Below are 144,179 nucleotides of genomic sequence, written 5' to 3' on the forward strand. Positions count from 1 at the left end.
CCGAGGCAAGCGCCCCACTTCCGGGACACTTGGAGGGGTTTACCAGCCTTTCTTTAAGACCTGACACCGGTCTGGTTGTTACCCATCACCTTTCGTAGGCAGGAAGGCAATCTCCCCCTATGGGATTCCCGAACGGCCACCTCGTCCAGCTCCATGATTGTCTACACAGAGATCGAGGCTTCAAGGCTCCTGTGCGCCAGGCCGCTGGGACCTGCCCGGGCCCCAGGACGCCAGCTATCTTGTCACGTTATATGAAATAATAACTGGGCAAGTTAATACAGGTAATAGCCTTTAAATCAGGACCCAGAGAAAGACACCCCAGGATTTCAGGGTGAGTGTGCTGTCCCCTCCGCGGACAACTCGGTACGATCAATGACGACACCAGGGAGAAGTTCAAGTATTCTTTTATTCAAAGTTGAAAAATGTACCATACTGCATTATTGCAAAAATTCACTGGTACAAAACACTTTGCAGCTGGTGAGAAGGCAATAAAAAGTTGATTTTTAAACTCATTACTATAAATTATTCTTACAGTACTTTGCAAATTCAGAATTTCAAACTGCATTTTATTCTTCTAAATTGCCCACAGTACTCGAGGTTCCTGAAGCTAAGGCAGCTGTTCCAGAAAGGAGGAGGGGGGGGAGGAGGTAGCCGATGTCAAGGGATTTCCATTTCTCTCTCGATGCCCACGTACTTGAGGGCGTCGGCCTGGCTGTATCTGAAAGAGCATGAAAACGCGGTGACCCGCGAGCCAGCACGGGGGAGACCGGCCCCCAGCTCGCCCGCCTCCCGCAGCGTGGGCAGAAACTCGCTTCTACTCTGAGAACTGGACAAGCCTGTTGGAACGGCCCCCACCCCCTGCCATCCCCGAGGGCCCGGGAAGGTGGGTCCGCGTCACCACGGCCGGCCCCGCATCAGACCAAACCGGAGCCCCAGCCTCCGCGTGAAGAACCTGGACCCAAGGGACGGGACGCCCAAAACGGAGCGCAGTGGCTGCCGCGACCTCCCCGGGGCAGGGGTCCACTGGGGACCTGTCGGATGTGGTGCCGCAGGCCACCGTAGTAAGTGGCGACACGCGGCCCGGTTTTGCCGCCGCCGCGCCCAAGAGCTGCGCTCCCCGGGGGGGCGCGTATTTGGCCACAGGATGTAGTTTGCTCAACAGGCATCTGCTCGCACCTAAATAAGTTCTCGGCAATTTACCCCGCAGAGCCTGACGCCGTGTCCCCACCACCGGGGGCTGCGTGTCCTCCGCTCCCTGACGGCCCGCGGGACTTGCCACAGAAAGGACCCGGAGGTGACCAGGTAGGACGCTGGCCAACAGTGCCTTAACCGTTAAAATACTAAACACTGATGACGTGGCAGGCGCTTGGGCCGTCGCAGGCAAGGACATCGCTCTGACTGCGCTGGAGGGAAACAGAACCTCTGCTAAAAGCGAGTGCACAAGGCTGCACGAAGGGCGAGGGTGAAAGTGGGCTTTCTCCACCCTTCATCATACAGGCACACCTCGTTTTATCGCGCTTCGCAAACATTACTTGTTTTTGGCGGGGGCAGGGACTGAAGGTTTGTGGCAGCCTCACGGCGAACAGGTCGGTGCCATCTTTCCGTGTCTGGCACATTTGGCCATGCGTGCACGATTTCAAACCTTCTCATTAACATCAGGCCCGTTCAGGTGACTGGTGACCTGGAAGTGACTGCTTGGCACTGTCACGGGCCATCTCGAACTGCACCCATGGTGGGGGGGGGGGGGGTTGTCTAACGGCTACACGTTACAGGTGGTCTGGCCTGGCCGCTCCCCTGCCCGGCCCTGCCCCCACCCCTCTCCCTCTGCTGGTGGGGGGAGGGGGAGGGGAGTCCCTGAGATGCACCAATATGGAAATGAGGCCAGTGAACCATCCACTGGGGGCCCCTCAGTGTGCAAGCGAAAGGAAGGGTCATGCGTCTCTCACTTTGAATAAAACAACTAGACGCGACTGAGCTCGGCGAGGAAGGCATTTTGAAAACCAAGACGGGCCAGAAGCTAGGTCTCGGGCATCAGTGAGCCAAGTTGTGAAGGCGGAAGGAAAAGCTCGGGAAGGAAAAGAAAAGTGCTCCTCCGGGAACACACAAGTGCTAAGAAGGCAACGCAGCCTCCCGCTCGTGTGGAGAGGGTTGCAGGGGTCTGGACGGAAGGTCGCACCAGCCACACGTCCCCTGAGGCCAGAGCCGAATCCAGAGCCAGGCCCCGACTCTCTCCCATTCCGTGAAGGCGGAGAGAGGTGAGGCAGCTGCAGAGGAGCAGCCTGAAGCTGGCAGAGGTGGGTCAGGAGGTTCCGGGAAAGGCGCCGTCTCCACAGCACGCGAGTGCAGGGCGAAGCGGCAGGCCGGCCGGAAGGCCCGGGGGCCGCGCGACACCCACCCCTTCGGTGGAGACACAACAGCCTTCTCCCGGAAGACGCCAGCCGGGCCTTCGGAGCCAGAGAGGGGAAGTCCGTGCCCGGGGTTGACTCCCTCGTCGGGGGCTGACGCGGCAGTGACCTGGACCGGCAGCCGGGGCTCGGTGACCGTTCGGAAAACCCGAGGCCCCCGCGAACGGCGGGAGGTCCGCTCCGCCTGCGCTCTGTGAACGCACGACGAAGCCCGTCGGTCTCCAGCACGGTCACTGAGCAGGGGACGCTGGCTGCGGAGTTCTGCTCAGCCGGAGATCCCTTTCAAGACGGGGCAGCTCCCCGGCGGTGCACCCGGTCACAGCCCAGAGCTCTGACGGAGGCGGACGGGATGAGGGTCGTGCTCGTGCCTGCCACCACCCCCGCCATCCTGCAGCCCGTGCCTCAGGCGGCCGCCTCGGCCTTCGAGTCTAGTATTTAAGAAACACGGGTCACAAGGCGACTGAAAGCCACAAGGTTGAGCCGCTGTTCTAGATGCCGTCGCTGTCTGGCAAACACCCCCCGGCCAGAGGATTAGGATTCGCTTTAGTGCAGGGGCCTGGAACCGAACCCGCGATAACGCCGAGGTATGCCTGTATTTCGAAAGTAAGCCTTACTTGTGTAACTTCCCCCCACACCCCTGACAAATAATGACCAGAAATCAATCCCTCTAAGACCGGAAGATCCAACAAAGAGCTAAAAGCCAGGCTTTCCCCACAGCTTAGAGTCCAGGAAGAAAAAGCCCTCCGGTCACACTAGAAATACGCTGTTACCAACCTGTAATCAAAAAACAGCTCTTCACCAGTCTGGATGGCTCTCTTAGCAAAAATCCCTATCCTGTGATCGCCGTTAACCATCATAACTGGAAAGAGATACACACACTGGGGTCAGTGAGCTGGATGAGGACGGGCCCCAGGGAGGGTCTGACTTGGGCACATAATCCACCTCTGTCCCAGGGCCGTTCAAGTTCACGGTCACTGGTCTGAAAGGGGGTTGTGTTGGCAATTCTGGTTCCTCCAGCACCTACCTTTTGCATAGCAGTTTGGATTTACTGAATGATTTGCAAAACGAATCTTGTTACCCTTGCGGGTTGCATCCACCACGAAATCTGAAGAGAAAAAGAGAACCTAATGCAGTGAACAATTTCAGTCCTAAATCAGTAAACACAAAGTTACTACGGTTCTGGAGAAGCCACGGGTCAGGGTTGTTCAGGGCTTTTACGAAAAATGTGCTTCTTGATATGCCATTTCACCTTTTACTTTTTTTATTCGACAGCCTGCGGAACATGTTCGCAGAAAGACCTACTTCGGCGGAAAGTTACTCTGAAGCTATCGGGGGTGAGGGGCGCCCCCACCCCCCCACGGCCTCACATTCGCTGCCCCAAAACAGCGTCTGGAAAGCAGCTTCCTCATTCTCACAGACCTTCTGAGAACAAGCAGGGAAGTTCTGGGGATGCGTCCACCTTCAGGGCTCCCCACCCTTCCCAGGTCAGAGGCCCCCGATGAGACCCGGCAGACTCCCCCCCGCCGAGGCCCCGGGGCAAACCCGCAGCACATCTCCCAGCTGGAGCCGGCGCAGCCCTAGCGGCCAGTGGCTCTGAACCATCCGGTTCAGCCTGGTCGCCTCGCCAGCAGCCCGTTTCCGGGCGGTGAGAAACGCCCGATGCTTGGAAGCGAGGCGGAGACGCTCCCTGCAGCCCCAAAAGGACCCCTGGCTCGCAGATGCCACCCCCTCAGACCTACCGTTGTTCAAGTTGAACAGAAAGCTGCACATGTATTTGTCGTATACTTTCCCTCTTCTGTCTGCTTCATCTTGAGAAATAATCTAAAAAGCAAGACGGTTGTGGATTAGGTGACCCAAGCTCAAAGGGGACTACAGACATTTTCCCACCTTCCTGACGCAACCCAAAGACGGTCCTACGGCTGGTTCCTCTCCTGCGTTCAGTCTACGTGCTGATGTTTCAGAACAGTGTTGACCCAGAAACACCATTCCCACATCTAAAGGAATCATGCCTGGAGAAAGTGATTGATTGACCAAAAATACAAACGGGGGGCGGGCGGGTATTTCCAAAACGATGCCAACCCAACGGGTCTTCTGTAACTCTGCGACTACAAAAGTATATAATCAATGACACTGTTGTTTCTAGGTCCTTATCAATCAGCCTCTGGACCGAGTAGGGCGGACTCTCCAGCACGAAGCTCTGGTTCTCCCCCTTGTCCCCAGATGCTAAATGCGAAATGTGACGAGGACCGAAGCAGCCTATGACCAGGCAGGCCAAGCCCACCGGCAGGAGTCCAAGATGAAAAGGCATTTTTATGACTTCGTGGCTAACTGAACCCCACAGACCTACCCCGTGAAACTCCATCCCAGGCAAGGGCAAGTTACTACACATGACGCCAGTCCCCACGGTCTGTACGTGCTGTCCCCCCGAGACCGGGTGAGCCCCGCCTTACCTCTCCACAGTACTCCGAGATGAATTCGTTTTTCTGTACGGGATCTTTGATGAAAATCCCCCAGCCCGCCACGTCGGACGGCGCCAGCAGCAGGTGCTAGAGAAGAAAGCGCACAGCACCGACCGGTCAGCAAAGGAGGGCAAAGCCCGAGGGCGAGTTAACGCCCCGAGGACTCAGACCCGTCCTCACACAGCCACTGAGGCAGGAGACGACGGGAGGGCTCCACCGAGGGGCCGGCTCCCCGGTGCTGCCGGCAGCTCTGAGAAGCCACAAAAACAGTGGGCTTTTTCGGGTAAATAAAGCCATCTCTGGTAATGCCCTTACACGAACGAAACCCGGTTGGTAAAAAGTATGTTCTTTTCTGTTTGAGGAGCTAAAAGAAGGCACGTCCACGTGAGCAGGAAGGAGGCTGTCATGCAGTGGGGGCGATGAGATTCTTAGGGCTGAGCAGGGGTGCCGGCGGCCCTGTGACGATGACACGAACTGCCTAGAATACGACGGCCCAACCCCTGAAACCGTCACAGCGTCTGGTGGGAGGGCCCTATGCCCAGCGGTGCGGCCTCAGTTACGGCACATGACCGCTCACGACAGCTCGGTGACCGGAGCTGTGCGTGTCCTCCCACCCCGCCCCTCCCCCGCTTGCGCTCGCTCTTTCACAAATAATAAACATTTCTAAAAAATATCAGCTGTTTGTAACTGAAGAAGCCCTTCATCTACCTATCCTAAAAACAGAAGATACAGAATTTCCCAAGTACGCGTTGTCAATTTCTTTTGTTCAGCAATAAACCTGGTTGCTACGGTTAAAAGCACCCGCATGAAATTCCCGCTGTGTCGTTTTTAAAGAAACTGGAACTATTTCCAGTGTGCAAAGTCCTCTTCCTTTTGCACTCCGCACAAAAAAGAACCTTGGATATTATTTGAGAAAAACAAGTCTCTAGGTTCTGATAGGAACACCATTTATTTTCGTGGAGACCATCCAGTTCTAGAAACAACTAGCAAAATCCCTCCTCTAAATCTGATGCCTTTCACAGCTGCTTGGCAGAATGGACTGGTTCAGGTGACAGCACTGTAAGGCATCCCGGACAGAACGGAGCAGCCTGCCTCCGGGCACATTCCCCAAAGAAAACCCAACCCTTCTCGGTCGGCCGAACCATGTGATAATCACTTCACCGACGGCCCTTAAGAGCCGGGCAACCCCCAGCACCCGGGGGGGGGGGGGGGGACGACGAGCCCTACCTTCTTGGAGCCCCGCTGGATGCTACAGTTCTTGCAGGACACGTTTTTGCTGTCCCAGTGGTCGGCCGCACCACAGGTGAGGCAGAGGTCGGGGTCGCACTCGCGCACGGCCAGGTAGCACGGGCACTGCTTGGTGTTGCACTGGGCTTTGCAGCGGCAGCCGGGAAAGCGGTTCTGACCTTCGAGAGAGACGGTCCTGTCACCACCGCGGGGTCAACGTCGCGTGGAGCCCTGCCTAACTCCTGTGACCCGCCCCTCCCGCCCTCCACCCCCCGGACAGAAGAGGAAACACCAGAACACAAGTTACAGCGGTCACTACTGAGAACCACCACCCCGGGCTCCTGCTTTTCCACTTTTACTTGCCGAATGGCATGTGTACTTCAAAGCTCTCTGATGCCCTAAGTGTGAAGGAAAAACGTGGGCTAAAGATGAGCCACGGAGGGGTGCCTGAGGGGCTCAGTCGGCTGAGCGTCCGACTTCGGCTCAGGTCACGGTCTCACGGCTCATGAGTTCGAGACCCGCGTCGGGCTCTCCGCTGACGGCGCAGAACCTGCATTGAATTCTGTCTCCCTCGTTCTCTCTCTGCTCCTCCCCCGCTTGTGCGCGCACGCTCTCTCTCAAAAATAAACATTTAAAAACTAAAAAATGACAGTAGCAGCCATGGTTCGTAACCATTTTGAGAGTCCAGATTCTAGGTATTTCCCTGGAATCCGCACTGCCTGTGCAGTTTCACGACATGCGTGCAGTCAGGACGCTGATGCACACGTTCCTTTATGCTGAGTTCTAAATCCCGCTGACGGTTTCTGGTAGCCAGAGTATCTGGGTAGCCAATTCTAGACGCCCTGTAACCTTACTATTCCATGCAGCCTTACTGCGATTTCATGTAAACGATCAAAGAACAGCTCCCGTATCAAATCCACTTTTGCCTAACCTGCCCACAGACCCGCACCGGCCAGGAGACCGGCTGGCCCCTAGCACGGAGCCCGTTACGGGGGCCCGTAAATCCTCGTAGGATAAGCGGAGGCCCTAAAAAGGAAACCCCAAGCAAGAGCTGCCGTGTCCTTGCTTTGATTTGGTCGGCAATTCAACATGACTAGATTCTCATGCAATTCATCAAAGCAAAACAAATACTTACACTCTGAACTACACTGACAGAACTTCTCACAAAAATTTTGTGCTATCACACAAGGGCACGAACTGTCACAAGGCTGACGCGGATGGTCACAGGGCTGGTAGTTGTAAACGTGGTTAGAGGAGCCATCTGCACAGAGAGAAAGAACAACGGCACACAGGTCACCCGGAGGTGTGGCGGGATCGATCGCACATAAAGAACGAGAGTCTCTTCCGCGTTACGCTCAAGGGCGGCAATTTTCCTCCCTGTATTTACAACGTGACACGTTTCTGTTTACAGAGCGATGGCAGACGTCGCCTCCCGTCCCCCACGTGCTGGGGAAGTCCAGAGCACTACCCCCCACCCCCCGATCCCAGAGTCCTCCCGTCACCGACTGACTGACTCCCTCCATCCGACCAGCTCTCACTGCACCACAGGACTGACCGGAACTTCATCAACAGACCTCCTCCATTTAAATGGGTTTAACGTACAGAAGTCGGTTCTACCAGAATATTCCCCAACACTAATCCAGTTACTGATCGGAAACAGATGAGTAGACCTTTTTAAGTTAATTGTAAGTTGAACGGAAAGATGCTAACCCTTTTTCAGCTGTATCTTTCTGCAGTGTGCAGCCCACAACCTGTAAAACACAGAAAATCAAGGTCGTCTTTGTGAAGCCAGGGAGTAGCCACCGCACAGATCCAACAGAAGCCGCTTCAGCGGGTCAGTGTGGGCCACGAACGTAGCTGTGCTTTGAATCCCAGTACGGCTGACCCTTGAACAGCGCGCGGTGAGGGGTGCGAACCCCCCGCACCATCAAAAACCTGCATCTACCTTTTGACTCCCCCGAAACTTATAAGCCTTACGATACTAATTGGTTAATACGTATTTTGTACAACATATGTACCATATACCGTGTTCTTACGATAAAGCTGCAGAAGAGTGTGTTGAGAAAATCATAAAATACTATTTCCAGGCCTGTACTTATCCCTACCACCCCCCGCAACACACATGTATATGAACCCAGGCAGTTCGGACTCGTGTTGTTCAAGGGTCAGCTGTAACCACAGAAAAAAGAGACCTAGCCCCCCCACCCGGCCATGGCCCTTCCCACCTCCCCCAGTCAGGGCTCGGGGTTGGGCTTATTCAGATGCGGATGAACAGAAACAGTACAGTTTCTCTAACTTTAGGCATCTTTGATAATTCCATTGAGCCGTGTGCTCGGAATTCAAGCAAGAAACTGACGCCCGGCCCAAATTCCTGTGGGAAGAACTGCTAAGTTCTTCAAGTTCTAAATCCAGTGGGCCCTACCTTTCTTAAAGAAAGACAACACGAGCACATACACAACTTTCGAAGCGTGGCAGTCCTTTACTTCACACCCAACCCTGTTTCTCTCAAGAACGCGGGAAAGGGGATGGAAATTAGACGGACACTTCCACGGTTTCTGGCTCTGCGCGAACAAATCGAGTCTGCCTTGGGGCGCCTCGGCAGCTCAGCCGGTTGAGCACCTCACTCTTGGTTTTGGCTCAGGTCATGAGCTCGCTCACAGTTTATGGGTTCGAGCCCCACATCAGGCTCTAGGGATTCTCTCTCTCTCTCTGCCCTTCCCCTGCTTGCTCTGTCTCTGTCAAAATAAATAAACTTCAACAAATAAGACAAGTCTTCATGAAAACATTCCCTTCCAGGCAAGCCTTTGTGAAAGGTGACCTTCACAGAGGCTTAATGCAAGGTGTCAAGAGTATAAAATGACAGGGGACACCTGGGTGGCTCAGATGGTTAAGTGTCCAATTTCAGGTCGCGTCATGATCTCACGGTTCGTGGGATGGAGCCCCGCGTCAGGCTCCGTGCTGACAGCTCGGAGCCTGGAGGCGGCTTCGGGTTCTGTGTCTCCCTCTCTCTCTGCCCCTCCCCTGACGTGCACTCTCTCAAAAATGAACATTAAAAAGAATTTTCTAAGAACAGAAAGTGACACCACACACATAGAGGATTCGGGCTCCTAGAATAAAAACCAGGTCGGCACCCCCCTCAGCTCTCAACACTCACACCCAAGAACACATGTTCGAGTAAATGCTCAAGCGCCGATGGAGCCATTACTACAGAAGATTCTATTAGGTTCTCCTTAACACACCACATCGATTGCAGGGTACTGTGTTCTTAAGAGAAAAATACCAGCGACTACCGAGGCCGACAAGACTCCACATTCTGTCACCGAGTGAAGGTGGACCGCCGCCCTCGGAAGTGTCCGGGGGACCTGTCGGATCGGCCACACACTGACTTACCGGTGTTTCCTCTTCTTCTTCCTTGGAGGGGTGTCCACATCCTCGGCCGGCACCGGAGCTATGATGCTGGATTCTTTGACACGGAACTCATACACCTGGCAAGAGGCACAGCCACGGGGCCACGAGGACCATGTGTTTAGTCAAACCAGTGTTCCCATCCCCCATCCCCCATCCGCCACCCCCCGCAGCTGCCAGGCGTTGGGACAGAGCGGAAAGTCAAAAAGACACTGACCCAACCCACACTCTGACCGAGAGTCGCAAGGCTCACCACCTAGTCTTCCTGGCCCTTTAGACCATTTAGACCAGCCCCGAGAGATCTAAAGTCGGAAGAATCATTTTCCGTCAGTTCCCGCTCAGTGAAAAAAAGATCAACATGCTTTCTGGGAGATGAACAGGAGCTTATTAAGAATAACCAAGAACGTTCTTCTGTTTGGACAGGGACTGCCTGTTTTCGCTCTGAAGTTCTCGAACAGTGTTTTACCAGATATACTTACCTGCCTACAAGTTTTGGTCCCGATGAGCCTGGCAATGGCACAGAAATTGTCATAATATGTGCCAATGAGGACCCTGAACATCGAGGCCTCGGCACCACTCCACTCCACGTTTTCGGGAGGCTCGATATTTGGCTTCATCTTTATTGGCGTTTGACATCGAGAATTCGCTTCTAGAAAACCGAAATTACCCACTGGTCATGAAATGACAACCGGGGGCACCTGGGTGGCCCAGTGGGTTCAGCGTCTGACTCCTGATCTGGGCTCAGGTCATGACCTCACAGTTCGTGGGATCGATCCCCACGTCGGGCTCGGCACTGACAGCGTGGAGCCTGCTTGGGATTCTCTCCCTCCCTCTCCCTCCCTCTCTGAGCCTCTCTGCGTTCTCTCTCTCCAAATAAACAAGGAAGGGAAGGAGGGAGGGAGGGAGGAAGAGAGAAAGAAAACTGAGGGTTGTGCTTAGGACAAAAGCAGGAAGAGAATCATCTTGAGAAGGCTGGAAACAGTCACTAAGCCTCCCACGGAACACAAGGCTGGGTCCCCTTTAACACAACATTCTAAATGCAAGCTGGGGGGCGCCCGGCTGGCTCGGCCAATAGAGCAGGAGACTCTTGATCTTGGGGTTACGGGTTCACACGCCCCACCCTGGGCATAGAGCTTACTCAAAAAGGTAATAATAAATAAAATGAAACCTGTTGTCACTTGTGGGGTAAGTCACAGAGCCAAAAGCACAGAAACCTCGCACGGAACGTCAACACCACTAAACCGAATGAGAAAGGAATGCGACACGGAACGTGACCACACGCCGGACCCTCCACCTCCCCAGCACGCGGGCAGCGGTCTCCGCAGGCCGGGGTGCGGGCAGGGCGGCAAGAAGTCAGCTCCGCACCCTGAACGCGTCCCCCCGTCTGAGAGTTGTCAGCGTGCTGACGACTAGCCCACTAAGAGAAGCACTCGATCCGTCTCCTAGCGGTCACCCGCGTCTCACCCGAGGAACTGGAAGTCTCGTCTTTTTTCTCCTCCTCCTCTTTGTCGTTGTTCTCCCCGCCCGTCTCCGTCCCCGCTTCCCGGTCGCTGTCTGTGTCTTTCGATTCCAGCACGTTAATGGTGGGGGTGCTGGGCCTGCTGTTGTTGGGGAGCCGTCCTCTCCTGCGGCCTCCGGGCCGCTTCGGCGGTGTCTTTATCCGCTCAGCGGTGAGGGCAGCGGCAAACTCCTTTGCTCCCTCCTACAAAGTCAAGGACGCAGACATCAAGGTCAAGTTCTCCAACTCGTTTTGTTGCATGAGAGAAAAAGAACTGCACCAAGCAGGTCGTCAGTAAATTCTCACGGTACCCACTTTTACCAATAATCATTTGCACATCCTGGTTTTCTATCTGCTTTTGACAGTTTGAAAATTTCCAAAAGATCAATCTAGGTGCTCTTTGTGCTACAGGGGTACGAAACCAGGCACGACAATTCTGTGTGAACTTGTGAACCGTATTAACTGGTTATAACAAAATATAAAAAATAGGTGAGTCTCTTTAAACACGAACATTCGTGAGAAGCATCACACTCCGTGCATGCGGAGCCAGACTTTCCTATTTCAGGGTTTAAGAAGAGTCTCTGGTGATATTTAAAGAATACCAGAAGAACACGAATCACATAAGCATGCTGGGCTTTGTCCCATCCTGCCTTACTATTAAAAAGAACATCCCCCTTTTTCCTGGGAGGGATGCCCAGCCCCCCAAAATCGTGAAAGCAGCACATTTCCGCAGCAACAAGTCCAGTAACCCGGTCTCAGAGAATATGTGCCAACAGTAAGATCACGGATTATACAGACCACAGAAACATCTTAGAGGAGCCCAGTAAAATTCGGCCTGGCACAGAGCATTATAAAACTGTGTTCAAGAACTCCGTGTTTACAGTGGCAGGAGAAGGGAGAAGTTTGAGAGCAGCCAACAGTTTTACACTTCATTCTACAAAAACCAAAATGCTTAAAAATAGGATACCTTCTGCAGGTGCCATTCAATGAATCTTCTGTCCAAAATCCAACAGGCAATATATACCCATTTAGTTCCTAGGTAGGAGTGGCTTGGTTCAAAGAGGGGAAATGGTAAAAATAAGATAGTGCCCATAAAACACTTTTCTACCTCTTCCTAAACCCTTATCTTTTCTTCATCATAAAAAAAAAAAAAATCTGTGGGCCCGATCACCTCACTCCAACCACCATGGGTCTGTAACTCTGAGGAAGGCTCCGGAACTACCCCGTACAATTACCAAGCTTCTGGGGCTGAAGGGGCTACCTGTGCTTCTCATGCTCACAAACCCTGTGGCGGGCGGAAGAGTCCTGCTCCTAACAACCTCGCAAGGTTGCTGAAGAGATTAACGCAGAGAAACCAATGAAACGAGACCGATGAAGGACTAGACCGTGCAGTGTGTAACCGCGACGAAGGCAACGTGGGCAAGGGAGAGAGTCCCTGCCCCCCACACGGCCGAGGTACAGGAGCAAGAGCGTCATGTCAGCGCTGGCTCCGCAGACCTCACCACCGTTCGGCGGGGACACTCTGCGAGTGCCTTCCGAGCGTGCAGCCCTCAGGCTTACCAAGTGCTGGTAACACTGTGGTCCACACGGCTTGTTGTCTAGAGCCGTTTCTGTGTTCTTCCGCTTATAAGTGTTGGGTGTTGCGTGAAAAGCTGCAAAATAAACATAAAATACCCAAATATAACTATATTTACTCGTCGTTTCCAGTTTCAGTGGAAACAACTGGTACATTACAACCTTGCCAACGTATGCTTGACATTACAGAACTTTCCTTCGAGCTCTTCCTAAACTGAATCATCTCATTGTATTCTCCTCAACTCTCCCCTGAAACAACCACCACTCCTCCCCACCAGCCCCTAACCAGGGAGGAAACCGTAAATTCTGGAATGATTAGGGATTTCCTCCTTTTCTCCTTGCAAGTATAATTGATGCACATAAAACTCTCAACTCAGATCACGAACATTTGAGTCTTTAATTAGAAACAACGGATATATCCCTTCTACGATGAAATCAGGTTTCCTATTTTTACCCAAGATTTCTGGCATCTACAGTTTCTTGATTTCTAAATAAAGGTCAGCAACCAGCTTGTCAAATGGGACAAGATTGGGACAGCACTTGTTTAAAACTAGTTTTTAAAAATAAAGAGGATGGCAGCTGGGGGGGGGGGGGGGGGCGCGGTGGCGCGCCTGGGTGGCTCAGTCAGTTAAGCATCTGACTTCATTTCAGGTCATGATCTCATGGTTTGTGGGTTCGAGCCCCACATCAGGCTCTGTGCTACAGCTCAGAACCTGGAGCCCGCTTCAGATTCTGGGTCTCCCTCTCTCTCTGCCCTCCTCCACCCACACGTGTGCGCGCGTGCGCGCTCGCTCTCTCAAAAATAAATGTTAAAAAAATTTCTTTACAAAAATTTAAAAAATATAAATAAAGAGGACAGGGCCCCTGGGTGGCTCAGTCAGTTAAGCAACCCTGGGTTTCGGCTCAGGTCACGATCTCAGTGTGCGGGATGAGGCCCCGCTTCGGACTCTGCGCTGACAGCGGGGAGCCTGCTTCAGACTCTCTCTGCCCTTCACCCCTCTCAAAATAAACTCAAAAAAAATTTTTTTTAAGTAATAAGAAATAAAGAGGACACCCTCAGCCTACTGAAACGCCATTGCTTTGGATCAGACACAATTCAAGAACCTAGAGACGGCTTGCGGTCAGCGCCCTTCTATAGGAAATACGTGGTCACACAAAACAGGCTCCAGAAACAAAAGTGTTTGAAACTTAAAATCCCCAAATAACCTGACAACAAAAAGATTCAAAGTATAGCAGCGTGACAAACTAATGAAGCGTGAATGCACAGCGGTGAGAAGTTGGGAGAAACCTTCGAGAAAGCCTGTTCCAGCTACCAAGGCAAATGCTACAAATGCCCCGTTCAGAGTTACACAAGACGAAAACTATCTAATTTGGACAAAAACAAGTGACACATTCATGAAACAAACCATTTAAAAAACATCTGTAAAAAGCCATACTTCTATCCATAGAACTTAAATGGGATAGATGAACTGACTGATGAGGAAATCAAGAAAACAAAGACACAAAGTGATGTTGGTCTTGAAGTAGAAATTCAAGGCTCAAATTCTGTTTCAAGTGAGTTTGATTTCCCTGGAATGAAGAGACCAATACCATGACTAATTTAGCACTGGATTACATTTTTGAACAGTTGAGGACGCCGACCCCTAAAATACAAAGTCGGAGCCTACGGAAGGTCAAGGCCACATCAGCAGAACATACTGAGTGATATATTTTTGGTAAAATTTGTTTTTAATCTGGATGTCTCCTCTGCTTAAGGACTGAAGTTCTCGATTTCACCGGAATCAGTGAGAAACATAAGACACGTGCGCAAGTGAAGACAGTGGCCGCAGAGATGCCGCAGAGGCCCAGAAAAAAGCAACGGACGCTCACGAGTCAAGTTTCAGCTCTAAAGGAAAAATTAACACATTGATGATAAAAGGTACTTTAAAAATTGCTTGAAGTACCACTGTTCATTTCACATTGCATTTAGCTCAAAAAAGAGAACTATTCTCATTGTTAGCCTTCCCTCAGCAGAATTTCAAACTTCAATTGTTTAAGAAAACTAAGGATACAAAGAATTCCCTCTTCCAGAAATGTCTGGACTATTAGATTTTCAGAGTACTTAATATTTTCACATAGGTGTCTTAAAGTACTAATATTTCAACTAAGTTATTAAAATATATTTCAAGCTAAATATAATCTGAGGGGAAAAGATTACATAAAATAACCTGATCAAGAAAATTGTTAAAAGAAAATTCAAGCAGGGCACTTTTTCTAAAACTTATCAGAAAGGAGAGAGCAAAGAACGTGGAGGGCTTTTTGGTTTTGTTTTTTTCAAAAGCAACCTATAAAATCTTGATGAAAAATCTTACCTTACGGTTTTTGAGCAAAGGTAAGAAGACTGTTACATATCCAGTTCCAATACCTATGTTTGAGTAAACTGGCGATTCTAAAAAACGGCTGCAAATACTAAGTAGCCCCTCAGAATCTTCTAACGTTTCACCAAATATTGATGCCTCAAATACAGAACTGGGGAATCCAAGGATTACAGAGCTGGAGCGAACCTTCGCAGTCACCTACTTCCAGTGGTGATTTTACAGATTAGGAAACAGGACTAAAGAGATAATCTGAGTAGCTGGTTAGCTGGCGGCAGGGGTGCTGAGACCTGCACCCAGCATGCTTCGCCACGTGCAGGAAGAGCCACCTCCCCTCCCTGTAACATACAACACTTCTCAAATACTTTAGCTCATTGTCATGTGATAATTATGACAAAATAAATGATCACAGGGAAGTACAAAGTGTCAAGTTTATACATTAACTTCTGCCCAAGGTACTGATCTTGTCTGCTCCGATTAGAACTTGGTATTAAGAATTCTTACTGAATATACATACTTAATAGTTGTAATCCTATAAATTCTCTGTACATCAGAGATCTCAGACTACTAAGTATGTTACAAAATGACTGTGTCAATGCTCAGCGCATAGGACAGTAGTAACAGCAGGCAGTGACGGGAGCCAACAATAAAAGTTTCTGTGTTCAAAGCACACAGGAAGAGGCTCCAGGCATGACCTCACTGAATCCCCCACAAAATCCTGCAGGCGTTAGGATCCTCACCCCCATTTATAGGTGAGGAAAATCAAGATGTAGGGAGGTTAAGTCACTCTGTTAATTACATGGCAAATATGAACTCCATATGTCTCAATTTTAATCATTACACATCTGAAAACTAAAAAAAAAAAAAAAAAGTCAACCATCAGCTACAAACTTTGGAACACTGTTTCTGAAATTCTAACCATTAAAAATGTTAAAAGCTCTACAATTAGCATTAATACGCATTCCGAAAATAGACTTACATAATATCAAAAATGACAAATGGGTTTCATGCTTAAAATGGATTCCTCTGTAGGCCACTCAGATAATAGAAAACCCAACAAAACATTTATTCCAGGGTTCTACTTTTGATCCTATGTAAGCACATAAAATTTCCCAACCTTCATTTCTCAGCCTGCCTTCCTTCCCTCCCTATCAGAAATGTGTTACCTCTTTAGACCCACCACAATCAATTCAGGAGCTGACCCTGGTTCCTCTAACAAGCGTCAAAGACAGACTAGGCAGCCAATTTTAGGCTGAAACTTTTATAAAGAATTTACATCGGGGCGCCTGGGTGGCTCAGTCAACTCCTGATTTCGGCTCAGGTCACAATCTCATGGTTTGTGGGACTGAGCCTTCTCTCTCTCCCTCGCTCTCTGCCCTTGCCCCACTCGCATGCACTCTCTCTCAAAAATAAATAAACTTTGAAAAAAAAGCAAGAAAGGAATTACAGGACTCCCAAGTTTGCAGAACAACCCGTTTCCAATTTACAAAATGGATCATGGTCTAAAAGTTATTTGGAATACAAAGTGGAATTTGTTCCCAAACCAAAACCATTTATCCTTCAAGGTTCGTTTGAACATGTAAGTCTAAGAAAAAAGACCATGGTCAGACAGATACTCAGCTTCTGGCTCGGATGAACTGCAAATCCCCCTAACCATCGAAACTTCTTCCTTACAGACAGCCATGGTAGACACCCCTGACATCTAAGTAACAGGTGAGACCAGGTATCAGTGAGGCTACCACACAGAAATAATTAAAACGGAGAACGTTCAAAAAGGCCCTTCTCCCCAGAAGTTTAAAAATTCCCCCTTAGACAACGAGTTAAAAAGAAGACCTAAAACGTTCCTTAAAATTCCTGAAGAATAATAATAAACAACAGAACCTAAAAGAGGCTGAAACAGTGCTCTAGAGACGATTCATTGTATGTTAACCACATATATCCAAAAAAGAGGGAAGAATGAAAACAATGCAAAAATCTGACTCATAAAGAGAAACACAGTAAAACTAATACAGTAGCTGATTCTGAGGGAAAAATATAGGAAACAGATTTTTAAAACAAAATACAGAAACCACTTAAGTTCATCAAGAAAAATGGGAGAACGAAACATTTAATAAGCAGGAAAAAAAAATCACTGGAGCACTCGGGTCAACTTTATCCAAATAAATTTCAAAACTTGGGTGAAATAGGTAACTTTTCAAAACTGATCCAGAAGTGATAGAAAACGTATCTGCTAGCACCACTGTTATTTAACACCGTACTGAAGATATCAGCCAATGTAATTAGACAAGGAAAGAAATTAAAGTCATAAAGACAGAGAATCTCAGTAATTGCCGACAGTCTACCTACAGAGCTAGAAAACTCAACAAAGAATCCACCGAGAAATTATTATAAACAAGGACAATTCAGTAAGGTATCAAGGTATTAAACACGTAACATTTAAAGAGAAAAAGCCCAGCAACAATCCATTAATACCTAGAACTCATCTTACAAACGAATATACAAGAACTACGTGAAGAAAATTCAAGGTTACTAAAGGACACAAAAGGAAACCTGATCATATGGTTACACTTAATCCTCATTTTAAAATGTCAATTTCCCCGTAAGTAATTTATACATTTAATGGAATTCCAATAAACATACTACCTAGACTTTTTTTAATTAAACAAACTGATTCTAAAAATTTACATTAAAAAAACAAGAAAGAATAGGCAGGAGATCTCTGAATAAAGCCTCCTGGAAGAGAACACAAAAAAAAAGACCCAAGCACACGTGGTAACAGGCAAGGAGGGCGGCAAAGCAGTGAAGAGGGAACTTTCCAATACGTGGCATGGAAAACGACTAGGCAGCCTTGGAGGTAGGGAGAAGTGGATCCAAAACTCTATCAGAATCACTCGCTTCCAAAGGATCAAAGAGTTAAATGCAAAAAGAGTGAAGCCAATACACAGTGGACCAGCTTAACTTGCACTTATGGCAAATGCTGTGCAGGTACAGCCAAGGTCATTCACCGCAGCGCCGTGGGAACGAAAGGCGCAACACGATCCAAATGCAGGGTTCCGCTGCCTCCTACGACAGAAGGCTACGCAGCTCTCCAGACAGGAAGAGCGTCTACACCATGAAGTCAAAACAGGGAGAAGCCTCACTAGTATGGCACCTTGTGAGAAGGACAGTCGGGAAAAGAACATCTTTGCATTTTGCCGGAAGATACTACAGAAAGATACAGAAGAGCTGATGTTAGCGGTCTAAGGAGTGAGGTACAAACGCTACGCACGGGGGCAGAGGTGGCAGGGAGAATTCACTGGACACCTTGTAATACATTTCTGAAGTGTAGGTCATGTAAATGACGACCTGTTTAAAAAATAACAATAAAAACAAGCCAAGTACTGTTTTAAGTATTTTACACATAATAATATAATTAATCTTCACAACAGCTTATGAAGCACTGTTATTCTATCAGAGAGAAAAAAACTTAAGGCACAAAATGCTATAGCTAACGTGTATCTAACAATGTATTTACAGGTTCATTTTGCCTAAGAAACATTTACAGTCTGTGAGATTCTGCTGAAGTTGATGGAAAGCAGTGAATCCCTAGACGATCCGTCGAGGCGGAATCCCAAAGAGACTGGCCCTAGCGAACGAGGAAGCAAGGGCCGTAGCAGCTGTGGACCCCGCCGCTCCACGTGCCACGGGTGGGCAGCCCCGCCTCACCGGAGCGAAGCTCGCTAGTCAGTGTCCCCCGCCTGACGGAGGAGGGACTGATCAGGTTCAAGGTTCATCACTATTACTCAAATCTGAAGATCACAATAAAATAACTCATGTGATCACGTTCAGAAGCAGCATCCACTTCCTGATTCATTTGCACAAGGAAGGTACGAGAATGCTACGTCTACCAACTGGACGGACCATTTCACGGACTTCCACGTAGAGCTTCCACGCGACCATTCGCTATGGTGACACTTGGATGCAACTCATAATATTCTTAAGAACCGGGCATAACTTTATAAACCAACTGGGTGTAGGGATGCCTGGTTCAGTCGGTGGAGCTTGCAACTCTTGATCTCAGGGTCAGGAGTTCAAGCCCCACACAGGGGGTAGAGATTACTTAAAAAATACAATCTTTGGGGCGTCTAGGTGGCTGAGTCGGCTGAGCATCTGACTCTTGATTTCAGCTTAGGTCATGACCCCAGAGTGGTGGGATCGAGCCCCACACTGGGCTCCACTCTGAGCACGGAACCTGCTTCAGATTCTCCCTCTCCCCCCAGCTCATATCCTCTCTCTCGCTGTAAATAATAATAAAATCTTTAAAAAATAAAAAAATGAGGGGCACCTGGGTAGCTCAGTCGGTTGAGCGACCGACTTCACCTCAGGTCACGATCTCAAGGTTCGTGAGTTCAAGCCCAAATCGGACTTGCTGTTGTCGGCCTGTCAGCACAAAGCCTGCTTCAGATCGCTCTCTCTCTCTCTCTGCCCCTCCCCCACTTATGCTCACTCTCTCAAAAAATAAAACATTAAATAATACATATTTTTTTTAATCAAAAAATCATTGTAAAGAGAGAGAGAAAGAGGGAACAAGTGGGTATGGGACAGAGAGAGAGGGCGACAGAGGATCCAAAGCAGGCTTCACGCTGACAACAGAAAGCCCAACGCAGGGGCTCAAATTCACGAACCATGGGATGGTGAACTGAGCCCAAGTTGCACGCTTAACCGACTGAGCCACCCAGGCACCTGTCAACTGCAGATATTTTTAAAAGAAACTTACTCAGAAAACCAAAAAGGAACACTAAACTGACAAAAATACCTACAAACATCTTTTTAGCCCATTTCTTATTCAACAAAATGCGTTCAACCATACGGCAGGGCTGCTCTAGGCTCTGAGATGGTTCACGGTCACAGCTTCGCTACAAACAAGTGCTAGGTGAGCCTTTATGGGAACACCGCTGACCCGTATTCCACGTTAGTGGGAGCCGGGCGGCCCAAGTCAAAGACTCCACAGCAACCGTCAAGCAACAAATTGCAGAACGACGGTCCTCTGATCCTAGCACAGTTCTCCACCTTCACCTCCAGGCGAAATGATCGATTCTAGCTGCGATCAAGGACACCGCTTCCCGGCGCTGGACGACGGGACCCACGACAGACCCCCACGAGGGCGCGCGGCGGCCGCACTTACGGTGCAGGAAGCAGTCGTACTTGAAGCACCGCCTGCAGAAGAGCGTGTGGAAAGAGTGCAGGCTCTGCTCCCTCTGCACGGACTTGGCGTTCGGCCCATCGATGTTCGGGGTGCACTCAGGAGGAAGTGCGCCCGGGAGCTGCTGCTCGGTCAGTTCTTTATACCTGACGGCGAGCAGGGAAAAGGGAGGTGAGGGCACGGCAACAACTCCTCCTCTGAAAATAAAGTTTCTGAAAGGTCCCATATAGCGTCTGTGATGTTCATCGTGCCTCGGCCACACACAAGGAAAAGGTCTGACCTAAAACCATCCTTATTTAGATGAAGAGCCAATTAAACATTCTGTCCGGTATATCAAGAATCAAGGCGCAGTCAGTTAAGTGTCCGACTCCTGATCTTGGCTCAGGTCGTGATCTCAGTTTGTGGGTTCGAGTCCCTCCATTGGGCACCATACTTGGGATTCTGTCTCTCTTTCTCTCCCCCCCCTCCCCAACTTGTGCGCGCACGCTCTCTCTCTCTCTCTCTCTCTCTCAAAATAATAAAAAAGAATCAAGTTCAGGGATGGGATTCAGATCATGAAAAATGTTACCACATTAATTAAAATAAACATCAACTACACTGACATTTCTATAAGTGTCCAGAGAAGTTCTCCTCTCCAAGCGCCACCGGAAATCACGCGTGTGTTTACTGGCACCACGGTAAGCGCCGTGCAGGGAAGCACCTCACGTACATGGTGTCGAGAACCCGCAGCACCATGAACACAGGAAGCGCGGGGGGCCGTCGGCTCCGTGAGTTCTACTTCTGATAAACCAAAATGCTGAGCTACGCACCATACAAGGCAAGACTGCCTCAAAAGAGCAAATCTTACTTTTCCTTTAGTTCTTCTGCTGTGCCCTTATCCGGAAACATTGAAGAAATGGCTTCAAAAATTTTATCGGAAGGAAATTTCCGAGGCGGGCGGCTTTCTTTGTCTGTATCAGGAAATAAGAAAGGGAAAAAAGATGAAAGAAAAGCAAGTCTTTCAATCTTGCATTTCCTCCACACAACTACATCTAACAAAGCTAATTTTCTACGAAAATTATCAACTCTGTGTTTCACTTACTTCTGACATATGTCACATGTCTGCATGGAGTGTCAGTAGGCCGGACGAACAAAACACTTAAAATCAAATATGGGAAGTTTCAGGTGCACCAGGAGGGAGAAGCCCCAGGGGGTCTGTGACCTTCTTGCCTGGTCACCTACCCACTGGGGTCTGATTCTTCTTTGTAAGCTCAAGGAGATGAACTACATGACCGCGGCCCGTTACAAAAACATTTCGCTTCTTTGAAATCGCAGTTTCTCCCCCACGCTCTTCTGTGCTGTTTACCGATGAGCTCTGCCAAGTCTCCACGGACTATGGACTCTGGATCGGGCCGCTCTGTCTGAGAAGCCGTAACTAGCATAGGGCTCAAAAGCAGGGCTCTCGAGCCCTTCAGAGGGGTGACCAGCACGGGGTTCTGGGTTCTGTTTCTTCCTCCAACAGCGTACTAAATAAGCTACTTAAGTGCACTAAGCCCATCTCTTCGACTATAATAGATCTGATGCCAACAGCCACCGCTGGTGCACGTAAAGTGACTGGCACACTACTTGTGTGCAACGATCAATATATCGGAATGACGATTCTGATAACTACCCTGCAAAATCCCCCCAAACAGTACATTCTTTTGATGGGCAAAGGAAGTAAAGACACTCAAGTACAGGATGAAACATTACAAAGGACACTCTAAGATGCTGTCAGGACTGCACACAAACCTAATGAAGAAACTTACCATCTCTGTTCTCCTCCAGATCTTTCTGTTTTTCTTCTCGTTCATCAGGGTCATCGCCATCATCATCATCATCATCATCATTGTACTGACCAAGAGCATTCACCAACTCCACAAAAATTTCATCATTTATAAACCCGCATTCTGAAATTCATCAAGTCAAGTATCAGAAATATACAGAGGAAGGTGGTAATGCCAAGTTGACGCCGTTTCTAACGTGGAAGAAACAGCCAGAGCCTGTTAGCACTGGAACACTGCTGTTCAAATGAGGAGGGAGATCACCTTCAAGGCTGGCCTGAGGCAAAGTCAGGAAGAATTCATCTTCAACACCTGTCATCCTCTCTTTACTCACCCCCCAACCCCCGCCAGAAGTCTCCAGTGCCTGCCACTATAACCTGATGCCCTAGAAACGAACTGTGGCCTCGGCCTCCTCCCAAGACCGCAGCTGACAGCCCTCACTTTCCCCAGAAGAGAAGGGACCATGACGACGTTACACACGCTACCCTCCTGCCAGACACTGACAGGGTCCCCTGGACACCAAACGCAGAGGCCTTGAACGCGGGGACAGAAATGCAGGAACTGCGGGAGCTAAGGGAGACATCTTTCTGAGCACAGGCCTTCTGGAGCCCATGTGTCACGTAAGCAGAGGCCCGGTCTTAATTTTACTGGGAAGGAATCTTAAAATCTACACACACTCAAACCATTCTATCTAATTTACATGTTACTGACATTATAATTTATGATATAACCAACTACGCATCATTTTCAAGTTAGCAAAAATGATTCTTCAATTTAAAAGTAGGGAAAACATTACAATTTTTAGGCTGGTAAGCCCAGGCCAATCCAGCAATAAACTTACTTTTAATATTAAAAAAAAGCCATGTTCACACCTATGCTTACAAATTCAGAATCTCTCTCAATGCTTTGGCCCCTTTTTCCAAGAGATTAAACACATGGCTCACCTCTATCCCCGTGTACTTTTCCATCATAGTTTTTTATTAGCTCTTCAATGAAAGTCCCATCCTGGTCTAAAACTTCATCCCCCATATAAGGAATGTTATGTAAAACCGTTTCATCTTCCACCTAAAAATAAAAAATATATTTTAAAAGCAGGCTTATCCTAAGTATCAAAGTATTTTTTAAATCAACGTAGGGGCAAATGGGTGGCTCAGTAGGTTAAGTGTCCTACTCTTGATCTCAGCTCCTGATCTCGCGGTTCGCGGGTTCAAGCCCCACATCGGGCTCTGCGCTGATGGCGCGGAGCCTGCTTGGGATTCTCTCTCTCTCTGCCCCTCCCTCCCGGCTTGTGCTCATGCTCTCTCTCTCCAAATAAATAAACTTTAAAAATAAAATTAAAAATCAGTGTAATGTAAAATACAATTTCTAAAGTAGATGTCTTTACTCAGTTCTCCAGATCTAAACTAACAACAAACTCAAAGCTATAAAAAAAAAATTAAATAAAAGACCCCTCCCACCAAGAAGCATTATATGAGAAAACAAACTGTTCACAGCGGAAAAATTTTAAGAGAAAATACTCTATTTCCCTAATCTAACAGGTCATCAATCAATCATTAAAACTTACCATTATTTTATGCACCTCAAGAAAGGAAAAAGTGTCGCACATTACGCTGTGACCCATCAATTTTAAGGCAAACCCAGAGTCTTAGAATCGATAAAATAAGGCTTATTAAAACCACTTATAAATAGCCATACAAAGTAAAAAAGGTAAGGATTTCCAAACTTCACTTAATGATCTAGTTATTCGGAGACCCTCAATATAATAAAAATCTGGGGATATAAAATAGATTATCATAAAGGTTATGCCAAAAGGATTTACTCTTATATGTAAAATAAGAACATTCTACAATGACATAAAATATTTTGATACAGAGATAAACAATCTCTGTATAATGCTAATCAAGATGACAGAGGAGTTTCTATAAAGGTCTGGAAGACAACAGGGGGGAAAAAGGCACTAACTTAGCAAGGAAGAACTGATCCGAGAAAAAGTTCAAGCAGAAGGGAGAACTCAAGGACACCAGGGACTGAAAGCAGATGTGTGGGAGGAAGAGAATTTTCAATAAAGAATAAAAAAGACAGTAATTATAAAGGCCTGAGGGTTCTGAAGTCCATATTTAAACAAAGTAGGACGGAGCTGTCTTAAGAAGCCTTTCAAAGGGCGGCGGGGGCGCGGATATTGGTTAAAAACAGAATTTTAGAATGATAGCTCCAATCAACAGAATGGACTGGCTGAGGGGCCAGGAAGAGGTGGCAGCCAGGGAGTGGTGCCACGGGCTGGGCTGGGACCAAGACGGAGGGGGAAGAACACACCAGGAAAAGGCCACCAGGCACTTGGACTGTCACGTAGCAGCAGGCAGGAAAAACCAGAAGGGGAAAATCTCAGATAATCCCCAGGTAACAAATTTAGGACAACCGCAAACTTCAGAAAGACAACAGGATCTTGGACAAATAGGGAAAAGGGAAATTGAGAGAGAAAGCACACAGGGGGATAAAAAAAAATTAAGATTTAAATTTTAATGTACTGGTCTATCCAGATCCAAATTTACAGACAACTCAAGAGTCCACTTTTCACTAATCCCATTTACACTAGGAGTATTAGGGGGTTTTTTGGATAAAAGCCACAATTAAGTGACAAACTGCTATTTTGTCTTCCCAACTGTATTCCACGTAACCTTTGCTCCCTCAAACGTATCCTAACCACAGGGTCTGCCTAATTTGCCTCGGTCAGTAACCAGCAAACCCATGGGTAACCCTAAATAATTTTGACTTTAAATACTACCTGCTTTCAGAACTTGAGTCTATGAATATCTGAAATCTCCCTTCAGCTCTTGCAATAGGATTCTTAAACTAAATGTTTTTGCAGAGGGCCTTAACACACAAGTTTCAGCAATTATAGAAAAGTATCTGCACTTCGTCTTTAATCTTCCACTATAAAATCTTTAAGTTACTAAAGACGTTAGAAACATCTATGTAAAAAAAAAAATCTAAGGGTGCCTGGCTGGCTCGGTTGGTACAGCATGGGACTCCTGATCTCTGGGTTGTGAGTTCAAGCTCCACCTTGGCTATGGAGCCTACTTTAAAAACAAAAAAATTAGGGGCGCCTGGGTGGCTCAGTCGGCTAAATGTCCGACTTCGGCTCAAGTCACGATCTCGCGGTCGACGGGTTCAAACCCCGCATCTGGCTCTGTGCTAACACCTCAGAGTGTGGAACCTGCTTTGAATTCTGTGTCTCCTTCTCTCTCTACCCCCCTCCCCAGCTCAGGCTCTGTCTCTCAAAAATAAATGTTAAAAAAAAGAAAATTTAAAAACAAAAAAATTTAAAAACCTAGTAAGCAATTCCTAAAGTAGGCTCACCAAGGACTTGTATCAGTACTTGTCCTTACTATTTTACATATCAAGTAAATAATGAAACTATTGTTTATTTAACAGTCTAAGTGAAGAATTCATACTCAAATTTCTTTTGTTCCGTCCTCTTTCATCCTACGTCTATGAAGAATTAAACACCAGCATTTCTTTACAAAAGCTACTGGGCCAGTGTTATCTGTGGAAATATGCTTAAGTTTGTGTTTTATAAGCCCTGAGAATATTTCATACTGTTCAGTATCATTTAATAACACGCTGCCTAAAACTGTTCTCAATATAAAGTTCTCAATTAACAAAACCTCAAAATCATACTGAAATTACAGAATACTGCCTGACCTTCCCAAGGATAAGAACTAACCGTAAGCGTCGATCTTTTAACCGTTTTTAATCCCAGGTATGGTTTCTCCTTAACACTTTTCCTTTGGAGAATATTTTAACTAGAAAAGACTAGAAAAACCACAACACCGTGAAGGCTTAAAATATATCTATCCATTAAAAAACACAAAGTGTTCTCATTTCGATAACTTTTTTTTTTTTTACTTATTATCATTCTTGATTCACCTCGACAAGAAAATTGTTTTATTGAAAATAAATGATTATCAAATAAACAGATGATACATGATTTACATACCATAAAATTCTGCTGTAGGGGAGACCAAGAATACATTATGGGTACTGAAGCGACTGCATTCAGAGTCTTTAATGGGATGATTTGCGTTGGAAAATCCAAGTCACTGGTCACTGAACACTAGAACAGAGAAAATAAAATTGACTCATAAGAATAAAAGGACAGCCTTAAACTGCAGCCATATTCTAAAGGGACACTGCCCACTTAAATCATTTTGAAAAGGAAACTCCTTTACCTAAGACAACAAAGTTCCTAAAACCATGAAGGATTCTCTCCTTTTTACTCTCTTAGGGTGACAAAAATGCTTCAGATTTTGCAAATTTCCAAAAGCCTCCAACCCTTCCCATACTTACCAACATCAATCAGAATCAAAAACTGTATTTGTTAGCCTCAGGTCGGCTGCTCCTTGCTTTCACTATAAATTTCCTAGCTTGATGCTTAGTTTCTTTTCCATCTCAACCACATGGAATAATAACATATAACACCAAATATGCCTCTTAAAAATCTCACTTAATAAGAATATGAAAACTGTTAGGTTCACCTTTCTTATTTTTATCTTCCCTTAAAAACGAAAACAAAAACAAAAAAAAACCCCAAGCATCATTTGCTGATACTACCGGACGGAAAACAAATATACGAAGGGTAAGAACAGATCTGAATTTCGATCACAACAAAACAGAGTGCTATCAATCCTGCAAAAGTATAATCTCGACATTAATAATAACAGCTAATACTATCAGGCACTTTCTACGTGCGAGGCACTATTTTAAACACATCGCATGTCTTATCATATTCTGTCCTCAATACAACACTGTAAGATGGGGACTAATTCTTAGCCCCCATTTTACAGGTGAGAAAAGTCAGGTAAAAATAAGGTAAGCCATACGTTAACTAGATAGGGCTGGAATTTAAACCCAGAAAGAGAGTCTGACTCTGGAGCCTCTGCTCTCTTCCCCACTACACATACTGCCACGATACCATATCTCTATAACGTGTAAGTGCATATACTCTCTTGAAATACCGTATTTCATCCAACCTACGATGACATCAATTTCAAGGCATTCCATTACTTTCTGTATCACTAAGAAAATAATGTTGCCAGTTAAACTGTAACATAATGCTTTCTTATCACAGCAATTCTATGATGCATTCCAGTTTCAGATGTTAAAATGTTCAAAATTTTGCATCTTTGATTCTATGAAATACGGTAAAAATCTGTGCCCATCTAACCACAGCACCTTCTATCCTGTCTAGGAATCCACCTTTTCTTAAGGAGCACCATTACCCAATTATCAGGCTTCCAAGAACCTTCTCAAAAATACCCTTGGACATCTATCTGTGATCTACAATCAGTGAAAATCGAGTAAAAAGAAGTAGTAAACAAAACGGAAAATCCTATGTATACACACATAATTATTAAATGTTTCATTTCTATTTGAGAGGTGTTAAAAATAGCAGGGCTAGATTTGGTGAAATCACAGTGAAATCTCTGGCGCACAGGCCACACCTGGCCCTCAGCATCTCGTCAGGCCAGGGGGATAATGGTGCAATGGTCGGTCACAGTCACTGCAGCACAATAGTTCCTTCCTGGTGGAAGCCGGTTTAAAGATCAGAGTAGTTAGACAGAACTGTGACAGTGATTAATCCATTAATTTGCTTTCCAAACGGCAAAGACAAAGATTGTAACACTAGAAAGCTCACTGCTCAAGTAAATGAGAAGGTAGGGAACAGTTCACTAAAACTCCAGAGCCACAATCTTCCCCTGTTCCGCACTTTGGCCTCTGATACAATTCTTCATCCATCCGTCCAATAATCCAATAATATTAGCAGTTAACATTTATTGAGCACGTACTATGTTGCAGGCACTGTGCTAAGTGCTTTATATATATCTTAACCACTCCTCGTGTCAGCCTTTGGCATCGCCACCTCACAAACGAGGAGACTGAGGTTCAGAGAAGTTCAGTAACTTGCCTGGTCAGAAAGGTAGTAAGTTACCAAGCCGGGAAGGAAGCCGAAATCTGCCTCCGACACCCAAGAGCTTCCTGGCTGTGCGAGGCTCCCGCCGTGGAGCAGCTCCCGGGGTCAACGAACAAGCACAACTGTGCACTGGGCGCCACACGGGAGGGGCGCCTCTTCCCCCAGGCCCTTCTCCTATTCCTGGTACTACCAAGGCGCCTCTCTTCCTCCTACCTAACTGGGTAAGCTTTGGGGCAAGGAGTGGTTATAATTACTGAATCGAGTACGATACACTGTCCAGTGATCTGAAGTGCACAGTAACGGTAATTTCTTACCAAAAAAAATTAGAGTTTTGAGGTTTTGTTTTACACCTGGGGGAAGTAAATTAACACTGTGACTTTAACTCTCAAGATTAGCCTCCTTTAAAGCTCAGGGGGTGAGGGAGAGCGTGCTGCCTCTCCAACTCTCAGGTATCCACCTGCGTTACTCAGCGTCTGAACCCAAGGTCATACTTAAGGTCAGACGACTTAATATTCGATTCCACCACTAGACAGGAGGGACGCTGGCTCTGCCTCATCTGTTTGCTCTAAGGATGCAGAAAATACTCTGAATCTACTGAATGAGGTCCGCTGACGTTTCCCCCTGAACAGAAAGAACTTCGAGAAGCACAAAAGATGGCAAAGGCTGTGGCACTTAGTACCACCTCCAACCCCACGACGCTGTCATACCATGACCCCGTCACCTTCATCCTGCGCCCTACAGTCACCAAGGGGCCAGAAATCAGCTCTCTTGAGAGCAAAAGCAGCTGAGACAGTGTGGTTTTTTACCTCTCTGTCTCGCAATGATACTCAGCACAGTGTCTCAAAAAAGAGTAGGCACTCAAAAAATGTTTCTGAATGAACAGACTGCATTTGCTAATTTTGCCTAATGGAGATTCGCTCCAATTTCCCTTTAAAGCTAAGAGAGCACCTCCTTAGAAAACTGAAGGCCTATACCCACACCTCATGATCTACGTAGTTATGTCTAGAAACCGATCCCATTCCTTAACTATTAACCTTAACTAATAACCATATTCCTTTCATTTATGAAGTAATATTCAAATGCAAAAGCATTTGTTGGTAAAACAAGTTTGGGAATTCTTATTTATTGACTTAACAGAAAAATTACTCAAAAAATTCCAGTTACTTACCAGTAACTTTTTTTTCTTTGAAAATGTATCATCCTTGACAGTTTATGTAATTAAGTCTCATATCACTCAGAATACTGAAAAGGATTTTGACCTCACGGGTCTCCAAAGCATTTTACCTGATCACAGTCAAGGGTCCTGGACTCAGGAACTCACTAGGAGACCTACACATCAACAAATAAAGTTCTCCAATTCTAGTTCCTACTTGAGGATCACACAAGGAAGTTACTATAGATGATTCATCATCAATGGTAAGTAAAGAAGGAAAAAAAAAAAAACTATTGGTTTATCAAGGATGCTACATTTTCAGAGAAACACAGCTTACTGGTAAGTAACTGGGTTCCTCTGAGGATGGATAGACTTACATCAACCAGCTGGTACAATAGGCGACTGTGTGGCTGGACCACTGGGAGCTGGAGAGGGAAGTCAAGCCAAAAATAGTAGTTGTAGGAGGACACAACCAAACTGAGACTCTTGGCAGAAGGCTGGTTCCAAGTAAAAACTGTGTTATGGAAAATCGTAGAGGGAAGAGCAGGTGAATGGCCTGCAGGGAAGGGAAAGAAATTAACACACCCTACTATGTGCCAAGCACCGTGCTAGAGACTTTACCAAAGTTAACTTCTTTAAAATTCACCACTACCCTATGAGGTCGGTATGACTCCCCATTTCACAGTGGGACATCCCAAAGGAAAACTGCCATGGCCATTTGGTCTCTGAACAATCTTTAACATCAGAGGGTTAAGTCCAACTTCCGGATAGTAGGGGGAAAAAAAATACAGTCAGTTAGCCAAGTTAAAAAATATTCTTGGATACTGGTTGGTCCATTTAATTCATGCCAGAGACACAATGAACTGTTGATATCGTCTTTCCAAGTAAAAACAATAAGGAACCATCTCACACCTAAGGCGTAGGAAAGAAAGGGTCAACTGCCACCCAAACTAGAGAAAAGCCGAGGAGGATTTCTGACACTGCCTCTATTATTCTTCAAAATCACAGCAGAGAAAAGATTAACACACCCAAATTTTAAATTAGCCAGCCCTTCTGGTGAAAATGATAGCATACACAATTTAATTTCAGACTGTTTTCATGCAAAGGAAGTCCTGAAGACAAAAACGGGAATGAGACAAATACCAAGTTTGGGTCAAGAGAAGTGAGAGAGAAGGGAGTCCCTAACCAGGTCTTGGGAGCGGATCAGGAGAAGGGGGGTCCAAGACACGAGAGGCTCCAGCAGGACAGGGTCAGAAAGAAAAACCGGGAAGAAAAATTCCTGACCAGAGCCTGACACAGACGTATTTAGTACAAGGAGCATATCGAGGGTGTTGGAGCTAAGAAATCAAAGAGTGGCTCATCCCAGGTCATACAGTGCTTCCGCTGTTCAGTATGTGATAGAGCCGGCCGACCCAACTGGGGAGAGGACCTCTCTACCTGCAGCACAGGGGTCCTGTGGGAGTTCACTCGAGCATCACAGAAAGATCCTTTGAGGGCCAGTTCCTATGCTTCTTAGAAAACACCACACACACACACACACACACACACACACACACACACACACACAAAAATGCATTTAACACAGAACACAGAACATTTGGAATGCAATTTCAGGAAATTTCAACTCTTAAAACTCTCCCCTGCATCCTAATTTCAAAAGCCTGATTCTGAATGAAAGCAACCATAAAAATACCACCTCGTTAATCCTATTAAAACCCAATGCACAGGGAAAACCCAATGCAGTCTGGGGCCAGAAGGGGGCTACCGTAAATCATTCCTCATAATCCGCAGTTTTGCTACAAACTCCAGTTTTGCTAATGTAATTGGAAATCAGAAATTCAACAAGTCAATACATAAGTTTTGGTAAAACTACAAAACACACAAAAGGCACAGAAGCCGGTAACTAGAGCCATGCAAACTCAAATACCTAACTCAAGAACAGTCCTATGAGCAAGAAATATCACTTGTCACTGAAAAAATAAAAACAAGCAAAAACTAAGAAATGGAAGACAGAGGTTTATTTAAGTCCCTGGTTTCCATAAGCCGTGGCACCACGATCATTCTGAAGCCTTGCTTCCAGGAGCAGACGTGAGGCTGAACAAGTCAGGGCACCAGAGGCCCGAGTTACGTTGGAGACACCAGACCCGCACTAGGCCTGGTCTCTGAGGAGAGGCACTAAGTCCTGGCTCAGGTGGAGATCTGCTCTGGGGACCACCACTCAGGTAGGCCAATTCGGTTGATCTTTGCAGGAAAGATTTGTGACTGCTCCTTTACTGTCCACTGACTACTCAGTTAAGTAGTGTTGAAACAACTAGAAAAGCTAAAAGAGAAAAGTATTAAAAACCAAATCCCCCACTCATTTTTCATACCAAAGGAAATTCCTAACAGGTTAAATATCAAAATATACAAGTGAGGGGCATGTGGCTGGCTCAGTCGGTGGAGCATGTGACTCTTGATCTTGGGGTTGTGAGTTCTAGCCCCATGGTGGAGACAGAGATTGCTTAAAACTAAAATCTTTAGGGGCACCTGGGTGGCTCAGGTGGTTGAGCGTCCAACTCTTGATTTCAGCTCAGGTCGTGATCTCATGCAAGATCGAGCCCAGCGTCAGGCTCTACACTGACATCACATAGCCTGCTTGGGACTCTCTCTCTCCCTCTCTGCCCACCCCCCCCCCCCCGACACACACACATGCACCCACACTCTCTCTCTCTCGACAATAAATAAATTTTTAAAAATATAAAATAAAATAAAACAAAACCTTTAGGGACACTGGGTGCCTCAGTCAGTTAAGCCTCTGACTTCAGCTCAGGTCATGATCTCACAGTTTGTGAGTTCGAGCCCGGCATCCAGCTCTGTACTGACAGTATAGAGCCCGCCTGCAATGGTCTCTCTCCCTCTCTCTCTCCACCCCTTCCCACTCTCTCTCTCTCAAAATAAATAAACTTAAAAAAAAATTTTTTTTAAATAAATAAAATATAAACATGAAAACTAAAAGGAAAGATAGAGAGGTAATTCATAATCTTTACTTTCTAAGCCTTTAGAAACAAAGAAATCGAAAGAAATTCTAATTTGACTATGTAAACGTTTAAAACTTCTATAAACCGGTATTTGCCTAATAGCATGAATAAAGAATTTCTTCTTCTCTCCCTATAAGGTACATCCTACTATTTTGAAATTCTAAATATGTCCAGTCATCTTTTAAAATGTTGGACAGTCTTGGGGTGCCTGGGTGGCTCAGTTGGTTGAGCATCCGACCCTTGATTTCAGCTCAAGTCATGATCCTGGGGTGGTGGGACTGAGCCCTGAGTCAGGCTCTGCACTGAGCACGGAGCCTCCTTGGGATTCTCTCTCTCCCTCTGCCCTCTCCCCCTCTCAGGCTTTCCCTGTCTAAAATTTAAAAAGGGAGCACCTGGGTGGCTCAGTCAGTGAAGCGTACAACTCTTGATTTTGGCTCAGGTCGGGTTCATTGCTGAAGGGTGGAGCCTACTTGGGGTTCTCTGGCTCACTGCCCCTCCCCACCTCACACGCAAGCTCTCAACACATGTGCATGTGCGCTCTCTCTCAAAATAAACTTTAAAAATTTTTTAAAAATAAAAATTGAAAGTGACATTTGCCCACATCTGAGAAAAATTAAAAATAACTAAAGCTTTGGGGTGCCTGGGTGGCTCAGTCGTTTAAGCATCCAACTTTGATTTCAGCTCAGGTCATGATCTCATGGTTAAGGAGTTCAAGCCCCACATCAGGCTCTCTGCTGTCAGTGCAGAGCCTGCTTTGGATCCTCTGTCCCCCCCTCTCTCTGCCCCTCCCCTGCTCACACGTTCTCTCTCTCTCTCTCCCTCTCAAAAATAAACATTTTAAACGTTTTTTAATAAAAAAAAATAAAATAAAACTTTCATGAACCAAAATATACCAGGAATAACATCAAAATGGGAAGAAGGGAGTGGGAATCTGCAAAACATGATAAATAACTGAATATTTAACAATATACAAAAAGTCCTTAAAAATCCTAAGAAACAGTCCAACCTAATTTTAATAGATCCAACACCCTAGCAGTCACTTCAGAGAAGAAATATAAACAGACAATAGAAACTCAGCCTCACTGAATGAGTAAAGAAAAGCAAGCAAACTGTAATAACGTCTTACCTATCACACTGACAAAGATCCAAAAGACTGGTATTATGCGTTGGGAACAGAGAGGAAGAGACACTACCATAAACAGCTGGTAAGGTGAAGACGGAAAATCTTTTGGGGAAACAATGTGGTAATATCTATAAAAATTTAAATATGCAGGGTGCCTAGGTGGCTCAGTCCTTGGTATCGGCTCAGGCCATGATCCCAGGGTTGTGGGACTGAGCCCAGCTTTGGGCTCCGCACTGAGAATGGAGCCTGCTTGAGATTCTCTCTCTCCCCCTACCTCTGCCCTTCTCCCCGCCTTGCACTCTAAAATAAAAAAAAATTTTTAACTTAATATGCATATCCTCTTGACTAATTCTATTTCTAGGAACTTCTACAAAATTACTCAATGATACAAAGATGTACAATGAAGGGTATTCGCTAAAATACTAATTGCAAAAATAAAAACTAAAAAATAAATGTTTATCAATTAAGAATAGGGCAGGGAGCCTGTGTGGTCAGTGAGTTGAGCCTCAAGTCAGGCTCCGCGCCAAACCTGAAGCCTGCTCGGGATCTCTTTCTCTCTCTGCCCCTCCCTGCTCCCACTCTCACTCTCTTTGAAAACTAAATAAACCTTCAAAAAAAAAAAAAAAAAAAAAAGAATAGGGCAATAAATGATGTTATATTATCCACAGTCATCAAACACTGAACACTGCATTCTTAGAGAATGAGGACCTGGACAGAGGATTTAAAGTGACAGCCCAAATGTGGGGGGTGGGAAGATGGGCAAAATGGGTGATGGGGGGAGAGATACAGGCTTCCAGTTATGGAAAAAGTCACAGGAATAGAAGGCACAACATAGGGAATATCGTCAATGATACTGAAAATAGTATATGGTGACAGATGGGGACTACACTTGTAGTGACCACAGCATGAGGTATAGAGAAGATAAATCACTAGGTTATACACCTGAAACTAATGTAACATATGTCAACTATACTTTAAAACATAGTTTTTTTTGTTTCAGTTATGGCCCAAATTGGCAGGCACATTTTATCTGGCCAGTAACCTTTTATTTTTTAAGTAAGCTCCACACCCAACATGGAGCTTGAACTCAGGACCCTGATATTAAGAATCCTGGTTCAGACTGACTGGGCCAGCCAGGCATCCCTGGCCAGAAACCTCTTCAAATAAATAGTGTATTATTTATACATGACAATTATTTATACAAAACTTACAAAATTATTTGTATAATGATAATAATAAATATTATCATTATTAACATGTTATCATATATAGAGAAAGAGATCAGAAAAAATCACAAATCACAGGAGTTGTGCTACAGAAACTTTTGCCGTCTGTTTTATATTATTTCCGTGTTATCTGAATTTTCAAGAGTCATTTTGCAATGGCCTTTTAGTTGAAGAGAACAATAAAAAGTTTCATTAACCCAACAGATATTCATGTGACCTGGTATAAAGCTGCCTCAATCGATATAAGGTAGCTGAGAACTCTGCCCAACCCCCCCAAACGGTACTCAAGTGGTATTCTTTTATAAAATCTATTAAAAGAAGATAAAGCAGAATCCTAAGCAGTAAATTTCAGTCAATCCATGTTATCCCAGAAGTTCAAGGTCTAATAAAATCTTATTTCTTCAGAGCAATAAACAATTTTGAACAATGCAAGCTAGACAAGCACTTCTTCTGGATCCACTGGTTTTTTAAATGGCTGTCAAAATTTGGTCTTGCATTTTGGGAAAAGAACTGGTCTTTGTAGATCAACGATTTTTGGTCTTGATCTTTGTAGTCAACTAAACAGGTGACAATGTATGTAAAATACCAACGATTTACACAATCTTCTGGCTGAAAACCAGCAAACTAAAAGCAACTTCTGGTTTATTGCACAAAATAAACATTTGACATTTTTGAAAAACTCACTTTTCAAATAAGATAGAGAAACTTAAGTTTAAAAAATAAACTCATACATCAAGTGTATGATATATATTTAATTACAGGATATTGATAATATAAACTCCGACATCTCAAGTGACCTTTTTTTTTTTAATGTCCTTTTGGAAAAGCATTATAAAACCCATTAGTTTCCTTTAATAAATAAATAAATAAATAAATAAATAAATAAATAAATAATAAATAAATAAATAAATAAATGGAAAGCCTCCTTTATGATCATTTCAGAAAATGGTTCATCTATTTCAGCCTAAAGAAATCCAGAAAGTATGGAAACCAATTTGACAATAAACTTCATATATTGAAAAAAAAAAAAAAAAGAAAGAAAGAAAGAAAGGAAGCAAAGGCTGAAGTGATGTGAGAAGTTAATATGGTGGGAAGGACTGGCAGAGTTAAGTTAGACAGGACTGAACTCTCCAAATAAACACCACCCAGCGCTCAAGAGAGGCAAAGAGCAGCAGAAAGCGACTTAGAAACCAGTTCCTTGAGGCAACAAGAAAGGATGGCTATGTTCAGACTGACAGCCATCCATCTATTTCTAAGACATGAGAAAAATGACCCAGCTCACTACTATATTTGCTCCAATGGCTGAGAACCTAGACCTCCTGGTTCCACAATCTCAACATTTACAAAGGAAAGAAAGCACGTTACTGTATTTAAAGTTGACGGTGTACTGAAGAGGGCTAAATTATGTACTAGGTACACTAGCATATCTTTGTAAATAGTAACTAAATTTCTATTTACAATTAACGGAGGAAAGTGCGTTATGAGTCAATAAATAATGCAATCACGTGTTTATGTCTAAAGAGACCACGTTTTTGTCTCCTTCAATAAAAACAGCAAGTCCAAACTGCAAACATATAAAAGAACGTACACTGTTATTTTGATAGAGGCCTCTTCCCCCTCCAAAAAATAATCTGTAAACATTAAATGTTACGTGATGAACTCATAATCATTTCAAATATTACTAGGAAAATCAAAATTGTTAAATTGTTAAAACTGTTTAACTCTTGGGGCACCTGGCACCTGGCTAGCTCGGTTGAGCGGCTGACTTTGGATCAGGTCATGAGCTCGCAGTTCGTGAGTTCAAGCCCCGCATCTGCTCGCTGCTGTCAGCGCAGAGACCACTTCAGATCCTCCGTCCCCCTCTGTCTGCCCCGCCCCCGCTGGCGCTCTCAGAAATAACAAAAATGTTAACAATTTTTAACTCTTCATAAATGAGGACTATGATGTCTTTCTAATGATGCTGCTTGTGTCAGACATCCTGAAGTAGCTCCACATTTAAATTGACAAAAAGTTCTCGCCATTTTCATCAGTAAACACGACACAAAATTCTTACAAGAACATTAAATTCTCCTGAGAATCTGGAAATGCATATTGGCGGGCTATTTTTAAATTACTAAACCAATCCTACCACTTGCCGAGAAGACACGTCATTTGCACAAGCCTCTTTCAGTCATAATACACACGGATGATAAAAATCTCAACATGAACAATCGATGAAGTAAAGTGCCTTCCAGTTTTTAGCAAGAAATGGTCAAATGTTCAAAAGAAATGCACTAATAAGAACTACAAGAGTAGCTCCTAAACCAGTTTCTTCATGAAAACTGGAAAACAGACACGACAAAGATCAGGACTGCCGACGCGAAGGCTTACAGGAGATCAAGTTTTTTGACAGAGAAGACAAACTAATGAAAGTCACCTACAAGCAACTGATTGTATAAACAGCCACATATTACAACAGTAAGGTGCACAACCCTTGGTGTGTATTTCTCTTAGTGACATTTTTCAAATGAGAGCTCCTTCAAAAGATTAACTGAGGGGCAAAGGAGATCAATGTCAAACATACAGCCACTGTCTTCAAGAAGTCAGAACTACTTTTAAAAAGAAAACTAGGGGCGCCTCCTGTGCCAACGTTCGACGGGCACTTCCGCACAGGCTCTATAACCTCGACGCCGGAAAGTGAGCGGCCGCAAGCGCCTTCGGGACACACGCTAAGAAAACGGCACAAGGAAGATGTGGCCTCTAAGTGCAACTGCAGAGCCCCTTGATCTGAAGTCGGCGTCGAGGGCGGTCACCCCAGCAGGTCACAGCAGCCTGTGTCAGACGGTCTCCGCTAAATTAACCCAGACAAAAACCTGTCGTTTTAAAACTGGACACATCTACTTTACAAACACAGAAGGGACTGAAGTCTAAGACTTGAGTGAAAAACTGAAAACTGTCATTGAATGGTGCTCAGGCCACAAAAGATTTCAACTGAAGACGCAGCACTTGCAAAGGATCGGCTTATAAAAATAAGCAGTTAATTAAAACAATGTTATAACAGCACTTCCCAATGTTGAAGGCCACAGACGTCAGGTGTTTGGAGCAACACTGCCGTCTGAACTTCTGCCAAGCCTACTGCTAGGAAAGTCTTTGCAAAACACACTACCTCTTATTTCTCCTCCTGCTTCTGACCTACTTCGGACTCCCAACTTTTAAAGCATATAAAAGAAATTGACGTACAGCTGGGAATGCTCAAACCGAAGAAAGATAAACACGGATATACTCTCATCTAAAAAGTAAGGAGATCAGACAGAGATCATTAAAGTCCTTTTCAGTCCTAAAATTTTATTATTTTTATTGTGAGAACGCCAAAAAGCTTATCGCAAACTGTATAAACGTTCAGCTTCCAAATGTCCGCGATGATGGTTTTAAAGGGGAAGTAAAAGATGAATCATTTGAAGCAGAATCAGCTCTCAAGAGTAGCTCGAAAACTAACAGATTTGACCGGGTCAGAGTTCCAGGCAACAAAAACAGAGTTCCTGAGGCTGGGGGTGATTTTCCTCCTTTCCCATCATCCTATTTTGTGAAAATGGTTTTTCCTCAACCTGCATGGGGCACTAAGTTTAGAAAAGAATTTTGTTCTATTAAAATGCTAACTTCTACAATTTCTCCTATAAACTCACATTAAAAAGTTAGATATCTTTACACTCAATAATTTATCTCCATTTGACAAAATTAAAAGCAAAATTCAATCAGTAAGTATTCATTTGAATAATCTGTACTTAAGGTTACATCATGAACAATTCAACGTGGACATAAACGGCGAACGTGACTCCTTTTTTAACGTGTCTGAGCAAAGTGTACTCTTCTAGGCCCACATCAGATCATTAGAGCAAGCAAACTGACTGAAGTCTTCCAAGGCTCAGTGTCCTCATGGGGTGGGTGGGGAGCATACGATGACCATCACAAACATTAAATGAGGTTCACGTGTGCAGAGTACCCAGCACTGGGTCAGAAATCATTACTGCCATCAACTTTTACTTATGAATAAAAGCTGGACTTTTGGTAGCATTTTGAGATTTGCAATGGGTGGCAAAAAGCATGTACTCCGTGTCTCTACTTCCTCCTCCAGATTTCTAAGATCTATTCCTCTGGGGAGAAGGAACAAGGTTTCTTTTTCCTTTACCTCAAAATTTCCAAAAGGTCACCAGACAAAACTTTCACATAATTACTTAGAAGCCCCATCCTTATTCCTTTTGAGAACATTCTGACTAGCATAGAAACGAATTCCTTCCACCCTTAATATATGAATAAAAGTCATTTACCCCTAACACACGGGCCCTGACCTATCCCAGATGGTGCGGAAGGTGTTAGCAGCATATGATATTTACCTACACAACTGCGAGCCCAGGCTTTAAAGAGGGGTCACCTGGCAAAATGAATAAATGACTAAGAATCATTCCAAGTCATGTGTCACCACCGAGACCACCACACCGTGACCCAGTCACTAGGACTGGGCTACTGTGACAGCACCGACAAGTTGCTCTGAAGCCCGCGTGTCACAATCTCAACAGGTCTCACGCGGTAGCAAATTCTTGCTTATTACAATATTTCATAAATATCATAACCTCACTGAACAGAGCCCACTGTCTAGATGCTTTTTCCATGTCTAGACATTCAGATAAACAATTACCCACTGCACGGTGTAACTTCATAAACTCCAAAGCGCTTTCTTCCTTCTGTTTTGATGCCCTTTCAAATAGCATTCCACCTCCTATGCCATCTTCTCCTATATAAAACAGGTACTTAAACCAAAATGCTTTGCATAAAACCCTACTGACTGGGTTCTATAGTTTTTAAGCTTCTGCCATTTTCTTCTCATTTTGCTGCCACTGTGTTTTATGTGTCATTTAACTATAAAATCTGCCATACGTTTATTACCTTCCTTTGAAAATAGGATTAAGATCTACTTTCTTGATTTAGAAAATGCTATATAAAAGGACTTCTGATCTCTCAACACTGAATTTAAAAATTCTTAGAGAGCCTTAGAATTTGAACAAAATGTTCCAATAACAAATAACTTTCTTAGTGCGTGAATATGCATGAAAAGGAAACATTTCTTGTAGCATGGCTAATTCACACTAAGGGGCAGAAAGAAAGATAACTACGAGTCAGAAAGCCTTGCTCTAAATAGTGATCTGATGAGGACATTAAAGAGTATTTAGTTTAAAAACTTTTTAAAATCAACAATCCTATAAAAATCTACGAATCTACCTGGTGACAGTGAAAATATATTCTAAACGCTACAGCTCTCTTACAGGAGTAGCTCGCAGTGTTACCTAAGGCAGCCACCAACAGTTAGTTGCACATTAAAAAGAAATAGCAGTGAACAGATGGACTTCCAGAAGTGAGTGACTTCCTATCAATAACCAGCCAACATTCCAACAGCAAAAACCAGAATGCACTGATAATCACTCCAGTGCGTGAGTTAACCAACCTCCCTGGTCCCGCGCAATGAGCTCACAGAAGTCAGGATGTGGACAGGCTGTATCCTTCGCTGTTTCCATTCTTGGTTTAAGATTTCCGTTCTTTCCAAAATTTTCTGACGATTGGAACTAAACATACTCTTTAAAAAAATGGAGGAGAGGAGAAGAGAAATTGTTCATTGTTAGAAAATTGGTAGTATCTCCAAAGCAGGTTAAAATCTAGTGATTTCTCAAAAATATCAGGAGCATTCCTGCAAACACATATAGATTTTACACTAAACTGTAGTTTCCCCACATTCGAGTAACACAAACACACCACACCTATTATTTTGTCAACATGATATAAAAATGAAATCACAATGACTTTAGAAACACAAAACCATGAAACACATTCCTTTGTATGGGGGTCCGGAGTCTACACATGCAATACAAAAGATACACTAAAAAGACAGTGATTTCTAAGCAGATTGAACAGCCATTAGATTACAATCTTTCCATTATCATTACGGTGCCTGGTACAATCTTTATGCTAATTAAGACAGATCAAGGCCCTTGGCTTCCAAGCCTTCGTTTATCTTTACTATAAACATGACCTTGGCTGAAAATGGACCCTTTGCAAATTGAAACTTCTCTTTGGGGGGCGGGGAGGGGGAACGACCCTTAACCGTAGGTGCACCGCACAAAAGATAAAGCTGTACCTTAACTTCGTCAGCCCGCCTGAACCTCTTGAGCTGCCGCAGCCGCATGTACTCTGATTTTACACGCTTGCGCCAACAAACCGGTCCCTTCTCAGATTTCTTCCCAGTCTGGCCCATGATTATTCTAAAAGCAATGGTTTCATATTAAAATCACTAATCTAACCAGCCTGAACATGATCACTTGCGTTTCAATCCCCAGCAAACTAACAAACAAAGTAAATAATACATGACACTGTTGATACTTCCAAGAAGGGGGGGTGTTCATTCGTTCTGTAGGGTTAAATGTAAAACATTTCATTCAAAGTTTAAACGTTTACTTAATACAACTTTTAAGAGGCGTTTTGAGTTACAAAGGTTCTCTACTCCCAAAGGACAACCGTCTTACAGAAACGTGATCGACCCCATTACGGAAATAACTCTATTACAGAAATACTCGAACAAGCTGGGTTTTAGTCTATGAGACTTCTGGAGCAAAAAAACAGACACATACTTTAAGTTTTTGATCATTAAATTAGCAGCTACAGGCATAAATGAAGAATGTAACTGAAAAAGAGAAATCTGAAACAGCAAAATAGACACACAGCACTCACAGTAGGAAGTACACAGTACATCGTCTGGTGCAAACTCAAGCATTCTCCCCGCACGCTTTTAATTAACCAGGCTTCTCACCTTCAGCACAGGGAGAAAAGTCTGTACTTTTGCCCCCTGTGCCACCTCTACTCACACGAGGGATGTCCCGGCCAGCAAACAAAAAATGCAGCAAATGCCGAGTAAATTCTTCCACCTTATCTGTAGTTGCGGGCTCTAGGAAGCAATTATGTTTGCATGTGGGGACAGCCCATCATTCCCCAGATGCCGAAGTCGTAACACAGAGTCCCCGTTTTAAGTCTAAACCAGAACGTCTGCTTCTCAAAGTATTAAAATCAAACTTGTGAAAAAATTAAATATAAATAAATAGAAAATCATACTTGTATCTTCAAAAGATTAGGACAGTTCTCTGTCAGATGGTGCAAGGTGCAAAGCCGTCACACGAAGGACGTTTGCTTTAGTTTATCTAAGAGCAAAGGAAAGCCAGAATAAATAAAAGGGGCGAGGGAGACTGACATTTTGCACAGAGCAGCAGACCAGCAGAGAGGAGGTTGGGGGGCTGCAACACGGTCTGGACACCAGAGGTGAGGGCGGCTTCTGAGACCACACTGGTGAGGAGAGAAAAGGAACAAGAACTACCGAAAACTCGGGGAAGACTGAAGTACAGGAGGGGGTGACGCCCCGGATTGAGCAACTGACAACTGAGCAGGGCTTCACTTCCCGTCGGAGAAAGCCCTCGGGCAAAGAGAAAGCGCCTAAGGAGACAAGATTTGCAGGAAGGCAGGGAGCCCAAAGGTCAGCGGGTAACTTTCTGTCAGAAGAGTCACCCACCGATGACAAAGAAAGCAGATGTGTGGATTTCTCAGGCTGAAAGAGGGGCAAGACAAGCGCTCGATAGACTAGATAGGCCAGACGGTGACTACACAAAGACACAGAACTTGCCCTTAGGGAACTTAGGTCCCACCCAACAAGGCCGAAAAGAAGAAAACACACTGAGACTTACAGGAAAAAGGGGGGGGGGGGGGGTAAGGGGCAACAAAGGTGACAACTCAACCTTCAAAGTTGGGCTGGATTTCAAAAGGCCAAGAGAAATCGGAAGGGACCCTAAGGTATGAGCAGAGGACAGCTAGATGCGGGACTCTGAAGGCGGGAAGGCCAGCGGGCAGGCCCCATGAGCAAAGATGGTCACCAGACTAGCTGAGGACCCCATATTACAGGCACTGAGGGAATGAGGAGAATAAACAGGCTTCAGAACTTGAGAGAAGTCAGCTGGAGGAGGCCACAGAGATAACGTGAAAAGGATAGTGTGACCTCACCTTTGGGCTGCTGACGTAGAGCAAAGATAACAGCCCTAAACCCCAGAAGACTGCACTCAGGAGGGCGACCCCATCTTTGAGGCAAAGCACACAGTGTGGAAGACAGAAGATGCTGAGGCAGAGCAGAAAGACACCAAAGGCAGGAAGATACTGGGGCTTTATTTAAGAAATAACTTGGTGGCAATCGTTTGCTTTCCTATCTGCCAGTTAACAGATGAGCTCAGGTAACTCCGTGCAAATCCTTTTCAGACTTACGGCACTTCAAAGGCCTAGGAACTAGAAGGGAAAGCCATCAGATAAAAAGGGATTATCTTGCTTCATTAGCTCATAAACTCATCACGACTACCCCATCTGCTGCCTTGACAAACTCTTGGTCCTTGGAGGTAGCACCCCTGCACCTGAGGAAAGTTCCAGCAGAACATGGCACTTCTGATGTGAAGACAGGGACTACCACAGTTCATTTTTTTAAGGTACACATTTTATGTGCTGGTGAAGGGGCATCATTCCATCAATCACCATCAATCACAACGAGAATCCTCCTTGTTGAATAGTCTGGAATCCCTTCCATGGCATTTCTACCATTAGTAACTTTATCTCTGATGAAGTATGTCACAATAAAACAGCCTCTCTGACCAAAGGTATAAATGTACAAGTTGCAAGATCAACAAGAGAACATTTCAAAATTGATTCTGGAACCAACCTCTGTGTAAGACAGCATGTATGGATAAATCTCCACGTTCATAAATTTCACACAGCTCTTCCAAATAAAGAAGCACATCAGTGAAGGCTTTAAGCTATAGGATGGTCTGGTACATACGCCCAATAGAGAAGAAATAGGTAAAATTATGGTAATTCACTTACAGGAGATTATCCAAATACAAGGATCACGACCTCTGAATAACAATCTAAGAAATAAATCTAAAAATGTTTGGACTGTTTGAAAGCACAGGGATAAACAGGCTGGTCCACTAAAAAGTAATAAAATTTAAGGCACCATTTATAAGAACGTTTTATATAAAATAAACCCTCTCCCACTATCACGGCATTTACAACATATTAAAATCCTATTTTCATGTTTTTCAATCCAACACGTCCCCACTGTAAGTTCTTCAGTAGCAAGAACCATTTTTATTCATTTGTAAAATCGCAGAGCCTGGCTGTGTGCCTGGCAAGTACATTTTAAAACAAATGCCAACAACAGGTCTATTAACGCATGCTGACCGTGAACTGCTCAGAGGCCAGCTGTGCCCAGGTAGGAAAAGGGCAGGACTTTCCACGCAGGGGCACGGACACTGTGCCCCAGTCCAGAGAAACCCCCAAGGAGATGAGTCTCAGAGACAATTAGGACCCTATGGTCCAGATGTCCCACCCATCAACAGGTCCGGAGCATTCGACCCGGAGCTTCTGGAATTCTTTTTACTAAGGAAGTTGACGTGGCCTTAAAGATCTTCACCAAACTAAGGATAACATCAGTACCTCACAGCTGGCCGCCAGCACCAAACACACGCAGAAACACGGAGTAGTGAGCCTCCAGATGTCAGGCGGCCCTCACCCTTCCCAGCGAGTGGCAGCCTCGGATCAGGTTTTCCAACTGTTTTCCACCACACCACAGCCCAGCAAATATTAAGCTACAGTCCCAAATATTCATACATCAGCAGAAAGAAACCTGTATGAAAATGACGCGGCAGGGTGCCTGGGGGGCTAAGACCGTTGAGCGTCCGACTCGACTTGGGCTCAGGTCACGACCTCTCGGTTCGTGGTTTTGAGCCCCGAGTCAGGCAATGCACTCACAGTACGGAGCCTGCTTGACATTCTCTCTCTCTCCCTCTCTCTGCCCTTCCCCTGCTTGAGGGCCCTCTTTCTCTCTCAAAATAAATAAACTTGAAACTTTAAAAAATAAAATGACATGGCACTAAATGGATGAGGATTTGCGAATACATACAATTTATGAATTTCTCACAGATCTGTTTAGTTCCATAGGTGAAATGGTACTATATGACTTTTATCCAGAATATGAATAGCTTCTCTCATTCAAAACAGAGAGTACAGCTGTCGTCACTAAAACAGGATTCCACCCGTATGCAGTAAAACCAAAACAACAGGTATTCTTTAATTCAAAAGACAGACCCGATCATGGCAGGAGACCGTCGAAACCGTAATACAATGCAGCAAAACCTTACAGAATAGCCTACCTACATATAGGTTAAATAAAATCAAGGAAAATTACATAGTCTCGAGGCTATCGTACGAATCAACCAAACCCCGATATTCGGAACACAAGCCCCAGCATCCAGCTGTCCCCCTAGAGGAGACGTGGCGCTGTTCTGCCACCCGGCATCAGCTCACTTGCTCCGGACCTTCCCAGCAGCCCACCGCTCCCGGCACACAGTCTGGACACGTGACCAGACTGGTCTGGTCACAGGGAAAATCTCAGGAGGCTCCCTCCCAAGCGGGGACAAGAATGCTCACTCCTCCACTGACTCGAACCTGGATGGACACTACCAAACAACCCTGGAAGCAAACCCGCACGCTTGAAAAGAGCCTGCAAAAAACGGAGTCGGTAACGGCAAAGGAAGAGACACGCAAAGCCGCGACCTGGGCTCTCATCACCTCACTGAGCCCTGAGCCAGGCGAGCTTTGCCGAACCAACTCCAGAACCTCAGTTACACGAGCCAAGAAATGCCCTCCTTTTTTGGGGGGTCGTAAGCCAGTTCGGCTCGGGTTTTCCTGCCACGTGAGACAGAGGGGCCTGAGACACATTCTTCGTGTGGAGGGTACGCGCACAACCCTGCCCGAATGAACAGATGTGAGCATCTCCTCGCGGTCACGGTGAGGGCATCACCAGAGGGCTCAGTTACAACAGTGGGGCTCTGCTGCCCACGTGGTAAGGAACCTCCTCCATCCTCAGGTCTGTACAGCCCCTGCGACATGCCAGGACACACGTCTCCACCTCTCTGGGGACAGGACACACAGCCCAAAGAACCAGCATTCCTGTCCCCCGGGTCCAACCTGCCGAGGGCCCTTTACTGAAGATGGTATCCCCGCCCCTCCCTCCTTACTCAGTCAAGGACAAGGAATTAAAGAAGTTCCCTAGGCATTTTCCGTTCCCCCGATGCCTCTCTTTAAAGGTTCTTCATTCCTAAGTGATTTGCTGAATCAAGACACTAGCCATGTAGTTAGTCTTGCCCGGTTCTGTTCCTACTTGTCTTAAGAAAACTAAATAATAAACTACATGTACTACTTATCCTCCCTAACTAAATTAATAGCACTAACTCGACTCTTTACGGACTACCAGACTCAATAATGTCAAATCCAAACCTAACAAAATTTAAATATGACGACGGCAATATTCTTGATGTCCTTCCCTAACTAGAATGTCTTTTTACTTGAGTAAGAATGCCATAAAATTGCCCATTTTGAAAAACTGCCAGTCTTCAATAGTGCTTTTATGTTTAAAATGCTTTGAGGGCGGCTGTCTCATTTAACAATTTCATTCATTTTATTTTTTTCCAAGTTAAACTCTCAGCCAACGTTGAGGCTTGAACTCACGACCCCAAGATCAAGAGCCGGCCAGGCGGCCCAATTTCATTTATTCTTCTAAGTTAAAAATCCACTGCTTTAATAAACTCAAATATAAGTTAACAGTAATTAAGATTTGTAGGTAAGAAGGAGACAGATACAAAGAGAATTTAGAGCGACATGTCGATGTTACTCTTGGTAAGACAAAAATTAATTGCCCGAGAAGCAGATCTCCTGCCTGAGGGGAAATAAAGACCCTGTGTCCTATGAAAGGAAGGGAAGACGGTGAGCGAGGAGCCCGGAGCCAAACCAGTCAAGACTCCGTCTCAGGCCACGCCCCCCTGGAGTGTTAGGTCCGCAAGGATTCAGGCTGGGTTACTCAGGCTGGGTTCCGGTCCTGCTCAGCCAAAGCTGGAACTTGAGTAGCAAACTAAATCACAATGGGATTAGAGTAACCGAATTAACAAAATAAGTATCCATGAGTCCATGACAGAAATAAGTGGTTAATAAATTAATGGGGGGCGGGGGAGGGACAAATCTCCCTTACAAGGAATTCCAAATAATAATAATTCTGTAACAGGAGAGGGAGAGCTCAGGTCCCTTCTCCGTGAGCACGGGCTGGACTCAGTAACTGGCTGCCACAGGAGAGTATGGCTCGGGAAACAGTAAGGTCACAGCACAGAAGCCCAGAAGGCACCACCCTCAAGTGATTATGGTTAAAAGATCAGGGATGAGCCACGCGGTCGTCATGCACAATGTAACGCGATGTGATGAGAAGGGTATGTCACTTCTGTGGTATTCTTCCCCCAAACCTCACAGCCCATAGCCTCAGTCTAGAGCAGGAGAAAAAACAAAAATCAGACAAACCCAAACCGAAGGACATCTCTGCAAAATACTTGACCAATATTCCTCAAAACTATCAAGAGGACTTGAAAGCAAGGAGAGTCTGAGGAACCGTCACAGATGTGCGGGCCTAAGATCATTCAGTGTGGTATGGTCTCTGGCCTGGATCCCGGGACAGAAAAAAAAACAAACATCAGTGGAAAAACTGGTAAAATCCAAATAAAGTCTCTAGTTTAATTAACGGTATCATACTGATGTTGCTTTCTACATCTTGACAAATGTACCAGGGTTACCGAAATCTAGTTATTCCAAAATAAAGTTTTTTAAATACACACACACACACACACACACACACACACACACACACAAAGAGAGACTTAAGTTCTACAACAACCAAATATAAAGACATTCACTTTTAAAATGACATCGACTTGGATGCCTGGGCGGCTCAGTCGGTTAAGCATCCGACTTCAGCTCAGGTCATGATCTCACAGTGTATGAGTTCAAGCCCCACGTCAGGCTCTGTGCTGTGCTGACAGCTCAGAGCCTGGAGGCTGCTTTGGATTCTGTGTCTCCCTCTCTCTCTCTGCCCCTCCCCAGCTCATGCTCTGTCTCTCTCCGCTCAAAAATAAATAAAAACATTTTTTAAAAAATTTTTTAATGACATCAACTTTTGGGTAGCCTGCAGGCTCAGTTGGTGGAACATGTGACTGTCGATCTCAGAATTATAAATTTGAGCCCCATGTAGGGTGGGGTATAGAGATTACTTAATAACAAAACCTTAAACACACAAACAAAATGACATTCACTTTTTAAAATGCTAAACAGGGACATCAGGGTAGCTCAAGTCATGATTTCACAATCATGGGATTGAGCCCCACGAGGGAGGGGTCTGCGCTGGGCATGGTGTGGAGCCTGCTTGGGATTCTCTCTGCTCCTCCCCTGTGCAAGTGCACAGCGTCTCTCAAAAAAAAAAAAAAAAATGATAAACAGAAAAATACACTAAAAAGTATTAAAATCCGATGTAAAATGTTAAATAGGAAAAACAACAAAAAAAAAAACGATTAGAACTAATTTGAAAACAAAGTTAAAAAGAACAGGCAGTAATCAAGGGCAACCGGCACTTTTATAAACCTTAACTTCAAACAAAATTGAGGGGAAGATTCCCACATATAATTGTACTATTTAAAAACTGAGATAACCTTGTATTTGAACAATTTAAAAGGAAGAAAAAAAAACCTCCATAAAAGCTTTAAGATGATGTCTACTTAAAAAGATAATGCACATTTAGGCTGCACTAATAGAACTACAGAATCTGAACCAAGGAAAGTAATTGTGCTCTGATACACATGCACTGATCAGACGAACCAAAAGGATTCTATACAATTCAAGTCCAGTTTAGGTGTGCTTAAGACAGCCAGAAAAACAGATCTTTGCCCCAGCTGCGAAGACAGCATTAAGCACATTACACAGAAAAGAGCATTTGAGTTTAGAATTTGAACAGAGAGAAGTGTTAATATGCATTCACTCATTCAACACACAGTGAACATCTAACACATACCGGGTACTATTACAGAAACTGAAGAATTAGCAGTAAACAAAACAGACAAAAATCTGCAACCCCATGAACTTAAAATCTACTTGGATGGAAATGATCAAAAACAAAGTGAAATGTTTAGTATGTAAGATAGTGTTAAGTGCTATGAAAGCGCCCAAACCAAAGACAGGGATGGTCAGCTGACAAAAAAAGGAACCTGGGCTAAAACACTTAAGGGAAATTTCCCGGTAAAGATTCCCAAATAATTGGATTAAGTATCTATCCGATGTAGATTTCAGTACTCTACAATTCTCCAGCGATCAACACAGCCTGATAGGCTTTTCCACGGACATTAAAGACGGCACTCAAGGATTGCTAGGTGCCACTGTTCAGGTTAACTACTAGGTCTGATTATCCCGAACAAATAAAAAGTTAACACACCATTTCATAAAATATATTTATGCAAATATCCATTATCTGCGTTAGCGTTATATCAAGCCAAATTAAAGAAACAGATTTGTAAAACTGGTCCTGAGGCTACAGCATTGTTACAAGCTCTAATGTTGGCTATTCAGTTTTAACCAAACAGTATCATTAAATACGTGCTCATCTGACCGTATTTAATTTCTAACTCTGCTTTGGTTTTACCGTAAGAAGTTTTTAATCTGTAACATCTCCAGGGAATATATAAACAAAATTAAAGTCAAGTCAACTCTCAGATTCCATTTAACACTCGAGTTCCAAGAACATATTAGGAAAATCCGGGGCACTGAAGTAATTCAGGAACAGAGCACTATGTGCTCTGACTGGGTTAACGGCAATGTGAATGCAGAAAAAAGATACCAAGAGACATTCTAAAATTAAAAATCAGATGTACTTACAGGAGAAGGAAAAAGGACAGATCAAAAGAGGTTAAGGCCTTAAGTGAGCCATCTAGATGACAAAGAATTTGGCACTTATGATGCAGATTGAGACGTTAATTACTCACAGGGTTGTCCCCAGCAGAGAGAATGATGGACCGTTCACAGGAAGGTTCACAGGAAACATACACACCTTTCTTCTCAAGCATCTGGTCTCAGGACCCCTTTAGTTCATCTGGGCTCTCTCTAACTGCAGGTATCCAGCATCTTAGAAATTACAACCTGAGGGGCGCCTGGGTGGCTCACTGGTTAAGCACCTGATTTCAGCTCAGGTGATGATCTCACGGTTTGTGAGTTCGAGCCCCCTGTCAGGCTCTGTGCTGACAGCCCAGAGCCTAGAGCCTGCTTCGGATTCTGCGTCTCCCTCTCTCTCTGTCCCTCCCCTGTTCACACTCTGTCTTGCTCTCTCTCAAAAATAAATAAAAACATTAAAGAAAGAGAGAAAGAAATTACAACCTGAGAAATTTTTAAGCCACCAACTCATTTGGGGCACATGGGTGGCTCGGCAGGTTGAGCATCTGACTTCAGCTCAGGTCATGATCTCACAGTCCATGGTTTCAAGCCCACGTCGGGCTCCATGCTGACAGTGTAGGGGCTGCTTGGGATTCTTTCTCTCCCCCTCTCCACCCCTCCCTCATTCATGCCCTCTCTCAAAATAAATAACTTAAAATCAACTCATTTAAAAATAATAGCAAGCTTATTACATGTTAATTGAAATAACACCTTTTAATTAAAAAACTATTTTCTGTTAAAAAAAAAAGTCAGCAAGTGTATGGTTCTACATTTTTGCCAATTTTTAAAATATCTGTCTTAAAAGAAGACAGCTGGATCTTATCTGCTTCTGCATCCAATCTGTTCCAATGCTGTTTTGGTTGAAGAATATGAAGAAAATCCATTTCCAAACAGGTATTTAGCTAGAAAATGGAAGTGTCTGAACAGCCTTGAGGTCATTGTGGATCTCATTACACTTAAATTGTCCTATGAAAAAAGTAGCTAGTTGAGTTCCAACCTCCTAAGTACTTGTCCTCAAGACCACACTATTCTTCCATAAGCAGTGGTAGTTCCTTAACATCATCCCCCATCTGAGAAATATTGGTCCACAGGGTCATGCAGATTTTCCAGGAATTGACCTATTTCCAAAAATCGTATTTGGTAAAGCCACTGAGCTCATCAAAAAAGTCTTTTTATTAAGTATTTACTGGGAAGCTGTCAAGCTCAGTGACAGATACACATTTTCCGAAAATTCTAATTTTTGCTTGAAAGGTCGAACATTATCATCGGCGACAAATACAGTTGTTGTTCTCCTTGAAGGACAGGCTCCCCTCCCTGAAAAATGTTTGCCAAATACCTGTCTGAATAATCTTAGTCTGTCTGTCAACCGCTCTTTCAAGTAAAAATGTTCTCCATGAAAAAAGCGGCCAATGCAGCCTGCAACTCGATCACGTCAGCGCCGTCCTGGAGGCCAGACCCGGCATACTTTGGGCCACAGCACTTTACACGTTCCCATCCTGTGCAACAGGATATTTAAAACATGCACACTCAGGATCAGAGTTAATAAAATCAGCGACTTGACATTCTCTATAACTGTTTTTTGGTGTTTTGTTTAGCTCTAAGGTGCCGTGGTTTTTACCCACTATTGCTTCTCCACCACAGGTGCGTATGTCAACACAAGGAAGGAAGGAAGGAAGGAAGAAGAAAGGACGGAAGGAAAAGAAAGAGGCAAATGACATTTTAGTATTTTACAAAGGTAACTTCACAGACCCTCTGAGGTCCACAGACCGTGCTTTGAGAACAGCCACCGTAAGTATATCCAGACACCGTACGAATCAGAACCCTAACAATCCCTTCCTTTCCATTTGCCTCGCAAAGCACCTAGGATGGACAATATATTCCAATTACATACTTCTAAAAGACACACTTACAAGAACGAAGGCCTAGAAATCACCATTCTTGCAACTAAAAACAAAAATCCACGTGACGAATATTTAATGAGGGATACTTTGCTCTGCCAAACTATGGAACCTAAACGGTAAGATTTGGCATTCGTCTGTGCCAAATTAAGTGACTAAGGTCTAACAAAATGCATTTTAAAGAAATTGCTTATTTTGACACTTGAGAGGCCTATGTCTAGCAAGATGCATTATAAAGAAATTACTTATTTTCACCCATCTGTCCGTCCTACCCTTCACCACTGTAAGAAAGCATCATCAATGGTCACGGTCACTCTTCTGACCCTCCAGCTACCTAAAACCACCTCGTCCTACCAACCAATGCCCCACATACTCACACTTCACCCTGCTCCCATAAAAGAAAGATAAAATAAAAATCTTGTTCCAGGGACCTTTTCAATTCCTAGGATGCCTCTACTTGTACCTAAAAAGGAGAAAAATGACAAAAATATGCAAGCTCACTACTGCTGGACACGAGCATTCCACCCAAACGACACGCAAAACACTAGCAGAAGAAACTTCCACAACTTCTGTTTGAAGGACCTGGGAAAGCCAGAAATGAGAGCTATTATCAACCAGAATTTATGGAGCATTCTGAAAATCTAAACACCGTGTTGCAACAGGCATCTTGGTGCCTAAACTTTAGCAGACCACTCGGACATGCAACTACAGATAAAGCAAGTATCATGAACAGCATTTGTGGTCAAGTGTTGAGGAAACAGATGAGCCAGTGGCTACGGAGAGAGAGAAATAAGGGCAAAAAACACGTATCTTATTTGCAGCCCTGGTTTAAGTAATACTAAAAACGCACAGTACTGTTAAAAGGCTCAGAAAAATTACGGTAACGTGGCATCTTGGCTGAATAGAAAACAGTGACTTGATTGTTACAGCGAATGTGAGTAGACCCTAAACTAATGCATTTTCCACAAAAATAAGATCACTCTCCTCCTCTAGCAGAAGAGTAAACTAAACTCGAAGTTCAACATGGAGGCTTACAGACCAGCATTCCTGTGTTTATCTGAAAAGGCTATCAGTTTACAAAGACAAGTCTTAGAAAAGAAACAGCCATCTAAATTTAAACCAACTGGAGGGGGTGCCTGGCTGGCTCAGTCAGTGGAGCATCCAACTCTTGATCTCCGGGTCATGAGTTCGAGCCCCATGCTGAATGTAGAGATTACTTAAAAAAAAAAGTTCCAGAAATTTAAACCAACTGGAGAATTGAACTATCATAAATATTGTAAAGAAGTTGCTTCAACTTTATAAAACAGATTAAAGCGACACTCAGAAATTATAAAGTTTTCTTTGGGGCACCCAGCTGGCTCAGTCGGTGGAGCGTGCAACTCTTTCTTGATCTCGGGGCTGTGAGTTTCAGCCCCATCTTGGGTGTAGAGATTACTTAAAAACATCATCTTAATAATTCTGAATTGAAGAAAAGAAAGAAAAAAAAAAAAAAAAAAGGACTGGGTAGTTCAAACTACTAAGCCCAAACCATGTGCAGAACCTCTCAGAATTTCCAGGCATCCTGCAAGCCAAGTGACCATCATCTGGCAGTTTCGGCACCTGCACGTACACCACAGGGGGATAAAACGTCTGCGAGTGCCATCGCTTTCACCTGTGGACACCAACAGAAGTCTTCACTGAGCGAGACCTTCAGAAACTCCTCTGGCTCATCTCGGCCCTAAAGTTCATTTTCTTGCTAAGAATGATAGTGGTTTCGGGACAAGATGGAAGTCAAGGAGGTAGGTAGGGGTAGTTAGGAGCTACAGACATTTCCATGGCTTTCCTACACTTAAGGACTCTCACGAAGAGAACTATACTGCTGAGGTTCTATATTAAGGTACCAGGTAACCTTACAGCATCATTTACAACGAATGATATTTTTCAGCATGTTTCACCAAACATACATGTTATCGATCTAATTTATGAGTATAACATCACTTATCACTAATATTTAATGCCCTGGGGGGAAAAAAAATCTCTTTTTCAGCCTCCAAATATCTATGGAAATGCTATAAGGAATTCATCAACTGCAGGGAAACCCATCATATAATCCCTGCAGTTACCGCCCTGGAATTTCCACAGCGACACAAAGGTTTTTTAAGCAGGAAAAAAGACTTCCATCCCAGCACTTCCATGTGGCAGAGAGAACGAGAAGGCTAGGACGAGCACCCACCACCTAGGCCTCTGACTGTGGGGCCAGGAAACACAGCACTTTGGGGAGTCCAGGGTTAAACACTGGTATTTTCACCAGCGCAGAAGGTCTCTTTACACAGGGTAAGGAGGCGAACATCTCGCCCTTTATCTGAATAGTCCTAACGGGTGAAGACTGAGGCAACCAACAGTGGGAAGAAATTTCCTTTCCAGAAAATGTGTATGGTACAGCCGGTATTTGGTTGCATGCTGTTAGCAGCTGACAAATGACACCAGACAAATGGTGAAGAAAACTATTTCATTTCTTTAAATACAAGAGTAAATTCTGTAAGAAAAACTGGAAAATAGTAACTTTGAACTTGCCAATGCAGTTCTGTGTGGAGAGAAACTATTTTCATTACACACACTACTCTCCGAATGGTACTGCGCTTTGGATACTTCTGGTCACCAAATGTGTGGCGACACCAACTGGCCGTCCTACAATTTAACTCCATGCTGCCGCGAGCTACCTGGAGAGATTTGTCCCACCCTACTTCAGATGCCAACCGCAAGTCCAGATTGTCACCTGAGCTCCTACCAACTAGCTACAGACTGTAGGCTCCCATGATCCCCTTGGGTTCAATTCATTTGCTAGAGCAGCTCACCGAACGCAGGCTAACAGTTTCTTTACTAGGTTACCAGTTTGTTATAAAAGGATGTAACTCAGGAAGAGCCAGACAGAAGAGATGCACGGGGTGAGGCACGTGGAAAGGGGGCGGGGCTTCCACTGTGGGGAGGGGGGGGGAGGCGGCAGCAATCTCCCAGCAGCTCCTGGTGGGCACCAACCCAGCCCTTCTGGGTTTCTCCAGAGGCTTCCTTAAGTTAGCATGACTGAACTCCACATCTCCAGCCCCACTCCCTCCCCAGAGGCAGGGGACAAGGAGGGTCTGCAAGTTCCAACCCTTCTAATCCCAATATTAGTTCCCCCAGGAACTGGCCCCATCCATAGGTGTTTTCCCAAGTCACTTCATTTGCACAAACTCAGGTAAGGTTCAAAGGGGTTTGTTGTATCAAGACACCTTCATCACTTACAAAATTCCAAGGGTTTTAGGTGCTCAGTGCTAGATACAGGATAAACTGATTACAAATCACAATATACCAATCTGATTGTTTACAAAGTTAGTTTAGTCAGATACATAACAGTCCTAAAAAAGCTTTTAGGTGCTCTTATTCATATAATGCAGAGACAAAAAAAGAGGAAAAAACAGGCTTATAATCACCATTAGAGATTTTATGAATGAATTAATAAAAAGAATTTGAGAGAAATGCGTATCATGTAACAACTCAGTTAAATGCCAGCCAAGAGGAAGCACAATCACCTGCGACAGGGATGTGACCTCCGGCCCAATGCTTCTCAAACTCCCCACAGAAACGGCTCTAAATTGGTAAAAAGAAACCAACCACCTTGAGTCCTACAAAGGACCCAGAGGCAGCAAAAGCTAAGGGACTTTGGTCCTCCTAGCTGCGTGAGCCTATACAAGTTACTTACCCTCACACCAAGGTCCTACTTCTTTACCTCCAAAACCGACTTCCTCTTTGAAGGCACATGGAAGTCCTCAATAATTACAACTTGCTCAGTTACTTGTCCGTCTCCTTTTTGCAATGAAGATCAAGTCCACAAAAGCTCTTTGCTAAGGAGACACAAGTGGTTTAATGGCAGAGCCTAGACTAAAGCCGAAGTTCTTTGCACAAAATCTAGCTGCCAATGGAAGCTGCCCTTTAAAAACACCTTCTTCACAGAACTTGAGCTCTGTGTTACAGGCAGATATTCTCCAAAGGCCAAACTGCTTACAGGCCAAAGCGGGACAGCAACTCCTCATTTCCTTCCCAGCCTGTTCAAGCAACATTTCTGCCATTCATAAGTCTTCTTGATTTCTCTAGAAGGACATTTCCCAACCTTTTCTGACTCGTCAACATTTTGCATAGGAACATATCCCATAGTACCCACTGGGAGTGTTTTAAACAGTTTTGCTATTTTTGCTTGTACTATTAAATAATTTGAATATGGAAACAATTTACATCAAAAGTTTATAAATAAGGATACTCATTGCAGCTTCTTTCCACCTAGTAAGATGACAGATCAGTACACTGGTAAAAAACTTCTAAAGTTCATCACACTAAAATCTTTAAAATATTCAAAGGACAGATATTTCATTTAGCAAATATACAGTGCTTATTTTAAAATAATTAAAAATGCATGATTTTCAACAAAATTTAAAAGGAAAATGTTTGGTTTAGAGACCCCATGTTTATGAGGCACAAGGTAGATTCTCACTGAACAGTTGTTAGTTCTATTATTTGTAGGCACATGGCAGGCATTCGTGTATCTACAAATAAAATACGGTGGACATTTCACTATTAAGCTATGGCATCAAAAACGTACAAAAGCTGCTTTAATGACTGAAACTCTTTAACTGTTTAAAGAAAATTATCTTATTTTCCTAAATTTGGGGGTTTACTTACAAAGCACTTCTCAGTCTTTAGTACCAAAAACAAAGGCACTATAGATAAAATAGCCATGATGTTTTGTCTTTTTGACACATTTTTAAAACTCACTAGACATCTTGATGTATGAATTTAGCTCACATGAATGCAACTGAGGGATAAAGATCATCCTGAGATAAATTTTCAGAATTACTATCTGACACTCCTCACTTGCTTCCAGTTTCTCAACCTTTTTGCCCTTAATCAATGGTATGTTAAAGATATAAATTAAAATCTTATAATAATGCCTGACAATAAGTAACAAAGTTCACTGAGTGATACATAATATAGCCATGTAAAACTCACTTGATAGAATCTAGAAAGCTCTGCTTTAGGGGCAGGGGTGCTATTTAAATTACTTACTGAGTTCTAAAGAAGCGACCTACCAAGTTTTCATGGCTGCGATCGTAAACCCATTTCACAAAAACTTTATTTCTATCCACTATGTACAAAACCCTTTTCTACCTGCACCACGTAGATGAGTAAAATAATGTTTAAAATGAAGGAGAGAGGGAAACACAAGAGATGTTCTGTGGTATTGCTTAGGAGAGAGGGAAACACAAGAGATGTTCTGTGGTATTGCTTTCTACGCAGGAGATAAACTATCTGGTTTGGTTGGGAAAGTTTAAGGGTGTTTTGAGCCAAACAAACTAAACAGTATCTTGAGATGCTAAAATGGCAGGGAAGGCATTCCAGAAAGAAGACAGAGCACAGACTTTCCACAGGAAACTTCCTGGAGCCTAGTAAAAAGACCAATCGAGTGCAACAGAGGAAGGGGATAAGAAAGCTATCAGAGAGGAGACCAGTTAAGATACAAGAGTTCAGGCTGCTCTGCAGACTGCCTAGCTTCAGGAGTGTCTTACAGGAACTGACACCCAGGGAAAGACTGAGTTGGGCAAGGGCATGGTAACTGGCAGAGGTCTAGGACGCCCGACTGAAGCCCAGAGGCTTGCGTCCCCCACGCCCTTTACTAAATAAGGAGGGGGAGGAGTAATGGATTACTTGTATGATGAAGAAAAACTGAAAATTGTGAGGGTAATCCAGCTGTTGAGCAAAAGAAAGAACGGATACTCTGCAGAGATAAAACAAGCAGATGCAGAAATCAAGTATATATGCTCTTAAAAACCATCTGTGTATATAACAAAAAATCTACTTAACTGTCAAAATAGGTAGACCAAGCTTGCAGTCTTACACTTTTACACACCAGATTCTAAGATGAGGATTACTTTTGATTGACTCTTAATATTCTCTTTATCCTTTAATTCTAATAACTGAAAAGGTCTGAATTACCCAAAATTGAAAATTTAAAGAACTACTAAATATTATTACTTTCAAAAACAGCTCAATTTAAAAATTCCCAAAAAACTTAAAAAAATTCCAAATTAAAAAACTAAAAAATTAAAATCCCCCATGCCACACACCTAATATTATTCGCATAAATAATATCCTTTTCATTTTCAGGTCTCTGCAAACACGTAACAGTTTGTTACAGTAAGAACTAAATGACTTGTGGAATAAGAATAAATTCATTTTCACATAATTTAACTGAATTTAAACAATTATGCCTCCAGCATTAACAATTCTTAACTTGACCTATACATTGTCAGTAACACACAAAAACCAAAGCAAAAAATTTAGTAAACATTTGCAATATATACATGACACAGAATGTGTACCAAGAATATACAAAGACCTCTCAACAACTCATTTAGACAAAAAAACGCAGTTTAAATGGGTAAAAGTCTTGATCAAAAAAACGTACACGAATGGCCAATGAGGCAGATGAAAAGATACTCAACATCACTGATCACCTGGGAAATCTGAATTAAAACCACAATGAGATACTTAACACTTTTTAGGGGCCGACCAAGTGCACTCAGACCCACGGAGCTGGAACTGGAACCAGAACCCTTCGTGTAAAATGGCACAAACACGTGGGAAAAGAGTCTGGCAGTTTCTTCCAAAGTTAAACCAGTATTTACCGTATGACCCAGCAATCCACTACGAGGTATTTACCCAAGAGAATTTAAAAGATATGTCCGCAAATATGACAAATGGTCATAACAGCTGAATTAATAGCCAAAAAAACTGGAAACAGCCCATGTGTCCACCAACACGTAAAGGAATTAAAAAAACAGTACAGTCGCACAATGGACTACTACTCAAATGAAGAAGAAACCTGTTGCTGCAACAGGCAACAACATAGATAAATCTGAAAAACATGCAGGATTAAAGAAGCCAGTCACAGAAGAGAATACACTGCGTCACTCCGTTTTTAGGACACTCTTGAACGAGAAAAATGGGATCAGCAGCAAAAGAGGGAAATGACTGTATAAAGACCATAAAAGAACTCTGAAGACACCAGCGTCACCCCTTGACAGAGGTGGTGGTGACACACATGTATACATTTGTCAAAACTCTGCAGCCCGTAGTCTTCAAATGTGTTCATCTTACTGTACGTAAGTTATACTTCAATGAAGCTGGTTTTTCAAAGTAAAAAACCGGTACCTTTCTAGAAAGCAACTTGACAAGGTCTACTAAAACTTGAACTGTGCATAATCTTGAAACAGCAATTCTCCTTGTAGAAAGTGGTCTCACAAATGATCAAAGATAGAGAAAGATGTTCTCTTCTTGAGGAGAGAACAGTGTCCATCACAACTGGTTTACCGTGTGATGACACATTCATAAACTGGAATACGATGCATTCTACTTAACAAAACGGCCTAATAGCTCAGTGTTGGAAACGGCACACTTTTTCTATCAAGGGCCACATCGGAAGTATTTTAGGCTTAGCAGGCTACACGCAGTCTCCTTGCGAATTCTTTTTTGGGAGTCTTGTTGTTTTAGACTCTAAGAAATACTAAAATCATTGGCAGTTCATTGGCCCTACCAAAAAAATAAAAAACAGACAAAACCCAGGCTGGAAGTGAGAGATCATAACTCTGAAAACAAAGTGTGCAAATCCAAACCCTTAGGCTACCGCTACCTAGCTGTCACCCGCCCTCTGCACTTCTCATTATTGAGATATCTATATAAAATATATAAAGTAAACAGAAGCACTGAGCACAGTGCCAAGGACACAGTGAGCACTGAAGAAATATCCGTTATTTTTTAATAAGAACAGGTCTCTACTGACCTAAAAAAACTGTTCTCAGACAAAAGAACTTGATCCCATTCTTGTAAAATTTATGTACAAATGCATATTCATATGAATACATTGAAAAGTTGGGGAAACTGTTACGGGTAGGGACTAGAATTGGAAGGATCCAGAAAGCTTTCACTTTGTAGTCTAAATTGTTTCAGTATTTTAAACTGAACACCTATTACTGAAGCAATAGACATTTCTAACATAAAGCATATGTAGCACCATATTCTTTACTTATAGGCCCTTAGCACATTATTTCAACTTGCTAAGTGTTTAGTTCCATTCATGAGAAAGTATATTAATTCTCAAAATCAATACTGGCACAATAACTAAAAATCAACCATTTAACAACTTGTGCCCAAACAAAGTGACTCCACAGACCACACTTAAAACTCAACTGTACTCCTCCCTAGAGCAAACACCATTAAAGCTCTGGCTGAGAAAGAAATCTGCAAAGACATCTTTTAGTTTGTCTAGGGCATCAGACTGTACCTCCCAGACAACTACAAATTACCTACTTTTAAATATACCTTTCTGATGAAGTCAAATAAACTCTCTTCTTGGGACCAACAAGTCTTTAATCATCCAGGAGACCAGCAGATAATATGGAGTAGATGATACGGAGTCCAACAATTTAAACTTGGATCCTGACTACAAATCCCTAGCTGGATGATCCTGGACAAATTCTTAAGCCCTTTAGACCAAAGTTTCCTTAACCGGTAAAGGTTTGCAGAGTGCAATGCTATCACCATTGTTTAGTTTTTTCCCATTGTAAAATATACACAAAATTTAACGTTTTAACGATTTTTAAGTGTAGAATTCAGCGGCATTAAGCACATTCAAAATGCTGCTTCTCTATCACCACCATCCACGTCCAGAAGTTTTGCATCATCCCAAACAGGAACTCTGTGTACCCATTAAACGCTAATTCCCCAACTCCCCTCTGCTCTCGGCCCCTGGAAACATCTATTCTCCTTTCTCTCTGTGAGTTTGCCAATTCTCAGTATCTCCCATGACCGGAATCACACAATTTTTCTCCTTTTGTGTCTGGCTTATTACCCTCCTCCTGTTCTCAAGGTTCATCAACGCTGCTGTATCATGTGTCAGGCAGGATGTCACTCTTTTAACGGCTGAGTACTACTCCATTGTATGCGTATACCTCCATTTGTTTATCCATTCAGGTTGATGGATGCAGGGTGGTTTTAACAATAATCAAAAATAAAGCATCTCACGTAAATGTTACCACAATAGGAAACAAAAGCAGCCAATGAATAAAGCATCTGGCAAACAGCAGGTGTTTTAATGTCTTTTTTCATCTTTGTTTTTGTCATATCTTTGTACTAAGTAGTATAGTGGCAAGATATGGGACCATCTTAGAAACTTATCAGCTATGCCTTTTGAGAGGTTATTGGATTTGCTAATCTATATTTATCCTATCATTTTAAAAGAATGAAGAGGCTACACCAGTAAATAATCTGTAATTACACTGGCACTACTTCCTTCAGTTTTAGCTCCAAAACCCACCTCGAAGTATTTCGATAAAGAACTCATCAATTTAACTAGACACCTTTCAATTAAAAGATTTACTACTGTCTCCAACACTTTCCCCTCCTTTTATTTCTGTACAAGGACCATCAATACTGACATCAAATCAAATTAAGCAGATAGTATATGCAAGGTACCCAGACATTCATCAAGTTTCTCTCTAGCTGCCTGAAATACCAAATCTGAATACCAATGGAATACCTAAAGGATACACAATTTTCAATGTCTCGAGTATTACAACTAGGAGAAACCTTGGAACTTATCCACCTTGACAATTATTTTTCTTTATAACCACTGCTTCTCAAAGAGGGACAAAAACACCTCCCAAAGTTCACAACGGAAGGATTAACATGCCCTATGTGCTTTGCAAAAAGTTCCTTTGTCAAATTATTTTCATATTTTGAAATGAAAATGATAGTTTGCTGTTCTCTAGCAACTACTAGGTATACAAAGAAAAACAAGCCTCTGCCTCAAAGCGCTTAGAGTGCAGTGAGGGAGCCGGATGCATAAACAAGTGATTACAATACAATCTGATCCATGCTTTAATAATAAAGTATGAACAAAGCCCTGTGGAACACAAGGGTGCCTGGGAATTCAGGGAAGGCCTCTAGAAGGTAAAGGTATCCTCTCATTGTGAACCTTTCCCTGAATTTAATGAGCTGTTCCTCTCCACGGAGGCTCTACTAAAGATCTCACCTGTGTCCAGAATCCTTCACAACTCACAGAAAATGTCTTCATCATTTGTACTGACATAAAGACTTCAAGGCAAATCCATAAACCATTTCTAATTGGCCCCAGAATACATTAAACCACTGGAGAAACTTTTGTCAGTTTTTAAAAAGCAGATCAACTTTCTTAATCACTATTTATTTAGACCAATACAGAAATTAATTCACACTCCTTGAGTATACCAGTTCAAGGGATAGAAGATATCCTAGAAAAACCTGCGACCTGGAGAAATCCGCTTAAAATTTTTAAATGGCTGATACAAAGACAATTACTTATATATACGCATGCAAGGCAAAGCTGGTATGAAAGTATTAGAACTTTTTGGGGGGGGGACCTAAATCAACAACTGTTGTTGTTTTTTTAAATCAGTGCTACTTAAAACTGATTTGTATACATTCACAATTCAACCAGAAATAACTTAAAACAAAAACTTTAAGCCAGCTCCCCAAAAAGGCTTTTTAAAAAAAAAAATCTTGGGGCAAGTTTGAGGATAATAATTATCAATTACAGAATACACAAGGGAAAAACTAGAATTTATCCCAAAAGATCCAAATTTCTGCCAAAACCTGCGTAACGCATGTAACGACAGACAAAAACTATCAGGATTTTTTAATATACAATTATCAGCAACTAAATGCAAACATTATTTAATAATCTCAACCCTGGAAAGTCTGTTCAGTGGTGTCTAACACGGCAAAATACGGATAATAAAGACTTTTACACTGCATTTCTTTGTCTCCCATTTTTATGAAACCATAAAAAAATAGTGGGTGCACATTAGATCTTTCTCAGAACACAAATCAGAAGAGTGCCTATGTGTTTCTGAATTCCTTTTCTTTGAATCTATTCACCTTCCAAAAAATCAGAACCGAAGATGCAATTTTTCTAAGTGTTTCCAAGATTTTAAACATTACATACCCTAATGCACCTCCAAAAAGACAGGATTCCTTATATCCAGGACTAGAATGCTATCATCTATCCCCAACTTAGAGACTATGAAAAGAAAATCAAAATATACCTTAATTTTATTTGCAATTAAATGAAAATGCTTATCAATAAACAAGCCGTGTTTGAACACCTGTTCATTTTATTCCTAAATATGATCTAATTGCTAATGCTCATAAATGAAGAGTAATGGAAAATAAACTCCAAAACCCATAAAAGCATATCCAACTGTACCAGCATGAGTTTTCCAAAGGTTTTTTTAAATGGTGTTTTATGTAATATTAAAACGCCATAAAATTAAAGCGATCATCTTTGAAACCAAGAAAAGTAAACCTTGTAGTAAAATATTTTTAAATTCCAAACACAGATTTTTATTTCCAAATGAATTTAAGTTTCAAAGACCCTGACAAACAAAGGAAGTTTGGCTTAACTGTGGACAGCACACATCCAATTTCTTAGGCAACAAACATTTCTGCAACCAGTCTTTTCTAACTCGCCAAAGCTATTGTTCACGGAAGATAAAACCAATTAATAAGAAATTGCAAGGCGTATCGTCTAAACGCGCATTTGTCATAAGCATTTTATTTTCGTCAACTATTTCTACCTTTCATCCTCATTCAACCCCTAGGGATTTGGGGAGTAATCGCTTCCTAAATGACAGTTGATTTCGTTAGCACCTGTCGCCATTCTCGGACGCATCACACAAGTTGCCCCAAACAGCTTGTAAATTTTTTTTTTTTTTAAGATTATGATTCTTTACAAAGTGGGAACTCCCTGGGCGGGAGTTCACCAAGTTTTCCAAAATACCGTGCTTCTCAATTTCTCCCGTTTTCAAAAAGTGACCCCGTGGCACGGACTTTCTGGTGGTTGGAAGGGGGTACGCGAGGACGCGGGAACTCGACGGTAAGCCCTCCAAACGAGCCAAACCAAAAAGGAGGCGAACAGCCCAGGCCGACCCTTCCCGAAAACTTAACCGAAAGCCAGACAAGGCGGCGAAGGCGGCCCGGGACTGCCCGGGCCGGAGAGGTTTCAGGCGGCTCCGGGGGAAACGTCAGATGCGCGGCTCCCCCGAGTCCCGTCTCCGCACGCCGTCCCGGCCGCCGCGGCCCCGCCGAGCCTGCGCGCGCGCGGGGAGGGGGCGTGGGGCCGAGCCCGCCCACCCGCGCCCGCGGCCCGGGCTCCCCACGCCCCTCTCCCGCCTGCTGTCAGGCCCGGGGTCACTGCCCCTTCCTCGCGCCGAGCTCCCCCGAGACACAGTCCGTCCTTTGTCTGAGTGCGCACTCGGCGGCGAGGTCCCACCAACTTGTGTGTGTCCCGTCCCACCCGGGCGCTCCCGCCGCGACGCTCCACACAAAGGAGACTTGGGCTCCGGCGGCCAGCCCGCCCCGGGCACCGGAGCGCCCCCAGCCCAGCCCCGGCGCCTCGGGAGGGGCGGGCACGCGAGTGGACCCCTCCGCACGCCCCCCTCGGGCACCCGCCCCTGCTCCCGCCTCGGGTGTCCGGGGTCCGACGCTGCCCGCTCGCGGGGGCGCGCGGGCCAGCCCCGACCCCCGCGGCCCCCTGCCGAGGGGTCTCCTCTCACCCCGCCTCCAAAAGCGGCGCCCGGGAGAGCCCGCTCTGGGCGACACCCGGACGGGCAACGCGGCGGCGGGGATGTCCCGGCGCCGCCGCCGCCACCACCGCCGCCGCCGCCGCCGCCGCCGCCGCCCCTCGCCGGGCTCCAGCGCCCCGCCGGCCGGCCGGCCCGACAGCGGCGCGTTACCTGCGCCCCGCGCCCCAGCCCGCGCCGCTCCCGCGCGCCGCTCTCGCGCGCCGCCGCCGCCGCCGCCGCCGCCGCCGCCGGGGCCCCACCGCCTTCTGCGTCCCAGTGGGTGTCGGACGCTCCCGGACCGAGCGCCAAACCCGGCAGCCCAATCGCCATCGCTTTTATTTGGCCCCCCCAGTCCAACCAAGCGCCGCCCCGATTGGCGGGACGCGAGGCGGGCTCCCGTCCAATCACAGGGCCCGCCGGGCTCGGAGGCGCCGAGCCAGCCCCACGCAGAGGCGCCCGCGGGACTCGGCCGGGCCGGGCGGGCGGCGCGTGCGCGCGGGCGCGGGCGGGCGCTGAGGGACGCGGCCGCCGAGTGGAAGCGCCGCGCCGTTCCTTTGTTCTTTCGTTGAACGCACCGCGCCTCTCTGGAAGGCGGCGGGCAGGCGGGCGGGGACGGGGGCGCCTCCGGAGCCTGGAGCTCGGAGCCTGGGCGGGGGTGGGGCGGCGAGGGTGGGGTGGCGGGAACCGGCCGGAGGGCGGGACGGCGCGCTGGCGGCGCTTGGCGGGAACCGCCGCCTCGGAGTTCCCGGGCCGGAGAGGCGGGGCGGGGCCGAAAGCCAAGTTTGAACCAGTTCAAAAACTCGGGGGTGGTAACGGTTTCAACTGCCGCTCTCTTTTCCCCGCGCGCGGAGCGGGGGCCGGCGGGCGGGCGGGCGGGCGCGCGGCCGGCGAGGAGCCGCGAGCCGCCCGCCCGAGCGACCTGCCCGCTACTTCTGTCCGCTGGGTCCCTCGGCCCGAGGGACTCTGGCTGCTGGAGCCCGCGGTGCCCATCGCCCGAGAGACCGGGGCAAGAGCGACGTTACAGCTACTTCCCATTCCGCATTCAAGACGCCTGGTTCGGAGCCTTCCAGTGCACGTGTCAACGTGAAGAATCATTTATCAAGGATGAGTGTGTTTCACTTGCCTCCTGCTAATGCCCCTGGAAAACGTTAGGATAATTGCAACACTTTTCAATTACTACAAGATGGTCTGGGACTAAACCCGCCTCGACCCAGACGAATTAGGAGGATTCGGTTGAGGACACAAGCTCCCCTTTGGTTTTATCTGTCAGTCAAGTTAAGATCAGTCCGAATTTATTTTTAGGTACACGGGAAAATAATCACCCATGTAAACTGGGATCCCATATTGTGCGTTCAGACAGGGTCCACTATGAACTGCTGAGTTAAAAGCCTAAAGAAATCGTGTTTGTTGTATTTTTAATTGACTAAGGGTTTTCAGTGGCCATAATTCTTCGTTTGATGATTTAACCCGTAATTTTCCCCTTTTCCTAAATCACCATCCCATTCCTCACCTGTATTCCGAACCAATTCAGTGTTGGAATTACATGTGCAGGGGAGCCACAGAGAAAACAATCGTGTGCCCAAATAAAAGCAAAATTATGAACACATTACAAGAAGAGTGCAAGAGTTAATGCACCTGAGATGTAACCATAAAATAATGTAAAAATCCCATCTATCATACCCAACAGTCACCAACACATTCATATTTCAAGGCAAAAAGCTTCATCTAGACCAGCAATTTACAATTGCTTCATTAAACAGCAATTCAAACCTCAAAAGTTAACTACTCATCCCTAAGTTGCTTATCACATTAGTTTTACCTGTACTTTATATATTAAATATTAAAACAATCTGGACATTATTGAAAGAAAAAATCAAGAAAATTACATTAACAGATTATCAGAATGCAAATCAAAGCCATATCTAAATACATCCAGCATGGTGTGAAATGGCATATGAATTGCTAAGGCATTTAAAATCAAGGAATGATGTTAGATCAAAACGCTCCCACCCCTCCCCCACCAAAACTCCGAAAAGGAAATTTTAGTTCCACTGAAGAAAGCATACGATCTAGATTGAGGCAGGGAGGGCACTGGAAATGGGAATAAACATCCACTCGCAGAATATAACAAAGGGGAGGGCCCCAACTGGGAGAATAAGGGAGTAGCTTAGAGAATAAGTGGGGCTGTATTATAATATTTATAATATGGTACATGTTTAAGTTCAATACAATATGCAGGCTGACTTGGACCAGGAAGTAGGGATGCCAATGGGTGACAATATTGTCTTCGTTCAGTGCTGACATTCGGGTAAGCGAGACATTTTAGGTCACGGTGATGGCAGGAGAAGGGGATAATTTTCAAACATTGCAAGAGAATTTCATTATATATGGAGGGCATACAGTATGCTGCAATTCTATTTTGTATATGGACATATACAGGAAAGTTGGGAGAGGGAGGTATTTTGTGGTCAATACTAAGAAGAATTTTCTGAAGATTTCCAAGCAGGGAGAGCAAGAAAATGTGTGTGTGCAGGGGGGGGGGGGGGGGGGCGGGGGTGAATGGTAGCTACTGTAGGGGCTTAAAGAAACAGAAAGCCAGGCTGAACACGAGGTGAATGTGAAGGGTGAGAGTCCCGAAGCTTTTTCGTTCCTGTAAAGACGTTCAGATTACAACTGTACTACCCCTGGCAGGTGATTCTGTCCTCTGTTGAAGACAGAGATGCACTATTTCAGTTATGGGAGCAAACCAAAACTGGGCAGTTCAGCTCCAAAGTCGTGTTGTTACCTCTGCATTATACTCCCAAGGGCCTATCACTGCTGGCGCACAGTTTATCCCCAGGGTTTTCCTGGGGGAACGGGAGAAGGTCAAGTGCAAAGTTAAGGCTATTAGCATCACAGAGCATTCCTTTCTACCCCATGAATGGGATTTACTTCCTACACATTTCATTTATTCACTCTGCATTCAACAAGTGTTTATGGAGGAGCTTACTAGTTGAAAGACACTGTCCTGGGTGCTAGGAATTCAACGTGAGCAAGGCAAAAATCCCTGCCAAGGTGAAGCGGACATTTTGGTGAAGAGAAACAAACAAAAAACAAACGATGTGGCATGTGAGGTAATGGCAAGGATATGGCAAAAAACCTGGCACGAAAGGAGTAAATTGAGTGCAAATGCAGTAATTTTAAAATAGCTTGGTAGGGAAGACCTCTCCCAGAAAAGGACATTGGAAGAAATACTTGACAGAGAGGGAAGGGTGAGTGCCTGGCCCCAAGGGGGAGCCTGCCTCGTGTGTTTTGGGAACTGGAAGGGAGAGGGGACCGGAGACCGAGGCAGAAGAGGTGAGGGGGCACGGGCAGACCTTTTAGGACCTCTGAGGACCTTAGTTAGGACTTGACTTTCTTTTTTCTTTTTTTTTTTAATTTTTTTTACCATGTATTTATTTTTGAGAGAGAGAGAGAGAGTGGGAGCAGGGAAAAGGGCAGAGAGAGACAGAATCCGAAGCAGGCTCCAGGCTCCGAGCTGTCAGCACAGAGCCCAACAAGGGGCTGGAACCCACGGACTGCGAGATCGTGACCTGAGCTGAAGTCGGACGCTCAACCGACTGAGCCACCCAGGTGCCCCAGGACTTTACTTTCTACTTAAGGGAGAGGATTTTGAGCAGAAAGGTGATGGCAGCACTTAAAACAAGAGCATTCCAGTTGCTGTGTTGAGAGTAGCCAGACGTGGGGCAGGGACCAGACCAGAGGAGCAGCTCTGAGCCTCTCCTACCAATCCAGGCAAGAAGTGACCGTGGCCAGGAGCCCGAGTGGTAACAGTGGAACTGGTAGGAAAACATCAGATTCTGGATGTATTTTGAAGAAATAGGCAATAGGACTTGCTGACAGATTGGATATAGGATGCAAAAAAAAAAAAGAGGTCGAAAGCAAGCCTGTGGATGACCAAGTGAGTCATAACTGAGTTGGACGCTTCAGGGGCTGTAGGACCAGGAGGGGTTGATGGGGATGGAGGTTTGGAGATCAGAGTTTGGCTTGGGACACAGTGAGTTTGAGAGGCCTATTTTAAAACCAAGTAGAAATGTCATGTGGTAGCCGGGTGCAGGGGTGCACAAGCACGTGGCCCCAGGGGTCCCAAACCGACTGGTTTTGGCCACTCGCTGCTGACAAAATCCAAAGACAGACGAGCAGTGGTGAAACAAGAAAGGAGTGTATTTCAGTGAAGCCAACGCAGGGAAGACTGGCGTCTCAAAGACTGGCTCCAAAGTGCTGAAACTACTTCTGGGTTTATATAAGGAAAAGGTGGAGCAAGGGTCGTTGAGTACAGGCAGCAAAGGTCAAGTCGGATCATTGTCCTGGGGTCAATCACAGGCGGGGTCTTGCTGGCCCAGGGGCTACAAAGGATAGTTTGGTTCCCCTCAGGGGATGCTTCACCCTCAGGGTCTTGCCTGAGTTAGAGATAAACTGGCTGGGCGCCTGGGTGGCTCAGTTGGTTAAGCTTATGACTCAGCTCAGCTCATGATCTCACGGTTCATGAGTTTGAGCCCCACGTGGAGCTCTGTGCTGAAAGCACAGAGCCGGGAGCCTACCTCAGATCCTACGTCTCCCTGTCTCACAGCCCCTCCCCTGCTCATTCTCTCTCACTCTCAAAAATAAACATTTTTTTTTATGCTTATTTATTTTTGAGACAGAGAGAGACAGAGCATGAACGGGGGAGGGTCAGAGAGAGAGGGAGACACAGAATCCGAAACAGGCTCCAGGCTCTGAGCTGTCAGCACAGAGCCCGACGCGGAGCTCGAACTCACGGACCGCGAGATCATGACCTGAGCCGAAGTCGGACGCCCAACCGACTGAGCCACCCAGGCGCCCCTCAAAAATAAACATTTAAAAAGAGAGAGAAACTGGAAAGAAGAACTGAATTAGAAAGTCTGAGATCAAATGGAGGTATGAAGCCCTCTTTCGAAGTAGGTGGTAAGTTTTTGTGAGGAGGAAAACTTTTCCAGCAACAATTTAGGCCCTAGTTATCGGGGCCTGCAGATTAATTGACAACAGATTAACGAGACTGTGTTGGAAGGGGGTGGGCTCCAGACCTTGAACAGGTGATAAGGGGTCGGTCCTGGAGTTTGAGTGGAAAACTTGGCCTTTGCCAAGAGCATGAACAGGAGAGTATGTGGACGCAAGGCAGGTACGTGGGGAGATTAGGTAGAAGTTTACGTGTGATTACAACAGACACCCACTCGTGATTGAGAATTGGTCATTGAGAATGGGCTTACAGCTTGTTAGGGTGCAAAAGTTATGTTGTGACCTTGCATTTATATCAATTCATTCTGCTTGGTGTTAAAACAATGTACGAGTCCTCGCAGAGATTTTGAAAACTGATGGCTTTGGGGTGCCTGGGTGGCTCAGTCGGTTAAGCATCCAACTTCAGCTCAGGTCATGATCTCGAGGTTCATGAGTTTGAGCCCACATTGGGCTCTGCACTGTCAGGGCAAAGTCCGCTTTGGATCTTCTCTCTCTCTCTCTCTCTGCCCCTCCCCTGCTCGTTCTCTATCTCTCAAAAATAAACATTTTTATAAAAATAAAATAAATTAAAATTTTTTTTTGGTTTTAGGCATACAGAGCACAAAGCAAAAGTAAAAACTGTAAAAGTTCTTGAGAACCGTTCTCTCTGAGAACAGAGAGCCATGGGATATAAATTTGGGTAAGAGACGTGAGCTTGCCAACTAGGAGTGTCTGTTTAAGGTCTGAGGAGAGATGCCTCTCCTGAGACACAAGAGTGGCCTTACCCTGAAGGCTGGAAGGCAGCCCTGGCTGGGCCAAGGAAGATGTGGCGTAAAGAGAAAAAAAATGTACTCCAACTACGTGGATGGAACCAGAGGGTATTATGCTAAGCAAAATTAGTCAGAGAAAGACAAATGTCATATGACTTCACTCATATGTGGAATTTAAGATACAAAACAGATGAACATAAGGGAAGGGAAGCAAACATAATAGAAAAACAAGGAGGGGGACAAACCACAAGAGACTCTTCAATGCAGAGAACAAACTGAGGGTTGCCGGAGGGGCTGGGGGAGGGGGGATGGGCTAAAGGGTCAGGGGCATTAAGGAAGACACTTGTGGGGATGGGCACTGGGGGTTATACAGAGGGGGTGCATCCCTGGATTCCACTCCTGAAATCATCAGTGCACTATAATGCTACCTAACTTGGATGTAAAAAAAATGAAATAAATAGATGGATAGATACCTAGATGAAGAAAATTTATAAGAACATTAAAAAAAAATTTTTTTAACAAAAAAGTGTACACCTAATTTGGTCATCATGTATTTTTTTAAGTTTATTTTGAGAGAGAGCCCGTGCCCATGTGTGCGCGTTGGGAAGGGGCAAGGAGAGGGGGAGAGTGAGAGCGTCCCAAGCAGACTCCTCACCATCAGCACAGAGCTCTACCCGGGGCTCAAGCTCACAACCCCTGGGACCAGGACCTGAGCTGAAATCCAGAGTGGGTCCCTCAACCAGCTGAGCCATGCAGGCGCCCCAGTCATCACCACCTCTGCTACTCACGCCCTGTGCCATCCATTCCCCTTGAGTGCAGGTGGGACCCACCTCTAACCGAGAAAATACAGCCACGCGAGCGATAGAACGTCACATCTGAAATTAGGACCTACCCCCACCTCTTTTTTCTCTCTCCATCTCTCTCTCTCTCTCTCCACGGCTCTCTCGTTTCTTCTTTGGATGAAACAAGCTGTCATATCGGTTTCGTCTCATATTTCCACTACGCTAAATTCTAGCCATATTGTACTATTCGCTTTCCTGAACACAAACTCAGCTAAATTGATCAAGATGTTACCATTTCATTTTAAGACTTTTAAAAGAGAGATTTGATCAAGTTAAATGAATGGATTATAACCGATTTCATGATTACAACAGGGTTAATGAGTACATTTAGCAAGGTCACTGGATTCAAGGCTAGTTTACAAAAATCAATTTCTATATGCCAGCAATGAACAGAGAAAATTAATTTTTTTTATTTTTTTTTGTTTTTATGTTTTATTTTTTATATTTAAGAGACAGAGAGACAGAGACAGACTCTGAAGCAGGCTCTAGGCTCCGAGCTGTCAGCACAGAGCCCAACACGGGACTCGAACTCACAAACCGTGATATCATGACCTGAGCTGAAGTCGGACACTTAACCGACTGAGCCACCCAGGCACTCCTTTATTTATTTTTTAATGTTTATTTATTTTTGAGAGAGAGACACAGAGCATGAGCAGGGAAAGGGCAGAGAGAGGAAGACAGAGGATCCGAAGCAGGCTCTGTGCTGACAGCAGAGAGCCTGATGTGGGGCTCAAACTCACCAATCATGACCTGAGCTGAAATCAAGAGTCGGACACTCAACAGACTGAGCCACCCAGGTGCCCCGGAAATAAACTTTTAAAGTGAAACCACTTCCCTTTGGAAAACCATCAAATACCTCGTAATAAACCTGATGAGAAATGAATATACAAGACCTATATGCTGAATATTATAAACCGATATTGAGGAAAACTAAAAACAGACTTAAGTAGAGGCAATGTCATTTTTATGATGTAGAAGATGCATGGATTGAACACAACGCCGATCAAAATCCCTGCAGTGTTTATGGGTGCATATGTGCACGTGTACATTGACAAGGTGATTCCAAAATATATGTGAAATACAAAAGGCCAAGAAGAGCCGAGATAATCTTAGAGACGAGCATGGGAGTCAGCATTACCGGATATCAAACCAAGCTTTTTAAAGTTATAGTAATTAAAACAGTGAGAGTGGCACAAAAATGGACGAAGAGTGGCGCTAATGGCAGACAAAACAGAGCCTGGCAGCGGGCTCATACCTTTTTGGCTACTTGATTTATAGCAGAGGTGAGCCAGCAGTGTGTGGGGAAAGGATGGTCTTCGTGATAATCGGTGCTAGATATCCTCATGGGGAAAAATCTTGGCCTTCTACCTCACACCAGATGGGTTACGGATCTAAATGTGTAAGAAAACATAGAGAAACATCTTTATGATCTTGGAGGAGGCAAAAAGTACTTAAACAAGACACAAAAAGTATTCACCATAAGGGGGGCAATGATCAATTGAGTGAAATTAAAATGAGGAACTTCCGGGGCACCTGGCTCAGTTGGTTAAGCATCTGACTTCGTGTCAGGTCATGATCTCACGGTGCATAAGTCCGAGCCCTGCCTCCAACTCTGTGCTAACAGCTCAGGGCCTGGGGCCTGCTTCCGATTTTATGTCTTCCTCTCTCTCTGTTCCTCCCCTACTCATTCTCTCTCTCTCTCTCAAGTGTACATTAAAAAAAATTTTTTTAATTAGGAACTTCTGTTATTTAAAAGACACCATTAAACGCCGAAAAAGCAGGCCAAAGATTAGAAGAAATCCACTATACTCCTATCTGACAACAGATTTGTCATCATATTATATGAAGAGTTCCCACAGAACCTAAATTTTTTAAAAAGCCAAAATATTAGGAAATGGCCAGGAAAGAAAAAACACAATACCTGAAATGGGCACCCCAAAAGATACACAAATGTCCCATACACGTATAAAAAGGTGGGAAATATCACCAGTTATCAGAGAAATGCAAATAAAACCATAAAATAATACACAGTCCTATGTACCTACTAGAATGGCTAAAGCAAACAAACAAACAAAATACAGAAGATATCAAGCATTGGCAAAAATGTGGGGCACCCAAAATGCTTAATAGACTGCCAATAGGAGAACTGGTTTGCAAACTGGCCTCTGTACTCAGAGGGCAGAGAGAGACCAAAGAAAGAGGCAGACCAGTCCAGATTGGTGACTGGAGGTTTTAATAAGCAAGGGAACTTACATATGAGGCTTGTCTTGAGCTGCCTTAGGTCTCCACATCCACTTGCCAGAATCTTAAAAGTTTATAGGGGCGCCTGGGGGGCTCAGTTGGTTAAGCGTCCGACTCTTGGCTTCAGCTCAGGTCACGATTTCATGATTTCCTGAGTTCAAGCCCCACGTCCGACTGCGCGGACAGCATGGAGCCTGGTTGCGATTCTCTCTCTGCCCCTCCCCTGCTCGTGCTATCTCTGTCTCTTTCAAAATAAACTCAAAAAATTAGGGCCACCTGGATGGCTTAGTTGGTTAAGCATCTGACTTCGGCTCAGGTCATGATCTCGCGGTCTGTGAGTTTCAGCCCGGCGTCGGCTCTGTGCTGACAGCTCGGAGCCTGGAGCCTGCTTCGGATTCTGTGTCTCCCTCTCTCTCTCTGCCCCTCCCCTGCTGTGCTCTCTCTCTCTCTCTCTCTCTCTCAAAAATAAATAAACATTAAAAAGTTTATATAGAGGCCTTACTGGGGTTCAGCACCCTACTCTCTCAACACCCTACTCTCTCAAGGCTGTGTCCTCAGAATAGCTCCCGCTGTGGGAACAACAGGTAGGGCATCAATTCAAGTGCAGGGAAGGGGTTGAGGAGCCTCCAGCTGCCCAGGTCCAGCTCTCAAGTCAACCACAGTCACGACCTCTTAATTACCTCCTCTAACAAGGGGTATAAATTGGTACAACTATTGTGGAAGGTTGAGAAGAAATGAACTTGAACAGATATTAAATACTCTATAGGCTAGTCATTCTGCTCAGTATAGATCTAGCATGTATGTACATGTGGACATAAGTAGGTATGTGTACATATTTACCAGAAGACATGTACCCGAATATTCCTAAGAGCACTATTCCTAAAAGCCACAAACTGGAAACCATCCAAATGCCCATCAACAGTAGACCGAATAAATTGTGGTAAATTTACATAATGGGATGTCCTACAACATTGCGAATGAACAGTCTACAGCTACATGCAACAATATGAATAAATCTGATCAACAGAACACTGAGTGAAAGAAATCAGTCAAGAGGGACGCCCAGATGGCTCAGTCAGTTAAGCGGCTGACTCTTGACTTGAGCTCAGGTCATGATCTCATGGTTCATGAGGTTGAGCCCGAGTCAAGCTCTTTGCTGACAGCGTGGAGCCTGCTTGGGACTCTTTCTCTCCCTCTCTCTCTCTGCCCCTCACTCCCTCTCTCTTTCTATCTCTCTCTCTCAAAATAAACAAAACTTTAAAAGAAAAGAAAAAAGAATTGAGACAAGAAAAGAAGACCTCTCGGCCATCAGCCGAAGCCTCAGAAAAGGCACTTGGAAAGACAGTTGTTTATAAACGAAGTCCTACGGCCTAAAAGGCAACAATCACTGCTTGTCTTTTACCATCAAACTGAAAAAGCAAAACCAAACACAATTTCTGAGACAAGAATCTGTTCAGAGACACCTTTGCATAATTCAGGAACATAAGCTTTTGCCACCAAAACGCTTTATCCTTGTTTCAGGTGGTTCAAATATTTCACTACCAGTTACATACTAGTTCAAGTTCAATTCCAGATAATGTTATACTTATTAATGGCAGAGGGCCTGTTACATTCATCTCTGTATACTTCGCTGTACTTAATGTGTCTTGTGTATGGGATGTGCTTGATAAAAATCAATTAAATAAAGGACTTCATGAATTAGTCGGTGAATAAAAGAATGAGTGAATGAGCTATATGAATACTTGTTTTTCCAAAATCCCCTGTATATATGCCTCCTTTTCACAAGTCTGACCCCGGTAGCTAAAGAAATAGAGAATATCTTCTATATGGTTTCTTCTAATTTGGTGGCATATTTTATTATAACTTGGCTACCTGAAATACTCAGGCAGTATCGCTATGGAATTTTGTTTAGGGCTGTTCATAACAAAAACAAAATCTAAAAAAAAAAAGCCCCTAAAAGCAAAACCAAAACACTCCAAGGTGTCCACAAAAGGAAACACAACAAGCATTTTTGATCACTGTACCTGGAAAGATTAAGAGAGGGAGAGAGGGAGGTGGAGGCCAGGGAGGAAAAGAAAAACAATTCTGCCCAATAAAGACAGGCAGTGGTCTTCTGAAGACACAAAGGAGGAGAAACGAATCAAGAGTTCAAGTTCTCTGAAAACACATGCCATCTGGATAAAGGGAACCTAGGTTTTTCCAATGACTCCCAAGATGTTTCGATTAAAAAGCACGCCTTTCGTTCTCTACAATGTATATTGAACACAACTGAGAATGACTTCATTCGGTAAGTAGCAAGCTTAAGGAACTCATTACCCTAAAATACAGTATAATTAGACACACATAAAAGTTTCTTTACAATGTTTGCATAAATGTTTAAAAGTCTGAGCCATACATGATCATTCATGTATGTATTCAAAGGGCGTTTACTTAACGCTTGCTTTGGTCCACACCCTGCTTGTACCAGATCAGAAATACAGATGGGGGAAGAGAGAGGGAGACGACACAGAGAAGGATTCCTCAAGAAAGCAAGAAGAGGGGTGCCTGGGTGGCTCAGCCGGTTAAGCGTCCGACTTGGGTTCAGGTCATGATCTCACCGTTCGTGGGTGTGAGCCCCGTGTCGGGCTCTGTGCTGACGGCTCGGAGCCTGGAGCCTGCTTCGGATTCTGTGTCTCCCTCTCTCTCTCTGCTCCTCCCCTCTCGCTCTCTCTCTCTCTCTCTCAAAAATAAATAAACATTTAAAACAAAACATCAAAGAAGAAAGGAAGGATGGGATGGGAGGAAAGGAAGAATGAAAGAAATGTGGGGTTTGCAGCAGACGAGTGGAGTTAGCGACGCCAAGGTTCAAAGTTGGCCAGGTCAGCAATGAGGTGAGGTAGACACCCCCAAGAGCAGAGTGAACTGGACCCATTCAGCAGCCCCTTCCTATGACCAGTGGGAATGGTGGGGGTGGAGGGGCGAGCAGGGGCGGCTAGAAGATTAAATTCTCTGTCCTCTAGAGTCCTCGTTGCCTACGATCTCAGAAGCAGCAATGTGTGTGCCCAGGACCCTGAACTCAGGACCAGGCTCTACGAGGTTTCTGACGGGAATTTCTTTTTTTTTTTTTAATTTTTTTTTAATGTTTATTTATTTTTGAGACAGAGAGAGACAGAGCATGAATGGGGGAGGGTCAGAGAGACAGGGAGACACAGAATCTGAAACAGGCTCCAGGCTCTGAGCTGTCAGCACAGAGCCCGACGCGGGGCTCAAACTCACGGACCATGAGATCATGACCTGAGCCGAAGTCGGACGCTTAACCGACTGAGCCACCCAGGCGCCCCATCTGACGGGAATTTCTAAGTCTGGGGTGAGCTCTCTCTCTCTCTCTCTCTCTCTCTCTCTCTGGATAATAAATCTTTCCGGAAACAAGATCCTCAACCTGATTTCTTGCTTTTCCTACTCCAGAGTGGTGCCCTCCTCGAACGCCTGTATGTCACAGTGAGTCCGAGCCGGAAGATTTCTCTGGGTCACCCCGTGTCCTCCTGCACCTGCGGACCCGTGGGCAGAGGGCTACCGGACACACTCAGGGCTGGTGTCCTGCCCCTTCTCTGGCACAGGACACCGGGCTGGATGGACAAGTAAGGCAATTCCTTTTGCAACTCTGGCTTCGTACAAGTTCCACGACACTCTATTGACACGTCACTTTGCAACCGCAAACAATTGCCATGTTCTGACTGTTGACTGAAGACGTTCCTACCATTACAAGAAGAGTATGTTCCAATTCAACACTTTTAATATAAGGAGCATTTCCAACTGCAGAAATTCATTCCTCACTTGAGGAGAAAATATTTTCCCGCTGATGAAATTTATCAATGTGGTGTATAATCTTTTGGGAGGAAAACCCGTAGCAGCGATAAAACGTCAGCCGGGAACCATATGTTTAAAAAAAAGCAGCCATTTTAAACTAAGGACAATATATCAACCATATGTTTAAAAAAAGCAGCCATTTTAAACTAAGGACAATATATCAATGATAGAGCTGATTCAATTCATCGTGTGCTGCTGTCACACCCATGTCACCTGTGAAATGTTTGCAAAAAAATCCCTAAGCTTACAACATTACTGGAAATGGACCTCATAAGTCACTTTTGGAATACTTTCATACCAAGATCATCCTAGGATAATCGTAAGAGAATGATCAATTGCTCCATACTTTTTAGGTTATAAATGCAAAAGAAAATAGTATCTAACAGTCAGTGCACACTGGCAGGAACTTCTCAGGAAAAAGACATTCATTCCGCCCATAATTTTATTATTTCTCAGACCTCATATTATTTTGTAAGCCAAGGTTCTTTTAAAGCAGGCTGGATTCTGGCACAAAATGAGATTACTAAATTTTTCGCTAGGTTGTTAAGTCATCACTACTTTCAGAGCATAATAATCGTATGCCTTTTAATAGCAATATCTTAAAGAACCAATGCCTATTCCAGATCACTGTTTTTGTGTACCAAGTGTCCCAATACTGCTTCACAGTATAAAGAAACCACTTCTATTCTATCCCATGGCTAACCAGACAGGACCTATGACGTCTCTCTCTCTGTCTCTCTCTCTCTGTCTTGTTTTCTGTAACATTTGTGTTTGAACGTTAACGTTCTTGTTTTAATTATAACTTTTTTTCCCCCTTCAGATTATAAAGAAATGAAACTTGCCCATAGCCTGTCTTCCAAAGAGAACCATTTCACCATTTTGGTGCATTTGCTTTCAGTCTTGAAAAGCAACTTTTTGGTTTGATTTTTTTTTAAGATTTTTAATTTTTTTAAATTTATTTTTATTTGAGAGAGAGAGAGAGAGCACATGCGAACAATGGGGAGAGAGACAGAGAATCGCAAGCAAAGTCCATCCTCAGCATAGAGCCAGACATGGGGTTCGATCCCACGAACCTGAGATCATGAACTGACCTGAAATCAAGAGTCAGAAGCTCAACTGAGCCACCCCGGTGACCCTATTTTTTTTTAAGTAGTCCCTACGCCCAACGTGAAGCTTGAACTTACAAACCCAAGATCAAGAGTCACATGCTCTACGGACTAAGCCAACCACGTGCTGCAATTTAATTTTAAAACTTTTTTTCTTTTTTTAAAATTTTTTTAAATGTTTTTAATTTTTGAGAGAGACAGAGCATGAGCAGGGGAGGGCAGAGAGAGAGGGAGACATAGAATCTGAAGCAGCTCTAGGCTCTGAGCTGTCAGCACAGAGCCCGACGCAAAGCTCGGTCAAACGTTCTTGATAAACTTGTGTTTTTCAAAATATGATGTTAGTGAAACGTGAGGACCGAGGACGCAGGACTCATACCTGTCAGGAGTGCTAAGTGACAAATCTTTCAGGAAGGCAGTGTGGGAATATTTATCATTATTGCATAATGGGCCCCCAGAGGGCCCATTCCTCCATTTAGGAATCTTTCCTACAAAAATTCTTGTTCACGCACCTAAAGATAAGGATAGTCACCAAAACACTGTTTATAATAGAAAAAATTAGCAAATAGCTTAATATCCATCATTAAGCGTAGAGTTAAATGAAGGGTAATATAACTTTTATTATATATATTTATATATGTTACAAATACTATGTTGCTATTAAAATGAATGAGATTAAGTGAATTTAGATCAAATTTATTCTTTAAAGTTTTGAATTAAAAATAGGAAGTAAACCTACATACACTGATATTTACAAATCTCCCAGGACACAGTATAAAATTAAAAAAGGTAAATTCTAGAACAGTGTGTATGGTATGACCACATCTATGCACACACACACATAGATACGAAGAAAAATGCACAGAAAGGGGCTGGAAGGATGTGCACAAAACTGTCACCCCATGGGACAAGAACACAGAGGGGGACGGAGGGGTGGGAGGCTAACACTCAGCTCAGGGTCACTGTGGCTGACCTGACTCTTTATAGTAAGAACGAATTCATGTATTACACAATTTTAAAAGGCGAAACTGTCCAACGCACTTCATCACCGTCAGAGAACATATTCGTTTAGTCTTTATTTTTTTATTTATTTTTTTTAACGTTTATTTATTTTTGAGACACAGAGAGACAGAGCATGAACGGGGGAGGGGCAGAGAGAGAGGAAGACACAGAATCGGAAGCAAGCTCCAGGCTCTGAGCCATCAGCCCAGAGCCCGACGCGGGGCTCGAACTCACGACCGCAAGATCCTGACCTGAGCTGAAGTCGGACGCTTAACCGACTGAGCCACCCAGGCGCCCCTCGTTTAGTCTTTAAAAATACCACCTCTTAGATGATGAAAGACATGTGATCATAAAACATTCAGGTAACGTAAACATGGGATCAAGAAGATAAAAAATCACCAGAGATAGCCTCTCGTACTTTCTTCTATTCATGTATGTGTATATGTATACAGATAAACATGTATATGTATATATATTTTTAAGACAAAATTGAGATCATATTGCATATATATTTTATACCCTGATTGATTTTTCATTTCATATTTATCATGACAGTAGCATGTGATCAGAGTTTGAAAACATGGTTTTCTAAAAATGTTTTATTGGTTAATTTTGAAAGAGAGAGAGAGAGAGCAAGTGCATGAGTGTGGAAGTGGCAAACAGCGAGGAAGAGAGAATCCTCAGCAGTCTGTGTGCTGTCAGCTCACACAGAGCCCATCGCAGGGCTCGATCTCACAAACCTCGAGATCACGATCGGAGCCGAAATCAAGAGTCCCACGCCCAAACAACTGAGCCATCCAGGAGCCCCGAAAACATGACTTTTTAAATAATTCGAGCATACAAAAACATGGAAACTCATATGGTGAACACCCATGGACCCACCATCCAGCTGGAGAAATGCTTGAGCTGTCCCAGTTGTAAATTACGGATTAATAAACTCCGTTTGCACACTCTTCAACCCCATTGTCCCTTCTCTCTCCCCATCAGTAACACATTGATTTGAATTCGGTGTTTGTCATTTCCGTGCAGGTTTTAGACATTTTACATAACATAGGTGTGTGCAGAACAATATATAGCATTGCCTTGCTGAAAACATGGCTTTTGTTTGTTTGTTTAGTTGATAGGGGTGCAGGGGAAAGGCGCAGAGGAAGAGAGAGAAAGAATTCCAAGCAGATTGCAGGCTCAGCATGGAGACCAATGCGGGCTCAGTCCTACCACCCTTGGATCATGACCTGAGCCTAAATTGAGAGTCGGACGCGCAACCCACTGAGCCATTCAGGCACCTCTGAAAACATAGTTTTTTGTTTCTTTTTTTTTTTTTTTTTTTTTCCAACTTTTTTTTTTTTATTTACTTTTGGGACAGAGAGAGACAGAGCATGAACGGGGGAGGCACAGAGAGAGAGGGAGACACAGAATCGGAAACAGGCTCCAGGCTCCGAGCCATCAGCCCAGAGCCTGACGCGGGGCTCGAACTCACGGACCGCGAGATCGTGACCTGGCTGAAGTCGGACGCTTAACCGACTGCGCCACCCAGGCGCCCCTGAAAACATAGTTTTTAACGCCTGATTAATATTCTTTTTTTAAGTTTATTTTTTATTTGTTTTTTAACATTTATTCATTTTTGAGAGACAGAGTGTGAGTGGGAGAGGGGCAGAGAGAGAGGGAGACACAGAATCCAAAGCAGGCTCCAGGCTCTGAGCTGTCAGCGCAGAGCCCTACACGGGGCTCGAACCCACGAACCATGAGAACATGACCTGAGCCGAAGTCAGATGCTTAACCGACTGAGCCACCCAGGTGCCCCTATTTATTTATTTTGAGAGAGAGAGAGAGAGAGAGAGAGAGAGAGCACAAGTGGGAAGGGGCAGAGAGAGAGGAAGCAAGAGAACCCCAAGCAGGCTCTGCTCCACCAGGGCAGAGCCCGAGGCAGGGCTTGAACCCACTAACTGTGAGATCATGACCTGAGCCGAAGTCGGATGTTTAACAGACTGAGGCACCCAGGCTTCCCTTGATTAATAGTCTATATTGCAGACATGCTGTAATTATTCAGCTTGTCCCCGGTGAGTGGGCATTTGAGAACAAATAGCATTTTTACATTTCCTTTTTAGGTAAAGTTAAAATAAGTTGATACGAAAAAGGTGCAGTCACCTTAGTGGAATACTCTAGCATGGTCACAAACTCCAGAGCCAACCCCACATTTCCCACGTCTTCTTTACTTGGCTCTGTTTTCAGAGAACTTATTTGCAAATCCACTGTGAAAAGAATATCTTCTGGAGGCCAAAGAAGCCTTGAGCCAGGGCTGGGCTCTTCACAATCCTGCTCCGGGGCTCTAGCTTCGCCCCAGACACCATCGATCTTTCAGGCCACATGCTGGACGCAGACAGCACGGGTTGTCCCATTACCCCTGCTTGCCAGACTGGGATAGCTGGTTTCTCTTTCCAAGCTTGACTCTTTCTTCTTTGTAACGTGATCATTGTACACATCCCGTTCTAATCTGACCATAATCTCCTTTCCTCTCTAGGCTTAGGTTTCTCCAAATAAGTCAGATATCTTGTCACCTGACCTGACATTTCATCAAAATGATAGTCACGTCTAGGAAGCCGCTACGAAGTAGATCAGTCACCAGGAAGTATGACAAAATAACAATACTGGTCCCCGAATAAACATGGCAGAATTTCTACTCTCGCAGCCAGCAGTCGGCTTCAAGAAGGAATAAGTTCTTTCAGTCATTGCTCATACTCTCTTTGAAAACCTTTTGAAATTGCCTTCAGAAACGGAATCTCCTAAATGGTGACCAATCTTTTCCTCCTGACAGTCGGTTCCATTTACAAAAGCGCCTGAGGGGAATTTGGAACCAGCTGGGGAGGGGGGGGGGGGTGGAGCTCTTGCCAGAACTGCCCTGTCTGCTAGTGAGGTGACATCGGTACAGCCACATGGGCTGTTGGTGACCAGTATCTATTCTGATGGGTCAGCGCTTGTGCTGTCCCAGTTATGAAAATAATTTGAATCTCACCCCCGCTAGAGGACTTGATCGCCCTCCCATTTCCACTAGCCATCCCCCCAAAGGACCCCCCCCCCAAATTATGCCATTCTCATTACACGAAAATACACAGTTGAAGGAATAACTGTTGACTTGTGGGTCATGTGAAAACATTCTTGGGTTTAAGAGATGTGCTTTACTCTTTCCAGTTCATACCAGAAGTATTTTTTTTTTAAGTTTATTTATTTTGAGAGAGAGACAGAGAGAGAGAAAGCGTGAACAGGGGGAGGGCAGAGAGAGGGAGGGAGAGAATCCCAAGCAGGCTCCACACTGTCAGAGCAGAGCCCGGATGCGGTGCTTGATCTCACGAACCATGAGAGCATGATCTGAGCTGAAATCAAGAGTCAGACACTTGACCTACTGAGCCCCCCAGGCACCCCTAAGAATACCCTTTTTTTTTTTAATTTTGTTTTTAACGTTTATTCATTTTTGAGACAGAGAGAGACAGAGCATGAATGGGGGAAGGTCAGAGAGAGAGGGAGACACAGAATCTGAAATAGGCTGCAGGCTCTGAGCTGTCAGCACAGAGCCCGACGCGGAGCTCGAACTCACGGACCGCGAGATCATGACCTGAGCTGAAGTCAGACGCCCGACTGACTGAGCCACCCAGGCGCCCCAAGAATGCCTTTTTTAAAGCAATTAATTTGTATAGCTTAAAAGAAATGAAAAGGACAATCACTCAAGTAACTGCTGAAAATGTTTAAGGGACGCCTGGGTGGCTCAGTCAAGTATTGGACTCTTGATTTCAGCTCAGGTCATGATCCCAGGGTCATGGGATTGAGCCCCCCCATCAGGCTCTACACGCAGGATGAAGCCTGCTTAAGATTCTGCCCCTGCCCCTCTCCACCACCCCTCTAAAATGAAATAAAAATGAATGAATGAATGAATGAATGAATGGATTTTTTTTTAAAGAAAACATTTGAAAGTCCAGACGTTCATTTTTTTCGATGAACCGATGAACAAAGGATGAGTTTGAAAATGGAAGAGCGAAATTCAGATCCAGAAGGAGGCTCCTTGAGGATGTGAATTTGCTCCACATGCGGAGCTAACACCAGGCTTCAGAAAAGTACGCAGAACAAAATGGAGAATCAAGGAGAACAAAGATGAAAAGCTTTTAAGCACCAACGACACATGAAGAGTCACCCGGACGCCCCTCAGTGGTCCACAGGGGAGCAAGGGACCCTGCGGCTGGGCCCTGCCACGCAGGAATGGCAGAAAGTGATCAAGGCTTCAGGCTGCTTGTACACCGTGAGCATGGCTGGCCCAGGCCACGTTGGATTGAGAAGCCAATGAGGCCAGTGAAAACCATGGCCCCGGTCAATGAGAAGGCTCTGAGTGTTCGAAAATTCACACTTGTTTTGTAAAATGCATTCTTTTGCCAGCAATCAACCCACACCCTCAGGATCCAGTGCTCAGAAGCAATTCAGGTGAGCGATTTTCTGTATTACGACACACAAAAATGCAAGGCAGGTGCATGATTTATTTTATTTCCCAGCATTGTATTTCATGATCTCAACGTGGCTGCAGCGGCCTCACGTGCCGGACGGGGCTAGAACAGCACCGGCATGAGAAGAAGAAGGAACAGCATGTCTTGTTAAGCACGTAAGCGCTCACTGAGCCTAACCGGGTTCATGTTCTGGCTCTGTGACCTGGGACCTTTGGCGGGTTATTTACCACCCCAAGGCTCAATCTCCTTATCTGTGAAATGGAAATAATAAATAATTACCACTTCATAGGGTTATGGTGAAGATTTGAACAAAAGAATGCATGGGAAGAATATGGCTATTGTTTTAGCCATTATTGTTAGAAGTACTGGTCATGGGGCATCTGGGTGGCTCAGTCGGTTAAGCGGCCGACTGCAGTTCAGGTCATGATCTCACTGTTTGTGGGTTTGAGCCCCGCATCGGGCTCTGTGCTGACAGCGCAGAGCCTGGAGCCTGCTTCAGATTCTGTGTCTCCTGTTCTCTCTCTCTGTCTCTCTGTCTGTCTCTCTCTGCCCCTCCCTGCTCGTGCTCTATCTCTGTCAAAAATAAATAAACGTTAAAAAAAAAATTTTTTTTTTTTTAACGTTTATTTTTGAGACAGAGAGAGACAGAGCATGAACAGGGGAGGGGCAGAGAGAGAGGGAGACACAGAATCTGAAGCAGGCTCCAGGCTCTGAGCTGTCAGCACAGAGCCTGACGCGGGAGTCGAACTCACAGACCGTGAGATCATGACCTGAGCCGAAATCGGACACCCAACCGACTGAGCCACCCAGGCGCCCCCCCAAAAAAATTTTTTTAAAGAAATACTGGTCATTAACACGGATGGATCTTGTGAATACAATCTCTATATCACCCCAGAGTACAGACAAACCATGACAATAATAATGATAAAATAACTGATCTCCTTTCACAGAAACACGGCTAGTTCTAGAGAATACCAATGGTAGATGATCTTTTGGAAAAGCATTATTGAGATCGTTCCTGTAAGCATAGCCTAATTGTGTTCAGGAGGAGGAATTGTATCTCCCACACTAGAAGTGCTGGGCATCTCTCTCCCCGAAGAGAATTCCTTTAATTCTTAGTCCTGTCGGGTTCTAAGAACTGTGTCAGAACAACGTCAGAGGCTGTTCCTTTGTTACCAACTCCTTCCCTTACAGGGTGGCGTTGTCTTCCCGTTCTTCTCTGCTCCCTCCTCCTGTGAGCTCTGCCCCGGACTGCATAGTCCCTCCTACCAGCACTCAGGTCCCTTTCCTACACCCTGGAGGCCCTATGACTCAGTTTGGCCAATGGCATGTTTGTGGATGTGATACAAGCAAAGGCTTGAAGTGTATATTTGGGCTCGCCCTCTAGCAGCTGGCACTTCTGTCCCTGCCATGGGAAAAACGTGTCCCAGCCAGCCTGCTGGTCCAGGAAATGTGAACCAGACCTGGATCCAGCCTGTAACTCAGAGCCAAATCCAGTCAAGCACAGGCTGGACCAACCAACCTGCAGACACAGCAGTGGTCACATCACTGCTGTTAAAACCACTGAGCTTTGGGAGGCATTTGTTACACAGCCAAAGCTAACTGAGAAATTCTAATCCGTTCGCTTTTGGTGTACCGTAAGGAAAGCTTTTTAAAAAAATCCACAAATAGGGACGCCTGGGTGGCTCAGTCGGTTAAGCATCTGACTTTGGCTCCGGTCATGATCTTACAGTCCGTGAGTTCAAGCCCCACATTGGGCTCTCTGCTGTCAGCACAGAGCTCACTTCAGATCCTCTGGTTTCCCGCCCACCCCCCCCACCCCCGCTTGTGTGTGCTCTTTCTCAAAATAAACATTAACAAAATCTTTAGGGCCTCCTGGGCGGCTCAGTCGGTTAAGTGTCCAACTTCGGCTCAGGTCGTGATCTCACTGCTCATGAGTTCGAGCCTTGCATCAGGCTCTGTGCTGACAGCTCGGAGCCTGGAGCCTGCTTTGGATTCTGTGTCTCCCTCTCTCTCTGCCCCTCCCCGACTCACACTCTGTCTCTCTCTCTCCCTCAAGAATAAATCAACATTTAAAAAAATTGTTTTTAATCTTTAAAAAAAATAAAAATTCAAAATTAAAATCCGTAAATAAAAACAGATACAGATACATATGAAGTAATACATAAGTTTACACAAATAGCTTAGAAAAAATGTGACCAAATTTACTAGAGGAGAATATGCTTTTTCCTGCCTCAAGTTTTCCAAGTGAGTTACTAGAGTATAAACAAAACATGAAACGCAAATCTAATCTTTAATTAGCAGATTAGTTTTTTATTTCAGTATGTAGGCAACGGGATAGGATAGCACGGGTTTATAAAAATAGTAATGTTTGGAACAGAAAAGCATGTAAACTTAAAATTAATTACATTAATTATGTCTCTTTTCCTATAATTACTTCTGTTTATTGATTTAAGTATTGTTAACCAAAAATAAGGTAAAATCCACTATCTTTTATATCAGAAAGAACACTATTTGGTCCAGAGGATTCATGCTTTCCACTCCGGATTCTTCCCAAACATTTCCTACATGTATGTTGTTAGCATAATCCTAGGGTAGTGTTATCCAATGAAAACATCATCTAGATACTGCTGGTACATTTTGCAAAGACAGAATTAGGGGCGCCTGGGTGGCTCCGTCAGTTAAGCATCCAGCTTCAGCTCAGGTCATGATCTCACAAAGTTCATGGGTTTAAGCCCCACTTTGGGCTCTGTGCTGACAGATCAGGGCCTGGAGCCTGCTTCAGATTCTGCGTCTCCCTCTCTCTGTTTCTCCCCTGCTTGCGCTCTGTCTTGCTCTCTCTGAAAAATAAATAAAAACATTAAAAAAAAAAAAAAACCAACAACCTCAGTCTTTCTGTCTTTCCACTTTGCATATTGGCCATCATCCCCAGGCATGTCACCTCATGGTTGCAAAATGGCTGCTGTGGTTCCAAGTATCACATGCAATTTCAAGGCAGAAAGAAGGGGGAAGCTACTACTGAGTCAGCCACTGCTTTCTCATGTAGCAAAAAAGTAAAAATGCTCAAGAAGCTTCCCTGAAGATTCCCTCTTGCATTTCATTGGCAAGAAAGGGAACACATGCCCACAACACGACTCGATGAAAGGGAGACCGGGAAATTGATTCTGAACCTAGTAGTATCTCTCCATAACTGAGCTCGCCATCGAGGAAACTGAACATCTAAAATGGCAGAGCAAGAAAAATCAGATTTTCATGGTTCGTTATGTTGAAAATACGGAGACCAAAAGTTAAAAACGGAGTTCCTTCTTCAAAGCAAAGTCATTATCAAGCATCTGATTACAGAGTATTTTACACGGAAACTGCATGAACCTGGCTCCCGCGGCTGAGAATCTGTAATCTGAGACAATCTGGTAATAATCTCATTTGGGCCATCAAAGGGGAGGGCGTAATGTTAAGTTATTAAATAATACGTGATGACTTTTAGAAGTGGAACCTCTTTTGAAAATGCAAAGCGCTGGAATTGGTAGTTAAGTCTTCACTCCATGTTCCAACAAGTAAAATCAGAGATTGCCAGTGATGTGTGTCCTAAATCACATCTGCTACTCTACAGAAACAGATGACTGCGTATGCTTTGATTATAAAATAAGAACAGTGATTTGTATTCATGGCTGGGAGAATTAGTATCCTTACTCTGCAGTCACACCTCGAAATAATGTGAGACAGAATGATGATTCAAAATTTATTCTTAGGCAGAGAAAAACAAGTATATAAAAGAAATAGAACAGAAAATTGGGGAGGAAATGTAAAGGAAATTCTTTTCTCTGCCTAGATTAAGAGAATTTGCTTTTCGATCTTCTTGCCTTCTTTGTCGGTCCAGTAAAGCAACATCATGAGCAACTTCAGGCTTTTTTAAAAAAGAAAAAAATCCTAAGCTTCTGGTTCAACTTACCACATTTCCTCTCTACCAACAGACATTCTCCGTGACTCCTTCTCTTGGTCTCCATGGGATCCTGTACTTTGCATTAGTTTTGATCTTGTAAAAACCTGGATCGTTCTGTGCGCCGTCATGAAATATCTCCCACAAACCTGTGGCCCAGGGCAGAAGGAGGAATGAACTCAAAGGAGGAAAGAGCAGTCTGAGCAGCCCTATTCTCAGGCGGAGCCGTCGATGTGATCTCAGCGAGAACCGTGGAAGGGACACATCCACCCCTCCCCCTGGGCCACAGCTCAGCCAGCAGGGCCTTGGTTCCATCCAGGGAGGCTCTGGGCTCTGGTTCCAGCCCAGTGACTGTGAGATCCTGTTTACTCCCAGTCTGAGCCCATTTATCTGAAGCAGATGCTTGCTGGAGGCCGCCTGCAATCGCAAACTTACTTCGGCCCCTTATGGTGTCCTTCTAGCTCAGCGTCAGCCCCCGTGGCTTATTTATGTTCAGGAACCACTTGGTTTGCCGTCCCAACTTTTCTCCCGAGCATAAATAACCGCAGCCTTTACGGGGCTTCATAGGGTGGGGACAGGTCTGGGTTGACCAGAAGTACAGCCATTTCACATCTACTTTCTTTTCTTCTTCTTCTTTTCCTTTCTCTCCCCTTTCTCTCTACAAATTTATCGCAGAAACCTGCCATTCCAGTAATGCAAAAGCTATTTTACTCCAGTATTAAAGTTGTCCTAGATAACAGGGCTGGTGGTCCATTTCATGAAAATTTATTTCCATACATATGAACCAACAATTTCAAAGACTCCAATGCATATAAAATTAATAAACCTGAACACTGCCTGATAGCACAGCCGTGGTGAAATCTACAAATTGAAATCACTGTTGCAGCCCGAATATATTCACATTTGAAAACTACTTGACTTTCTTCACCACATACATGTTTGCTCTGTAGTGAGCAGTCTTGGTGTGGGGCCCGGGGGGGCACCGTTAGGGCAAGTTCAGCATTTGGGTTAAGACAAGAGTAGAAGGTCTAGAGCGGGGGCCATGGAACTGTCCCGGTGAAAGGCCAGAGCGGACAAGATTTGGAGCAACCCAGGGCAGCTCAGGCTCTTGCATCAAAGAAAAGAGAGAGGGGGAACCAGCAAGTAGAGTGAGCCCGAAACCTGCCACGAGTTTACTACTCACTTTGCATACATCAGTTCACTTAATCATTGTGTTTCATATATGAGGGAGAGAGGTTTCCCCCTTTCACAGATGGGGTAAGTTCTTTGAAAACGCCTTGGTTAACTGGCCAGTTCCTAAGCCACCAGATGGGGTAGATGCTATTCATCCTATCGTGCATTCATTATTCTATTGTTCTGCATTGTGCCAAATATATAGAAGGCACTCATTTAATACTGAATAAACAGCCCTCCCTTGACTCTCTTCCTGATGAGGCTTGCCCCTTGGGAGCAGATCTTGCCAGACTTTATTAAGACCTTAACCCGCAAGACTATCATTCAGAATAGAAGGTGGGGGGTAAGACCTTAACTCATTTAGGGGTGTTCGCTGTTTCCTTTGAGGCAGGGGATCATCCATAAGCCTCCAGTTCCCTGATACAAATCAGGACCAGATGCTCTGGCCACATCTGTGCTTCAGTCCGGGTAAACATATCTGTAAGAGGCTCCTGGGGTCAGGTTCCCGGTTCCACAGTCCAAGCTCTATAGTAGGTATCTCAACCTTTCATCGGGTTTCTCCAAGCCAGGCGAGCACATGACCACCAGTATCTTTCTTCCATCCGACTCACAGCCGAGCCCACCGCGTAGCTTAACAATAATATCGTGTCCTGTGTCCCCAAAACATTTGATAAGATCGTTCAGAACAGATACAGATCCCCCAAGGGATTATGGTCCTATTAATTTTGATTTTACATCTACGTTAGTCATATTAATTCCTCCTGGGCTGAGATTTATACCTATTTCACAATCACTATAGCAGCAACTAGAGAATCTTTTCATTTTCTGTTCTGATTTAGTCAACTACATCTCTTTGCATCTAGAAAAAACCAAAAAGACTGCTTCTCAAAACATTTGAGAAGCTCAGGTGATTACGTAGAAACTGGCTGTGCGATCACCAATTTCTTGGAAACCCTGTTGAGGTTTTTTGCTTCCTACCCACCACTGGCACAGCTCGTAACCACACCCCTTCTCGGTCCTTAAGGTGTAACGTAGCATGTATTAAACTTTTTTTTATTTTTAATTTGAAAAAAAATTTTAGAAAGAAATTGAAAAAATAGCGCAAATAATTTTTTTTTTAAGTTTATTTTGAGAGAGACAGGGACAGCGCGCGTAGGGGAGGAGCAGAGACGGGAGGGAGACGGAGAATCCCAAGCAGGCTCCTCACCACCAGCATGGAGCCCAATGTGGGGCTCGAACCTATGAAACCACGAGATCATGACCTGAGCCGAAACCCAAGAGTCGGTCGCTCAACCGACTGAGCCACCCAGGTGTCCTGCAAAGAATTTTTATACATCCTTCACTGAGATTCCCTGAATGTGAACATTTCACATTCATTCTCTATGTGTTCATATACACACAGAGGGTGCTCAATTAATGCATGCTGAGTTACCTGATAGCTTGAGGGCATCGGATTATACAACATCTAATTCTCCTTTCGAAGGAATCTATGATCTTATCGCTTGTACATAAGGTAAATCTTTCACAATGTTTGTAATATGTCTTCACACATCGAAACGCTAATAACTAGTCAATTCAGCCACATGATAAGCTAATAGTTCAGAGGCAAATACTTGGCATTTCCCCCAACATCACATTAGATGCCAAGTCATACAAGAATTGTCTTGTAAATAGGACATGAGTGAGAGTGAATTATCCCTGCCCAAGAAATAAAAAATAAGAGAAAGCTGAGACCCTTAAAATATAGAAAAAATCAGCTGGGGTAGATCAAAGCCACCTTCCCACGTGGGACTCCCTGAAGCTTAGAGGCAACATTGATACCCCTACTCGTGGGTCCCACAAGTGCCACATGCTGAGCAGAGGTCCCCAAGTCTGCGTGTTTGTTTCCCTGTGATCTCTTTTCTACTTGGTGACATTGTCACCAATTGTGGGAGTTGAGATTTCTCCTCAAAAATTTATTTCATTCCCAGTTTCTTTTTTTTTTTAACGTTTTATTTTATATTTGAGAGAGAGAGAGAGAGAGACAGAGAATGTAAACAGGGGAGGGGCAGGGAGATGGAGACAGAACTTGTCAGCACAGAGCCCAACACAGGGCTTGAACTCATGAGCAGTGAGATCATGACCTGAGCCGAAGTTGGACACTTGACCGACTGAGCCACCCAGGCGCCCCAAGACTGTGGATGTGGTTGTTTCTGTCCCATTGCATCTTGTGAGGTTAGCGCTAGCAAGGGTAGAGATAGGCTGGCATGAAAGGAGCTTGGAGATGGGGCTCTAAATGCCACCACCAGGATAACTCCTCAGACTCGGAGGGACCATCAGGTGTCCTGGTGGTTTGTCAAGGGACCGTGGGGGGCGAGGGGGAAGGACCCCAGAGAACTGCCTGCCTACTCCTGCCTACGCTCTGCCCATGTTCATCTCCGGATCGCTAAATAATGTCTCCCTGTTTCTTTGCGTTAAAGGTGAGCATTCAGCAGCGGTGTGTGGCCTGTTTTCAAACACGCTGCATCAGGTCAAGGCTAGACGAAAAAGGAGCTGTAATACAGATGAGAGAAGGGAGAAATTCTAAAATTCTAGAGACGAAATAGGCAGACCTTGGGCACTAAATGTGGGAAGTGAGCACGAGCGGCAGAAAGAGGCAAATTCACCCTGGTTGAGGCCCTGCTGTGTGCCAGGCACTGCACATACATAGTAGGATTTATGTGAGGCAGCCTTCATTAGCCCCACCTCATGGATGAGAAATCAAGTCTCAGAGAGGTGAAGTGACTTGTTGAGGTCACACAGCTAATAAGGAGGAGGTCAAGACACTGCCCATTAACATAAACCATTTTTTTTTTCCCCTGGTTTAAGCAGCATAACCTAGTCTTCAAATGAAATCTGAAACAAAAGCCCAGCATATAAAACAGATCTGCTCTCACGGGGCGCCTGGTTGGTTCAGCCGGAAGAGAGGGCGACCCTTGATCTCGGGGTCATGAGTTTGAGCGTCACGTTGGATGTAGAGATTACTTAAAAAAATAAATACACTTTTTTTTTTAGGTTTATTTATTTTATTTTGAGAGAGGCAGAGACAGCACAAGTTGGGGAGGGGCAGAGAGAGGGAGAATCCCAAGCAGGCTCTGCACCATCAGCACAGAACCTGATGGGGGGCTTGAACCCACGAACCGTGAGATCATGACCTGAGCTGGAACCAAGAGTCCGACACTTGACCGACTGAGCCACCCAGTGCCCCTAAATACACTTAAAACAAAACAACAGATCTGTTCTGGTTAGAAAAGGATAAAGGGAAAGGCAAAACTATGGAGACCGTAAGAAAATCAGTGGCTGCAGGGGGTTAGAGGGAGGGATGAACAGGTGAAGCACAGAGAATTTTTAGGGTATAGAAATAGCTCTGTACGATACTATAATGGCAGATATGTGTCATTGAACATTTGTCCAAACCCATAGGATGTACAACACCAAGAGCGAACCCTAAAGTCCGCCATGGACTCTGAGTGGTGATGATGCATCAGTGTGGGTTCATCACTTGTAAGAAACGTCCCACTCTGGAGGAGGTGTTGACCGCGGGGAGGTTACGCGTGTGTGGGGGGGCAGAGGGATGTGGGGAGTCTCTGTACCTTCCTCTCAATTTTCCTGTGACCCTAAAACTGCTCTAAAAATAAAGTCCATGGCAATTTTCTTTTATTATTTTCTAAAAAAGTTTTAATGTTTATTTTGGAGAGAGACAGAGACAGAGCATGAGCAGCGAAGGGGCAGAGAGAGAGGGAAACACAGAATCTGAAGCAGACTCCAGGCAGTGAACTGTCAGCACAGAGGCCAACGTGGGGCTCGAACTCATGGTCCGCGAGATCATGATCTGAGCCAAAGTCAGATGTTTAACCGACTGAGCTACCCAGACACCAGAAATTTTCTTTTAGAAAGGATGAGGGGTCTCTGGTCCCCCCCAACCCCCACCTCACTCTTCCCTTTGGAGGTCCCTGATGCCACCAAGGGTCTTCCAAGGCACAGGCAGTATGAAAGCCACCATCCCCACCACGAGAGGACAACCCCTTCTGTGAAGAACCCAGAGCAGCCTTCCGCAGGGTATGTTACATACGGGGTGCGGCCCTTTCTTCCACCCACTCTGATTTCCGTTCCTGGGACTCCTCCCCCAAATGGATAGCAGGGATCTACCGCCCAGAGGACGATCCTTCCAGGCATTAGCCCCACCTGACACCTCTCAGGTCATAAGGAGCTCGCATAACTAGAACGTGTTTGCCCCAGACCTCCGGGGGATCCCCTCCGGCCCAGACAGCATCTCAGGCCAGCTACCCTGCGGGAAGAGAAAGAGTGTTTAGAGACAGACGTGGCCAGGACAGCTCTGGGGCCCGGAGCTCCTACACCTTCCATTGCTCAGAAAAGAGAACGAAAGAGAAAAAGAGGTTTCCTGGTTCCGTCTCCCTAGATGGCAGGCCTTTTTTTTTTTTTTTTTTTAACTACTAAAATTCCTATTTATTTCCTTGTCTCAGAGGCCAACACAGTGCAGAACCCCCGGAGGTATTTAACAAAGGCACACTGAATAAAGAATCGTGAGGCCTGTAGGGGGATTCTCTCCTCATCAGCTAGGGACTCGCTGAACATGGTATAACAGTTGCAATAAGTGATTCAAAAGCAAGGAGGGGCACCTGGGTTGAGCATCGGATGCTTGACTTCAGCTCAGGTCATGATGTCATGGTTCATGAGTTCGAGCCCCAAGTCGGGCTCTGTGCGGACAGCTCGGAGACAGTGGCTCAGACCATCTCAAAGAACTGTCTTTCCGTCAGTAAAGTTTGGCTTTGAGTTGAGTTCCATCCCCTTGATGTGTGTGACTAATAGGACGCAGCAAAAGAGATGTCATTGCAGTTTCTGACCAAAGCCTCACTGGCCCTAAAGTTTTCACATCCCGCCTCTTGGGAATGGAAGAGAATTTTCTGCCCTGCTGCGAGAAATCCGCGCTGCATGGAGAGGCCACACGCAGGTGCTCCGGCCCACAGCCCCACCTAAGCCCCCAGCCAAACACAGCATCAACTGTGGCCATGGGAGACATACCATCTTGGACATCCAACCCCGTTGGGTCTGCAGATGACTCCAGTCCCAGCCACCATCTGAGATTCCTGAGAGAGAAGGACCCAACTGAGCCCAGGAAGCCTACAGAACTTTGAGAGGTACGTTCATTTCCTAGGGCTGCCCTCCCACAGTATTACATATCGCGTGGCTAAAAACAATAGAAATTCATTCTCTCACAGTTCTCGATGCTAGAAGTCTGAAATCAAGGTGTAAGCAGGGCCGTGCTCCCCCTGAAACCTCTAGGGGAGGGTCCTTCCTTGCCTCTTCCAGCTTCTGGTAGTTCCAGCTATTCCTTGGCTTCATGGCAACAAGATTCCGATCTCTGCCTCCAATGTCACATGGCCTTCTTCACTGTTGTCTCTGTCCAATTTCCCTCCTCTGGTGAGGACACCGGTTAGACTGGATTTGGACCCACCTTAATAACCTCATCTTAACTTGATGACAAAGATCTTATTTTCAGATAAGGTCAAATGAGGGTTAGAAATGCAACATATTGAGGCACCTGGGTGGCTCAGGCAGTTAAGTATCCAACTTCGGCTCAGGTCATGATCTCACGGTATATGAGTTCGAGCCCCGAGTCGGGCTCTGTGCTGACAGCTCAGAGCCTGGAGCCTGCTTTGGATTCTGTGTCTCCCTCTCTCTCTCTGCCCCTCCCCCACTCGTGCTCTGTCTCTGTCTCTCAAAAATAAATAAACATTAAAAATTAAAAAAAAAAAAAAAGAACTACAACATGTTTTTTTTTTTTTGGGGGGGGGACACAATTTAACCCACAACCCTTGTACACAAGGGACATAAGCTATCTAAAGGAAGTCAGCCTATGATTAAAAAGTGGATATGCAGATAATTGAAATGTGAGTGGAAGATTGTTTGACTTGCTTTTAGTATAGATTTAAATTGGGTTTTGCTCTGTCTTTCTTATGATGTATTCCCCATTAATGTCTACTTTTACAAGAGTCAAGGTCTTTATTCTAAGCCTGTGCTATATAAATAACCAAAGGCTAAGAGTCAGAAGAGTTGTATCTGTCCCTGACGAGCTGTGTGATCTCAGGCAAATCAACCAGCCTCTCTGGGCATTAACTGCATTATTCAACAACCATACATTAGAATCCTACAATATGGTGGCAGCAGTAGGGGATCAAGTGTTCACACAGCCCAATGTCTCATTTCACAGCCCAGGAAGTCAACCCGGGTGAGGTGAAAGGAACTTCCAGTCATAAACCAGCTGTATTCTGATAGTATTCATCTGTTACATGAGGGGCTTGGGACAAATTTTCTCAAAGGCTTTTTCCAGTCATTAAGTGGATTCTGATTCTAAAGCCATGAATCTATATTTTACCCATTTTCAATGAAAAAGAAATATTACATTCGACTCAGCTGACGCATTTCTGAGACTCAGAAGTTGTAACTGCCAAATTATGTCACCACAATTTCCTTGACTTTGATGCTTATGAATTATGAAGCCAGTGAATAGAAAGTTTCATCAAACCATCAAAAGCTAAAAATGATTTTTTTTGTACTTTCAGTTTGCATGACTTTGAGGTTGCTGTTTTTGCTAGTCCTAATAATGTCTCCATATTTTTAAAAGCCCCTAGAATATCTCATCGTGGCATAGATAAAGCACAGGGCTCACCTACCAAGAACTCACTTAGGCTTGGAAAGGCACTCATTGCCTGATTTAATAGAAAAAAAAATAATTATTTGAGACTAACATGCAAAATAAAAGTATACATCACATATAAGTGATACATTATATATACACATACACATATATAATATATACATATGTGTATATAGCATATACTCATACATCACTTTCTTTGCAAATAGGAAGAGATCTCAAATGTTGTATGGGTATGTGTTGGAATTGTGGGTTTCAAATGTGTATTAGATTCAGCCTCCAGTTATGCCCAGTACCAGGGTACAACACTTAATAACCTGCAGGAACATTTGTATGAACGAATTGCTTTTGGAAACGAAAGGCACGTGATACAGCATGTAAGTTAATAGCGACACCAAGCATGTGCTGGGTAAAAAGATGCTTCAATAATGTACCAGGAGAAAATCTGGGTAAGTGGGCTTAAGATACAGTTTCAGACCGTATGATTTGCCGTAGCAAAATCCAAGAATATGAGTCAGAATTAAAGAGTCATAAAATGAGAAAGTGTTTGCCACCTCGTCAGAGCACGATATCAATCGTGGGCTCCAAGCGTGTCAGGAGCACGCAGGGACCATTTCTTTGTTCCTGGACGCTCATGGGCTCCTTCCCCTCTGTTCCCAAATCCTTGTGAAATGCACTTTTATAGCACTTGACCCACGCATAGTCATTATTAGTTTATAGTTCATGTCCCTGTCTGGGCTGTGAGCATCTGTGGGGAGATAAATTATGTCTTAACTGTCTTCGTGTACCCAGGGTCTGCCTGTGCCTCGGGTACAGAAGGTGATCAATGAGCCGTGTTTCTCCAGTCCCTCCACCGACAGCAACAAAGATGCTGTGGGTGATGCAGACGTGAAGAGGGAGCCGAAATAACGGGGATTTGAAACAGAACAGATTGTTCCTCCCAGGCAGCTATGGGTAACTGTTAACAAATTTGTCGTTCATTCATACCTTCCCCATCCATCCCTGTCTCGGCTGGCGGGGTAACTTCTAGCCTCTGGACTGCTGGGTGAGGCCCTCCTTACCCGCCGCCCGACGACGGCAGCCTCCGGGGCAGCCGTCTCCCCGAAGCACCTGCCGCAGACTCAGACGGGAGCAGAGAACCGCCTTCCGACCACAGGTCCTCCTTCCCACCAGCTTCCGCGGAGTCCGGAGCCTGACTCGGACGTGGCAGTGATGAAGGAGAGGGACGTTTTCTCCGGAAAAAGAGTTTTGGAAGCAGAGATCTTAGTGCACCTCCGTTGGGCCGTACCCTTGCCAGGGGTCCTTCTGCGCAGAAGGGAGAGGTCCCCCCCCCCCCCCCCCTCCAGACAGGATCTCCTATCCCAGCTGCAGTCCCCCGTCCACCCACGGAAGATGGCAGTTCAGCTGTCACAGCCCCGCGTCGTCCCCTCCCCGTTCCCAGATCGGGGACAGTGAGGGTCCGTGTCCTGGTTCCCTGCAGCACGGTCAGCGGTGCCAGGTCCCAGGCACTGGGCCTGCTGCTCCCTTCCCACAGGAGGACGAGAGCCAGCTGGACGTCACTTGTGAAGGTGGAGCTGGAATCTGCTGGGTGACACCTCGCCAGCAGGTCCTGCCAAAGCCTGAGCTGGTTGCCCCGCGGCTGCCTCACGAGTTGTACAAGAAGCTTCTCCCCTAGTTGTCTTTTCCTCCCCGGTCCTTTTTGCCAGTGAGCCAACGGGAGCCTGGCTCTGCTCTTCACACAGGTCTGGGTCGGACAAAAGGCACAGCTGGTGACCAGGCAGCAGGCTTCGTAGAGACTTTTCTCTTTCCCTCGAGTTTCCTTTCCCACTGCTTTCTTTCAAAGGCATCTCGTAAATATCCGCAGAACCAAGGGGTGGCTCCTCCCATCTGCCTGGTACTTTCTGCATCACTAGTCCCTTCCGTCTTCCAGGGAAAGGTAGCCTTTGCTCCCGCCCCGCTCTCCTTCTCTGGTTTGGAGGCCGAAAGCTTCTGGTGAGCCCCGGTCTTGTCTAAAGAGGTGTCAGGAATGTTGCGCGCCGCCCCACCACAAAAAAAGGAAAGATTAAGAACGGGCAATGCTCTGAGGTTGGCGATGGCCTGGGTCAGGTGGAGTCCTTCGACAGAGGAGTTGCGGAGAGAAGTAACCTAAGGCTGTGTGTAGGGTGCCCCTGTGGATCAGGCGTTTTCAGGTCCTCTGATTTCACACCTCTTCCTCGCAATCGCCTCAAGAAGAGGGCAGGGTTCCCATTTCACAGATGCGAAAATGGTGGCCCAGAGATAGTAACTAGCCTTCCCAGGCTCCTTCAGCTAGCCCCTCCTGGCTGTCTACGAGAATAATTTGTTCTTGTTTCATTTGATCACATGGCTACACTTCATGTTCCTGTGCTCATTCTAGTCTCCTGTTTACGCAGAAGTCTCACAAATTACAAGCATTAGAGAATTCTGGCTGGGAAGTGTCCAGCAACCTTCCTGGGTCAGCGTTCAAAGCAAGTACATCAGGGAGGGCAGACTTCCCAAAGCGTAGTCTGAGGAGCTGGGTCCAAACTGTTACCAAGCTGCCCAGAGAAAAATACAAAAACTAACCACTCAAAACTTCTAAGGCCAGGCTTTTCAACCTTGACACTGCTGATATTTTGAGGCTGATTATTCCTTCGTGGGGTGGGGGGCGGGGCCCGTGCTGTGCACTGTGGGACATTTACCAGTATCTCTGGCCTCAGCCCACCAGACACCAGTAACACCCCCTCCCCAGCTGCAACAGCCAAAAAATGTCTCCAGACATTGCCCCCTGTCCCCTGGGCGCAGAATCATGCCCACCCCCCTGCCAGTTGAGAGCCCCTTTTTAAAAGCAATCTGCCCAAGGGATTTTCTATCTTTTCAATCCAATACTAAAAACATTGGACCTTGAATTTTGTACGTCTTCTTTGTTTTTTAATTTCATCTCTCCAGCAATTCATCTTTAATGATTTTATTCAAGTATCAGTCTGCAAAGGCATGGGGGAAACAAAAAAAAAGCTAAACAAAACCGGTGTTTCCCCCTCAATGGTTGGAGAAGCCCTGTTTGGGGGAAGAATATAACAGACACCCTTGGGAGAAGGCCACTGGGGGGAGACAAGAACTATCCCACCAGAATCCTGTCCTATCCTGACCGATAACTGGGGGGGAGGGGGTGGCCCTAAACAGAGCCTTTTAATATTTACATTTTTGAAAACCATGTGGCAAAGACACAAACCCTCCTCGCCACCCGCCCCCCCCATGTGACAGAGCTCTCCCCTTAAGGTTTACCAGCTTCTCATCTCGTGCCCCCCCTTTCCTAGTCTGGCCAGACAGACAGACATCCAAATGTCCTCCTTCTCTCCCTCTGACAATGGATTTTCAAATGGTGGCAAACCTTTTGCCCTTTCAGACAGCGCACGCAGGAAGGAAGCAATCTGGATGGATTATAGCAAGTAGATTACTTTCAAGCTCTTGGCAATACTGTTTTTATTGTCGATGTCACCCACTTCAGCTCTGTATATTAATATGTCTTTTTCTGATTACAAAAGAAATACACACTTGTTGTAAAATTTGACTATCATCGAAATCTGTAACTCGAGAGGTAAAAAGAAGCCTCATCTCACTCTGCCCGGCTCCTCATCGTGAGCACTGAGGTTAGATCATCTTCCAGAGCTGTGTGTACCTATAGATGTGTGTATGTGTGTCTGTGTGTATGTATATTTATATACATATTAAATATATATATTTAAACAAATGGAATCATACTATGTATTCCGGTCTGTAACAATTGCCCTTAGATATCAAAGGTTGCATAAAAAAGAAATGCCAGGCAAAGGTTCTGATGCTAAAACGAGAACAATTGAAAAATCATATATTTGTAAAGCAAAGAATTCCTGAGAATATACCTCTCCAGATTTCAGAAATGTGAAAATTTGCCGACGTGTAGCCATATGGTAAGTATGTTTATTTCCTTAAAGTTCACCCAAAAGGATTGTTCTCATGCAGTATTTATTAAAATGTGTGTTTTCTGTCTAACGTTATTGAACAAAACAAATATTTCCCTGGACCAGCCTAACCATCTTATTAACTGTAAATTGCATTATCTGAAATGCAATCAATATTCTTCTGGTATACAATGCTCCTAACATATAATTCTAAACCACATTAGTACAGGGAGAAGCCTGCAGAAGATTTAACAGGCTTTGTCTTGCCTAGCTATTGTTCAGATTTCTTCATCCAGACCCTGCAGTCTGAACTGAGCATTAATTATCACCGAGAGCAGGGAAAATGTCATTTAAAAAAAAAAAAAAAAAAAACAACTGACAGTCGTAGGTCAAGAAATGGCACTTCCAGGTTTGGATGCCCAAATCAAACATTCCTTCCAAGAACATGCTTTGAGCGTATTTTATATATTCCAAGTTCTGAGCTGGGGGCTGTGGGTGAACCGAAGGTAGTAAGGGTGTGGTCTCTGCCTTTGCAGAGGTCTCTTAGGACATGGTTTCTCCCTTTAAGAAAGAATATACTGGGGGCACCTGGGGCATCCAACTCTTGATTTCAGCTCAGGTCATGATCTCACGGTTTGGGGGATTAGGGCCCCACGCTGGGCTCTTTGCTGATGGCACAGGGCCTGCTTGAGATTCTCTCTCTCTCTCTCTCTCTCTCTCTCTGTTTCTTTTTCTCTCTCTCAAAATAAATAAATAAACTTTAAAAAGAAAAAGAACATACTGTGAAGCATTTTATTCTTTAGTGATTTAAGCTCACATACTGGATATCAAGTAAGCATTTTTGCTGATTAAGTACCTATTAATATCACTTTCTCCGTGGATGTAGACATCTCTTACCTCACACTGACTATAATTTTTTAAAGTTTTCTTAAATTGAATTCCTGCTAAATGAATCCTACCCTTATAAAATCAGACAGGCTTTCCCGAAACAAAACAAAACAAAACAAAGAGAGCACTGTCTTGGAATGCAAGAGAAGTATAATTTAAAAAGCAGACGTCTAAAAAATCGCACGTACTGAAAATGCATGCATTGAGCAAACACTCAATAAATTTTCATTGTTGAATTAACATATGAATAATATTAATATTGGCCATATTTTTCAAATTCCTCTTTGTCCATAAAGGGCTTACCCACTTCCTAAGTCTGACTTGGAAAATGCCAACACAACCATCCCTGTGAGAGGAAATCTATCCAGAAACCCTGCCAGGAATTGGGTGTCTGTTTCACATCCAGTCCCACTGTAGTTCCTGGGGCTTTAGGATTTGGTGAAGTTCTACCTCACACGCAAACCTCCCTGCTTATTTGGCTGTGCCTCCAAAGGAATTTTTTTATAGGCCTTGCTTTAATTTACTTCTACAGTTTACTTTGGTCTCACCAATGTATTCGGTAAAGAGGTTAAGTGGATAGTTGATTCCTTTCCTAAGACTATGGACTCTAATATCCAAGCCTCGGGATGAATGGTCTGATCTCTAAAAACACCGCTCTCTCCTTTCTGACCTGGTGAATCTGACCCAACGAACACCTCCACCGTTCTCACCGGAGAGGCAGCTCCAAGGTGACCCAAGTTTTCACGGAGGGTTGTCACTATCCCGTGATCAGAGATGCCTTCAATGCACAGTCTAATAGTAAATACACCCTTACGTGTACAGACATGTTTACAACTACCACAAGGGCTGGATTTAAGATGATACACCTTTTGGGGCGCCTGGGTGGCTCAGTTGGTTAAGCTACTGATTTTGGCTCAGGTCACGATCTCATAGTTCATGAGTTCGAGCCCCACGTCGGGCTCTGTGCTGCCAGCTCAGAACCTGAAGCCTGCTTTGGATTCTGTGTCTCCCTCTCCTCTGCCCCTTCCCCTGCTTGCACTCTGTCTCTCTCTCTCTCTCTGTCTCTTTTTAAATTTTTTAAATGTTTTATTTATTTGAGAGAGAGAGAGAGAGAATGGGGGAAGGGCAGAGAGAAAGGGAGACACAGAATCCGAAGCAGGCTCCAGCCTCCGAGCTGTCAGCACAGAGCCCGATGCAGGGCTTGAACTCACAGACTGTGAGATCGTGACCTGAGCCTAAGTCAAATGCTGAACCGACTGAGCCACCCAGGCGCCCCTCTCTCTCTCTTTCAAAAATAAATAAACATTAAAATATAACAATAAATTTAAAAATAAAATAAAATTTTAAAAAGGATGACACATCTTTTACACAAATTTTGAAATTAATTACTAACTCTGTAACACATAAACGAATCTTTCTTAATTTTTCCCGTGGTAGCTTTTATGCTCTCTCCACTCTTATCCCAAAGCTTTATTTAAAAGGTCACCTGGGGGTGCCTGGGTGGCTCAGTCCGTTAAGCGCCCGACTTCAGCTCAGGTCATGATCTCACAGTTTGTGGGTTCGAGCCCCATGTCGGGCTCTGTGCTGACAGCTCGGAGCCTGGAGCCCGCTTCGGATTCTTTGTCTCCCTCCCTCTCTGCCCCTCCCCAACTCACACTCTGTCTCTCTCTTTCTCTTAAAAATAAATAAACATTAAAAAAAGAATAATAATCCTGACTTCCACTAGTCGCTAAAAGAAGAAAATCACTTAAACTCCTCCGTATAATTTGCCATAATATTCAAATCTACAGGCTCTAGATCAGGCATCCCTTAGCAGGAGATGTTCTGTAGAAATCCTGAGACTGTCTACTGACATCATCATCACATCAAAACTCCGACCTCACATACACACGCACACACACACACACACACAAACACGCCCACGCCCACACACACACACACTCGCTCAGCTGATGAGATGTCAAGCCTACAGAATTTCAGATGACATCAGCCACGGCTACTACAATGTTCTCGGCTGGCGAAATCTCACGATGAAGAGTCAGAAGTGTTTTAACAGTAGCCAGGAGTTCGTACCACAATTTCCTGCCAGGATGTCAACCCCAGGTAAATTCTCCTCTGTCCAGGATTAGTTCCCCCAGCAATCCTCCCTCCAGAACTTTCCTGGTGCACCCGATACTGTCAGTTACCAAGGTCTACAGGTAATGATTTTTTAAAGGGAGGAGCGATGGGAAGTGAGTCATTATAAGGTTGGTTTGGTGGGAAGGAGAGAACGGAGCCCTAGTTCTAACTTTGTTATGTTATTATGGGGTGGAAAAAGATATATTGAAGTCCTAGCCCCCAGCACCCCAGAATGGGAACTTATTTGGAAATAGGATTTTTGCAGATGTAATTAGTGAAGATGGGGTCATACTGGAGTAGAGTGGGCCCTTAATCCAATATGGCTGCTGTCCTTACAAGAAGCAGGAAGACCACCATGGGACACACAAGGGAATGTCACGTGACTGCAGACGCAGAGACTGGAGGAGGCAGGGGTTGGAGAGATGTATCTACAAGCCAAGGACACGAAGGGTTTCCAGCCACACCAGAAGCGGGAAGAGGCAAGGAAGGATTCTACCCAGAGTCTCAAAGAGAGGTTGACCCCGGTGACACCTTGATTTTGGACTTCCAGCCTCCAGAACTGACAATCTAGTTCTGTTGTTCTCAGTGCCCCAACTGGTGGCACTTTGTTAAAACAGCCATAGGAGACTGACCCAGGCACGTGTAGACATTGGACGAGACCCCTCATCTTCCCGAGAGTTTTTGTCACTGTATAGAACAGGCTGGGGGGCGCCTCGGTGGCTCAGTCGGTTAAGCTCCAACTTCGGCTTAAGTCACGATCTCTTGGTTCATGAGTTCGAGCCCCACATCAGGCTCTGTGCTGACAGCTCAGAGCCTGGAGCCTGCTTCGGATTCTGTCTTCCTCTCTCTCTGCCCCTCCCCGCTCACACACTCTCTCTCTCTCAAAAATAAATAACGATTAAAACAATTTTTAAATAATAAAAAAATAAAACAGGCTGTGAGGCAGGTGCCATAGGACTGTGGGGAGCCTTTTGTGTAAAATAACTAGAAAACTCTGGTTATAATTCGTTTCCATTCAATTCTTTTCTAAAACCAGCTCAGAAAGGGTGGGGCAATGATTAACCGGCATTTGGTGGTTCACACCCAGGACAAGTTCGGTCACAGTCTGAGAGCAGAACGCATTGAGAGTGCCAATTCCTTGCGTGGATGTGGAACAGATCCCGGCCCATGAGGGGGTCCAGCCACCTGGCCCATGGCGTGTCCTGGGCACTGCCGAAGGGCAGGTTACGTCTTCAGGTAGAAGTTCTGAAAGCAGCACTGATTTTACTCCTCACACCGGCAAACCAAATGAGCACAAGTTTTACTGAAGACCACAAAAAAGGCAAGTCTATCTACAGTGTTCTGAGGATGAGTTGACCTTTACCGCTTTCTAGAAGGTCTAGGTGTCGATTTGCACCAGCTTGAGGTTTTTGCCTCCATTTTTCTTTGATTGTTTTAAATTTCACAAGTAATTTGTAAATTACACTCTCCATTTAAAAGATTCAAATGAGGGGCGCCCTGGTGGCTCGGTCGGTTGAGCATCTGACTTGGGCTCAGGTCATGATCTCTCAGTTCGTGAGTTTGAGCCCAGCGCATATATCAGCATGGAGCCCGCTTTGGATCGTCTGTCTCCCTCTCTCTCAAAAATAAACAAACACTTAAAAAATGAAATAAAAAAATAAAAGACTTAAATGAGGCGCGCCTGGCTGGCTCAGTCAGTGGAGCATGTGATTCTCGGTCTCGGGGTCAACGGGTCAAGAGTTCGAGCCCGCCCGTTGTGGGCAGAGCCTCCTTAAAAAAAATTAAAACTGGGGCGCCTGGGTGGCTCAGTCGGTTAAGCGTCCGACTTCGGCTCAGGTCACGATCTCGGGGTCCGTGAGTTCGAGCCCCGCGTCGGGCTCTGGGCTGATGGCTCAGAGCCTGGAGCCTGCTTCCGATTCTGTGTCTCCCGCTCTCTCTGCCCCTCCCCCGTTCATGCTCTGTCTCTCTCTGTCTCAAAAATAAATAAAAAACATTAAAAACAATTAAAAAAAAATTAAAACTGAAAGATCCAAAAGATCCCCTCAACTCACCCCATTCTAAACGTCACTCTCTTTCTAAACCTAAGCCTCCATAAGCCTGTAGGGTTGTCCTTTCCCCCTTAGACATGGCCTGTATATTCAAACTGAATTTCGTCACAGTATAACCTCTTCACGTTGTGCTCCGAGAATTTTGAGCTTTTATGATTTAGGTTGGGTATTCGATAGAAACTGTAAGTACCCTTTAAAATTTTTTTCATGTTTATTTATTTTTGAGAGAGAGAGGGAGCACAGGGAGGGGAGGGGCAGAGAGAGGGGGACACAGAATCACAAGCAGGCTCCAGGCTCCCAGCTGTCAACACAGAGCCCCATGCAGGGCTCAAACTCACAAACCACGAGATCATGACTTGAGCTGAAGTGGGACGACTGAGCCACCCAGATGCCCTATAAGTACCTTTTTAAAGCAATTTGCATTTAACGTTAGGGCCCTGTTGTTACAGAACTATGTACAATATAATCATACAGGTCTTAACGACAAACGAAGACCGATGTCGTACAGAAAAAGACAAGCTACACCTTGGAAGCTAACAGCAGTTAAAGTCCATGTTGGCCATGAAAGGAAAGTTCAGAACGCCCATGAATGCGGTTTATCATTTCTGTCATGTCTACGAGTTCAGTGATTAGGGTTAGAAGGTTCCAAACTGAGTATGGGCTTGACAAAGATTCTATAAGCAACAAATGGAACCTGCCATCAAAATTGTTCCCTTGTTTGCCTTAGGTCACGGGGCCTCTCTTGCAAGCCCAGAGTCCTTTTCTTTTTTTAAGTGGGCTCCATGCCCAACGTGGGGCTTGAACTCACAACCCGGAGATTGAGAGGTGGCTGTGCTACCAGCTGAGCCAGCCAGGCACCCCTTACTCAAGTCTTGTTTGTATCCTTTTTCCTTCACTCTCTGTGCAGCCGATCCACCCACGCCCTTCCTGAATGTATGTTGGCTTTGACCTTCCCAGAACCACAGTAGGGCCTTCATTGCCTCCCCCTAAATGGTGCCTGCCATCTCCTGACCAGACACCCTGGCCCCCTGGTGCCCTTGAAAACTTCCAGGCCCAAAGCTTCTTTGTCCTGCTATAGGAGATGAAATGGGCCCAGTATTTTCTGGGGTAAAGATTTGAAGTTCTAATTAGTTCTCATAGGAAAAATGTGGCCATGCCTTCAGGTTCTCTGTTGGCCACCTCCTCACAGGCTGGCTGACTCCCCACGTGTGAATTCTTGGGTACCGCACGTAATGAGAATAAGTCCAGTTTTATGGGAAACGAGATCCCTAATTTCCACTGTATTCTCAAGGACTTTCTTGACGCCACAAAAAAAGGCATAAGAACCTTTAAATATTAGAATCTCTTCTGAATTTCAACATTGGCCAGAGAGCAGATTTAAATTGGCTACTCATTCATTCACCCTTTAAAATAAAGGTAGGGATGGGGTGCCTGGGTGGCTCAGTCGGTTGAGCATCCGACTTTGGCTCAGGTCATGATCTCACAGTTCATGGGTTCGAGCCAAACGTCAGGCTCTGTACTGATGGCTCAGAGCTTGGAGACTGCTTCGGATTCTGTGTCTCCCTCTCTCTCTGCCCCTCCCCTGCTTGTGCTCTGTCTCTCTCTCTCTCTCTCAAAAATAAATAAACATTAAAAAAAAAATTTTAAATAAAGGTGAGGGGGGTTTGCCTGGCTGGCTCAGTCGGTAGAGCATGCAACTCTTGACCTCAGGGTTCTAAGTTTGAGCCCCATGCTGGATATACAGATTACTTAAAAATTAAATCTTTTTAAAAAAAAATTTTTAAATAAAGGTGACAGGGCCATATATTGCCCTACAGCAGGATCAATCCTTCATCGAGGTAAGTCACAAAATGAGAATACAACGGTACAGCCATGGCTTCTTGGGAAATGCTGAGCTTGACCCATGGTTCCTAGCTCTGACCTTGGCTTTCTATTATCAGGTTGTTTTCAATTTGCTTAATTTTCCCCACAACACTCACTACCATCTAACATGCTATGTCTTCTAGTTATTTATTTTTCTTTTTTGTCTGTCCCCCTCCATTAGGCTGTAAGTTTCATGAAGGTGGTAGGAACTCAATCCATTTCAGTTGAATGAATGAATGAATGAATGAATGTCGTATTCTCCCACCATCCAGTGGAACTCTCCACATTAACTTTACTCCATCTCAGTCTCTCTGTCCACATCTAAATTCATCCGGACTCTGATCTCCCATTTCCAATTGCCTCAAATCTTCTCCTCCTCCTTTTAGTCACTGCTGCCACCACCATTTTGCCCAGTGACCCATGAATTAGCTTCCTAAATAGTCTCCCTGGCTTAGCTCTTCCCTTGGTACACCCTAAATTGCCATGTCATATTCGTTCCTAAAAATATCACTTGGATAATGTCCCTCCCCACTTCCACTAGCACCCCCCACAAAAAAGGGAAGCAATCACAATGGCTCTAAAAAACAAGATTATAACTTCCTCTTTGTACTTCTCTGTTTTTTCTAATTTTTCCACATTAAAGGTATCCTCCTTTTACTATAAAAGGTTATGGAAGAGAAGACCCCCAAAAGGGTCCCTCGTGCTTCCACAAAGACTCTCCACCATGTGGCCACCACTGTTCCCATGCCCTCAATTGCCCTGCCTGCCTCGTCCGAACGGTCTCCACCCTTCTACACACAGAGGAGGCTGAACTCTGCCCTGAACTTCAGTGACAGAGTCTCCCTCAGATCTCATGAGAGGAAACCAGATGGGTCGGGGCGATTCCAAGGCACGAGGGGCTACAGACGTCATCAGACGGAAGCCATAGGTAGAAGTCGCACATCTGACTGAAGAAGAAGCCCCAAAAGCAAACACTGGAGGCCTTGGTTACATCGCTCGCTCCGGCTCTCTGAAATTCCTTCTTCTCGCTCCATTATGTTTCACTTGAACTTGCAACGTTGCACTGATTTTTCTCCCCGCTTACTTTTTTCATGTGAGCGTGGTCACTGTGCTTTACCACTCAACAAACCGTAAGAAATCTACAATGCAAACCCTCCTCTGCGGATAAAGGAAATTGATTTTTTAAATCCATTTGGATTCACCAGAAACAACCGCCTTTTAACACCCATCTGAACTCCTACCTAATTATTTTTAGGGCTTTGGGCTAGAAAGCAAATTGCATTATGTTCTTCTAAAAGTATATACTTACAGAACCATCTGCAGTCCCTTCAAAGTAAGTCACTTCTGGAATACATATTGTTATAAACTCTATTAGATCATAGAATTACGGGGCTGGAAGTGATCTAGAGAACTGAAAAATCCCCAGTCTTCAAAACCACATATTAACTAGGCCAGAAACTAAAAGGCTTGTTTGGAAATTTCCTGCTGCTTCCACAGCCCCAAACCGTAAAAATATTTTTCGTGTACAATGAGACCGAATCCATAAGCATTTTATTTTATTTTTTTCATGTTTTTTTAAATTTATATTAGAGAGACCGAGCGAGCGAGTGAGGGACGGGCAGAGAGAGACAGAGACACAGAATCCGAAGCAGGCTCCAGGCTCTGAACTGTCAGCACAGAGTCCCACATGGGGCTCGAACTCACGAACCGTGATATCGTGCCGTGAGCCGAAGTTGGAGGCTCAACCGACTGAGCCACCCAGGCGCCCCCATAAACATTTAAAATTAAAAAAAAAAAAAAAAGGAATTAAAAAAGACTTTTCCAGTGCTAGGAGCCATGATTGCTCCCCTTGCGAAGGACAAACGTCCACAGGAATCACGTGCACATCGGAGGCCAGCCCCACCCTTTCCAGTCCTACATTGTCACTAGGTTATCAGACTCAGTAGCCACCAGGAGCCAAATGTCACCAACAGAGTTGACCCCCACCCGCGTTCCCATGACAGAAGCCGGCAGAAAGGACAGGCTCCGCGACATTTATATCCAAACACTGGCCGGACTCATTCTAACCCGGACAAGTGCTCAGAAGCATGTTTTTATACAGTAAAAGCAAGTCAGGCCCTACCCTAAAATGAAACGTGTATTAGAAGTCCCAGTCTCCCTCCTGTTGCCCTCCCCCACCCCATGCTGGCTTTTCCGCCTCTCTCCTCGGACGTCCAGACCTCCCAGAACCTCCACCTTCAGCGGGAACAGCCAGACGCACTCAGCGTTCATTCGTCCAGCGCGGGTTCTTGGAGCAGCGCGCCCCGTACTCTACATGGATATTCTCCTCTGTTCTTCACAGCAGGACTCTGATGAGCATCCTCTGATCCTCGTTCAGCGGGTAAAGGATCTGGGGCACAGAGAAGCTTGGTAACTTGCCCAAGGTCACACAGCTAGTAAGCAGTAGACGAAGCAAGAGACTTGGACCCAGAGGTCCAACGTCAGCGGCCACGCTCTTAGGCTACCTTGTTCAACCTCCTCAAGGGCCTGGGGCCTCCCAGCGCTTGATGGGAACGGTGCTCAGTGTTAGGAGGGGGTAGAAGGTGGTGCGATGTATATGAGAGAGCCTGACCCGCTCCGGGGACAGGGATAGCTTCTCTAAGAATGAGACATTGCAACTGGGGCCAGCAGATTGGAGAGTCAACCATGCAAAGAGGTAGGCAGGCATGCTTCAGTCCAGGAAGTCAATCACTCATTCATTCATTCATTCATTCAGACACTGAACTGCCACCAGCTGCCTCTCTCGGAGGCATCATCGGCATCTACAGTCCATTCCCGAGGCAGGAAGCAGAGGCTGATGTTCAAGCACTTGTTAACCCTAGAAATACTGACCCCGTGTGGTTCCATTGTTAACCCAGGGAATCAAGAGCCGCTGGAGGTTGCTGGGCAGGTGGATGAGGACACTTCCCTCTCTTCCTGAGATTGTACGGCGGCCGCCTGGCGGGCAAGGCCATCCCTAGATGAAGGCCCTCCTCCAGTTCGTGTGCTGGTTACTAAGCCTCTCTGCAAGGAAGGAAGCCAAGTGCCCCAGACTCTTCCTGCACTCCGTGTACAGGGATGGCCGAGGTGACATCTAAGCCAGTCTCTGCCACTGAGTTTGGGGAGGGATCTACTGAACCCCTCCAGCCTCCCTGGGGCCACCCGCTGTTTGATTTACAGACCTGATAAGCAGACGGTGACACAGGCCTGCTCCCTATAAGAATTCAGTTGTGCACCTTGTAAGTCCCTTACACTTGAATTTCAAAGTGTAACACATCAGGCGGTGCGGTTTGCTTTCTGGTTATTGTTAGCATCGTGGGGAAAGATACTATCTGAGCTGGAACAGACCTCTGAGAGCAACTCGTACAGCGTTTACCAAAGCGTATTCCGTGGAACCCTGGCCCAGAGGGCTGCTCTACCAAGAAGAAATGGGCTCGCGATATCGGCTCCCAAACCAAGTGCATCGGCCTCCACACCTCAGAAACCTTCTCCGTGTCAGTATCACTTGCGGCACCCTCCTGGAAGGGGTGCCCAGGTCCCCCCCAATCCCACCAGAAACCGGGGCGCTGTTTCTAACTACGCTCTTTCCCTTACTTCTTGCAATTCCTCCTCAGAGCTGTTCCCAGAGCTGGCCGCTTTTGCCCCGTTTTCACACCCATCACCCAGCGTCACCGGTACCCCTCCTCTAAAATATTACAGGCCTCCCATCGGTTCTGTCTATTCCCCACAAAGCAGCCAGAAGGGTCTCTGCAATGCACACAAATGTCACTCCCCCAGTTAAAATTTTCGATAGCTTTTTGTCTCTGCCCTAGGATACAGCCCCAAATCCCCCCAAAGGCTTTTAAAGTTCCATAACGATCTGGAGTCAGGCCTTTCTCCGATTTCTCCAGCAGTCCGCGCCCTCTCACTTAGGGAGCAGTTATTTGCGTTTTTCTCTGCCACTTTTTCCCCTAACCTACCACTGTCAGGGCTCCAAGCTCCTGACGGCTGCCCCCCCGGCTGCCCCCTGACTCCCCCTCATAGCTCCCTTGGAATCCACCGTGGCGTGTTTTTGTGACACCCATGAACTTCACTGGGCGGGGTCTCCTTGGGGGGGGGGGGAGGGGCTCCACCTCGCATGATGCCTGGCTTAGGAGGCGTTCACTAAATGCTACCGAATAACCGATAATATTAGAGGGAAAATAAAATGTAAAAATTACACCTGATGTAGCTCAGAATTGCCTAAACACATGTGCCCATGGGATTCCTCTCTCATTTAGCCTTGCCAGACTTGCGCTTCTCAGAATGTTCGGGGGGCAAGCAGGTCCAGCGCGTGTCTCTCATTTTATGGATTTCTGGGGCCCAGGCTGGTGGGAAAAGCTTACGCAGGGTCACTTAGCACGTTAGTTCTTGAAAGAGCACAGGTTGTTCTCAGAAAATAACCTACAGCATAGAATTTAACTATTTTTTTTAATTTTTTTTTAACGTTTTATTTATTTTTCAGACAGAGAGAGACACAGCATGAACGGGGGAGGGGCAGAGAGAGAGGGAAACACAGAATCGGAAGCAGGCTCCAGGCTCTGAGCCATCAGCCCAGAGCCCGACGCGGGGCTCGAACCCGCGGACCGCGAGATCGTGACCTGAGCCGAAGTCGGACGCTTAACTGACTGAGCCACCCAGGCGCCCCTAGAATTTAACTATTTTAACGCTACCTGGAGATGTGTTAAAGCTAAGAAAACCCACAGAAATTAGAAATCTTAATTAAGAGGGAACAGCCAGGCAAGGGAGGTGAGAGACTGGCTTTTCATCGCTCACAATGAAATAAAATTGATTAAACAGTTAAATGAGGGGCGCCTGGGTGGCTCAGTCGGTTGAGCGTCCAACTTCAGCTCAGGTCACGATCTCAGGGTTCATGGGTTCAAGCCCTGTGTCAGGCTCTGTGTTGACAGTGCAGACCTTGTGTAAGACTCTATCCCTCTCTCTCTCTGCCCCTCCCTTGCTCATGCTCTCTCTTATTAAAAAAAATAATAAAAAATAAAAAACCTGAGTTGTCTCATTCCTATGTGTGGTCCACCTGGCAGATACTTCTGTCTCTAGCTGTATGAATACGGCTGGCTACACAGTTGACCCTTGAACAACTCAGGAGTTAGGGGCGTCGATCTCCCCCACCTGCCACAGTCCAAAATACGCATAGCACTTCTGACTCCCCCAAAACCTAACTACTAATAGCCTACTGTTGACCAGAAGCCTGACCGATAATAGTTGATTTACACTTACTTTGTATGTTATAGATATTGCAGGTTGTATTCTTACAATAAAATAAGCTACAGGGAGAAAATGTCATTAACCAAAACATCAGGAAGAGAAAATACATTTACAGTACTGTATGATAAAAAAATACATACCTATAAGTGGACCTGCAAAGTTCAACCCTGCGTTGTTCAGGAGTCAATTGTATTTGACTAGATAGCTTTAAGGACAAAAGGAGGGGTGCCTGGGTGGCCCAGTCGGTTGAGCATCTGACTTTGGCTCAGGTCATGATCTCATGGTTTGTGGGTTCTAGCCCCTCGTCAGGCTCTGTGCTGACGGCTCAGTGCCTGGAGGCTGCTTCGGATTCTGTGTCTCCCTCTCTCTCTGCCCCTCCCCTGCTCACACTCTGCCTCTCTCTCTCCAAAATAAATAAACATTGAAAAAATTTTTTAAAGAGAAAAGGAGGCATCATTAGCATAAATCCAGGAAAATAGAAACGCATAACAGGAAAGGAAAAGAGGACACTGATGCAATGTTGGCCAGTATTAAAATTAAAACTCTGGAGAATCAGACTCAGTAGTCACTAATGAACGAATTCAAACAAATCTTTATTGAGGCATTAGATTAAGCGCCCTGTAGCTCAGAGAAGGTAACTACTCCATTTTTTTTTAATGTTAACTTATTTATTTTGAGAGAGAGAGAGAAAGACCATGAGAGGCAGAGAGAGAGGAGAGAAAGAATCCTAAGCAGGCTCTGAGCCATCCGCACAGAGCCCCACTCGGGGCTCAATCCCATGAACCCCGTGAGATCATGACCTGAGCCCAAATCAAGAGTCAGATGCTCAACCAAATGAGCCACCCAGGCGCCCCCTCTGCTCCATTTTTTTACAGTATGTGGCCCCAGGAGATGTTTTGTTTTGTTTTCAAATAAGTTTCAATTTTAATAAGACCCCTCTACATACACATTTGCTACTGAAAATTAAACTAGCACATCAAAAAAAAAAAAAAATGCATCACGATTCCAATTTTTGGAAACCAGAAAATCTAGTCTTTGCACCCTGCCCTAGTTATAATTATGGTCTAGCCAAACCACCCAGTATTTTCTCTATGTGCCTCCTGCACAAGTTACTTGGCTTCCAATTTGATGTTAGGTTTTATCCTTTTTTTTTTTAACATCTTTTAAAAAATGTTTTTATTTATTTTTGAGAGCAAGAGAGCTGAGCGGGAAAAGGGCAGAGAAAAAGACACACACACACACACACACACACACACACACAGAATCCGAAGCAGGCTCCTGGCTCCGAGCTGCCGGCACAGAGCCCTACTCTACAAAGCGCTAGTCGGACACTTACCCAACTGAGCCACCCAGGCGCCCCCTGTTAGGTTTTATCTTAATGACTTCAGCCTTCTCAAACACACAGGCAACACTCAAAACCTACTAGTGCTTCCTTGGCTCAAATCAAAAAGTGGAACTAAAGCATCCTGAAGTCCTTCGAATGCAAACTACAGGATTCCTCACAAATCACTGATATCAAGGTAGAAAAGACAAGACAGAGCCAATATCCTAGACTATCAAAACATTATACCACTGAAAGCCTATTCACAGACCGAAGCTCCTTCTAGATCTTTGGATTCCAGTAGAAGTTGATGCTCAGGACTCAACTTGCTACAAAGTAGCCTGGAAAGAACGATATAGCCCAGAAAGAGCGAGAAAACCTGAAACTCCAACAAACCACAGCAAGACAAAGAACAGGAAACGTTATGTACTTTCTCTGATTTACTGGCCTGATGGAGTTGTTTTGAGGGTGAAATGAGCTAATACTAGTAAAGCTCTCAGTACAGTGCTCGGCAGGGAAGTAAATCTCAAAAAACAAAACAAAACAAAAAACATTAAAAGAGAGCTGACTTACCTTGGACATTGCAGGTCTAGGACTGAGACCGTTTCTATAAAGATCAAGGGCTAAACTCCTCTCCCCCACTCCCACACCCCATCAACCTCTTTGATCAGTACTTGCTCCGAGATTTCCTGTGAATTCCTTCAGGTCAGTAGAGGAGGAAAACACTTTTCCTGGACCCTCTCACTTGCAGTGTCCCGCTCCATGAATTGCACTGACTAAAGACAGTAGTAAGAGAAGAAAACAGAGTAGATTTGCGCGTGTAGCACTCAGAGCCGAGGGAACACTCCGTGATGAGTAACTCCAAGGTGGGGGTTAGAATTTTGGAATTTATATACTTAGTAGGGGAGAGGAAGTGGGAGGGGAAGGCTCTGTGGGAAGAACACACAGGATTCTTTAGGAAAGACAGATAGGTTTTCAGGAGAACAAATGCAGAGATGAGGAAGTTTGTGATAATGTTTGTCTGTACAAGTTTGGGGGGCGGGGTCTTTCTGTCTTCTGGAGAGCCATAAAACTCTCCCAGGGAGGGCATTTATGAGTAAGTAGACTTTCCCCAAAGAGGAAATTTATGGCAACCCTATTTCCCGGAAGTTGCTGCTTCTGGTCAGATAAGGGAAACTCCAGAAAGTCGATACTCATCTGTGGATTCTCAATTGCCCTCAACTCAAAATGATTTCGTGTCGAAGTGGCATATTTTGGGGTGACATATCCAGATTCCCTTCAAGTACTGTAAGCATTACAAAGGGGAGAAAAAGCTGATGTGCTTCACCAACTTCTAAAGATAAAGATACCAGAGATATAGAAAGAAAAGTGGAGTTGTTGTACAAGCTAATGAATGATTACTACTACAGAAATTCCTACCTTTGTCAAAACAAAGAATCTTAAAATTTATAAGAATGCCACTAGAGTAATTATCCGCCTTTAAAATACAGCATTTGACAACCTATTACCTTTCTTAATCTACTGCCTTTCTTAAATTATATATATTTTTAATCACCGAGACAGCTACTTCAGACTTCAGAATCTAAGTTTTTTGTATGAACATTTTTAGCAGTACAATTTTCAAATCTTACTACCTTAAATTGGAGGTTTTCTCCATTTTTCCAAAATTCTCAACCCAGCCCCAAAATTCCCAATTTCCAAAGTTTTTCTCACTAATCACAATAGGGAATTAGGAAGTCAGCTCAGCCTTTTTCTGAATAATTTCCTGGTTTTGTCCTTACAGGAAGAAAGAACAGTAAGTTAGTAGGAAAACCCTAAGATATATGTTGATTAAGAGCTTTAGTTTGACGAAGTGCAGGAAATCTGTCAGTTTCCCCAACAGGAATTTTTTTTTTAATTAAAAAAAAAAAACAAATAGAAACTATCCTTACCAAAAAATTCAGATGCTGCCGATATCCGAAGGGCTCATTTATTAAATCTATTTCACATTTTGGTTTCCAGGGTGTGATTCATATCTGACGTATAAAGCCAAGGTTCAACCCTACATCCTCCCTCGAAGCCCTCTCCCTAAAGAAAAAGAACTTCAAGTGTTCGTTGGCAATGTTTTTTAAGTGCAAAATACTTCGCGGGCAATCTCCTCTCAGTTTGTTAACTTTCACGACGAATATTTAAAGCTTTGAAAGGTCACCAATGGTTTTGCATTTGCCTAATCAGTGCTTTTAAAGGAATACCCCGGGCCTCTGGTGGGGGAGGGGGGGGTCTAGAAAAAGTAATTTATGGGTGATTCAAGCTGCTGAAGAACTCCCAGGATAGGGCTTTTAGTGCACACGAGGTTTGGGGCGGGGGGGGGGGGGGGGGGGGGGGAGAAGGGAGTCTTGCTGGAGCCACCTGTTTCACTCCCTAACTCACCTTTAATCCCTAACCACTAGAGACGTGGGTGTAGACGTCCAGGATCTGGGGGGAAGGGGCTCCTAATGATGAAACGAAGCTGAAAGGTGGCACCTGCCAGGCCCGGGAGAGCGACCAGCAGGCGGGCGCCGGCGCCCCCTCCCTCCCCTGGCTGGCCACACGCTCGCGACACTGACACGAAACCCACCAGGACAGCGGGACAGCCCCGGGCGCCCCGCCTGCAGGCGCAAGGCGAGCGCGTGGCTCGGTTTCCTCTGCAGCTTAGCGCGCGACCCCTCCCAGCCCGGGGCCAGCTGTCCTCACCCAGACCCAGGCGCCACCCTCACCCTCGTGGCTGCCAGCCACCCTCCCGGTTTACTTTCATATTCAGCTAAGCACTACCCACAATGCATTTGTAAAAATGAAATGCAAAAAAGGTTAGTAGGTAACGAAATTCTTACAGATACGACTTTAAAAACAGCGATTTTGTTTGGTTTACCTTCTGTTCTAATAGGGAAGTTGTACACGCCTTATTTTTCATGCTTATGGCACAGGCCATGAAAAGTCTCCTTACTTAGAAAATAGTCTGGATAGGAACTATAAATAATCGGAGACGCACCTTATTTCATAGTTGGTCCGAGGGTTGTGGGTTATTGTTAAGCTGTTTAACAGTGTCTCCCCCCCACAACCACACTTGACTGGCTTTGCCTTTTGCCCCATCTAGAGTGGCCACCATAGGCAATGTTTACATAAATTAACCAAAGTGCATACAAAAGTAACCTTAGTTTATGATGGGAAAAGGAAAAGACTTTCAAAATCATCTAGTTGTCTGTAATTTTTTTAGTAAAAATAGCTTGCCAGCAGCATTTATGCATTAACCGTCAAAGTGCCTGCAGAAAAACAAAAACAAAAACAACCTACAAGAATGACAGTTTTAATTAGCTTTAAACCTATTCAAGAGCATATTTGGATTTTAGAAATCCTATAAGGAAGATTGTTAACTTGTGGCTAAACAGCAATGTATCTCTCATTATAAATCAGGAGGGAAGATGGAAAAAAATCAGTTGAAGAACCTTCCTTTCAAGAATATATATATAGTATCATCTCATGTATCTGTGTATATAAATACAGGCATGTTTGTAGATGGATAGAAAAACTCTGGAAGATATACATCGAATTGTTAACACTTTTTACATAACTCAAGGAGGGCATTTAAAGAACCTTTCAGAATTAAAAATATGTATAGAAAGTTTGTTGCCATAAATTTAATTATTTTGTAGGTATTTGTGAGTAAGTTCAGAATGTATGCTTTTTGCGAAGGCTTGCTTATTTCATATATAAAGTGCGTAGGTTTCGAAGACCGGGATCAATACCCAGTTTAAAACCAGGTTGGAGAGGAGGTGTCAGTTTCCACTCCTTATCAAGGCTTCCTGTTCAACATTCATCCATCCTTTCAGTTGTCAGCCAGCAGCTGTCATTTTGTTGGTTCTTTGCTGTATCTGTTAAGAGTTGACACTAAGATTTAAGCAACAGGTTGCAACACATTGGATGACTTCATTGGGAAATAAACTTGACAGCTTTGTTGAGAATCTGCACCCTCTATTGTGAACGTGCTTTAAGAAAAAAAAAAAAAAAAAAACCCCACTTGAAAAACCCGAAGGAAAGGTTCTAGGTCCACTAAATCTTGACAGACAAAAAAGGGCATCATTTGTTAATGAGGACCATACTTACCTGGGAAGCACCTGCAGGTTGCATTCACAGGCTGATGGAGGCTTGTTGAAAATGGGTGCTTCCTGCCAGTCAGGCTTGTTAAACTTAATATTTAAGTTAAATCCTGAATCAAAAAGAATTAAGATACAAAGTCTCCAAATTCGAGGAGTCTGGTTGTCTAGAAATGTTAGAATACCAGAAGCTTGGTCAATGTTGTAAACATGACGGGCATTTCATTCTCTGCTTCAGATGACTCAAAACCTGTCGGGTGAGGTCTGTAGTGTGGGAGATGGCTAGAAGTAAGCTTTTGCTTGTATAATTCCAACCCATGACTCAGGCCTATGATGCCAATGCCTCAGATCATGTTGTTAGTGTCAGGTAATCTTCCCACAAAGATATCTATATCATAGGGAAAAAATGTAGCATCCTTATAAAATAATAAAATTTAAAAAAAAATCAATTAGAGGGAGATCTTGTGGAAATGAGGGTTTCATCCAACCTTGTCACTTCTGGAATTATTCAATGATCCTGCCTTTTAGTCTCCATCCCCGTGTGTACTCCCAGCTCCTTGAGGGAGGCCTGAATGCATTGACACGTTTCCAAGAAAAAGAATAAGGCAAAAATAATGGGTGTCACCTCCAAGATTAGACTGGAAAAAGTCTGTAGATTTTATGAGGCCGCTGGAACTCTCTTGCTTGCTCTTGTGCTCTCTCTCTCTCTCTTTCCTGCTCGTTCTCCTCTTTCCTTGGAGGAGGCCAGAAGGTAGAGAACAGCAGTCAACAGCAGTCAGGCTTGAGGCCCCATGAGCTTGAAAGCAGCTCTCTCCAGTGGAGCCTAGAGATGACCACAGTCCCAGCTAATGTCTGCATTTCAGCCCATTTCAGAGTGACAGACCCCGAGCCTGAGCTCCCAGCTGTGGCCAGATTCCTGACCCAGAGATGGTGAGAAGGCCAATGCTTGTCTTACATTGTTAAATTTGGGCTTAATCCTGGGCAGCAGCAGATAACTGATACATACATGCCCTTTACCAAAAAGCGCGGCCATTGCTTAAGCAGATTTCGAAGGCTTCTGTTTCCAAAGTCTCAAAGGCTGATCCACACGGAAAGTGAACTGCTTAATCAATCCTCATTTTTACCAATCCCAGTGTCTTCTCATTGTATTCATCCTTCTTGACTTTGTTTGACTGTTCTAAAAAAAACAAAAACAAAAACAAAAACAAACAAAAAAACCCCCTACCTTCCAAAGAGGAAGATTCGCCACCACAAGGAATACTAAAAAAGACTATGGCACAGCTTCCGAAGACAATTTCACTTGGTTTCCGATCTCTTTTCGCCAATGACTACATCCCTGGAATGATTCTTCCAAGGTGATTATTGTGAATGGGATAATGCTTGCTTTAGATTTAATACACAGATGATTCAATGAGTGAATTGTGCCGAGTTTATTTTGTATCTAGCAAATGTATGACATGTCCACTGATGATTACTCTCTGAATTAGGTGCTCTCGTCTCTGATTTATGGACAGAAAAGTGAGGCAGAGAAGGTTTGCTGGAGGGCAGGGCGCACAAAGAGCCAATGCCAGGGCAGCAATCTAAGCCAGGCAGTCAGATTTCGGTCTTTGCTCTTCATTACAAAGCTATCTGGCTTGTTTGCTCTGATTTCTAGGTGTGTCTCATACAATAATATCAACACAATAACAAAGTATAGTTTCTTATTCGTTGTGGTTAAACTTCACCTCTACTCAGATAATATTTCGATTTGATGGGTTTAGAAAATATACAAAATATCAAATTACTGTTCTTTCACACATTCTCCTGAAGGGAAGGGAAAAGAGGGGTGCCTGGGTGGCTCAGTTGGTCAAGCATCTGACTTCGACTCAGGTCACGATCTCGCAGTTTTTGAGTTTGAGCCCCGCGTGGGGCTCTGTGCTGATGGCTCAGAGCCTGGAGCCTGCTTCAGATTCTGTGTCTCCCTTTCTCCCTGCCCCTCCCCTACTCACACTCTGTCTCTCTCTGTCTCAAAGATAAATAAACATTAAAACAAAATAAAAATAAAAAAAGAGAAGGGAAGGGAAAAGAAATCAAAGCATCTGTGTTTGGGCAAATTTAGGAAGGAACAAGCTCACAAAAGCAAATTCAGATTTGGGTCTTTATGTAAAACCTGACAATTTTTTTTTTTTTAAAGTAACCTATCAGACTGTGAGTAAAACTTTCTGCTCATTGGGCTAACCCGCGTCTTATGTGTCCAACTAGAATGCTAGCCAAACTCACGCCAGATTTGCAGTCTGGCTTTTGGGAGACGGCTTTACAGCAGCTATCCTGTTAGAAACCTCAGAGGACTAGTTACTTCACAGCATTCCTTTAGTGAGAAGCCTACTTTTTCTTTTTCCTTTTTTGTCTGTGAGGGTACCTGGCTGGGTGTGTTCCCTCTGGTTATAACCAAGGGCAAGGTCCTTGCCGATTCCATTTCCTGGGACAATTCTCTCCCTTCAGTCTGTTCCTTCCTCTTGGGAACCACAAAAGACCCTTTTTATACCTTTATTGTACGTTACTACTTGACGTATCCTTTGTTGTTCTATAATAATTTATAAATGTGTCTTATGTCCCCAGGCAAATTAGAACCTCTTTAGTGCTGGGAATGCAATTGTATCCATTTCATTATCTGGCAACGCTCTGTACACAAGCGTTGCTTATTCTAAAGAATGAGAGAGAGAGAGAGCGAGAGCGAGAGAGAATATGAATCTTAAGCACGCTCCACACCCAGCACAGCACAGACACAGGGCTCGATCTCACAATCCTGTGATCACAATCTGAGCCGAAACCAAGAGTTGGGCGCTTAACCGACTGAGCCCCCCAGGCGCCCCAAGAATACTTTTGAGTGTATGAACAGTTTTCATCTCCAAGGATCCACGTTCTCAACTATAGACGGGATCTAGGTGGCTTCAGAAGTCATGCAAGCACCAAAAGGTGCCCAGTTTCTAATCTTTAATCTGCTGCAGCCAACCTTGTGCGATTCCAAACTGCCAAGAATATTGATGAAACTCAGCAGGACAGAGGATTCACTCCGAACTTGACCATTTTGCTGAGTTCCCAGACTACTCTTGTTGGACAGTGCTATTTTCAAATGGTTCCTTGATTTGTATTCATCTGGGCATTATTCAGCAATTTAAATAATTAAATAATTATTTAATTTAAATAATTTAATTTAATTTAATAATTTAAAATTAAAATTAAATTTAAATTTAAAATTAAATAATTAAAAAATTTAATTAAATAATTATTTAATTTAAATAAATTTAAATTTTTTTAATAAATTTTTTTAAATAAAATTAAATTTTAAATAAATTTAAATTTAAATAAATTTAAATTAAATAATTTAAATAATTCAGCAATAAAATAATTAAATAATTAAATTATTGCCTCAGGGACTTCCTTTAATCCCTAAGCACCTGAATTCAGAATGGATCCTGCAAGTCCATGAGCTAACCCTTGAGTTTTCCTCTCTTTTCCATCCTTTACATGAAGTCATGAACACCATCATTTTAATAAGGAGATTGTCAATAGTTACTGGCACCCGCTTTTAGCAAGCACTGTGGCAAGGAACGCATAAGAGAAAAACCCTCGGGGGGCGCCTGGGTGGCTCAGTCGGTTAAGCGTCCGACTTCGGCTCAGGTCATGATCTCGCGGTCCGTGAGTTCAGGCCCCGCGTCGGGCTCTGGGCTGACGGCTCAGAGCCTGGAGCCTGTTTCGGATTCTGTGTCTCCCTCTCTCTCTGACCCTCCCCCGTTCATGCTCTGTCTCTCTCTGTCTCAAAAATAAATAAACGTTAAAAAAAAAATTTTTTTTTAAAAAAGAGAGAGAAAAACCCTCGGTCCTCAAGTAGCCAAATAAATGATTTACCTGCCACTATGTTTCTGTCCAAAGTCTATGAGAACACTAAAGTATGATGTAAAGTCCCCGTAGCACAGTTGACAGATCAGGGACTTCAAACTGGAGAGGTTGGACGGTTCACCCAAAGATGCACAGCTGGGAAGTGACCCAACCAGAACTCAACTCCACTTTTCTGATGCGAAGCGTGATGCCCCGTCCCAAAATTTTGACGGATGTGTCGAAATATACGTCCCGCCTGAGGCATTTCCAAGGAGAGAGAGAGACTATTTATGACTTGAAGAGCTTTTACCGAATTTTAGGGGCACCTGGCTGGCTCGGTCCGAGGAGCATGTGACTCTTGGTCTTGGGGTTATGAGTTCGAGCCCCATGTTGGGTGTGCAAATTACTTAAAAATAAAATAAAAATAAAAGACAGAGACTTCAATGCATTTTAAAGAAAAGTATAAGCACAATCCAATTTATAGGGTAGGCTATTCAGTTTGTGAAAATTGCTAAAGAAAATTGCTGCGTTAAAAGTGTAACAGTACATGTAGTAAGGAATGTTAATAGCAAAAGAATATATTTCCAAGAAAAGAACACATGTAATTTTTGACTGACAATTACTGACGGAAATTGATGGTCGTGTGATGCCATCAGGCACGGAGGGATGTGCTTGTGGCTAAGAGTTTGGTTAGGAGTAAACTGCTAGGGGGCGCCCGGGTGCCTCAGTCGGTCAAGCATCTGACTCTTGGTTTCAGCTCAGGTCATGATCTCACGGTTTGTGGATTCGAGGCCCACATTGGGCTCTTCACTGGCAGCACAGAGCCTGCTGAGGATTCCTTTTCCCTCTCTCTCGGCCTCCTCCCCCCTCCCACTCAAAATAAATAAATTACCTTTTAAAAAAAAAAAGGGGGGGGAGGAGGAAACCGCCAGGCATGCGGAGGGTAAAGGGCCGCCTACAACAGGGGACAGTGAGCTCTCTGAGGCCACACAAGGTCACTTCGTGGGGAAGGAAACAGCCAGAGCAAGCGGCAACAGTCTCTTGGCTTTCCTTGAAACAGCTTGTCATTTTCACTTGCCTCCTCCAGGAGGAAATAAGCAAGACCACTCAGCAGAAGTGAGGTTGCATGCCTATAGCTTCCCGTATTCAGTACACACCCGGTGGATATTCATGACAAACGAATGCCACCGTCTATAGCATAGGTGCTGTCAGGATCCAATGACTTAATTGCAGGCGTCTTGCTCTCAACGTCACATACAGAGAAAGGTCCCGAGTGCCTAGAGAAGGTTGCTAGGCTAAAACCAAAAGGCTGCTGTCACCTTGCTAGGGACGGAACGTTTATGTCCCCCTCAATCCGTATTTTGAATCCATAATCCCCAGTACGATGTTATTTGGTGGTGGTGTCTTTGGGTGGAGCCCCCATGAATGGGACAAGTGCCTTTCTAAAAAGAGACAGGAGAGATGATCTCTCTCTCTCCACCCTGCGAGGCCACGGTGAGAAGACAGACTTCTGCAAACCAAGAGAAGAGCCCTCACCAGAAATCAAATCTGCTGGCGCCCTGCTCTTAGACTTCCAGCCTTCAGAACTCTGAGAAACAAAAGCTTGCTGTCCAAGCCCCCCAGTCTACGGTCATTTGTTTTTGTAGCCTGAGCTGACTGAGACACAACTCATCACATTCCATTTCTACTGCTAGCAGCCACGTGTGCTCATGCACAAGTTAGGCTCAGTTTTCTCAGTATTAAAATGGACATAAGAATAGGGGCGCCTGGCCGGCTCAGTCAGATGCGTGATTTTGGCTCAGATCGTGATCCCAGGGTGGCGGGATCGAGCCCCGCATCAGGCTCCACGCTGAGCATGCAGTCTGCTTGGGATTCTCCGTCTCCCTCTCCCTCTGTCCCTCCCTTGCTTGTGCTCTGTCTCTCTCTCTCTCTCTCTGTCTCTCAAATAAACTTTTTAAAAATGAAACATAAAATGAGTGTAACAAAACAGGTGTAAGCTCCTCACCATCAGCCTTGGTGATGATTTTTTTTTTAATTTGACACTAATCAATCAATCAATCAATCAATAAAGGCAACAAAAGCAAAAATACGGGTACCTGGGTGGCTCAGTCGGTTAAGCGTCCGACTTCAGCTCAGGTCATGATCTCACAGCTTGTGAGTTCAAGCCCCATGTCGGGCTCTGTGCTGACAGCTCAGAGCCTGGAACCTGCTTTGGATTCTGTGTCTCCCTCTCTCTCTGCCCCTCCCCTCCTCACACTCTGTCTCTCTCTCTCAAAAATAAATAAACATTAAAAAAAAAAGAAAAAGCAAAAATAAACAGTGGGGGGCACCTGGATGACTCAGTCTGTAGAGCATGCGACTCTTGATCTCGGGGTTGTAAGTTCAAGCCCCATATTGGGTGTAGAGATTACTTTTAAAAAATTAAGATCGTGGGGTGCCTGGGTGGCTCAGTCGGTTAAACGTCCGACTTCGGCTCAGGTCATGATCTCACGGTCCCGGAGTTTGAGCCCCGCACCGGGCTCTGTGCTGACAGCTCGGAGCCTGGAGCCTGTTTCAGATTCTGTGTCTCCCTCTCTCTGACCCTCCCCCGTTCATGCTCTGTCTCTCTCTGTCTCAAAAAGAAATAAAGGTTAAAAAAAAAATTAAAAATAAATAAATAAATAAAAATAAAAAATTAAGATCGTTAAGTTAATTAACTAAATTAAAAATAAACAGTGGGCTTACATCAAACTAAAAAACTTCTGAACAGCAAAAGAAACTTTCAATAGAATGAAAAGGCAACTTGTGGGATAGGAGAAAATATCTGCAAGTTATCTACCTGATAGGGATTAAAATGCAAAATACATAAGGAACTCAAACAACTTAATAGCAAACCAACAAACAATCCAATTAAAAATGGGCAGAAGATCTGAATAGACATTTCTCCAAAGAAGACGCAAAGATGGCCACCAGGTCCATGAAGAGGTGCTCAGCATCACTCTTCATCAGGAAAACGTAAATCGAAATCACAGTGAGGCATCACCTCACAACTGCTACAATGGTTATTATATTGGTTTTTTTATTTTTAATTTTTTAATGTGTATTTAGTTTTGAGAGAAAGGCAGAGAGAGACAGAGTGTGAGCAGGGGAGGGGCAGAGAGAGAGGGAGACACAGAATCCGCAGCAGGCTCCAGGCTCTGAGCTGTTGGCACAGAGCCCGACGCGGGGCTCGAACTCCCAAACTGCGAGATCATGACCTGAGCCGAAGTCAGACGACTGAGCCACCCAGGCACCCCTACAATGGTTATTATAAAAAAGACAAGAAACAACATGTGTTGGTGAGGCTGTGGAGAAAGGGAGCCCTCGTACACTGCGTGTGGAAATGCAAACTGGTACAACCACTGTGGAAAACAGTGTGGACATTCCTCAAGATTTAAAAAACGGAACTACCCTACGATCCAGTAATCGCGCTACTTGGTATTTATCAGAAGGAAATGAAAACACTAACTTGAAAAGATATTCGCACCCCCATGTTCGCTGCAGCGTTATTTACAATGGTCAAGACATGGAAACAAACTCAGTGTCCATTTGATGATGAACGGACAAAGAAATTGTGGTATATATGATGGGGTATTATTCAGCCATAAAAAAGAAGGAAAAGCTTGCCATTGGCAACAACATGGATGGACCTTAGCATTATGCTAAATGAAATATACAGAGAAAGACAAATGCCTATATGATCTCACTTATATGTGGAATCTAAACCAAAAGACAAAAACCAAAAACCGAAATCACAGATACAGAAAACAGATCGGTGGTTGCCAGAGGTGGGGGTAGGGGGATGGAGAGGGTTGGGAGGGGTAGGGGTTAGGCAAAACGAGTACAAGTGGTCAAAAGTACAAACCTCCAGGGGCACCTGGGTGGCTCAGTTGGTTAAGCGACCTATTTCTGTGGGGCTGGACCTCATGAACTGTGAAATCACCACCTGAGCCGAAATCAAGAGTCAGCTGCTTAACCTACTGAGCCACCCAGAGGCACCTGAGAGTAAATCTTAAACGTTCTCATGAGAAAAAAAAATTGTGACTATGTAACTGTGTGTGTTGACAGATATTAACCAGACTTATTGTGGTCATTTCACAATGTGTAGAAATATCGAATTTGCATTATGCATATACCTGATGCTAACATAAGGTTACAGGTCAGTTGCATCTGAGTGTTTTAAACACAGGCCTAACAATAGTACTATTTCACAGAACGGTCTGGAGGGTAAAGGACTGCTCTTAGCACGGTCCCAAGCAGCCAGTGCTTAATTAATGCTGACTACTGTAATAATTATTATTACCTGCTCTCTGTTTCATAGGCGTGATATTTTCTATATTGCAGAGCTGAACGCTGTTTTGCTGTAAACTACATGCTTTTCGACATTATTTGACTCCAACTATAAAGGATTGTCTTTGAACACAGTTCAACATGGATGCAAAAAAACGCAATAAAACTTCCCAGAAGTGCCCCTTAATAATGCAGCACTCACCGACAGGCAGACTTTGAACAAGGCAATTTTTGAACTGGTTTTGAGTCACAAAGGAGAAAGATGAGCGTCCTGGCCACGGCGAGTCTAGACTGGGAACATAGCAAACGGTGGCACCGAGGTCCCCTCAGGGCCCCTACACGTTCACACTTCTGCCCATTTGGGCCCATAAGATATTCTCATTCCCGTTTTACAAAGGAGGGAAGAGAGCCGCAGAGAGACAAAATGGCTTGCACACAGCAAGGGGTGGCAGAGTGGGGGAAAACACCAGATCCCCAAGCAACCCCCCCCCCCCAGGTCCTTTCCACCCCAGCATGGCCTGCTGGAGGTAGAGATCTGCGGGAAGAGCTGGTCCTGGGAATGGGGCAAGAGGTGTAGGCAGAAAGAAAGAGGTAAGTACAGAGGAGAAAGAAGTAAGATTTTAAAACGGAAAAAAGCTCCCGAGGGGTCAGCCTGTCCAAACCAGAACGCCCTGAGCGTTCCTGTTTTTAGTCTGCGGGGGCCTTGCCGCCTCACCTGACACCAAAGGATGCCGCGGGATCCATCCTCCCCCCTGGACAAGGATGCGGTGAGAGTCGTTATGAAGGCCGGCTGTTCCCTGTGGTTGGTGGCTCCGCGCTCCCCACGCCCCGGCCCTGTCTCAGCCCGGGGCCTGCTCCACAACGGCCGCAAGTTCCAGGCGGAGCCTGTTGAAGGAGAACCCTGGAAACACCGAGAACCGCTGCTCTGCCCCCGGAAGGGGGCTTTCAGCACCGCAGACCCTCGCACAAAGTCCTTCCCCGGAGGCGCAGACCCTGACACCGCCTGTCCCACAGCGCACGAGCCCAGGCAGGTGTCAGGAGTACCCCGCCCCCACCCCTGCCTCTCCCCGGCTGCTGTCCTGGGGCCCACATCCTTCAGGATCCCAGCCTGTGAATACTAAGTGCTACCTTCAAAACCTAAGCCTCCCCAAGAGGAGGGCTGATTGGCGTGGAAGAAACACCTGAAAATGTTTCATCCTGCTTGTTTCCTTTTTCAAGTGGGAAAACCGTGGGAAGAAGCCGCAGCTCAGCTTTACAGAGGGTTCGTGACGTTCTGGTTGCTTAACGTCCCTTTACAGGTTCATTTTGGGTCTGGAGAATTCCATTTACATCAGATACAGACGTTTATGTGGGGTTGTTTACACCACATGGGGATTTGTTTACTCTGCTTTTCGTTATTCCGACTAGCCCAGCTGGAAGCAACGAAGGGATGAGATTTCTGATGATCACCCAAACAATACTACAACACGAGTATTGGAGGTTATATATACGCGATGCAAAGGAAACACAGACAGTCCCAATATATCAAACTTCGGATTTTCAGTTTTCTTGGCTTATTCTCTACACTCTTATTTGCTGCGAGTCTGTCTTGTAAGTGCAGTCTTTGTTTTGCTTTCTGTTTTCCCACTGAACTTTATGTGGGAGACTTCCTTTGTACCACCCAGCTTAACAATTTTCAATTTAATTAACTAATTTGAGAAAGAGAGAGAGAGAGAGCAGGGGAGAGGGGAAGAGGGAGACTCTTACACAAGCTCCGTGCTCAATGCAGAGCCCAACACGGGGCTCGATCCCACAACCCTGGGAACAGAACCTGAGTGGAAATCAATTCTCAGATGCTCAACCGACTGAGCCACCCACGTGCCTGTACAATTCTCAGTTTTAAAGCTGAGTAACTTTCCATCTCACAACTAGATGTATAAAATATATTAATGCGTTTCTTATTGTTGGATGTGATCTAGGGAAATAAGGGTTTTTATGACTTGGGGGGGGGGGGGATGTGGTAATTTTGAAGGCTGGGCAGGCACTGCTGCCCCAGGGCAGCTCTGCATGGGACAGAGGGACAGAGAAGCAGGTGGAGAAAAGGAGGGAAGATGTGACACACCTGAATGACTTTTGCAGCTGGCCATCCGTATTCCTCAGATTCAGAGCTTTTCTTAAGCTGAGTTCGTGGTCAGGCTAGGGGGTCGGTGAACACTCTGACATTGCATATTGAATGTGTGCAGTTTTGTGAGCGTAGATGTATAACTTTCATCAGAGACCCAAAGAGTGTAATAATTTGTAAAAGGTTTTGGGGTGTCTGGGGGGCTCAGTCAGCTAAGCATCTGACTCTTGATCTCCGCTCAGGTCACAATCTCACAGTTTGTGAGATCGAGCCCCGAGTTGGGCTTCTTACTGACAGTGCAGAACCTGCTTGGGATTCTCTCTGTCCCTCCCCTGCTGGTGCATGCTCTCTCTCTCTCTCTCTCTCAAAATCAATATTTTTAAAAATGTTTTCACAGTTTTTTTTAATTTATGTTTTTAAATTTACATCCAAGTTAGTTAGCATACGGTGCAACAATGATTTTAGGAGTAGATTCCTTAATGCCCCCTACCCATTTAGCCCATGTCCCCCTCCCACAACCCCTCCAGCAACCCTCTATTTGTTCTCTACTGGGACAGATGAACCCCAAAGATGCCTTTAGAGGAGCCTCTGGGGTGTGGTTTGACGCACCGAGGCTGGAGGGTAGGCCCAACAATAATAGAGTGTGGAATACAGAGGGATAGGTTGGTCGGGGCCAGGAAGTTGTAAGATGCATCCCTTAATTGGGACGCCTGGGTGGCTCAGTTGGCTGAGCGCCGGATTTTTGGTTTCTGCTCAGCTCATGATCTCATGGTTCATGGGTTTAAACCCCAAGTTGGGCTTTTAGCTGACAGCATTAGCCTGCTTGGGATTTTCTTCTCTCTTTCTCTCTCTCTACCCCTCCCCCACTTGTGTGCACACACACACTCTCTCTCTAAAAATAAATTAATTAAAAAAAAAATTTTTTTAACCCCATGGGGCACCTGGGTGGCTCAGCTGGTTAAGCATCTGACTTTGGCTCATGGTTCGTGAGTTCAAGCCCCACACTGGGCTCTCTGCTATCAGTTTAGAGCCTGCTTGGGGTTCTCTCTCTCCCTCTCTCTTCGCTCCTCCCCTGCTCACCTGCATGCTCTCTCTCTCTCAAAAATAAATAACCATTTAAAAAATAATAAAACTAAATAAATAGAAAACCCAGTGAACACGGGCTGTCTCCATGGGTTGACCTGTAGCTCCGTCACCTGAGTGACTCAAGCTCCTGTTTCCCTGGTTCAGTCAATGCTGTGAGGGCCCCAGATGGCCTGCCCACGTTCCCCAACCCCAATGCCACTTCCTTTCCAGCAGCCGGACGTGTGGCACCCCCTCCATGGACCCCCAGGTCTGGCCTCGCACGTTCGGAGCAGGGTGGGGGGGGGTCCTCCTTTCTGACTGACACGGCTCTCGGGGATTAAGTGATTATTCACCTGCCAGTAAGCAAAAAGAAGTTTCATCACTTGGATCCAGTCTGGCCCTGGAGAGTCGCACACACCACAGTCCACGGGTGAGGCGTTCAGTTGAGCTCCTAGAAGATAAGCTTTCTTGATCATCCCACCATCTTCCACGCACACACCACACAGGGCCCCACACCCAGCCCGACCTCCCCAGACGTTTGTACGACCACTGAAATGATAAAGCACCCGATTCCCGTTCAGATTTTTTGGATTTTGTTTGTTTTTTACTTTCTAATGTTTCACTCGTTGCTAAAATCATATCAGAGCACAAGTAAGAGCTTATACCCAGCTTACAGAGTATTGAGGCGCAATTTACGTGCCATACAATTCAGTGATTCTTAGTAAACTTATAGAACTGCCCAACCATTGCCATAATCCGGTTCTAGGACGTTTTTATCGCCCTCCCAAAAATGTGTTCTACAAGTCACTTTTTGCCAGGAAGGGAACGTCCTGGCCTTCTATCACTATAACATCACCCTTGCCTTTTTCCCCCCACATTCCTTGGTGATCTCTGCCCAAAGGCGACATTTTGTTATTGTTGTTTCCACAGTCATATTCTCCTCCAGCATTTCAGAAGGGTGGCTGTTTACATCCCATGCACAGAGATTTTTTAACTTCTTTTTTTTTTTTTTTTTAAGTAAACTCTGGGGCGCCTGGGTGGCTCAGTCGGTTAAGCGTCTGACTTCGGCTCAGGTCATGATCTAACGGTCCGTGAGTTCGAGCTCCGCGTCGGGCTCTGTGCTGACAGTTCAGAGCCTGGAGCCTGCTTCAGGTTCTGTGTCTCCCTCTCTCTCTGCCCCTCTCCTACCCATTCTCTCTCTCTCTCTCTCTCTCTTTCTCTCTCTCTCAAAAATAAATAAACATTAAGAAAACTCTATGCCCCAAGTGGGGCTCGAACTCAGGACCTGGAGATCAAGAGCACAGAGATTTTTTTTTTTTTTTTTTCAGATTTTATTTTTAAGTAATCTCTACATTCAACATGGGGCTCGAACTCACAACCCCAAGATCAAGAGTCACATGATCCATTGCCAGAGCCAGCCAGGCAGTCCTAGCACAGAGATTTTTACAGGGAGAATGCATATGGGAGACCGGCTTAGACAGAGCTGGCTGCAGATGTTTTTGTCCACAGAAAGATTCCCTCTAAATAACTATTTGCTTTCCTTCCAGGCCAATAGGCAGCTCGTGACCGTGACCCGCAGGGTGGATGGGAACTGGACAGCAGGAGGCTAATGGCAGGCGGTTCTCGGGTGTGGCGGGAGAGCAGGGGTCATGGGCAGGGCTGCGGACAGCCTGCAGAGATGGGCCTGTGGAAGTCAGGACCCAGAGGTCCATTTAAATGGGCATTTAAATGTCATCTGAAAAATAATAAATAAATAAATAAATAAATAAATAAATAAATAAATAAACAAACAAATAAATGTCATCTGAAGACAGCAAGGGCCATGGAAGGGGTTCCAGTATATTCCAAAGAAAAGCACAGGTTAGCGCTTGAAAAGTATTCACCCCTATGACCAAATGGCCCATTTTCCTAAAGAATTGCCATGTTTCCAGGTGGGCCAAAACCCAGCCTTCAGGTAGGCTAATGATGTCATCTACCCTTCCACTTGTTTTGGGACCCCCTTCCCCAGGCTGCCCCCTAGCTCCCACCCCACCCCACCCCCACCCCCTCCAGCCCAGGGAACGTGCACTCCTGTTGTATTTGTAGGACCCTGAGCTCAGCACCAGTTAAACTCTCAGTGAAGTTAGAGACATTCGAGTCACAGCCACGTGAAACCCACCCTGTGGGTTTCGTGAAATCCAAGCACCGCTTTAATGGCTATTTACGCAATATTTTCTTTAAGTAAATTGATTTGTTTTACTTAGATGCTTCTTTTTAATTTTTTATCCTTAGGGAGGAATAATCTGTACACAGTAAGATGCACCCATTTTAATCGTACAGGTCAATGAGTTTTGACAAATGTGTACATACACAAAATCACAATCAAGATGTAGAACATTTTCATCACCTCAAAACAGTTCCTTTAGGGCCCTTTCCTGTCCTCACCCCATCCCAGACAACCACAGATCTACTTCTCTTACCATAGCTCAGTTTTCCCCTTTCTAGAATTTCATATAAATGTTGTCATTAGGGGCACCTGGGTTAAGCATCCAACTTCGGCTCAGGTCATGATCTTGGGGTTTGTGAGCTCAAGCACCGAATCAGGTGAGCTCAAGCCCTGCTTTGGGCTCCACACTCCCTCTCTCTCACTCTCTCTCTCTGCCCCTCACTCACTCACACTCTCTCTCTCAAAAATAAATAAATACATACATACTGTCATTAGGGGCACCTGGATGGGTCAGTCAGTTAAATGTCTGGCTCTTGACTTTGGCTCAGGTCATGATCTCATGGTCATAAGATCGAACCCCCAGTCAGGCTCTGAGCTGAGCTTGGAGTCTGCTTAAGATTCTCTCTCTCTCTCTCTCTCTCTCTCTCTCCCTCTGCCCCTCCCCAACTCTAGTGCTCACTTGTTCTCCCTCTCTCTCTCTCAAAAACAAATAAATAAACTTAAAAAAATGTTGTCATTGGATCTGGCTTCTTTTGTTCACTATTGTTCTTGACATTATTCATGGTGTTGCATCTATTGCTAATTTGTTCCTTGTCTTCCCAAATAATTTTTAGAAAATATACTTATTTTTTCTTTAATTAATTAATTAATTAATTATTTTTATTTAATTTATTTATTTTGAGAGAGAAGAGGGAGAGAGTGTGTGTGTGAGTGTGAGAGGGAGGGAGGGGCAGGGAGAGAGAAACCCAAATGACAGTGGCTTGAGCCATACTTACTGTCCTCATGTCCTCATGTCACAGGAAGCATGTTGCTGAGCAGTGCCCAGGGCTGGAGCAAGGCCCCAGGTGTCATCAATGTGCCAGGATTTCTTTCTGCTTGTCTCAGGCCATCTTTAGTGAGGGCCTCTGTCCTCATGCTTTCAGGATGGTTTTTCCAACTCTAGGCAACGAACCCCATTCCGGGCAGTGGGGTTTCTTTCTCTTCTCTTTGTCCTGTTTCTATTATTTCACTCAGTGACAGGGGTATTCGAGAAGGAATTCAGAAAAACTGCATGTGTTCAGGCTACCATGTTAAACAGAGGTTGATAAGAGATGTCGGAGACCAGAGCGGCCTTCCATCCAAATGAATGAAAAAACCTCTCAAGTGTGGGAAAAGGGAGAATAAGTTTGGACTGCTCATGCTTCCAGGAAACCCCAGCTAACCTATTTTGGCAATCAGTTATCATCACTGCATGAGAGATTATAAGGATGATGACGAGAGACAGTATCTTCCGTCTACACTCTCCCGAAGTCTCAGCCCTTTCCTTCTCTGAGTCTCGGTTCCCAGGGAACTATACCAATTCTCATTCTGGTTACTTAAAAAACTTCCAGTTACTGGCCAAGCTCGATGCGTATGAAATTGGCAAACATTATTCCTTACAAAGTGATGTTTCTTAAGCATTCAAGTTAATTACACTCTTTTTTTTTTTTTAATGTTCATTTATTCTTGAGACAGAGCGTGAACAGGGGAGGGGCAGAGAGAGAGGGAGACACAGAATCGTAAACAGGCTCCAGGCTCTGAGCTGTCAGTACAGAGCCCGACGCGGGGCTCGAACCCACGAACCGTGGGATCTTGAACCGTGAGATCATGACCTGAGCCGAAGTGGGACACTTAACCCACTGAGCCACCCAGGCACCCCAAGTTAATTACATTCTTGAACACACATTTTCTTCTGTCCCTGAAACCTTCAATTCACTTTAACATTTAGCATTCTAAAATATTTAAAACAGGAAAATTAAGCTTTGGCAGGCTTGGGATAAGCACTGGGTGTTGTATGGAAACCAATTTGACCGTAAATTTCAGATCAACAACAACAACAACAAAAGCTTTGACAGGCAAAGATAAAAATTACTAAGATTTCTTATCCCTTTTTCCTGGTTAATGTGCCATTTCTTGCCGGCGGGGGGGGGGGGGGGGTCATAGCTAATCAGTGAGTGGGACTCCACTAACAAAACCATTGGTAAAAGTCTATTTTTGGCACTTTATGGCAACTTCTAAATAGTAACAGCAGTCTTAAAGCTGAAAGATATGGTCATATTAAACGTGGCATAACTATTTGACCTACTGTAACTATTAGGGATCATTAGGAAAGGAAGAAAATTCTGGGAAATACCGAGTGTGAACAATAACTTGTTCTTGGCTACGAAGTTCTCTAGCCAAAGCTCTAGTACCGAGTGGACAGAAAGTGAATCTTCTGTGTGTTTACTGCCATCTGCTGCTGCCTTGAATCAGAAAGGCATTTTGCAGATTATAGACAGGAGGACGATTAAAAAAAAAAAATCAAAGCTCATTTTGCGGACGTTACACGTCTTTTTTTTTCTTTATTGCTAACTACTTGGCACAAGTATGTTCATTTTTTTTCTGTGAGCCCTGAATGTCCTAAGATATTTGTGAAGGGCAAGAAGCTTCTACCTGGTCATTTGTGTCTATTTCCCATCATGCAACTGCATTCATTTTGAATATCAGTTTGTGTCAAACTGTCTAAAATTTAAGGGCGATAATTGGGAAACATATACATTTTTGTACCAACAAACTGTATGGTTCTTGTAACATTAAACCTTGTTAAAGCCTATTAAAACATGTCGTCCTAAGTTATTTGGAGTAGCTGCTTAAGAGATTTATATAACGAAAGTGAAAGTACTCCTCTTGGCTGGTCCGATGGCAGTGGGGTATCAGAACTTATTAACATTAGTGTCACTAAAGTTGGTATACACCCCCCCACTGCTAAATTTGACTGGCTTTTTAGGTTTGATTTTGTGTCCAATTACAAAGATAGCCTTGCATTCTAACCAATTACAAAGATAACTTTTCAAACGTTTCACTTTGGGGGAAAACATTCTTAAAATGAGTGTACGTATAACAACCAGGAACGACACTATTCTTTTTCTAAGGTTGTTCTTTTTTGTGTAATTTTGAAAAATATTTATTTTATTTTTCAGAGAGAGGGAGGCAGAGCGTGAGCAGGAGAGGGGCAGAGAGAGAGGGAGACACAGAATCCGCAGCAGGCTCCAGGCTCTGAGCTGTCGGCAAAGAGCCCGACGTGGGGCTCGAACCCACGAAGGTTAGATCATGACCTAAGCTGACCCGACTAAGCCACCCAGGCGCCCCTCTAAGTTTAATTATGATGGTATGTAATCTCTCTCTCTCTCTCTCCCTTTTATTTTCCTGTTTTTTTGTTTTTTGTTTTTTGTTTTTTTTAACCCGACATGGTCTTTTGCAGGTTTGATTCTTTTGTTTGTACTTAGCCTAAATGCCAATTTCCTCCGGCTCCGGCTCCAGGGATTGAAGCCCATCTCCTCCGCAGAAGCCCTCTGGGATAGAGCTGAGGGTTGAGCCTCAGATGGCAGCTGAGGAAAAAGGAGGGGTCTACAGGGTGCCTGTTTGCTGGGGAGGGAGGAGCGGTTTCAGGGGACTACGGACAACCTCCCCTGCTTGTCCCCTTTTGAGGATCAAGGCTCTCCTGGCCGTCCTGGTCCCCTATAGTTTGAGCTGCAAATGCTTGTCAATATCTGTCTCTGGGAGCATCTCTCGGCAGCTCAGCCCTCCCCACTCTGTTCAGAGGAGTTTGTGGAGGAGAACCAAGGTGCAGGGCAACCTGTTCTACTATATTTGCTTTAGTTTAAAATAATGATGATGATTAAAAACAATAATAAAACCAGCATAATCTTTCCTTCCTAGAAAATAAGACTGGCCACTGGAGCAAGGCAGAGAAAATAACAAGGGTAATGTTTATTCCCCAAAGCTCCTGATTGGGGACAAAAATAATACATATTTCTTTCTCTGTTTCTTTTTTCTGCAGTGGGAAAGAGGGGCAAAGGCCGGTGGCTGAGTGACAGAAATACAAATAGCCTGCATCCCCAGAAATACCACTTTAGATGATGTCTAGTCCAAACCTCATCGTGATTTCAACTGGTTACAGGAAATGACGAACCAGAGCAAACAAACATCTGGGTAATTGAAGCAACTTTCCCATTGCTCCCCAAACCACTTGGCCTTTTGTATCTGAATAGTGTGTCCTCAGTTGCTTGAATTATGGCCTCCGCTCCTGTGTGTGTGTGTGTGTGTGTGTGTGTGTGTGTTGGGATCAGAGTTCCAGAGACAAGCACAGCAAGAACAGTGTACAGACTCACACTGTGTGGCAAAGTGGGCTTGTAGCAGCAGCCCCACGACGTCTCCTCTGCGTGGTCCCTTAAGGACTGATCATTGTTTTGATCCAGATATCAAATGTCTTGCTTTCCAGGGGCCAGCTCTCTGATCACCACCCCCCACCCCATCTCTGAACCCCCAGCCACACTGCCTTTGGCAAAAAACACCCTCCATCACCTCCAGGCAGAGTCCCCTGTGTGGCCCTTATCCTGCTCCCTACGGTCTCATTTTCTCATTCTCCACCCACTTTTCTGGCTGGAGAGTTAGTGTTTCTCAAGTTCTTTCCCCCAAGCATTCTTTGTGCCCGGCACCCAAACTCCCACTTCCCAGGTGCTCGATAAGTGTTTCTGGGGGCCTCTGGGTGGCTCAGTCAGTTACGCATCCAATTCTTAATTTCGGCTCAGGTCATGGTCTCATGGTTCGTGAGTTTGAGCCCCGTGTCAGGCTCTGTGATGACAGCTCGGAGCCTGAAGCCTGCTTCGGATTCTGTGTCTCCCTCTCTCTCTGCCCTTCCCCCACTCACACTCTGTCTCTGTCTCTGTCTCTCAAAAATAATAAACATTAAACAAAATAAAATTTAAAAAAAAGAAAGAAAATGAAATTCTCATTAAATTAAAAAAGATGTGCCTCTGGAATGGATGAACAATTGAGTGAATAAATATTTCATAAAATTCACTGAGCAAATATGCAAAATTTTCAAAGCCTTGATTTAACAGCTTATTCATTTTTAAAAAATGTTTATTATTTATTCTTGAGAGAGCGTAAGCAGGGGAGGGGCAGAGAGAGAGGGAGGCAGAGAATCCAAAGCAGGCTCCAGGCTCTGAGCTGTCAGCACAGAGCCCGACGCGGGGCTCGAACCCACAGACCGTGAGATCCCGACCTGAGCCAAAGTTGGACACCTGACCGACTGCGCCACCCAGGCGTCCCCAGAAATAATTCTTTTTCCTTCCTTGCTTCCATCTGTGCAGAACGGAAGTGTGAGCTTCCTACTGCAGCAAGGAGTTAACCAACAACAGAGGTTGTACTGGGAAAGAGACAAAATTGACCACAGGAAGCTGGATTCTTTGGTGACAACCTACCTCCTTGGTGGCACGATCTCCTTGCTGTCAGTGACGGATGCTTCTGAAGAACCTCCGGGTGGGTTTCTGAGCACCACCGCCTCATGTGGCACACTGATCAGCCCTGGGGGCCAGAGGACACCCCCAGCTGCTTAGTCATTGTTGTCACTACTGTTGTAAAATAGATCCCGAAGAACATTTGATTTTTGTTTGTGGAACAGCTACTAGTCCCTGACCCCAGCCCCACAGCCGGGAGCCTCAGAGAAGGTGGCCCACATTCCTGGCATGGTGTGATGGTGCTGGGGTGGGCAAGAAAAACTTTGTCCTCCAAAAATCAGGATTGTGTGTTTCGATGTGTCTCGTGAATCATTGAGAGACCTACACGGATCTGGCCGTGTTTCAACCACTCGGGCCGAAGCAGCTTCTGTGGAAAGAGTTTAAAGAGATAGAAAGACACAGAACACCTTTTGTTCCTTTCTTTTCTTATTGGATTCAGGCATTCAGATCACAGGCTGACTATGGAGATGATGGAAAAGAGACTTCGGTGACCACACATAACAAAGAATAGAGTCTTAGCAAAAGCAGTTCGGAAAAGTCGCTAAACAGATGACTATCGGCCTTTCCAAGCACCAACATCAATTCCCAGAGAGGGAGAAAAATCTGATTTCCAGAGTTACCACATTCCAATATTCAAACAGTCCAGTTTTCCACCAAACATTATGAAGCATACAAAGAAACAGGATGGCTGAGCCACAGGAAAGACAGAAATTGTCAGAAACCATCCCTGCGGAAGCCCAGACGTTAGACTTATGAGACAAAGTCTTCAAATGAACTGTGTTAAATATGCCCCAAGAACCAAAGGAGCCATGGACAAAGATCTAAAGGAGATCTTGAGTCTGAAGTGTGAAAAAGTAGGGAATCTTAACACAGAGATAGGAATTATTTTTATAAAGAACCAGAGAGAAAGTCCGCAGCTGGAAAGTACAATACCTGAAATGAAGAGTTCAGCCGACAGGGTTAACACCCCAGAAGAATACCCTGGGGCCCGTAAGTCATTGCTTCCCGTTCCAACCATATGCTGCTTATAAGACACTCACCGTAGATCTAGAGACACAGGGGTGCCATAGGACCCAGCAATTCCACTTCTGGGTATTTATCTGAAGAAAATGAAATCATTATCTTCCAAAAAAATACCTGTCCCCCCATGGTCCTTGCGGCATGATTTACAACAGCTAAGATACGAAAGCAACGTCAGTGTCCGTCGATGGATGAATGTTTTTAAGTTTTTTTAAGTTTCTGTACTTATTTTGAGAGAGAGAGAGAGAGACCCAGTGCGAGTGGGGGAGGGGTAGAGAGAGAGGGAGAGAGAAAGAGGATCCCAAGCAGGTGCCAAGCTGCCAGAGCAGAGCCCAACACGGGGCTCCAACTCAGGAAACCGCAAGATCATGATCTGAGCTGAAACCAAGAGTCGGACGCTTACCCAACAGAGCCACCCGAGCACCCCACACGACATGTTCTTTATGTATATAGTCTATATACTGTATATTTACAATGGAATATTATGCAACTGTTACGAATGAAACCTTGCCATTTGCAACAACATGAATGAAGCCTGAGGGCATTATACTAAGTGAAATAAGTCAGACAGAAAAAGATAAATATTGTGCGATCTCCCTTACACGAGGAGTCTAAAAAAAAAAACGACAAAACAAAACAAAACAACAGAAAGCCGCGAGTACACAGATAGAGAATTGCTTGGAGCAGGGGGTTGGGGGAGGGGGCGGAAAATGTGTGAAGATGGTCAAAAGGTACAAATTTTCGGTTATAAAATGAGTAAGTCAAGAGGATGTAATGTAGAGCATGGTGACTATTGTTAATAATACTGTACTGCAGATTGGAAACCAGCAAGAAAACTGGATCTTGAAAGTTCTCATCACAAGAAACAAATTTTCTTTTTTCTTTTTTTTTTGTTTTAATGTTTATTTATTTTTGAAAGAGAGAGAGAGAGAGAGAGCACAAGCAGGGGAGGAGCAGAGAGAGAGGGAGACACAGAATCCGTTACAGGCTCCAGGTTCTTGAGCTGTCAGCACAGAGCCCGACACGGGGCTCGAACTCACAAACCGTGAGATCGTGACCTGAGCCAAAGCCGGACGCTCAACCGACTGAGCCACCCAGGCACCCCACAAATTTTCTATAACTACATATAGTGACATGTTTCCTGGACTTACTGGGGTGACCATTTTGAAATACATACAAATATTGAATAATTATGTTGTACACCTGAGACTAATATAATGTTATCTCAATTATACCTAATAATAAATAAATAAATTGCAGCATACCTATAGCAAGTAAAGAAATTGAATTAGTACTTTTTAAATGTTTTTTCTTTATTCTGAAAGGGAGAGTGGGGGAGGGGCAGAGAGAGGGGGAGACAGAGAATCACAAGCAGGCTCTGCGTTATCAGCACAGGGCTCGATCTCATGAACTGTGGGATGATGACCTGAGTCGAAACCGAGAGTCGGACACTTAACCAACTGAGCCACCCAGGCGCTCCTGAATTAGTAATTTGAAAGATTCCTAACAAAGAAAATCCAGGATCAGATGACTTTATTGGTGAATTTTACCAGACATTTAAAGAAGAGTTAATATCAATCCTACGCAAACTCTTCCAAAAAATAGAGTAAGAGGGGACACTATCTAAGTCATTCACTGAGGCCAGCATTACCCTGGTACCACAGCCAAACAAAGACACCACGAGGAAATAAAACTGCTAACATCAATTATGAATATAGACCCCCAAATCCTCAACAAAATAATGGCTAACTAAATCCAACAGCGCATCAGAAGGATTAAATCCATGGCCAAGAGGCATTTGTCTTAGAAATGCAAGGTGGTTCAACCCAAGAAAATGAGTCAATGCAATAAACCACGTTCATAGAAAAAAGAGGAAAAATCCACAATGATCATCTCAAGATGCAAAAAAGAAAACCATGGAACAAAATGCAAGACACCCTTTCATGATAAAAATACTCAGCAAACTAGGACTGAAGAGGAACTTCTTTAACCCGATAAAAGGACATTTATGGGGCGCCTGGGTGGCTCAGTCGGTTAAGCATCTGACTTCAGCTCAGGTCATGATCTCGAGGTTCCCGAGATGGAGCCCCGCATCGGGCTCTGTGCTGACAGCTCAGAGCCTGGAACCTGCTTCAGATTCTGTGTCTCCCTCTCTCTCTGCCCCTCCCCTGTTCATGCTCTGTCTCTCTCTCTCCATCAAAAATAAATAAACATTAAAAAAAAAATTTTTAAGACAGTTATGAAAAATCCACAACGAACATCATTGGTGAAAAACCGAAAGCTTTTCTCTTAAGATCAGGAACAAGACAAGGATATCTATATTCACTACAGCTATTTAACACTGTACTAGAAGTCCTAGTTAGAGCAATTAGTCAAGAAAATTTCCCTGTCTTGGCTACTGTGAATAGAAGCATATGTTTTCCCCAAACAAGTCAGAAGGCAGAGGCCTAGGATTCCACTCGGTTCATTACCAACCACAGCCTACTTCAGTGGCCCTAAGTTGTCTCTCTGATTTTTCCATCAAATTATAAGACGGTTCCGTAGTTTATGCTAATTGAGGGGTTAATTCCGAAGTGGAGAACTTTCTTCTTACTGCCCTCCTTCCAAGAGTTTAGAAGATACCTCACTGTTACCCTTATGTACCTCTGACGTCCTTAACTCAAGAACTCAAGGTGAAAGTTGGAAAATATTAGCGTCGATGTCCCCGGCACGGTGAATTTCTGGCTCGATGAGGATACCTGTTCCCAGCCAGGACCCCACAGTGTGCGTTACACTCTGTGCCTCTGGTTGAAACTCTGACTCAATCCCTTCCTTGAGGTATCTTGGTCTCTCAATCGCAAGGGATAAATCGCTTTACAAGGAAGTAGCTAAATGTTGGTCAACTTTGAGTGGACCTGTTTGTTTGGGTTTTTTAACTAAAAAAAATTTTTTAATGTTTATGCATTTCTGAGAGAGAGAGAGAAAGCAGGGGGAGGGGCCGAGAGAGGGAGACAGAGACTCTGAAGTGAGCTTCCTACTGACAGCAGAGCCCGACGCGGGGCTCGAACTCATGAACCGTGAGATCATGACCTGAGCCAAGGTCAGGTGGTTAATGGACTGAGCCACCCAGGTGCCCCTGTTTGTGTTTAATAAAAAGCTGAGCTTTTTACTTTAGACTTACAGAATTATTGAGAAGATAATACAGAGAGTTTCCAGATACCCTGCACCCAGGTTTCTCTATCATTAGCAACTTGCAGTAGTAAGGTACCTTGGTCACAATTAGTAAGCCAATGTTGATACTTTATTTTGGGGGGCACTTTATTATTAAGTAGGGCGATACTGGATTCACATTTCCTGCTTTCCCCTAACGTCCATTTGCTGTCCCGGGATCTCCCCCAGGATACCACGTTACATTTAGTAGTCAGGTCTAGACTTCTCTTGGCTGTAACAGTTTCTCCGGGTTTTCATGTGTTTGATGACTTTGACAGTTGTGAGGATTGCTGTTCAGGTAGTTTGTAGAATGTCCTTAGTTGGGATTCCTCTGATGTTTCCCCTCATGATTAGATCCGGGTTATGGGTTTTAGGGAGGAAGACCTCAGACATGAAGTACCGTTGTCATCACTTTGTACCAAGGTTACCTACTATCACTATGACTTATCACTGCTGATACAACCTTGATTACTTGGTTGAGGGGTTGCAAGGTTTCTCCACTGGAAAATTACTCTTTCCTTCTCTCCCTTGCCATATTATCCTCCGTGGTGGAAAGTTGACTGAGCCAGTGTTTTAATGTCATCAACATTTCATCTTTACATTCTCCTGGTGGCCTGACTTCCCTTGATCATAACAACACCCACGTCTGTGTGTGCGCGTGCACACACACATACACACACACACACACACACACACACACACTTTGTACGTTAGCTGCCACAGACACCTTTTCCAGATGGCTCTTTCCCTTCCTTGTGCATAGCTCGTTTTTGAGTCTTGCCAGTGAGTCTGAACTGTACTTTGTAGGGTTTTGTTTTGTTTTTATTTTTTTTTAATTTAAATCTAAGTTAGTTAACATATGGTGTAACAATGAGTTCAGGAATAGAATTCAGTGATTCATCACTTACATATAACACCCAGTCCTCATCCCCAAAAGTGCCCTCCTTTATGCCCATCACCCAACACTCCTCCGGCAACTCTCAGTTGGTTGTCTGTACTTAAGAGTCTCTTATGGTTTGTCTCCCTCTCTTTTTATCTTATTTTTCCTTCCCTTCCCTTACATTAATCTGTTTTGTTTCTCAAATTCCACATAGGAGTGAAATCGTGTGTTTGTCTTTCCCTGACTTATTTTGCTTAGCAGAAAACATTCTAGTCCCATCCGTGTTGTTGCAAATGGCAAGATTTCATTCTTTTTGATCATTAATATTCCATTGTATATATATACCACATCTTCTCTATCCATTCATCAATCAGTGGACATTTCGGCTCTTTCCGTACTTCGGTGATTGTTGATAGCGCTGCTATAAACATTGGGGTTCATGTGCCCTTTTGAATCAGCATTTTTTTTTTTTAACGTTTATTCATTTTTCAGACAGAGAGAGACAGAGCATGAACAGGGGAGGAGCAGAGAGAGAGGGAGACACAGAATCTGAAACAGGCTCCAGGCTCTGAGCTGTCAGCACAGAGCCTGATGCGGGGCTCGAACTCACGGACCGTGAGATCATGACCTGAGCCGAAGTCGGACGCTCAACCGACCAAGCCACCCAGGCGCCCCTGAATCAGCATTTTTATATCCTTTGCATAAATGCCTAGTAGTGCAATTGCTGGGTCATAGGGTAGTTCTATCTTTAGTTCTTTGAGGAACCTCCATCCTGTTTTCCAGAGCGACTGCACCAGTTTGCATTCCCACCAGCAGTGCAGAAGGGTTCCTCTTTCTCCGCATCCTCGCCAACATCTGTTGTTGCCTGAGTTGATTTTAGCTATTCTGACAGGTGTGAGGTGGTATCCCATTGTGGTTTTGATTTGAATTTTCCTGATAATGAGCGATATTGAGCATTTTTTCATGTGTCTGTTAGCCATCTGGATGTCTTCTTTGGAAAAGTGTCTGTTCATGTCATTGCCTTTTTCTTCACTGGATTATTTGACTTTTGGGTATCAAGCTTGATAAGTTCTTCATAGATTTTGGATACTAACCTTTTTCTGATATGTCATTTGCAAATAACTTTCCTCATTGCGTCAGTTTCCTTTTAGTTTTGCTGATTGCTTCCTTTGCTGTGCAGAAGATTTTCATCTTGAGGAGGTCCCAATAGTTCATTTTCGCTTTTCTTTCCCTTGCCTCTGGAGACATGTCAGGTAAGAGGTTGCTGCGACCAAGGTCAAAGACGTCGTTACCTGTTTTCTCCCCTAGGATTTTGATGGCTTCCTGTCTTACGTTTAGGTCTTTTAATCCATTTTAAGTTTATGTTTGTGTCTGGTGTGAGAAAGTGGTCCAGGTTCATTCTTCTGCATGTCGCTGTCCAGTTTTCCCAGCACCACTTGCTGAAGAGACTTTTTTCCATTGGATACTCCTTCCTGCTTTGTCAAAGATTAGTTGGCCATACATTTGTGGGTCCATTTCTGGTGTCTCTGTTCTGTTCCATTGATCTATGTGTTTGTTTTTGTGCCGGTACCATACTCTCTTGATGATTACAGCTTTGTAATACAGCTCAAGGTCCAGAATTGTGATACCTCCAGCTTTGGTTTTCTTTTTCAAGATTGCTCTATTTGGGGTCTTTTCTGGTTCCATACAAATTTTAGGGTTGTTTGCTCAAGCTCTGCGAAGAATGCTGGTGTTATTTTGATAGGGATTGCATTGATTATGTAGATTGCTTTGGGTAGTATTGGCATTTTAACAATATTTGTTCTTCCTATCCATGAGCATGGAATGTTTTTCCATTTTCTGGTGCCTTGTCCAATTTCCTTCACAAGCTTTCTATAGTTTTCAGTGTATAGATTTTTCACCTCTTTGGTTAGGTTTATTCCTAGGTATTTAATGGCTTTTGGTGCAGTTATAAAGACCAATTCCTTGATTTCTCTTTCTGCTGCTTCATTATTGCTGTATAGAAATGCAACCGATTTCTGTACATTGAGTTTATATCCTGTGACTTTGCTGAATTCGTGTATCAGTTCTAGCAGTTTTTTGGTGGAGTCTTTTGGGTTTTCCACATAGTATCGTGTCATCTGCAAAAAGCAGAAGTTTGAGTTCCTCCTTGCCAATTTGGATGCCTTTTGTTTCTTTGTGTTGTCTGATTGCTGAGGCTAGGACTTCCAACACTATGTTGAATAACAGTGGCAAGAGTGGACATCCCTGTCGTGTTCCTGACTTTAGGAGGAAAGCTTTCAGTTTTTCCCCATTGAGGATGATATTAGCAGTGGGTCTTTCATATGTGGTCTTTATGATATTGAGGTATGATCCTTCTATCCTTACTTTCTTGAGGGTTTTCATCAAGAAAGGACGCTGTATTTTGTCAAATGTTTTTTTTGCATCTGTTGAGAGGATCATATGGGTCTTATCCTTTCTACTATTAATGTGATATATCATGTTGATTGATTTGCAGATATTGAACCAACCCTGCATCCCAGGTATAAATCCCACTTGAACATGGTGAATAATTCTTTCAGTGTATCGTTGGATCCGGTTGGCTAGTATCTTATTGAGAATTTTTGCATCCATGTTCATCAGGGAAATTGGTCTGTAGTTCTCCTTTTTAGTGGGATCTTTGTCTGGTTTTGGAATCAAGGTAATGCTAGGCTCATAGAATGAGTTTGAAAATTTTCCTTCCATTTCTATTTTTTGGAACAGCCTCAAGAGAATAGGTGTTAACTCTTCCTTAAATGTTTGGTAGAATTCCCCTGGAAAGCCATCAGGCCCTGGACTCTTGTTTGTTGGGAGATTTTTGATTACTGGTTCAATTTCTTTACTGGGTATGGCTCTGTTCAAATTTTCTATTTCTTCCTGTTTCAGTCTTGGTAGTTTATATGTTTCTAGGAATTTGCCCATTTATTCCAGATGGCCTCATTTGTTGGCATAGAATTGTTCCTAATATTCTCTTATTATTGTTCGCATTTCTGCAGTGTTGGTTGTGATCTCTCCTCTTTCACTCTTGATTTGATTTATTTGGGTCCTTTCCTTCTTCCTTCTGATCAATCTAGCTAGGGGGTTATCAATTTTGTTCATTCTTTCAAAGAACCAGCTCCTGGTTTCATTGATCTATCCTACTGGGTTTCTCTTTTTTATTTCAATATCATTGACTTCGGCTCTGATCTTTATTACTTCCCTTCTTCTGCTGGTTTTGGGCTGAACTGTACTTTGAATATTCTCACGAAGCAAGAGCTTGGCAAGCGGGTGTCGTTAGAGCAAGGAGACAGTTTCTGTGACCTGTAGTGATGAGGCTGTTGGTTGTGGAGAAGCCTTGTTTGTTTGTTTAATGCTGTCAGCTGTGACACGTGTGACAGCTAATCACCACATCACTCATCTGCCATGTAATTAGCATCTCCGTTTAAAACATCAGCGCCCGCTAGCAAGTATCATTAAGTTTAAATTGGATCCCTGGGCAATGTTCTAATTACAATATTGGAATTTTTAGAATGAACTCATA

The 144,179-nt window shown here is 44.7% G+C and overlaps 1 protein-coding gene across 12 annotated transcripts; it reads right to left on the bottom strand.

Moving 5' to 3' along the window:
- Nucleotides 1-388: 388 nt before the first annotated feature.
- EZH2 (enhancer of zeste 2 polycomb repressive complex 2 subunit) lies at nucleotides 389-63,966 on the bottom strand. 12 transcript variants are annotated; one of them, XM_042926967.1, is made up of 22 exons: nucleotides 63,245-63,352; nucleotides 54,912-55,053; nucleotides 40,561-40,684; nucleotides 39,874-40,002; nucleotides 29,409-29,456; nucleotides 25,905-26,021; nucleotides 22,852-22,972; nucleotides 21,893-22,033; nucleotides 20,953-21,055; nucleotides 20,088-20,251; nucleotides 12,555-12,646; nucleotides 10,961-11,198; nucleotides 9,976-10,145; nucleotides 9,482-9,576; nucleotides 7,802-7,842; nucleotides 7,227-7,352; nucleotides 6,092-6,270; nucleotides 4,856-4,951; nucleotides 4,145-4,226; nucleotides 3,430-3,510; nucleotides 3,180-3,264; nucleotides 389-718 (listed from the first exon to the last, which is right to left on the bottom strand). In XM_042926967.1, exons 3-22 carry the CDS (start codon nucleotides 40,675-40,677, stop codon nucleotides 658-660), a joined length of 2,286 nt encoding a protein of 761 aa, XP_042782901.1. In that variant the 5' UTR covers nucleotides 40,678-40,684; nucleotides 54,912-55,053; nucleotides 63,245-63,352; the 3' UTR covers nucleotides 389-657. The 12 variants fall into 12 exon arrangements, with proteins under 12 accessions (XP_042782901.1, XP_042782902.1, XP_042782904.1 ...); XM_042926968.1 differs by lacking the exons at nucleotides 54,912-55,053; nucleotides 63,245-63,352 and adding an exon at nucleotides 63,853-63,966; XM_042926970.1 differs by lacking the exon at nucleotides 54,912-55,053.
- Between the last annotated feature and the right edge of the window lie 80,213 nt (nucleotides 63,967-144,179).

This window comes from Panthera leo, chromosome A2 (assembly GCF_018350215.1).
Source record: "Panthera leo isolate Ple1 chromosome A2, P.leo_Ple1_pat1.1, whole genome shotgun sequence".
Lineage (NCBI taxonomy): Eukaryota > Metazoa > Chordata > Mammalia > Carnivora > Felidae > Panthera > Panthera leo.

What these genes read in the sequence shown, in the direction of transcription:
- EZH2 (XM_042926968.1), bottom strand. Translation starts at nt 40,677, where the DNA reads ATGGGCCAGACTGGGAAGAAATCTGAGAAGGGACCGGTTTGTTGGCGC. An exon ending in TCTGGAGGAGAACAGAGATG is followed by an intron (nt 21,056 to 21,892) that starts GTAAGTTTCTTC and finishes TTCCTGATACAG; the next exon opens with ACAAAGAAAGCCGCCCGCCT. An exon ending in CGAGACTTCCAGTTCCTCGG is followed by an intron (nt 10,146 to 10,960) that starts GTGAGACGCGGG and finishes TCGGTTTTCTAG; the next exon opens with AAGCGAATTCTCGATGTCAA.